The sequence below is a fragment of the Chlamydotis macqueenii genome, chromosome 3 (assembly GCF_036417535.1).
Source record: "Chlamydotis macqueenii isolate bChlMac1 chromosome 3, bChlMac1.mat, whole genome shotgun sequence".
NCBI classification, from domain to species: Eukaryota; Metazoa; Chordata; class Aves; order Otidiformes; family Otididae; genus Chlamydotis; species Chlamydotis macqueenii.
In genome coordinates this window covers 70,137,014-70,277,878 of record NC_141558.1, presented here as the reverse complement: position 1 = coordinate 70,277,878, position 140,865 = coordinate 70,137,014, and the positions used below count along the sequence as shown (strand labels likewise).

General features: G+C 45.3%; 7 protein-coding genes and 4 non-coding genes across 13 annotated transcripts; 4 read left to right on the top strand and 7 right to left on the bottom strand.

The window, feature by feature from the left end:
• Window positions 1–4,073: 4,073 nt before the first annotated feature.
• LOC147601295 (TOG array regulator of axonemal microtubules protein 2-like) lies at window positions 4,074–37,531 on the bottom strand. Its single transcript, XM_086743344.1, has 15 exons — window positions 37,378–37,531; window positions 26,806–27,105; window positions 23,540–23,730; window positions 22,697–22,850; window positions 21,955–22,107; window positions 18,754–18,883; window positions 17,887–17,992; window positions 16,043–16,278; window positions 14,689–14,847; window positions 12,428–12,545; window positions 11,370–11,473; window positions 9,800–9,998; window positions 8,537–8,753; window positions 5,885–5,971; window positions 4,074–4,318 (listed from the first exon to the last, which is right to left on the bottom strand). The coding sequence occupies exons 1-15, from the start codon at window positions 37,529–37,531 to the stop codon at window positions 4,074–4,076; spliced, it is 2,553 nt and encodes an 850-aa protein (XP_086599470.1).
• Window positions 37,532–44,552: 7,021 nt separating this feature from the next.
• On the top strand, window positions 44,553–68,668 carry LOC147601294 (TOG array regulator of axonemal microtubules protein 2-like). Its single transcript, XM_086743343.1, has 15 exons — window positions 44,553–44,556; window positions 44,957–45,256; window positions 49,086–49,276; window positions 49,892–50,045; window positions 50,635–50,787; window positions 53,859–53,988; window positions 54,750–54,855; window positions 56,464–56,699; window positions 57,895–58,053; window positions 60,197–60,314; window positions 61,269–61,372; window positions 62,744–62,942; window positions 63,989–64,205; window positions 66,771–66,857; window positions 68,424–68,668. The coding sequence occupies exons 1-15, from the start codon at window positions 44,553–44,555 to the stop codon at window positions 68,666–68,668; spliced, it is 2,403 nt and encodes an 800-aa protein (XP_086599469.1).
• Window positions 68,669–73,903: 5,235 nt separating this feature from the next.
• On the bottom strand, window positions 73,904–100,434 carry WDR43 (WD repeat domain 43). 3 transcript variants are annotated; one of them, XM_086743217.1, is made up of 19 exons: window positions 100,198–100,303; window positions 99,359–99,672; window positions 95,566–95,700; window positions 93,952–94,073; window positions 88,263–88,383; window positions 85,940–86,079; window positions 85,316–85,418; window positions 83,575–83,639; window positions 83,024–83,195; window positions 82,367–82,453; window positions 80,504–80,635; window positions 79,918–80,055; window positions 78,988–79,074; window positions 77,564–77,595; window positions 76,629–76,692; window positions 75,626–75,739; window positions 75,105–75,174; window positions 74,438–74,493; window positions 73,904–74,342 (listed from the first exon to the last, which is right to left on the bottom strand). In XM_086743217.1, the coding sequence occupies exons 2-19, from the start codon at window positions 99,398–99,400 to the stop codon at window positions 74,223–74,225; spliced, it is 1,800 nt and encodes a 599-aa protein (XP_086599343.1). In that variant the 5' UTR covers window positions 99,401–99,672; window positions 100,198–100,303; the 3' UTR covers window positions 73,904–74,222. The 3 variants fall into 3 exon arrangements, with proteins under 3 accessions (XP_086599343.1, XP_086599344.1, XP_086599342.1); XM_086743218.1 differs by having other exon boundaries at window positions 99,359–99,669; window positions 100,198–100,253; XM_086743216.1 differs by lacking the exon at window positions 99,359–99,672 and having other exon boundaries at window positions 100,198–100,434.
• LOC147601293 (small nucleolar RNA SNORD53/SNORD92) lies at window positions 81,529–81,607 on the bottom strand. The gene has a single exon (XR_015258346.1). It is a non-coding gene; the product is annotated as a small nucleolar RNA SNORD53/SNORD92 (small nucleolar RNA).
• Window positions 85,735–85,818, bottom strand: LOC147601292 (small nucleolar RNA SNORD53/SNORD92). Its single transcript, XR_015258349.1, has one exon. It is a non-coding gene; the product is annotated as a small nucleolar RNA SNORD53/SNORD92 (small nucleolar RNA).
• Window positions 88,038–88,121, bottom strand: LOC147601291 (small nucleolar RNA SNORD53/SNORD92). The gene has a single exon (XR_015258348.1). It is a non-coding gene; the product is annotated as a small nucleolar RNA SNORD53/SNORD92 (small nucleolar RNA).
• On the bottom strand, window positions 93,445–93,522 carry LOC147601290 (small nucleolar RNA SNORD53/SNORD92). Its single transcript, XR_015258347.1, has one exon. It is a non-coding gene; the product is annotated as a small nucleolar RNA SNORD53/SNORD92 (small nucleolar RNA).
• A 123-nt stretch (window positions 100,435–100,557) lies between the features above and the next one.
• On the top strand, window positions 100,558–107,183 carry TRMT61B (tRNA methyltransferase 61B). Its single transcript, XM_086745082.1, has 7 exons — window positions 100,558–101,113; window positions 101,218–101,320; window positions 104,067–104,257; window positions 105,473–105,564; window positions 105,991–106,226; window positions 106,805–106,885; window positions 107,075–107,183. The coding sequence occupies exons 1-7, from the start codon at window positions 100,589–100,591 to the stop codon at window positions 107,116–107,118; spliced, it is 1,272 nt and encodes a 423-aa protein (XP_086601208.1). The 5' UTR covers window positions 100,558–100,588; the 3' UTR covers window positions 107,119–107,183.
• A 142-nt stretch (window positions 107,184–107,325) lies between these two features.
• SPDYA (speedy/RINGO cell cycle regulator family member A) lies at window positions 107,326–113,778 on the bottom strand. The gene is made up of 6 exons (XM_010126222.2): window positions 113,550–113,778; window positions 112,464–112,522; window positions 112,107–112,192; window positions 110,358–110,529; window positions 108,944–109,238; window positions 107,326–107,461 (listed from the first exon to the last, which is right to left on the bottom strand). Exons 1-6 carry the CDS (start codon window positions 113,776–113,778, stop codon window positions 107,373–107,375), a joined length of 930 nt encoding a protein of 309 aa, XP_010124524.2. The 3' UTR covers window positions 107,326–107,372.
• Window positions 113,779–121,978: 8,200 nt separating this feature from the next.
• Window positions 121,979–122,701, top strand: LOC147601289 (endogenous retrovirus group V member 1 Env polyprotein-like). The gene has a single exon (XM_086744603.1). It carries the CDS (start codon window positions 121,979–121,981, stop codon window positions 122,699–122,701), a length of 723 nt encoding a protein of 240 aa, XP_086600729.1.
• Window positions 122,702–129,465: 6,764 nt separating this feature from the next.
• Window positions 129,466–130,188, top strand: LOC147601288 (endogenous retrovirus group V member 1 Env polyprotein-like). The gene has a single exon (XM_086744602.1). The coding sequence runs from the start codon at window positions 129,466–129,468 to the stop codon at window positions 130,186–130,188; it is 723 nt and encodes a 240-aa protein (XP_086600728.1).
• Window positions 130,189–140,865: the final 10,677 nt, after the last annotated feature.

The window sequence follows — 140,865 nt, the reverse complement described above, 5'->3', positions numbered from 1 at the left end:
ATTGTTAGGCATTGTCTAGTAGACAGTTAGTCTCCTAAATCAAGCAATATGCAGTTAGTTTCCTAAATCAAGCAATATTTAGCAGATGGTTAATTCCCTCTATCATGTACACAAGCCGCTAGTTGTTCATGTGTTCTTGCCATCTAGTAACGGGAATTTACATTAAGAATCAAAATAAGGGGTTTTCTTTTTGTTTGGTTTTGCTACTATGAAAGTACACCTGTCCTCAAGAGGAAATTTGTAGATCATTCAGCAACTGACAACGTTATAGAATGGTTGTGAAGAAAAATTAGTTACTACCATAGGCAACTAAATCTGCAGAGGGATTTAGAAAGACTGAATACATTGGCAGAAGGCAGCTGGAATTGTTCTAGGACAGTCTTAATCTTACCAGGAAGAAATATTTGGGATCATTCAGTGATGAAGAGTGGCCAACACTTCAGTTTGACTGATGTGTTGGTTTTGTTTAGTGTGGGGGGCTGCGGTGGCAGCTGCTATAAGAAGCTGCTAGAAGTCTCCCCTTTGTCTGGTGGACTCGGCCACGTCTAGGGCGGACCCACTCTGGCCGTGGCTGAGCCAACTGGTGACAGAATGTTCCCTCATAACACCTCTGTGATAATGTATTTAAAAAGGAGAAAAAATATTTTTTAAAAAGGGAAGAATATGTGAAGAAGCTGAGCAGGGGCGGAGAGGGGCAGGCACGAGCCTTGTGGGCCTTGTGACCCTCACCCTCTGGCCTCCCGCCGGGCAGCCGTCTGGGCCTGACTTGGCCCAGCCTGGCTGCAAGAAGTGGAGAGGAGATGAGAAGTGAAGAGAACCTAAGAGGCGTCTGCCTGAGCCGATTGTGAAGAATTTTTTTTTTGTGAGAGGAACAGCTGCAGACGCCAAGGTCAGTGAAGAAGGAGGGGGAGCAGTAATGTTGCTCCTGGCCAACATTCCCCTGCAGCCTGTGGTGATGACCATGGTGGAGCAGGTTGTCCCCCTGCAGCCCATGGAGGTCCATGGAGGAGCAGAGATCCACCTGCAGCCCGTGAAGGACCCCACATGGGGGCAGGTGGATGCCTGAAGGAGGCTGTGGCCTGTGGAGGGCCTGCACTGGGGCAGCTGTTCCAGAGGGACTGCACCCCATGGCAAAACAACCCATGCTGGAGCAGTTTCTTGAAGGACTGTAGCCCGTGGCAGAGACCCCATGCTGGAGGAGGAGAGGAATGTGAGGAGTTCTTCCCCCGAGTAGGAAGGAGCTGCATAAAGTGATATGTGATGAACTGACCATAACTCCCATTCCCTCTTCCCCGCTGTGCCACTTGGGGTAGGGGGGAAGTAGGTAGAGATAATTAAAATGAAGTTAAGCCTAGGAAGAGGGAGGGGTGGGGAGAAGTTGTTTTTGTTCTCTTCCTCATTATTCTGCTTTGGTTTTATTAATAATAAGAAATAAATATTTTTCCTGAAGTCAAGTCTGTTTTGCCCATAATGGTAACTTCAGTGATCTCTCCCTGTCCTTATCTCAAACCTTGAGCCTGTTTGTTACATTCTCTCTCCCCCATTCCCTCAGAGGGTGGGGAGAGTGAGTGAAAACCTGCAAGTGGGTCTAAACTATGACAATTGCCTATTTTTGTCCTGGGAGAAATAGTGAAACCTTGTGTGATAGGAAGTCCCTGTGAATTTTCCGTTTACACAGAAAGAGACTTACAGAAGGATCCAGCCTGTGCAGGATCTGAGCTTTCCATCCTCTTAAAGCACAGCCTAAATTTAATGCTGACTCATGAACTGAGGCTTCCAATGTGCAGCATATTTACCTCAAGCCACACATGCTAGGCTTATGATGACTAAGCTCTTCCCCGCCTCTCTCTGCACATGCCAGTATTGCAAAGTGAGGCTGGGGTAGGAAATGCCTCCTGGCTTCTTTTGGCTCGCAGCCTTGCATTGCCATCAGCAATAAGAGTTCTGCAAGACAAAATGCGGTGTCTGGTGCACTGTGACAGCCAATGCTTTTAAGTTGAAAACCTCAATGACACCGTTGCTGTGCCTTTGCATTCTGTGGGTTTGGAGCAACAGGAGAGATGAGAATTTAAGAAAGAATGCGGCTGATGCAGAAAAAGGGCTAAGATCCACTGGTGCCTCAGCTCAGTGTTAGTTCTGCCGAAGAACGGGCATGCCCCACAGGAATGTTTGCTTTATTGCTGGTGTGCAGCTGCAATGCAGAATGCGACCTGGGAGAAGTATTGCTGAGTAGGTAAGGTGACATTTTTGCTGGATACGTTCTGGACTAGAAATCATAGAATCATAGAATGGTTAGAGTTGGAAGGGACCTTCAAAGGTCATCTAGTGCAACCCCCCTGCAAGGAACAGGGACATCTCCGACTAGATCAGGTTGCTCAGAGCCTCACCCAACCTGGCTCTGTCGTTAAGCCATCTCTCTCTCTCTCTGTTATTGAGCTGACCATTCTGCAGGAAAAAGAATCCCGATTCGAGAACGTCATCCATTTTTTACGGCGTGGCTCTCATATGCTTTTATCATCTGTGAAGCCCTGTAAGGAATGATTGGTTTCTCTGAGTTTTAACAGCTCTGCTGGAGAGTATTTCAGAATGAGCTGCACCGTGCTACTCCCATGAAGAAAATCAGCCTTTAGTGAGGCTGCCCAGAAAGTGGGCTGATCTGCTACAGGTTAGAATGAAACCCCTTGGGGAAAATGAATTCTAGCTTCAAGAACACAATGCTGGTTTTGGTTACACTCCAGCAACCCTAAAGTTTGCTTTACTACTCCAGCAAAGAGGGGGAAATGTAGATTCTTACCTCTACAAAGGCTACTAAACATAGCTATCAAAAACCAGGAGTTCTTTTAGGACCTGGGAAAAAGAGGATGTTTCCTAAAATCAAAAGAGATGGGAGCAGAAAAGAACCTTTTTGGCAAGGGCAATCTGCATCCCTCTGCTCCTCTCTGTCAAGCACAGCTGCTCACCAGAAGCCAAGGGCTGAGGCCTTTATCGTGCAGTTGGTATGAGTCTGATGCAAAACATACTGATGGAGCTTTTGCTCCGAGAGAGGGAGAAAGAGCGAGAAAAGTCCTTGCAGCTCCCTACACAGAGTGTTGACCCTGGAGAAGCAGCCGAAGAAAGTAAATGGTTGCTATAGCTGTGGGCCTCTTTGTTCACTTGCTTCCTCTTTGCATAGTGTTGCAAATGTCTATGTGTCAGTCACAAAGCATCATCTTGCTCCAGAAGATGGGAGACTCCAGCGAGTTCATCCACAAAGCAGCCAATCCCAAACCCATATGATTCTATGATATAAGGGAAAGCCTTCATTTCTCAAAAGAAGGAAAGAAGACATTTAAAATGTATATATTTTAAAAATCCTTGTGCCATCCACCTTCTGCCACGATGCCTGCCCACAGCTTGCCTCTGCCCAGCTTCTGTAGGATACCCCCAGCCCACTCGCTGCCCAGCACCCCGTGTGTCAGCCAGCACCCCCTGCAAGGTGGCACAGCCCCCTGCCCCGAGCCCCTCTCCTGCACCTCCCCACGGGTGCCCCAAGGTGCCGGGAGGCGGTCGGATGGCACCGCTCACCTCGTCACATCAGTCCGTTGCACAGGGGGGGACAGGGGACTGCAGACAAGATGCACCCCATGAAAGGGAAGAAAATTTCAGTGCAGCTGGGGAGATTTCTGCTGTCAGGAGACTGGGGTTGTGAGCTTGACCTGGGCATCTCAGGCATCTGCCACCGCACCAGCAGCTACCAGAGACTTGTAAAGGGGTCACCTGGTAGCTTGGCACCTGCGACGCACACCGGCACGTACAGCGAGCTGCACATCCTCCAATAACCCCAAAGCATATCCTCTGGGTGAGCAGATGATCTCGAGATAAAAATCTTTTCAAAAATACTTCCTTTTAATTTTTATTATTTTTTAAAAGCCTACATCAAAATATGTTATGTACAGCTGTAGCTCTAAACACTGTCAGGTAAATCTCATTCTTCAAACAGACAGAATAAAACAAAAGCCACTGTCACGTCCACCTTTGCCTTCACTTTTCCTGCTCAGCACCTCTCTGTCAGCTTCCTGGGGCACACCAAGCGTTCACAAGATGCTCACGTCCAAAATCTCACAGAGGTTTTCCACCACATGCTGAGGCTGCCTGGTGGCATGCTCCTTCAGTCTGGAGCCCATCACTTGGTAGAGGCTCTTTGCAAGTTTGGTGACCACAGCCCTGACATTGCCGCTTCGGACAGGCAGGATCCTGTTTCCCAGCAAGAACCAGAGCACAGGCAGGGCGTAGCGCTTGATGGCTTTTGGTTTCTGGGGATAAACCGATGTCACAAGCACTGCCGGGCGAGAGAGAAAAGCTTCTTAACAACCTTGATGCAAGCAAGTACCTACCTTTAGTTTTGGTTCTCAGAAGCCTTCTCTGGCTGATATCAGCAAGCTCAAAGAGCCTGCTGATCCAGAAACAGGCAACAGAGGCTGATCATCCACTGAACAGAACAACCAACCTCTGAGGACCTAAATTTCTCCCCATCAGAGACCTTGTACCTGTGATAGGCTCAGCAAAGTCAATCATACACTTGTAAGTCATTTCACTACCCACTTCTGCATTACAAATGACAAAAATGTCAAATTGCTGTTGATTTCCATTAAGACGTTGTCTAAAGCAGCTGCTGAAGATTTTGAAATGCAGCTTAGAGAGGGAATTGAAAGACTTCTAAGAAAAAATAACAGGATTACTCTGTTGTGACCTTTGATGAGAAATGCCAAAAGTCGAATCTGGCAGTTCCCTTGGCTCAGTGGCACACAGCAAACGGCAGTACTGTACCACACTGCAGAACTCCAGTGCATGAAACGTGTGTGCTGCTTGATAGCTTCATGAGAAACATCAGTGACAAACTGATGTCTTTGGCAGAATGGTCTGATTTGAGTATTTTTTCCTCTCGTACTTGGTGGCCTCTAATGAGCAGCTCTTTCAGACTTCAGGATGTCTTGGATAATTACCCAGACCCCATTGCCACGGCTTTTGAGCTTCTCACAAGTTTAACGGCACTTACCCTCACAATGTTCCCTGAAATAGGGGAACACAGACAGAAGAATCTTACACAGGAGGCTGAAATTTAACCAAAGAGCCAAGTGTTCCCTCTCATTCTCTCTGAAGGCTGCTCTCAGCTCATTTTCAGAACTCAGCAATATTAAATACAAACAAAAATTAACTACCAATAGGCTCCTTGCATGGCAGATTTTGCTGAGAGACCAAAATCTGAAATGGTCTGAAGACAATGTTCTTATTTTCTTTCAGTGGAAATGTTATGCAGGAACCGTTTAAAATTCTGTCATGCAAGGACCTTCATTTCCTCCACGCTGCTAATCTAGCATCAGTCACCCAGATTTAAACAGCTCCTGAAAGTACCTAAAACCAATTCTGGCAAGCAGGGAAAGGGTGAGGGGACCTAACAGGAAAAGAAGAATCCTGTGATGACAAAACAAACCGATCCTCAGGAATACGTGTAGCCACAATTTTTTCTAAAGGATGGTTGTTGGCTGTAGAAAAGGGACCTCCTACAGACCTCCATGACCCTTCCTGTACTGTCCTTCAAAGAGAGAGGAGCCAGCCAGGGTATTTTTGGCCTCTCTCTTTCCAGGAGGCAGGTCCTGAGATGTCCCAGTGAGGGCTCAGCGCTGGAGCTTGAGCACCGTTCTCGTCTCACATGCTGCACACCTCCACAGCAGCCAGACAAGCCCCTGCCAAACACACCTAGAACGTGTATTTTGCAGGAGGGACAAGCTCAGGACCTTCTGGTGTTCGATGAGCTACTGCGCTGTCTGTTCAGAGGCATTTCCCCTAAATATTCGCTCTGAAGACTTTTTGACTTGAAGTGGAGGTTAGCTGGAGCAGGCAATACCTGAGAGATGTTCTGTGACATCCAGCAGAGCTTGGCCGCTGAGGAAAGGCACTTGGTAGGCAAATGCTTGCAGCAGCAATGTGTTATCTGAAAGAGAAGCATTTATTTCTGCTCACTCTTCTGAGGTTATAAGGAAAAAAAAAACAGGAGGAAGGGAAAGGGCAGGGGTAACTGCATTTTGTAACAGAAATTTCTGCTCCTTCAGTCTGCGTTACTTGAGAGGATTTAAATTCAAAAAGAAAAGCTCTCATTTCACATTTGCAAATCCAAAGTTGACTGCTGTACAAGGAGCTCTGTTAAACATTTCACATCAGGGCCCTCAAAATTTAAATCACATGTAAGCAGTGAAAAGGTTTTGCATCCTGGAGCTTTGCAGGAGTGACCGCCTCCCTCCTCAGAGGCAAAGGGTGAGAAGGCTCAAAAGTCCACACATCCCTTCACACTTTAAGGATAAGCTGGTGTTAAACCTTTAAGTTACCTGTTGGGATCTAGGGACAAGACTCCAAGCTACTCTTACAAGAGAGAATTACTGCTCATTGCCAAGACCATCCGCTCTCAGGGGCTCTTGTAACATCTCTGACATCAGATCTTGGCAGAGAGAATGGAAAACCAACAGATTTCCCAATACACGACTGTCATATGTGTTTTAGTTTTTCGTATGCTGCCTGTGGTTGATCTGGGGTCTTGTTTTAGTTTACAGACTGTTACCTGGACTGGTCTGCAAGTCTCCAGTCTTTCTGCTTTGGAAAGCCAAGCAAAGCTTTTCTTGGAGGCAGAATGCGCGTGGGATGCGCTACGGTACCTGCGGTGTCACCTGGAGTGGCACCGAGAAAGCAGGCAACCTGCTGCTTTGTGAACGACTGCAGAGCCAAGTCCCAAAGCGGTTGTAAGCAGCGCTGTGCTATTAAGTGCTCCCTGTGGCATGAGATGTAAAAAGGAAGTCCCTCATCATCTTCTTGCAAGTGTGCAGTAAAGAATTGATCCTGCTACCCCAGTTAAGCTTCTGCTTTGGTAACCACACTCTTCTCATTCACCTTTTTAAACAGACACTTCACTTTTTGCCTCACACTCTTGCAGTATTGGCAGACGCTGTTTCCCACTTGCTGTTCCTCCCCAGGGAGGCACCTTACAGCTTAAAAAAAAAACACCCTGAGAGCTGGAAATGTTGAAGGAGCACAAAATGTTAATGAATTGTTGATATCAGTATCTGCAGAGATTTTCAGGGGGACACCTGAGTTTTGGGTGGGTGAGGGGGGACTGTTTCTTTGCTTGGTTTTTAGGAATTTAAGCATATAGGAACTATTCATCTGTCACGTTAAGATTTTCAAATGCCCTGTGCACGTTTTGCTCATGCATTCTTCCAGTAGAGCCTTTCTTCCCCCACTAAAGCCCTGTATCCTGACTTCTGAGATATTTGTGATTCACTTGCCTGTTTGAATTTTTGCAAACGCCCATAAAAATGAGCAGAACCAAAAAACCATGTCCCACCTTGTCTGCCTGAACCTGTCCCTAGGTAAAGTCAGTGTGATGAGAGGCAGATGTGCCTTGCTCCTGTTCTGCCATCTGCCAGCTTGGAAAATTTACAGTGGTCTCTCAGAACTGGAGAGAGGGGAATGTCAGAAAGCTCCATACAAAACCCTGAAGGCGTCTGTTTGCTGCATCCTCTGGTTCTGAAAGCTCACCCCTCTCCTCACTTGATGACCAGGAACAACTCCATACTTGGGATGCAGAAAGGCAGCAGGTCAGCAGATTCGCTGAGTTTGCAAAGCAGCTGATGTGGAGAAAGTTGTTAATTCCCCTTTAAGACCTGCCTCTTCAACACTGATTTTTTCAGGCCTGTTCACCCAGTGCTGCATTTTCACAGCTGCCATAAATCTGTGTGGCCAGGGAATTTCCAGCAGGCCTTGGCTACGTAGTTATTGGCTATGGCCATCTTGCCCCATGCAGAACAACACTTGGAACAAGCCATCCTTTACAGCTGGAAATTTACCTGTTTGCTCTGAAGAAATGGACTTGTGAAATCATCAATTCCCTTTAAAAAAAGAAGACCAGGAAGAAAGGTGGGAAATAGATGGGACCAGCTAATGCCCATAATGTAGATTTCTAGGAGGCTGTACTGAGTAACTGACTTCAAAGGTTGCCATATCAGGGTCAGCAGAGCCACCACTGCCAGAGTGCAGAATGAAGCTCAGCAAGAGCAGAGAGCCTGCGCCACGCTTCCCACCACATTTTTCATGGAAAAAGCACATTCCTTTCATCTTGTTTCAGTGGAGGTAAATTTAGCCGAATGCACATAAAAACAAAATCCATGCAGTCTCCGAGGAGGAAAGGGTAAAAACAGTCATGACAGGTGCCAGTCACTTCCCTTATGCTCTTCTGGCAGGAACTTAAAATGAGCCCTATAACGTCCTCTCTGCTGAATTAATAACCAGACATACAGTCCAGGTGATAAGCAGCAGCCATTCAGCTGCACATCCCAACAGGATACAATCCACTGGGATAGAAAGAAAGCAGGCAGGACTTCATAAACATCTGGCAGCAGCTGGATATTTCCACAGATGACAAAAGAGGTATCAATGGACTCAGTGTTCACTTGGCTCTGAGATGGAGGAGCCACAGCTGAGGAGAGGCAATGGCAAACGTCAGTCTTACCTAGGTGAGCAATGGATGCTTCCAGCACCTTCACAGCTGCCGTATAAATCCCCAGGTGCTTTGAGTTCAGGTTCTCAGTGACCACTTCTACCAGAGGGACCAGCACAGGGCGTAAGGCATCTCTGAGCATGGGTGCCATCAAAGCCAGCACCTCCAGTGCCTGCTGGTTCACTTTCTTGTTCGAATCTCGAAGTCTCAGAACAAAAACATCAAAAATCTGTTAAGAAAAGAAACAACGTGAAAGCTGGATCAAAATGTCAAGATTTTGCTATTTTTTAAAGTGGTTTGAGTGGAGACAGGATAGGTCATATGCTGTTTCTCTTTACCTATAAATCATTAAATCAATCCTATTTTAATAATGCAAAATAGCATCTTTGCTAGAAAGGTATGGCAACAGGTATTTACGATGCCCATTTTTCCATGAGGTTGTCTCAAGTACTGAGGGGAGTTTTGATGTTGCCAAAAGTGTGGTTGGTTGGATAAGGTCCAAGTTTTGGTCTATCTGCCTCAGAACCTGCATCTGGAGGAGTGCAGGGCTCTGATGAACTCTTCAGGATCCAGACCTTTTGTCTAGCTAACAGGTAGACTTCTAGAAGAAGTTTTGAATGTGCTGAGCAGTTCTCATTCCAGTAGATTCAGTCCTTTGACAGCCACATTATCAGGCACCATTTTCTGGAAAAGGGGAAACAAGCAGCTGCTGGGAGGAGAAGGAAGAGAAGATCTGTCTCTAGACATTTTCATCCCCTTCTCAAAGAGAAAGGAAAGACCGTGTGAGAACAGGCTTTCCCAAGCAGGAAAGGAAGGAAGATGGAAGTGAATAGGCAGAGTTGTGTCATTGCAAGACAACATAAAGTTTACAGGACCATCCTTTAAAAAAAAAAAAGATCTTTTTAAATCAACCCAGCCTGATACTTCTCTCCCCCACCCCAACCCCTTTTTCTCTTAGAGAAGAATTGCCAAGCTTTCAGGGCTGGATTCCCTTTATTTCAACCTAGCTGGTTGTAGGGGACAGCAGAAGCTACAGAAACAGGCCATTCTCATCATCTCATGCAAAAGCGCCACTACGCACCTGCCAGAGAAATACACCTGGACTGAAATGACTTGCCCTGAAACCTGAAGCTGAATTAAATTATTTTGGGTGAGAAGGAACCAGCCTGCTCAACGCAACCAGTATGTAGGGCCAAGACGCACTCAGTTAACGTTACTGGTACAGACTTGGGAAGGGAGCCAAGGAGAAAGGAGCAATAGGGATGCCCGACATACCTGGGCAATGTTGGTGGAGATGAGCTGGGGGCTGCTTTTGCAGTGATCTAGGAGGAGCACCACTCCCTCCATTCGTGTTCGAAACTCCTTGGATGTCAGGAGCTTGTAAAGCTCCCCGAGCTGGTTGTTCTCTTCCACAGTGCAAAGTGACGTGCGACGGTCTGTCTGACGGGGTACGATGAGTACCTCAGAGCCAGACCTCAAACTGGAAAATAAAGCCAAGGTCAGACCTTTGGGTGATAATATCTTCCAGTTCATTGTGAGGAAAACATCTGAGGAGACTTGCTAATGATGTGATTTCAGCTAGATCCTCATCTGCAAAGCAACTTGGATCTGACGACAATCGTTACAAGAGAGACTGCAGGCAACTTCATCGCTAGTGCTCACTCAGGAAAACCAAGGCACCCAGGGTGCGATTCATCTCATTTATCTCCAGATGTCTTCCCAGGTACTCATCTACCATCCCACCGTGGGGAAAAATAGGCGCTACCCCACAATTTAAATGCCTCATCTTATGGGAGGTGCCTGTGTTGTAAGGAAATTAATTACTCTGGAGAGGTGTCTCTACAGCAGGTGTGGGAATCTGGATAGATAGCTCAGATGCATCTGAACTGATGGATCAAACACAAAGAGGTTAAGGGGCAGATCGGAAAGGATGCAGAGGATCAGTAACAGAGATGAAACCAGAAGCCAGCCACCCCACTACTACGCTCACATTCTTGCTTCCCTAGGGACTGGATCCGTAGCTTAACAAAGCCAAGGGGAACAATTCCCTTGGATCCACCTCTCTCTGCCGTGAGCATGGGAAGCTCCTCACCATGCTAGTGAGGCGTGTGGTCACCTTCCTGCCACCGCTGAGCACAACAGAACCAAGTAACTCCACTCTGTCATCAGAGGAGAACAAGTACAAGCAGCTCTCCCACTGGTACAGGGCGACAGCAAGGACCAAATCCCTGTCTTGAATGCTGATTGCAGCACAGGGGAAAAAAAATCCATGCTGTCCATCAACCAACCAGTAATGGGTCTGAATGACATGAATAGCTACAGAAGTCGTCCATGTTGAGACATCTCTCAAGTGGAACTGCTCAAGAATTGTCTTGCTGGTAATGTTTGAGGGTCAGAAAGCAATGATTCAGCCAGGCCAAACCACATGCATGGCAAGTGCAGTTTTTGGAAATGGCATCTTGGTTCCAGACTGGGACTTCTCATCAAAGCACCATCTAAAAAAGACTCCACTCAGATAAGAATACCCTGATTGAAGTTAATGTCCCAAGCCAAACAGCAGAGTCAGGACCCTCTCACAGTGTCCATAACACTGTCCTCGCCACTGCTCTGGATCTTTGGAGCTGCAACCGGTGCGTGTCTCTTCCTGTCTCTCAAGTTTTGTGGAAAACCCTCCGGAGAAGTTGTGTTCAGCCTCATGCAGAAGGAGACATTCTTTATCACAGAAGATTTGTGACGCAAGGAAACAATCTCTGGCACAGCTCTTCTCCACCAGAGAGATTCTGCTGAGGAAGAGACATGGAAACTTGTCATGTGCTTTGTCTGATAGACCAGAAGTGCTCAGTACCCTCCGTCAGAAGGCGAGTTGTCCTGGGGCATCGTCAAGTCACTGTTCTTAGACTTTGTGGAGTCCTTGGCAGATGGAGGTTCCCATTTATGGTCTTCTGTCTCCTACATAAATACATAAAAAGCCATGAATCTAGAGACGATCAAAGAGGAAATTACTTGTTTACAACACAAGTTAGAACCAGGATCACTGCTCCCAAGCAAGGCTCAGCAAAACATTTCATAACTTGGAGAAGGTAACACGCCAGAGATTTACTGATGTCTACTCTTTGTTTTCAATAACCCAAGGCAGGTTATAGGTGCTAGCATGCTGGGCAGCAGTGTAAAATCCTGAATTCATTCGCCTTGAGCACAAATGGGAATAACGCAAAGTGGTGGGGAACATTCCTAAGGGAATAGCAGGAAGCTTTCTTAAAGGGAATAGCAGGAAGCACTGTGACTCTCTGGAGGTTGGCCCCTTGTGTTTTGAGTTGAATTGGTTCACACTCACTCTCCCCGTTCCTGCACAAAGCTATATTCCTTTCTGGAATGTGAAAGGAAGAGAATGAAGGAAAAAATATTGGGATGATTTCCCATTGGATGCTGAATTCACAAAGCTTCTTCCAGCACCACAGTGCATGACAGCATGGCCGTCTTCCCAGAATACAGACAAGATATGTACTGGTCATGTCTTGCGCATCTTTTGTATATTTGGAATTTTTCTTGGCACTACTACTTCCCTCGTCTGCTCCAGAGACTCTCTTCTCTTCAGAAGCACTATTCTCGCTTCCTTGCTTTATTGGGAGGGTGGGGGGTGGTGCTGGGACTTTTTATGCTTGAAGGTAAAAGCCTTTTCTCCTACTTCCCTTTCCTGTTTGTGGATGATAGTCAAAATACACCCACTTGATTTCTAACCATACTAGTTCCTTCACGGTCTGCAGAGAAACAGGCTACAGATCAACAGTTCATTCCCAGGAGCAAAAGGATTCAGCAAGAGAAGGAGGAGATCGAGAAAGATGAGCTATGTTTAATCTCCTATTAGCAATGTCAGCACTTGCATTTCTCCTGCCAGGCACTCACTTTCTGCTTAATTGTTGCCATAACCTCTTCCAAGTCACGTGAGGGGACAGACTGTTTCAAATACCGATCAAAATTTCGATGACGCATCAAGATAGTCAGCATCTTCCGGCCACAGCACCTAACACAGGGAAGAGAGAAATGAATGACTGCTTTTTCTACAAACTATTACAGTCTTTTCTCCCTAGCCTTGTGAAGAAACAAAGGAAAAGAAGTTTTAAAAAAATAAGCTGATAGTTTAAACTCACCATGTGCAATACCTTGCTATTGCCCATTCAGTAAAGAAAGATAGTTACCTCTGCTTACTGCCGCTGCACAGTGCTGCCAGCTGAACACAAGAGGCAAGAGGAGAACACAGGGCAACAGGAAAAGACAATTTGGTTCTGAAATTGTGGGTATGCTTCTGTGGGATTGCAGAAACCCATGGGACGAGCGAAGCACATCTCCTGTTTTGCTCTCATAGCTTATTTGCAGTCCCTCGCTGCCATTGCACAATAATTTGCCTCTCTTGAACCGGCAGAGAAGCTAGGACAAACCACCTCATGCTTTCTATTTATTGTTCTACACTACATGTATGTACACAAGCCGCTATTTGCTCATGTGTTCTTGCAATCTAATGATGGGAATTTAAATTAAGAATCAAAGTAAGACTTTTTTGGGGTTTTGGTTTTTGGTTTGGTTTGGTTTTGCTACTATGAAACTACAGCTATCAGGAGTTGTTCTGGTTTTGTTTAGTGAGGGGGGGGCTAAGGTGGTAGCTTCTGTAGGAAACTGCTAAAAGTTGCTCCCCTTTGTTCAGTGGACTCCGCCAGGCCTAGGGCAGACCCGCTGCTGGCCAAGGCCAAGGCACTTGGTAGCAGAATGTTCCATGATAACGCCTCTGCGATAACGTATTTAAGAAGGGGAAAACAGAAAAAAAAATGAGAGAAGATGTGAAGCAGCTGAGCGGGGGCAGAGAGGGGGAGGCCTTGTGGGCCTTGTGGGCCTTGCAGGCCTCACTCTCAGGTCTCCTGCCGGGCAGCCGACTGGGCCCGGCCCTGCTGCAAGAAGTGGAGAGGAGATGAGAAGTGAATGAGATGTGAAAAGATCCTGAGAGGCGTCTGCCAGCCTGTTGTGAAGAGTTTTTCTTGTGAGAGGAACGGCTGCAGGTGCCAAGGTCAGTGAAGAAGGAGGGGGAGGAGTAATGCGGCTCCTGGCCAAGATTCCCCTGCAGCCCGTGGTGATGACCATGGTGGAGCAGGTTGTCCCTCTGCAGCCCGTGGAGGTCCACGGAGGGGCAGAGATCCACCTGCAGCCCGTGGAGTACCCCACGCCGGGGCAGGTGGATGCCTGAAGGAGGCTGTGGCCCGTGGAGGGCCTGCACGGGGGCAGCTGTTCTGGAGGGACTGCCCCCCGTGGAAGAGATGACCCACGCCGGAGCAGTTTCACAAAGGACTGTGGCCCGTGGGAGGGACCCCACGATGGAGCAGGGGAGGAATGTGAGGAGTTCTTTCCCCGACCATGAAGCAGCAGCGTAAAACAACGTATGATGAACTGACCGCAACCCCCATTCCCTCTTCCCCACTCTGCCGCTCGGGGGGCTGGAAGGTAGTAGACATAATGTTAAGATTGGGAAGAGAGAGGGGTGGAGGGAGGTTATCTTGTTCTCTGTCTCATTATCCTGTTGTTTTTAGTAATAAATGAATAGTTTTCCCCAAGTCGAGTCTGTTTTGCCCATGACGATAACTTTAAGGATTTCTCCCTGTCCGTATCTCAAACCTCGAGCCATTTTTCTTATATCATCTCCCCCTATTCTCTCGGAGGGTGGGGGGAGTGAGAGAGAGACTGCGTAGTCTGGTCCCGATCGGGGCTGAACTACGACTGGAGTAATTGTGGAGGTCATTCAGCCACAGAGAACAACTTTATGCAATGCTTGGGAAGACCAATTTGTGATGACCATAGGCAACTAAATCTGCAGAAGGGATTTAGAAAGACGGACTGCATTGGTTGAAGGCAGCTGGAAGTGTTCTAGGACAGTCTTAACCTTACCAGGAAGAAATGTTTGGGCTCATTCAGTGATAAGCCCAGCGCTTCAGTTTGTGTTGCACACAGAAGAGCAAACAAAATTGAGCAATCTGAGCTTAGCTGATCTCAACAAAGAATCACTCAAGTCAGAGGATTTTGGCAACAGTCCTCCTTGCTGGACAACTTCATGTTCCCCAGTCCAGTCATTTCTCCACATCAAGCAGGTTTCAAATTTTAGAAGATGAAATGAAGATCATCACCTTGTGTCCTGATGACGGTCCTGAGCAAGTTTCACCAGCGTGCACACCAGCAGCTCAGTACTGTCACGCGTGCCCGACAGGAGCTTCTTGGCTCCGATTTGCTCCATCACGGTCAGTAGGTGTTGGGCTGCGCTCTTCCGCACCAGCACGTTGCGGTGCCTGCAAACAAGAGAACAAACACTGGGGCAGAGGGAAAAGGAGGGCCAGAAGCACAGGCCTCGGTCACAGCATGGTCCCCATCATTGCTGGGGGAAGGAGGCGTGTGTTCTCGCTGCAGTTTTAGCCACCTGTAGAAGATGAACACAAAGCTGGCATTGCAGAGAGGGGCCACCTCAAGGAAGAGGGAGGAATTCCATCTCCCTGGACTAGTGGCTACTTAATTTCTTTCCCAAAATTAACCCTGAGAAAGAGGCAAATGAAAGACAGCTCATGCTGACTCGTCGGAGGGCTGCCACTACATGGACACAACTGCAGCAGGATTGGGGCTTATTCAACCCATTTTGTCTCCAAATCTGCAGACCCTAGGAAAAAACAAATTGGTGGAAAAGCCGTGTGGAGCATGAAGCTGCAGAATATCCAGCAATGCAGCCAGTTTGTTCTTTGAGGCTCGCCAAGAGGTACGTTTGAATGTTTTCCCCTTCTCCAAAGCTGAGGAAAGGGTAGCAGTCGTTTTAGCCAGGTTATCCGTTCTAGAGGGTGCCTATTTGAAACTGTCAGGCACAGCACTAACATTTTAAGGCAGCATTTACCTCAGGTATCCCACAGGTGTCGGCCTGTGAAGGCACCTGAAAAGTGGCTCACCATCACAAGGCTAACATGCCGCGTCAATGTGAAGAGAAAGGGGAGCTCTAAGGACACAATGGTCAGACAGACTCAGCAGGAGCTATGCCTCCTGAGCGGGCTCTGCTACACTGAGTGGTTTCTCCTCAACATGCTCCATGTCCCAGCAGTTAGCCTTCTTAATTCTCAAGTTAATGGCATAATTATGATGCATGCTTTTCCCCAGCACCTCTGTGGTTAGTGTTGTGAATTAGCAAAGGGAGCTCACTGCTGGAATTACCACTGTCGCTCTTCCCACAAAGCCACAAGGCTCTGTCATCACCCTTTGAAGGAACCTCACTTCATTCACCTCTAGGCAGCACTGACAGACTGGGAGAACAAATAGGCTGCAGTAGGGCAGAAGCAGATGACAAGAGGTAGAGAGGAAGGTTGATTAGAGAATCTAATCACTGAGGTCACAGAAGATGCAGGAGAAAGGACCCTTCCCTCCCATCATTCCCCTTCTGCCTCCCGTCCCTTCCCCCTACCCACACAATTCAAGGTGAAGGATATCACAAAGAAAAGAATGACCTACCGAACTCCAGTAGCCATGAGAGCATGCATTGCTCGTGCCGGAGTCACGCTCCCCACCATGATCTCCAGGCATCGATCGGCTGCTTTCTGAATGAACTTGCTGGAGTCCCCCATCTTCTGGAGCAAGACCTGAGCAGCTTCATCCACCTCCTGGTCCATGTGCTTCTTCAAGGTCCGGAAGAGCTCTCCAAGAGCGATGATTGCACAGCGAGACACCTTTGAGCGGAGGTTGTTCACCTGGGGAAGTCATGAGGGGAAATGTAATAACCACCTGGTAAAGAAAATCAGCTCTCCTAGACAAAAGCCCCAGGAAACAACAGGACTTCTCACTGTGTCCAGGTGGAACATAAGAGCACAGGAAGAGCAGAAGAGCACAAGTACAGAAACACACTTGCTCTGACACCACCTTCTTCTCTGGCCTCAGGCCCACTTTTACAATCCAATTTTAATGAGAATACAGGCCTAAAAAATATTGTTTCACCTAGAACAAAGTGTGCTACTTAGCCCATAATGTGCACTGCCTTGATTTTAGGCCCTTTCACTAAAAACAAACAAACCAACCAATTAAAGGGAGGGCTGTTTTTAAACTCTAAAGGCACAATTCAATAGGACAGGGTAGAGGAAAAGTAGTGCTTTGCTCCTGTCCAAAAATGCAGCCCTGGCAGTTTGAAGCTCTCAACCAGGAAAGAGAAAGTAGGGGCCCAAGTCTACAGCCTAATTTGCAGCAGGAGCCCCTCTGCTGCTGCGTCTACTCCAGAGAAGCCTAGCTGTCGGACTCAAGGCACTGAAGGATCCTGGAGATCCCATGCAATTACAGCTGTGATCAGTGGGCTTTTACAGCATTCAGTGCTGCTCTAGAGTGATCCCTGCTTCCAAAAGGCTCTCCCACAAGGAGAAGGAAGAAGCATCTGAGATCGTGTGCTTCACTGGAAAGGAAGGACTTTGAAGGACAGACCAGTGATTCTTCCAGCCAGACTCGGTTGGTGCCTGTTAATAAAAAGGAACAGCAGAAGTGCTAGAAGGGTTGTGAAAGCAAAATCTGGGACTGGAGCGAAGTGACAGCTGAAAGAAGTCTCTGCACGTGAGCGTGTAGAGCAGAGAAGAGGAAATTTCTGACAGAAATACAAAAGTGATACAAAAATCAGATGAGCTAATATGAAAGGGCTTCTCCTAACCCAGACCTCAGAGGGGGAGAACCCGAGTCCTGCATATCTAAAGAGGAAGGTTTGAAGGGTCCAGCAGCACAGCGCCATTCAAGCCTCCAAGATCATTAAATGTTGCCTAGAAGGCCTGGTTTTCATGGAAATGAGCTGAGTCTTCCTGTCTTCTGCAAGAAAAGGAAAATTTAATCTATTTGGCTGTTGTGTAATAAGAATACAAGGCAGCTGGTTCAGGTCACAGACGAGTGCCGGGTTGGAAACAGAGCCACAGATGTTATTAGGGAGCTCAGGTTGAGACCTCTCTGTCAATTGAGTGAGGAGATCGTGAAGCTGTGTGTGACCGCCCTGCAAACCCCACAGCCAGGCAGCTTCAAGCACCCAGTTGCTGCAATGCAACAGATCAATGGAAAGGGTAAATTGCCAAGAAAGGAAGAAGAAGAAGACATCATCAGGAACCACTAGAAAATAAATACCTGCAGTCAATCTCCCAGGATGCTGAGGAGGAAGCAGGAGGAAGCTGGGAGACAAAAACTGTATTGTTTAATTACAGCTTGGGCAGAGGTTTGGGCTGTGACAAATCACCTCATTAGTGGCTCGCACAGAGCATGCATGTGAACAAACAAGGACATACTGACTACGCCCCATGCACGAGGTACGTGGGACACCCTTAAACACAATGTCTTACCTCTTTGGTAACTGCCAAGGAAACATGACGAAGTCTACAGAGAAGGGCTTCGGAGTGGCAGATAGCCAGGCGTCTGATGCTTAAGAGTCCCTTCATCTTCTGCTTCCTGAAAGGCAAAACATTCATTTTTCTCACAAGCCAAGGACTAGGCAGCACCCTCTGAAATTACCAGGGTGTTGGCTCAAACAAAGGGAAGTGTTTCACATACAGCACTCAATTAAAACGCAGAACTCATTTCCACAGGATGCTGTGGTGGTCAAAAGCGTACAGAAGTGTAGAAGGCAACTAGATGGTTTCAGAGTGGGTGCGTTAGTCTGTGGCCATTAAACATGAAAGCCTTTCCGAAATCCCTGGCACATGCAGTCCGTGTGTCGCTGCTTCATAGAAGCTGGGAGGCTCTGTGCCTCTGTTCTGTTTCTTGCACCCTCCCTGTTCCCTGTCCTTGAGATACAGTCCCGCCTGGCTCTTACTAGGGCATGTCCCCTCTTTGCCATCCCTAGAGAGCAGATTTTTCATGGTTATCCCAGTGTGAATGGAGCCCTAGTGAGTGTGTGCTGACCCAGAAATGAAGAAGACAACTGCTATCACCTGAAATGTGTGGAGTCTCCTCCTGCCTGTGTCTCATTTCAGGAGACATTGTGATTATCAACAAACCATCTTTGGCCCATATGAAGCAGTGAGGAGACCCTGTCTCCTGCTGCTGCTGCCAGCAGTGGGACCAGAGAGAAATCCCTACTGAGTCCCACCTGGGCCAGTGACCTGATGTCCCCAGATCTCTAAACTCAAGACTGCTTCCATCCAGAAAAAGATGGTTCTAACTTACCTGCACCCTGAGAGGGAGAGAAAGTGAACAGGGGGCTTTCTTACCAGTCGTTGCTGCTGAGCCATGTGAGCGCATTGAGCAGCTCTTGCTGTGGTCTGTCTTCCAGGGCGTCCCTACACTCTGGCTCCTCTCCCCACTCCAGAAAGTCCAGAGCCATGTCTGACAGCGAGTTTGCTGTAAGGAGAGGGTCAGACACCAGCATTGCATACCCCGCAGGAAAGCACCCCACCACTGAGCAGACCGCAAGCAACCCAGTCTCCCAGCCAAGACGGCACATGGGTCCAAACTGGCATTGGTTCAGAGACTTCCCTGCTGTCTGGCTCATTGCTTTCCCCAGCACCCAGCCACCTCCCAGTCATCCCCAGCTGGGCACCAGCTCCTGCTGTCAACCTGAAAATTGCACACACAGAGCCAGCTCCCAAGTCCATCTAGGTACCACAGCCAGCTTGCAGATTCATAGTGCCGCAGAGCTCATGCTCGCTGGGAGCCAGTGCCGCCCAGCAGGACTAGAGAGGGAACATAACCCCAATTTTTAAAAAGGGGAATAAGGAAGACCCGGGTAACTACAGGCCGGTCAGCCTCACCTCTGTGCCTGGCAAGGTCATGGAGCAGATTCTCCTGGAAACCATGCTAAGGCACACGGAGAGCAAGGAGGTGATTGGTGACAGCCAACATGGTTTCACCAAGGGCAGATCGTGCCTGACCAATTTGGTGGCCTTCTAGGACGGGGTGATGGCATCGGTGGACAAGGGATGAGCAACAGACATCATCTACCTGGACTTGTGCAAAACTTTTGACACTGTCCCGCACGACATCCTTCTCTCTAAACTAGAGAGACATGGGTTTGATGGACGGACCACTCGGTGGATAAGGAGTTGGCTGGATGGCCGCACTCAGAGAGTGGTGGTCAACGGCTCAATGTCCATGTGGAGACCGGTCATGAGTGGCGTCCCTCAGGGGTCCGTGCTGGGCCCGGCCCTGTTCAACATCTTTGTCGGCGACATGGACAGTGGGATAGAGTGCACCCTCAGCAAGTTCGCCAATGACACCAAGTTGTGTGGTGCCGTCAACACGCTGGAAGGGAGGCATGCCATCCAGAGGGACCTTGACAGGCTGGAGAGGTGGGCCCGTGCCAACCTCATGAAGTTCAACCAGGACAAGTGCAAGGTCCTGCACCTGGGTCATGGCAATCCCAGGCACAAATACAGGCTGGGCAGAGAATGGATTGAGAGCAGCCCTGAGGAGAAGGACTTGGGAGTGCTGGTGGGCGAGAAGCTCAACATGAGCCGGCAATGGGCCCTTGTGGCCCAGAAGGCCAACCACATCCTGGGTTGCATCAAGAGAAGCGTGGTCAGCAGGTCGAGGGAGGTGATTCTCCCCCTCTACTCTGCCCTGGTGAGACCCCACCTGGAGTACTGTGTCCAGTTCTGGAGCCCCCAACACAAGAAGGACATGGACCAGTTGAAGAAGGTCCAGAGGAGGGCCACAAAGATGATATAAGGGCTGGGGCACCTCTCTTATGAGGACAGGCTGAGAGAGTTGGGGCTTTTCAGGCTGGAGAAGAGGAGGCTCCGGGGAGACCTGATAGCGGTCTTCCAGTACCTCAAGGGGGCCTACAAGAAAGATGGGGAAAGGCTGTTTAGTAGGGCCTGTTGCGATAGGACGAGGGGTAATGGTTTTAAAATAGAGGGGGGTAGATTTAGATAGGATATTAGGAAAAAATTTTTTACGATGCGAGTTATAGAACACTGGAACAGGTTGCCCAGAGAGGTGGTGGAGGCCCCATCCCTGGAAACGTTCAAGGCCAGGCTGGATGAGGCTCTGAGCAACCTGATCTAGTTGGGGATGTCCCTGCTTCTTGCAGGGGGGTTGGACTAGATGACCTTTGAAGGTCCCTTCCAACCTTAACCATTCTATGATTCTATGATTCTATAACTTGCTAGCCCAGGAGTAAGCTCCCGAGATGTGTGCACACCTCCCTGTGTCACCTCCCTGGTACCTGGAGCGCTGGGGACAGAGGCACCCTGTCACTTTCTGAGGAAACACCTCCAGCTGCCCCCAGCCAGCACCAAGCCTGAGCAACCGAGTCCTGCTGGGCTCGGGCAAATGCCCAAGGAGCAAGCACCAGGGAACAGTGATACCTGGCCCTCTAAATCTGGCAGTGCCTCCCTTTCCATTTACGCCAAGGACTCTAGACGGCAGGCAGCTGAGTGCACATACATTCTGGCATCCTATTGGGAAAGTACTGGTTTCTGGATTTTGCTGTTTTGCAAGCGTTGGGAATATTGGCTATTTCAGAGGTACCCACGGGCTGTATTTCAAAGATGCTGAGGTGAAATGTGTTTGGCATCAAATGTACTTGTTTGCAAACTGTGCAATGCCTGAGCTTTCCCTAGGGGAAAAATGCCATTTCTAGTCTAGATGGTTGTGACATAAAAGCCTTCCAAATAGGAACTGAGAATAGAAAATGGAAATTTTTGGCAAATACGCTCTCTTGACGATAAATATACAAGCTATGAGAAAATTCAGGTGAGAAATGCATTTGTTACGAAACTTAGTTGTCATTAAAAGCACCATAGGTCAAAAAACCTTCATGTTTTGCCCTCAGCAGCTCGTTTTCTGATGTGTAGATGAAAACAGCTGAGCTGTCTAAAAGTACTGAGTATAAATATTGCACAGAATCAAGCTAATTCTGGTTCTTATTGAAAAGCAGAGTAGCATCACTAGCAAAGAGCATCCCAAGCATCCCTCCTCGCTCCCTTTTTCTTAACTCATGCTACTCAGGATGGTAACACAAGGTAGGCAAGCCACAAAGGAGAGATGAGCATCACTCTGTACTCACTACCTGCTGCACCAGGCAGCCTCTCGTGTGCACCATCTGCTACACACAGCCACTGTATTTGGGTGGGGTGACCAAAGAGGCACTGCTTGCTCCCAGTCTGCATTGCAGGTGGTGGGATGAGAGAGGCTAGAAGCTGTTAGGCAGTCTACGTGCAATGGCATGATTGTACCAAGTCACTAATTTCCATGCAGAGACAACCCTTGCTGCAATAGCAGAAACTGGCTGCAGATTCAGACAGGCAGAGGGCCAAGACAGTGAGTGGCTAAAAAGCAAAGTATGTTTCTTCTCAAGCCTCAGGAAAGGCTTTGGACGTGAGATTCTCTCTGTGGCTGAGGATTAAGTGAGTTTGTGCGCCTTGAGCAAGGAAAGAGCTGGTGCGGGGCTTGCAGCAGAGCTGGCTCACCTGAGGAGTTGCCACCCTGGCTGCTGACAGGGATGCTGGACAGTGAGGGCCTGTTGACCCGATTCCTCAAGGCAGTACCAGTGTTCTCCCTTCGTGCATTGCTCGTGCTGGGGGAAAGGGAAACTGTCCCATTGACCGGCGGTGGGGCGAAGCCTGCAGAGACCAAAAATCACCTTGTAAATACACCCCAGTATTTCACAATGTAACAGCAAGAGAAAGTGCAGATGACTGGCTGATGCCCCTGGGCTGCATGCTGACTCTTAATTTCATTGCCCCCAGACTCATGGGAGAGCGTGCAGGAGTACAAGCAGAGCCTGTCAGCTGCAATGAAGTCAGGAATGATGCTTGCTCGTGTGCCTAAAAAGTAAGCAGTGGCTAAGGGCGCCAGCACGGCTCTGCAATGAAAGCTGCTCAGCAGGGCATGGTGTGAGCAGGATAATCTGTCCTATCCTGTGAGCAGGATCTTTTGTGCTTTAATTAGAAATAGCTTCATTTTGTTTCTTCCAGGTTAGTCCCTTGGCTGGAAAGCACTCTTTTGCACTCACCCGTTCACCTTTCCTGGAGGCTACTCTCAGTTAGAGAGTCTGAAGCCCCAGTGTTGCAAGACAGAGTTATCCAATCTGAAAGACTTTCTAGGAGAAAGGGAGGAGGTGATATTCTGTGACTGACACATAGACGTTTGCAACACTATGCAAAGAGGAAGTAGTGAACAAAGAGGCCCACAACTACAGCAACCACTTACTTTCTTTGGCTGCTTCTCCAGGGTCAACACTCTGTGTAGGGAGCTGCAAGGACTTTTCTCGCTCTTTCTCCTTCTCTCGGAGCAAAAGCTCCATCAGTATCTTTCGCTTCTGCTGTATTTTCCTCTGAAGGGACTTGGACAAGACAACATGGATCTAGTTGCAATGGAAACACATCATAGAGCATAAGGAGAGATACACAAAACATACACAACACCTCATCAGGAATACAGAGTTAGAGTGTCATTGTGTTCCATGCAGCTCCATATACATCGCAACAGTTTCACAAGTACTCCTTCTTTCCTCACCTTGGCATGCAATTACACCCAGTGGTGTGTAACACTTCATTGCCATAACCTTCCACTGGTCCAAGATACTGTTTCCCAGTCTGTGTCAGGAAGCCCTGACGCAGGACCAAGAGAGCCACAGGAGTGCTCCAAGACGTCTGAAGAGCTCACACTACCAGTGCACAGGCAGTTCAGTTCCTACAGGCCAGGGCAGGGAATAGAACCCCATCTGCAATCACCAGCCATCTTTGCTTCTGGGCTTCCGAGCACGCCCTTGGCGCCTGTTCACTGATGGGCAACTTGCTCTGCTGTTCAGATCTGCTCTGAATTGGCTGTTGTACACAGAGAATGCTTCTGGCGTCACCTTAGCACCACCTCCCAACCAGTGACCTCTGCACCAGTGAAAATACTCAAGCAATGGCTCTGCAGCTATCAAAGGCATGCCCAAGAGAATCTGCTCCCACAGAGGGGAAGATTAGGGTTTTCAGTGACAGTGTGTGCTAGGCACTGAACAGTCACTGCAAAGGAAACCTGCTCGCCCCTGCCCTGAGCCCTTACCCTCCCATTGCTGTCCTTCGAGTCGTCGTCGCTCAGAAGGCCGGGGCTCACAGGCTGATCCATCTTCTTGGCCTGGCTCTGCGGGAGGCCTGTTAACGGACGCACAGGTTCACACAAATGTCCGTCAGACTTCTCGCCACCAACAGCGCGATGCTGGAGAGCAGGCAAGATGGGTTCCAGAGTCCCCAGCTCTGATAAGAGACCGATACAGATTGTGAAGGAGAACAGCGAGGAACACATCACCTCTGCAAACAGATGGGGCACTACCATATTGCACTGGCAGCAGAAATGCCATTGCTCTGTTGGCATCAGACTCACACCTACTGCATGATGAAGGCCTCAGCCCTTGGCTTCTGGTGGTGAGCAGCTGTGCTTGACAGAGAGGAGCAGAGAGATGGAGACTGCCCTTGCCAAAAAGGTTCTTTTCTGCTCCTATCTCTTTTGATTTTAGGAAACATCCTCTTTTTCCCAGGTCCTAAAAGAACTCCTGGTTTTTGATAGCTATGTTTAGTAGCCTTTGTAGAGGTAAGAATCAACATTTCTCCCTCTTTGCTGGAATAGTAAAGCAAACCTTAGGGTTGCTGGAGTGTAACCAAAACCAGCATTGTGTTCTTGAAGCTAGAATTCATTTTCCCCAAGGGGTTTCATTCTAACCTGTAGCAGTGACAGGATGGTTTTTGACCAAACTTTGACAGTGCCACCCATGGGTCAGCATTCCTATGTTCATTTTAGGGCAGCCATGCGCTGTACCTACCTAGACATTCAAGGGTCTTCTCTTCGCTTCTGCTGCCTGATCTTGGCCTTAAGAAAATCAAGGATAAGAGAATATATGAGGAGATGGAAAGAGAAGTGGGGGGAGCATTAAAGGAGGCACACTTCCTTAGCAAGGTCGTTCTGAGGAAGGAGGAAATGCAACCCATCAAACCAACAGCATGCAAAGCTGATTAATTGCCATGAAAGTTTCAGTTGTTGGAGTCACACAGAGCTCATCAAGCTCCAGCTGAAACACAGTAGTCATTCTTCTGTTTGGGCTTAACCATCCAGTTCTGCTGTTTCTCCTGTTGAGGCTAAGGGCCTCTCACTGTTACATGCATCCTTTCTGAATCAGCCAGACCTGGTAAGCCAGACAGAAGTCTGTGCTGAGGACAGCTACGTTTATACTGCTGGAGAAGCCTAACTTTGCCTGGCCATGCTTTCAGCTGGTGACAGTATCTCGTTACACGTGGCAATACCACTGCTGTCTCCTGAGAATAATATTACACCTTCCAGCTCTTTCAGGAGCAAAAAGGGGTTTTCCAACTCAACTGCTACGTAGGGATGTTCAGACTGCCCTTTAAAAGCCATGCTGAAGCTTTTAAATTGGAACTCTATTTCTAGGGTCCTTGTTTATTGTTACAGCTAACATAAGGCTGACGGCTGGATTTCCACACGCATAGCCAAGCAAATAGCTTTCCATCAGTTACAGCTCTAGAGCTGCTCTCTAGCACCTTGCCTCCTTTGGTTTTAACTGCTATGGAAAGGTTAGACAGCCATAGGATTATCTGTGAAGGGAGCTTTCTCTGGGCTCTTGTTTTGCAATGAAGGCCCAGACAGAGAGAAGTTACGCCTGACACTTACAGAAGCAGCATCTGAACTGGCAGAGAGCCCTAACATATTCATAGAGAGCAGGATGCTGCTTTTGACATTGTGCTGGATCATCATGGCTCCACAAGATGGTGACAGCACAGGAGTTTGCATAACTAGAGTGGAGAGCCGAGTGTGGAAAAGAACTCACGAGACAAGAAGTAGAAGGTGCACAACATCTTGGAGAAGTAGACACCTTGGCTTACCTCATCTCCAGGGCCTCTTGGAGAACCAGGTGCTGAGAGCTTGGGAGAGGCACTGTAGCGCTGGCGGGAGCCCCATCCAATGGTCTTGCTGACTTGGGGATAGGGGGAAGCAAAGCCGGTCTCAGTGACTTCTTCCCATTCTCAGCACTGCAATCCAAGGGCAGCTGGAAAGCCTGGAAAGAGCAGAATGCAGCGCTCAGCTCGAGCATCCAGCCTTCCCCCTTGATGCCACAAGAGGTTTAGCCGTGCTCTTAGCTAAGACTTAGCAGGAAAAGAAAAGTCAAAGTGATGGAGCAGCTTGGCCTAGGATGGGCCATCTAATCAGGCAGAGCTGATATGAAAAGCCACGAAGGCACTGGTGTGTCTGCAACAGTGTCTGCCATGTACAGATGGTTCAGTGATAAGTGCATTTTGCTAACTGCAGAAGGATATGCTCAACCAGAGCAGACACGTCTAGTTGCTCTGCCTGGTTGCTGGTGTGTTCTCAGCCATGAAACACAGCAGGGGCCACTGGAGAGCACAGAAACGAGTTAAAGACCTCTTCTCTCATTGATATAGGCGCAGGACATGAAGCCTGCAGTAGACGCTGTTCCAAAGGCAGCCTGAAGTGCCATGTCCAGCTTAGCTTTCCCTTGGCTGAGCTGCATCCCTGGGCTCACACCACAGGGAAAGGAGACCTCAGAGCTCTGCCTGCAGGAAGTAAACTGAGGATTCACCACATGCGATTTGGCTTGGCTTCCTTACTTTATATCCTTGTCCCTCGGACATCAGCTCCTTGATATTCCCGTCAGTGTCATCACAGCCTGTGCCATCTTCCCCGTGCTCCTGCTCTCCGTTGCTCATCCTGCTGGGCTCTGAGGAAGGAAGGCTGCTCTGGATGGGAGGCAGGGGCTTGGAGGGCACCAGGAGCATTTGGAAAGCCGACCTGGAAACTACTGGCTTGAGCGTAAGCCCCTTAGGGTCACTGCAGTCAGTCAGGCCTGCAAAGCAGAGACACAAAGCGTAACAGAAGCAGCACTGCAAACCTAAAGCACCTGAAGCCAGATATTTCATTGGACAGATTTCCTGGAAATTGTAAGTAACTGCACAGGGAACCAGGCTCCTGCTGGCAGCCACTTGAAGCAGGCCAGTGAGCAACATCTACCCACTTCAGGAGCACCCTGGTCCCCCGGGCTCCCGTCAGACAACAGGGAGCCCACGGACCTGTGCTTACCCAGAACAAGTCACCTGCACGTACACCCTTCTGCTCCTCTCCCTGCCCCACGGTTGTACACCCCTTACAGCATGAGGAGGGCTACGCAGGGGACTGAGAGCAGCGAGGGTTATTGCAGGGGGGGCACGTGCAGGGGAGAAGTGTTCACTGGGAACATGTGCCAGCTCTCTAGGCTGGGATAAGACCCTTCTTCGTGCAGGAGAGCAGGAATGCTCCTGCCTTACCTCTCTGTGAGGCCAACAGACCCTCAGACATCCTCCTCATCTTCAGCTTGCTCTGCATCTGAATGGTTTCCAGGGCAGCGCTGCTCAGCTCCCTCTCTCGGGGGTCCTGGGTCAAGGCTCGGTGAGAAAGGTGGCAGAATTCATCTCCAATCTCACCACTGAGGTGCTGCACACCAGCCTTGCTGACCCAGCCATCCAGGGGAGAGATGGCCCTTGGGTAGGGAGGCTTCCCAGCTCTGTCCCCATCCCAGAAACTCGGCTGCTTCTTCATCTGGCTTGTTAATACGGACTGAAGACAAGCTGTAGGCAAAAGGGAAGGAGTGAGTTAGCTGACCTCACACCTTTACAATCAACCCACCAAATGAGTGAGGCATTCAAGGGGTTTTTTTTAATCACTCAGAACATCTGGTTTTTTTTTTTGTAAAACCAGCATCACTTTGATTCTTCCCAACAGCATTGAGCTAGCAAGCCAGGAGACAGAAGTTGAAGGTCCCACTGGTAAGAGGGGGAAACGGATTCCCATTTCCAGCCTTGGCTTCTGTGAAGACTACCAGTAAAGACCCACATGGTGCTACTGGTATTTCTGCAAAGCAGAAAGACATCTCAGCAAGCAGGCACACCTTGCCAGTGTTTCTACAGCACCATCCCATCCTCAAGGTCAGATCTGAAGGGCAAGCAGAGGTAGAACTGGGAATTTACCCATGGCAAGACCACCCATGGACAGCAAGACAGACCTCACATCTCATTACCATGCCCAGTGTATGGCCAGGTGGGCCACAGTCCCTGTCCTGGCTGGCAGTAGGAGCGATCTGGCTACTGTTGATAAAGGAGAAAGCATAATGAACCAAAGATAGAGAGATGATGTCATGCGCACCAGGGGAGGAGGGCAGGATCAGCTGCAGCTCTCTTCTCAGCCACCTACTCTGACACAGAGCCAGCACAGGAGGGCTGAGCTCCAAGGACCATTCCTCCCTGAAATTTCTTTTTCTTCCATTGGGCTGAGCCCACCACTGCATACCCAACCCCTTTCCATCCTCACCTTCTTGCTCAGTGGTCCAACCGCTGCCACAAAACTGCAAGCTCAAATCAGTGCTTGCGCCTCGCAGTGCTGTGTATCTGCGTTTGAATTTGGGAGCGTGGCAGTTAGCTTTACAATAAGGACAGCAGAAATGACTGAAATTTGCAGCCTTTGCTACGGAGAGGACAAAACACACCACTCTTCTCCAGAGAAGACTAACACACCGGTAGTGAGCTGCAGTCCTGGCCTCTGCAACGTTCCATTTGACCTCACAGTATGCTGCCTGTGAGGTCAAGAGCCCATTCCAGCACTTTGACACCTGGATGTTCTACACATTTGCATGCATTTCCCTAGTTGCCCATGCACGACTACAGGACTTCTTTCCTCTCCTTTCAAAGGGCAGACAACCCACAAGGCTCTCTAGAAGTTCACAGTGTCTAATGAGCCGATGCTTTCCAAAGCTAGTTTGAAAGTCCTGTGTTTCTGTCATTCCCACTCCATGTGGGGTTGGCTTTTGTTGTTTTTTTTTTAATTTCTCCTCACAACACAGAAAGTGCTAGGACACAAACAATTAATCACCAGGTGTTCTAACTAAAAGTTTTGCACTCTGCATTAGATATCCCCAATATTCAGTGGGCTTCTTTGATTACTGTATCTGTGGGATGCAACTTGTCCACCCAAGCCTTCTCCTTTGTTCTGCTTCACTGTTACAGGGGTTGATTCCCTGCTTGCTTTACTGCAGAGACACCCAAACTCAACATCAACGTGGCCTGCCTCGAAGCATTTTTGTCAAAATCACGGCCACACTTTCCAAATGCTGGAGGAAGTCTACTGTCGGCATAACTCCACGCCAGCAGCTGCTCTCCCCATGCCTGTATGGACACGGCAGCAGCAGCGGCAAGCCTCTCTCCGCACCCACTGCTCTTGCAGCCAGCGCAGCACGCTGGAGTTGTTCCCACTGAACGCAGCACTGCTGCTGCAGCAGGAGCATCGTTTCACACATACAATAAGAAAGAGCTGTAAGGTCACACTGGACTTGCCTCAAGAACAACCAAAAAAAATGGAGGGTGGACTAGTTTGATCCATGCTAATAGAAACTTATTGGGATTTAAGGGGGGCCAGCAGGCTAGCAATACTGCAGACCGGTGTGTAACTCCTGTCTCTAGCACTTTCCACCAGTCTGTAGGACTTTTTCCACAGGAGGGGCTAGATAAGATTTTGTGACACAGCATAACCCATATGTAGGGGTGCCCGCTATCCAGAAGCTGTCTGCCATGCTCACATCAGCAAATCCACATCGCATGGGGCCAGTGGAGTTGTGGGCAGTGTTACAGGGCACAAGGGTGCCTTTACTGTAGGAGGGTAAAGGAAGCTTCTGCTCAGCCCTTCAGGTTACTGCTGTAGCAAATCGCCACCCTTTCCAGGTTCAGTGGATACCTACTATGCTAATGCGAGTGGTGACCATTGTCATTACAGCAGTGGGCTCTACAGCAGAGCCTCAGCTTGCTCACCCGGGGCTGGGGGAGCATGGATATTGCCAGGAAGAAAGGAAATGAAAAAAAGTGAAGCAAAGGCATTCTCTCTGGAGACACAAAGTGGGAAATAGAGGGAGAAAGTAACCAGCCAACACCTCTGACAATGAGCAGAGTTCCTGTGTCTCAATCCTTCAGAGAGTTCAGTTTGTCCTCCCTCTGCTGCTGTGGCAGGCTGGCATCTCCACACCCCAAAAGCAATTCAAGACGTGTTAGAGTGTGGCTTTTCCCTCGTGATCCTCCTACCTCTTTCCCAGAGCCAATTTTCAGAGATTGATGCTTGTAGTAATAAAGCCCTTTGAAAACAGAGGCCAACCTGGAGGCAACTTTGTTGGTTTCCCACAGCGGCAGGCCTTGAATGCACTGAGGGAAAAGTGGTACAGAGAAGCAGAGCTGTTTGTTTAAGTCTCACTAACAGCTGGAGAAGATCTTGTTTGTCCAGGAGCTGCATTACTCCTCCCCCTCCTTTGCTGATCCTGGCGTCTGCAGCTGTTCCTCTCACAAGAAAAATTCTTCACAATTGGCTCAGGCAGACGCCTCTCATGTTCTCTTCATATCTCATCTCCTCTCCACTTCTTGCAGCGGGGCTGGGCCAAGTCAGGCCCAGTCAGCTGCCCGGGGGGAGGCCAGAGGGTGAAGCCTGCAAGGCCCACAGGGCTCGTGCCTCCCCCTCTCTGCCCCTGCTCAGGTGCTTCACATCTTCTCTCATTTTATTTTCTGTTTTCCCCATCTTAAATATGTTATTGCAGAGGCATTATCAGGGAACATTCTGCCACTAATTGTCTTGGCCTTGGCCAGCAGCAGGTCTGCCCTAGGCCCGGCCGAGTCCACTGAACAAAGGGGAACAACTTCTAGCAGCTTCTTGTAGCAGCTACCACCGTAGCCCCTGCCCACTAAATAAAACCAGCATGAGGTTGTGCAACCACTACAGTCAGTAGGCCACAGGAAAAAACTGAAATTGTGCTAGCAAGAGCTGACCTGACAGAAAGGATTACGTTCATCTTTTGCATTGCGGGATCCCTGTTTCTGCATCCCTCCTTGAAACAAAGACATTTTGATCCAGCTTTCATGTTGTTTGTTTTCTTAACAGATTTTTGGTGGGTTTGTCCTGAGGCTTCAGAATTTGAACAAAAAAGCGAACCAGCAGGCACTGGAGGTGCTGGCTTTGAGGATGCCCATGCTCAGAGATGCCTTACAACCTGCGCTCTTTCCTCTGGTAGAAGCGGGGGTTTTTATTGAACTGGATTTCTAAGAAGTGCATTCGGTCAAGTTTACATCCAGTGAAACAAGATGAAAGGAATGTGCTTTGTCCTTGAACAATGTGGGAGGAAGCGTGGCGCAGGCTCTTTGCTCTTGCTGAGCTTCATTCTGCAGTCTGGCAGTGGTGGCTCTGCTGACTCTGATATGGCAAGCTTTGAAGTCAGTTCCTTGTTTTGCAGTTTTAGGCAGTAGTTTAGTCATGTAAAGCCCAAATGAAAATGTCCTTTTGAATTCAAAGATTGAGATCCTGCATTTGGATCTCAGTTGGTGTTATGAAAGATCATATCACGGATCAGATGAAGAACAAAACGCTTGTTCCATAGTCAGCTTGGAGGTCTCCTTGCCTGTGGGGTTACAAATGCCTTGGCTCCCTTCTTCCACAAGGGTATAGAACCCATCACTGTCCCCTTTTCTAGATGCTTCAGCATGAGGCACCAAGCATGGCTGTTGATGTGAAATACGTACCTGCAGCTGGGAGGGGTCCTGATACAGGATTGGGGGTGAGGTCCCAATCTGCCCTGTGTCCTGAACCATATGGCCTGCTGCACGTTGTGTCTTCTGCTGCCTACCAGGGTCTTGCTGAAGCTCTCAGGGATCCTCAGGCTCATTTTGGCTGGGAGCAGCTGCCCTGCAGAGTGCACCTCCAGCACATCCCTTGTTGTGGTCGAAAAGCTACATGTTTGCATGCTGTGGACTGGCAATACAGTGGCATCTTCCTTCATGGGTAATGCTACAGGAGTCTATTTTGGTGTCTTTGCAGTTCACCAAAACCACTTCTAACAGCTACTGACAGTGTATTGTCTGTGTATTTGGAATTATGCCCTTTTGATCGGCTGTAGAAACTGATTGTACGCATGAGAGTAGTATGTATTTCTTGAAAGCATGTGGAGACACTGTCCTGATGTCAGCTCCCTGCTTCCCCTCACCTGGCACAGGTTTCAATTTGCCTTGATTTGGAGGCAGTAAGCTGAAAATAAGGGACCCAGAAAAGCGGAAATAAAAGGATGGAAGTAAATTAGAATGGGGTTATAATAAGGGGCTTTTTTCCTGTCACCTATGCTTTGTGGTTGATATTACTGATTCGCAACAATGAGTACAAGGATAGACAACTGGGTGGGTTGATGCCAGGTTTGCAGTTTACCTGTGTCATTTATGTTGTCTGTCAAAGGACCTGAATTCCTGCCGACTGTAACTGGTGAGCTGGGTAACCAGAAGCTGCGGTGGTGCAGTCCTTATGTGTGAGTTCCCAGGCAGGCTTGAATGCGTGCCAGCATTTCCCAAAGCCCCAGGAGCCTTTGGCTCTGTGCTGCTTGTCTGCTTTGGTACAGAAGGAGCTGAACAATACAACCTGGAGTACAACTTTGCTAGAGTTCAGGGACAAAGGGATTTCTGGAGGTTGTTTGGGCCCAATTTGACTTCCCCAATGAACTACTTTGCTTTTGGTGTGAAGGGACGCTGGCCCATCAGAACTTCTGCAGAACAGCTTCCCGGAACACTCTACGTTATTATTTCCATGCTGGCAGATGGCAGAACAGGAGCGAGGCACATCTGCCTCTCATCACACTGACTTTACCTAGGGACAGGTTCAAGCAGACAAGGTGGGACATGGTTTTTTGGTTCTGCTCATTTTTATGGGCGTTTGCAAAAATTCAAACAGGCAAGTGAATCACAAATATTTCAGAAGTCAGGATACAGGGCTTTAGTGGGGGAAGAAAGGCTCTACTGGAAGAATGCATGAGCAAAACGTGCACAGGGCATTTCATAGAATCATAGAATCACAGAATGGTTAAGGCTGGAAGGGACCTTCAAAGGTCATCTAGTCCAACCCCCCTGCAAGAAGCAGGGACATCCCCAACTAGATCAGGTTGCTCAGAGCCTCAGCCTGGCCTTGAATGTTTCCAGGGATGGGGCCTCCACCACCTCTCTGGGCAACCTGTTCCAGTGTTCTATAACTCGCATTGTAAAAAATTTTTTCCTAATTTCCAATCTAAATCTACCCCCCTCTATTTTAAAACCATTACCCCTTGTCCTATCGCAACAGGCCCTACTGAACCGCCTCTCCCCATCTTTCTTGTAGGCCCCCTTGAGGTACTGGAAGACTGCTATCAGGTCTCCCCGGAGCCTCCTCTTCTCCAGGCTGAACAGCCCCAACTCTCTCAGCCTGACCTCATAGGAGAGGTGCTCGAGCCCTTATATCATCTGTGTGGCCCTCCTCTGGACCTTCTCCAACTAGTCCATGTCCTTCTTGTGTTGGGGGCTCCAGAACTGGACACAGTACTCCAGGTGGGGTCTCACCAGGGCAGAGTAGAGGGGGAGAATCACCTCCCTCGACCTGCTGACCACGCTTCTCTTGATGCAACCCAGGATGCGGTTGGCCTTCTGGGCCACAAGGGCCCATTGCCGGCTCATGTTGAGCTTCTCGCCCACCAGCACTCCCAAGTCCTTCTCCTCAGGGCTGCTCTCAATCCATTCTCTGCCCAGCCTGTATTTGTGCCTGGGATTGCCATGACCCAGGCGCAGGACCTTGCACTTGTCCTGGTTGAACTTCATGAGGTTGGCACGGGCCCACCTCTCCAGCCTGTCAAGGTCCCTCTGGATGGCATGCCTCCCTTCCAGCGTGTTGACGGCACCACACAACTTGGTGTCATTGGCGAACTTGCTGAGGGTGCACTCTATCCCACTGTCCATGTCGCCGACAAAGATGTTGAACAGGGCCGGGCCCAGCACGGACCCCTGAGGGACGCCACTCATGACCGGTCTCCACACGGACATTGAGCCGTTGACCACCACTCTCTGAGTGCGGCCATCCAGCCAACTCCTTATACACCGAGTGGTCCGTCCATAAAACCCATGTCTCTCTAGTTTGGAGAGAAGGATGTCGTGCGGGAAGAAAAGATTTGAAAAGATAAGATTTGAAAATCTTAATGTGACAGATGAGTAGTTCCTATATGCTTAAATTCCTAAAAACCAAGCAAAGAAACAGTCCCCCCTCACCCACCCAAAACTCAGGTGTCCCCCTGAAAATCTCTGCAGATACTGATATCAACAATTCATTAACATTTTGTGCTCCTTCAACATTTCCAGCTCTCAGGGTGTTTTTTTTTTTAAGCTGTAAGATGCCTCCCTGGGGAGGAACAGCAAGTGGGAAACAGCGTCTGCCAATACTGCAAGAGTGTGAGGCAAAAAGTGAAGTGTCTGTTTAAAAAGGTGAATGAGAAGAGTGTGGTTACCAAAGCAGAAGCTTAACCGGGGTAGCAGGATCAATTCTTTACTGCACACTTGCAAGAAGATGATGAGGGACTTCCTTTTTACATCTCATGCCACAGGGAGCACTTAATAGCACAGCGCTGCTTACAACCGCTTTGGGACTTGGCTCTGCAGTCGTTCACAAAGCAGCAGGTTGCCTGCTTTCTCGGTGCCACTCCAGGTGACACCGCAGGTACCGTAGCGCATCCCACGCGCATTCTGCCTCCAAGAAAAGCTTTGCTTGGCTTTCCAAAGCAGAAAGACTGGAGACTTGCAGACCAGTCCAGGTAACAGTCTGTAAACTAAAACAAGACCCCAAATCAACCACAGGCAGCATACGAAAAACTAAAACAGATGTGACAGCCACTTATTGGGAAATCTGTTGGTTTTCCATTCTCTCTGCCAAGATCTGATGTCAGAGATGTTACAAGAGCCCCTGAGAGCGGATGGTCTTGGCAATGAGCAGTAATTCTCTCTTGTAAGAGTAGCTTGCAGTCTTGTCCCTAGATCCCAACAGGTAACTTAAAGGTTTAACACCAGCTTATCCTTAAAGTGTGAAGGGATGTGTGGACTTTTGAGCCTTCTCACCCTTTGCCTCTGAGGAGGGAGGCGGTCACTCCTGCAAAGCTCCAGGATGCAAAACCTTTTCACTGCTTACATGTGATTTAAATTTTGAGGGCCCTGATGTGAAATGTTTAACAGAGCTCCTTGTACAGCAGTCAACTGTGGATTTGCAAATGTGAAATGAGAGCTTTTCTTTTTGAATTTAAATCCTCTTAAGAAACGCAGACTAAAGGAGCAGAAATTTCTGTTACAAAATGCAGTTACCCCTGCCCTTTCCCTTCCTCCTGTTTTTTCTTCCTTATAACCTCAGAAGAGTGAGCAGAAATAAATGCTTCTCTTTCAGATAACACATTGCTGCTGCAAGCATTTGCCTACCAAGTGCCTTTCCTCAGCGGCCAAGCTCTGCTGGATGTCACAGAACATCTCTCAGGTATTGCCTGCTCCAGCTAACCTCCACTTCAAGTCAAAAAGTCTTCAGAGCGAATATTTAGGGGAAATGCCTCTGAACAGACAGCGCAGTAGCTCATCGAACACCAGAACGTCCTGAGCTTGTCCCTCCTGCAAAATACACGTTCTAGGTGTGTTTGGCAGGGGCTTGTCTGGCTGCTGTGGAGGTGTGCAGCTTGTGAGATGAGAATGGTGCTTGAGCTCCAGCGCTGAGCCCTCACTGGGACATCTCAGGAGCCGCCTCCTGGAAAGAGAGAGGCCAAAAATACCCTGGCTGGCTCCTCTCTCTTTGAAGGACAGTACAGGAAGGGTCATGGAGGTCTGTAGGAGGTCCCTTTTCTACAGCCAACAACCATCCTTTAGAAAAAATTGTGGCTACACGTACTCCTGAGGATCAGTTTGTTTTGTCATCACAGGATTCTTCTTTTCCTGTTAGGTCCCATCACCCTTTCCCTGCTTGCCAGAATTGGTTTTAGGTACTTTCAGGAGCTGTTTAAATCTGGGTGACTGATGCTAGATTAGCAGCGTGGAGGAAATGAAGGTCCTTGCATGACAGAATTTTAAACGGTTCCTGCATAACATTTCCACTGAAAGAAAATAAGAACATTGTCTTCAGACCATTTCAGATTTTGGTCTCTCAGCAAAATCTGCCATGCAAGGAGCCTATTGGTAGTTAATTTTTGTTTGTATTTAATATTGCTGAGTTCTGAAAATGAACTGAGAGAATGAGAGGGAACACTTGGCTGTTTGGTTAAATTTCAGCCTCCTGTGTAAGATTTTTCTGTCTCTGTTCCCCATTTCAGGGAACATTGTGAGAGTAAGTGCCATTAAACTTGTGAGAAGCTCACGTGCCGTGGCAATGGGGTCTGGGTAATTATCCAAGACATCCTGAAGTCTGAAAGAGCTGCTCATTAGAGGCCACCAAGTACGAGAGGAAAAAATACTCAAATCAGACCATTCTGCCAAAGACATCAGTTTGTCACTGATGTTTCTCATGAAGCTATCAAGCAGCACAGATGTTTTGTGGGCTGGAGATTTGCAGCTTGGTACAGTACTGCCGTTTGCTGTGTGCCACTGCGCCAAGGGAACTGCCAGATTCGACTTTTGGCATTTGTCATCAAAGGTCACAACAAAGTAATCCTGTTTTTTCTTAGAAGTCTTTCAATTCCCTCTCTAAGCTGCATTTCAAAATCTTCAGCAGCTGCTTTAGACAACGTCTTAATGGAAATCAACAGCAATTTGACATTTTTGTCATTTGTAATGCAGAAGTGGGTAGTGAAATGACTTACAAAAAGTGTATGATTGACTTTGCTGGGCCTATCACGAGTACAAGGCCTCTGATGCAGAGACAGCCTCTGTTGCCTGTTTCTGGATCAGCAGGCTCTTTGAGCTTGCTGATATTAGCCAGAGAAGGCTTCTGAGAACCAAAACTAAAGGTAGGTACTTGTTTGCATCAAGGTTGTTAAGAAGCTTTTCTCTCTCGCCCGGCAGTGCTTGTGACATCAGTTCATCCCCAGAAACCAAAAGCCGTCAAGCGCTACGCCCTGCCTGTGCTCTGGTTCTTGCTGGGAAACAGGGTCCTGCCTCTCCAAAACGAAAATGTCAGGGCTGTGGTCACCAAGCTTGCAAAGAGCCTCTACCAAGTGATGGGCTCCAGGCTGAAGAAGCATGCCGCCATGCACTTTCCACATTTGGCGGAAAACCTCTGTGAGATTTTGGACGTGAACATCGGGTGAAGGCTTGGTGTGTCCCAGGAAGCTGACAGAGAGGCGCTGAGTGGGACAGGTGGAGGCAAAGGTGGACATGGCAGTGGCTTTGGTTTTATTATGTCTGTTTGAAGAACGCGATTTACCTGACAATGTTTAGAGCTACAGCTGTACATAGCATATCTTGACGTAGGCTTTTAAAAAATAATAAAAAATAAAAGGAAGTATTTTTGAAAATATTTTAACTTGAGCTCATCTTCTCTTAGAAGTTTGCATAGATACGAAAGAAATAAAAGCCACGTGTGAATGCAATTTGTAACTGTCAAAAGGAAAATAATGTATTTATATACGTACTTAGAAAGTAAGAGTTGTGCATACATATATATATATATTTATATTTACTGACAAAGTAAGGGATGGGCTTTGGAAGCATTGAGGCCATAGGATTGGATGTTTTGACTCTGGAAGCAGAGAATTGAGAGATCAGGACCTGCTCACCCGGAGGATATGCGGTATCAGAGGATGTGCAGCTCGCTGTACGTGCCGGTGTACATCGCAGGTGCCAAGCTACCAGGTGACCCCTTTACAAGTCTCTGGTAGCTGCTGGTGCGGTGGCAGATGCCTGAGATGCCCAGGTCAAGCTCACAACCTCAGTCTCCTGACAGCAGAAATCTCCCCAGCTGTGCTGAAATTTTCTTTCCCTTTCATGAGATGCATCTTGTCTGCAGTCCCCTGTCCTCCCCTGTGCAACGGACTGATGTGACGAGGTGAGCGGTGCCATCCGACCACCTCCCGGCACCTTGGGGCACCGGTGGGGAGGTGCAGGAGAGGGGCTCGGGGCAGGGGGCTGTGCCACCTTGCAGGGGGTGCTGGCTGACACACGGGGTGCTGGGCAGCGAGTGGTCTGGGGGGTATCCTACAGAAGCTGGGCGAGGCAAGCTGTGGGCAGGCATCGTGGCACAAGGTAGAGTTTTTTAATACATAGATGTTTTCTAAATGTCTTTTTTCCCTCTTTTGAGAAGTGAAGGCTTTGCCTTATATCATAGAATCACAGAATGGTTTGGGTTGGAAAGCACCTTGAAGATCATCTATTCCAACCCTCCTGCCCTGGGCAGGGACACCTTCTGCTCGACCGGGTCACTCAAAGCCCCATCCAACCTGGCCTTGAACACTTCCAGGGATGGGGCATCCACAGCTTCCCTGGGCAACCTGTTCCAGTGCCTCACCACCCTCTCAGTACAGAATTTCTTCCTTCTGTCTAAAATAATGTGGACCAATAAAGCACTTCTGAATGGGAGATTCAGGAAACAGAGTGAGGAAGGGATGTGCCAGTCCCTCACCATGCAAAGGTTTGGAAGCTCAAAGGGGAGAAGAGACAAGAACAGAGAGGAAGAGCTGAAAGCTGCAGATGTTGGTGCATCTGTATAGAGCAATCCAAAAACACAGCAGCCTGATCTATGTTCATAGAACCCTCCATATAGTGGCAGAGTTTCTCCCCGTCCTTATCTCAAACCTCCAGCTGTTTTTCTTATATCATCTTCCCCTATTCTCTCGGAGGGTGGGGGGATTGAGAGAGAGACTGCGTAGTCTGGTTCTGATCGGGGCTGAACTACGACAGTTCCCAGGTTACAGCTCGAGCTGGGTGTTCCCGGAGAGGGACTCCTACCCAGGTCACGGGTTGGACTAGATGACCTTTGAAGGTCCCTTCCAACTCCAACCATCATTCTATGATTCTAAGGTAGCTACAACAACAGTTGTTTCAACAGTTTTTCTCCTTCTTTTCTCAGGGGGTAGCAGACTTGTAAGTATTTGGCTTGCAGTTTGAGTTCTGGCTCAGAATTACTCATGAATGTGCCATAAAATCTTATCTACCCCTTTCTGCAGAAAAAAAAATCTTGCAGACTGGTGGAAAGTGCTAGAGACAGGAGTTACACACCGGTCTGCAGTATTGCTAGCCTGCTGGCCCCCCTTAAATCCCAAAACGTTTCTATTAGCATGGATCAAACTAGTCCACCCTCCATTTTTTTTGGTTGTTCTTGAGACAAGTCCAGTGTGACCTTACAGCTCTTTCTTATTGTATGTGTGAAATGATGCTGCTGCTGCAGCAGCAGTGCTGCGTTCAGTGGGAACAACTCCAGCGTGCTGCGCTGGCTGCAAGAGCAGTGGGTGCGGAGAGAGGCTTGCCGCTGCTGCTGCCGTGTCCATACAGGCATGGGGAGAGCAGCTGCTGGCGTGGAGTTATGCCGACAGTAGACTTCCTCCAGCATTTGGAAAGTGTGGCCGTGATTTTGACAAAAATGCTTCGAGTGCCAACCTCATGAAGTTCAACCAGGACAAGTGCAAGGTCCTGCACCTGGGTCATGGCAATCCCAGGCACAAATACAGGCTGGGCAGAGAATGGATTGAGAGCAGCCCTGAGGAGAAGGACTTGGGAGTGCTGGTGGGCGAGAAGCTCAACATGAGCCGGCAATGGGCCCTTGTGGCCCAGAAGGCCAACCACATCCTGGGTTGCATCAAGAGAAGCGTGGTCAGCAGGTCGAGGGAGGTGATTCTCCCCCTCTACTCTGCCCTGGTGAGACCCCACCTGGAGTACTGTGTCCAGTTCTGGAGCCCCCAACACAAGAAGGACATGGACTAGTTGGAGAAGGTCCAGAGGAGGGCCACAAAGATGATATAAGGGCTCGAGCACCTCTCTTATGAGGTCAGGCTGAGAGAGTTGGGGCTGTTCAGCCTGGAGAAGAGGAGGCTCCGGGGAGACCTGATAGCAGTCTTCCAGTACCTCAAGGGGGCCTACAAGAAAGATGGGGAGAGGCGGTTCAGTAGGGCCTGTTGCGATAGGACAAGGGGTAATGGTTTTAAAATAGAGGGGGGTAGATTTAGATTGGAAATTAGGAAAAAATTTTTTACAATGCGAGTTATAGAACACTGGAACAGGTTGCCCAGAGAGGTGGTGGAGGCCCCATCCCTGGAAACATTCAAGGCCAGGCTGAGGCTCTGAGCAACCTGATCTAGTTGGGGATGTCCCTGCTTCTTGCAGGGGGGTTGGACTAGATGACCTTTGAAGGTCCCTTCCAGCCTTAACCATTCTGTGATTCTATGATTCTATGAAATGCCCTGTGCACGTTTTGCTCATGCATTCTTCCAGTAGAGCCTTTCTTCCCCCACTAAAGCCCTGTATCCTGACTTCTGAAATATTTGTGATTCACTTGCCTGTTTGAATTTTTGCAAACGCCCATAAAAATGAGCAGAACCAAAAAACCATGTCCCACCTTGTCTGCTTGAACCTGTCCCTAGGTAAAGTCAGTGTGATGAGAGGCAGATGTGCCTCGCTCCTGTTCTGCCATCTGCCAGCATGGAAATAATAACGTAGAGTGTTCCGGGAAGCTGTTCTGCAGAAGTTCTGATGGGCCAGCGTCCCTTCACACCAAAAGCAAAGTAGTTCATTGGGGAAGTCAAATTGGGCCCAAACAACCTCCAGAAATCCCTTTGTCCCTGAACTCTAGCAAAGTTGTACTCCAGGTTGTATTGTTCAGCTCCTTCTGTACCAAAGCAGACAAGCAGCACAGAGCCAAAGGCTCCTGGGGCTTTGGGAAATGCTGGCACGCATTCAAGCCTGCCTGGGAACTCACACATAAGGACTGCACCACCGCAGCTTCTGGTTACCCAGCTCACCAGTTACAGTCGGCAGGAATTCAGGTCCTTTGACAGACAACATAAATGACACAGGTAAACTGCAAACCTGGCATCAACCCACCCAGTTGTCTATCCTTGTACTCATTGTTGCGAATCAGTAATATCAACCACAAAGCATAGGTGACAGGAAAAAAGCCCCTTATTATAACCCCATTCTAATTTACTTCCATCCTTTTATTTCCGCTTTTCTGGGTCCCTTATTTTCAGCTTACTGCCTCCAAATCAAGGCAAATTGAAACCTGTGCCAGGTGAGGGGAAGCAGGGAGCTGACATCAGGACAGTGTCTCCACATGCTTTCAAGAAATACATACTACTCTCATGCGTACAATCAGTTTCTACAGCCGATCAAAAGGGCATAATTCCAAATACACAGACAATACACTGTCAGTAGCTGTTAGAAGTGGTTTTGGTGAACTGCAAAGACACCAAAATAGACTCCTGTAGCATTACCCATGAAGGAAGATGCCACTGTATTGCCAGTCCACAGCATGCAAACATGTAGCTTTTCGACCACAACAAGGGATGTGCTGGAGGTGCACTTTGCAGGGCAGCTGCTCCCAGCCAAAATGAGCCTGAGGATCCCTGAGAGCTTCAGCAAGACCCTGGTAGGCAGCAGAAGACACAACGTGCAGCAGGCCATATGGTTCAGGACACAGGGCAGATTGGGACCTCACCCCCAATCCTGTATCAGGACCCCTCCCAGCTGCAGGTACGTATTTCACATCAACAGCCATGCTTGGTGCCTCATGCTGAAGCATCTAGAAAAGGGGACAGTGATGGGTTCTATACCCTTGTGGAAGAAGGGAGCCAAGGCATTTGTAACCCCACAGGCAAGGAGACCTCCAAGCTGACTATGGAACAAGCGTTTTGTTCTTCATCTGATCCGTGATATGATCTTTCATAACACCAACTGAGATCCAAATGCAGGATCTCAATCTTTGAATTCAAAAGGACATTTTCATTTGGGCTTTACATGACTAAACTACTGCCTAAAACTGCAAAACAAGGAACTGACTTCAAAGCTTGCCATATCAGAGTCAGCAGAGCCACCACTGCCAGACTGCAGAATGAAGCTCAGCAAGAGCAAAGAGCCTGCGCCACGCTTCCTCCCACATTGTTCAAGGACAAAGCACATTCCTTTCATCTTGTTTCACTGGATGTAAACTTGACCGAATGCACTTCTTAGAAATCCAGTTCAATAAAAACCCCCGCTTCTACCAGAGGAAAGAGCGCAGGTTGTAAGGCATCTCTGAGCATGGGCATCCTCAAAGCCAGCACCTCCAGTGCCTGCTGGTTCGCTTTTTTGTTCAAATTCTGAAGCCTCAGGACAAACCCACCAAAAATCTGTTAAGAAAACAAACAACATGAAAGCTGGATCAAAATGTCTTTGTTTCAAGGAGGGATGCAGAAACAGGGATCCCGCAATGCAAAAGATGAACGTAATCCTTTCTGTCAGGTCAGCTCTTGCTAGCACAATTTCAGTTTTTTCCTGTGGCCTACTGACTGTAGTGGTTGCACAACCTCATGCTGGTTTTATTTAGTGGGCAGGGGCTACGGTGGTAGCTGCTATAAGAAGCTGCTAGAAGTTGTTCCCCTTTGTTCAGTGGACTCGGCCGGGCCTAGGGCAGACCTGCTGCTGGCCAAGGCCAAGACAATTAGTGGCAGAATGTTCCCTGATAATGCCTCTGCAATAACATATTTAAGATGGGGAAAACAGAAAATAAAATGAGAGAAGATGTGAAGCACCTGAGCAGGGGCAGAGCGGGGGAGGCACGAGCCCTGTGGGCCTTGCAGGCTTCACCCTCTGGCCTCCCCCCGGGCAGCTGACTGGGCCTAACTTGGCCCAGCCCCGCTGCAAGAAGTGGAGAGGAGATGAGATATGAAGAGAACATGAGAGGCGTCTGCCTGAGCCAATTGTGAAGAATTTTTCTTGTGAGAGGAACAGCTGCAGACGCCAGGATCAGCAAAGGAGGGGGAGGAGTAATGCAGCTCCTGGACAAACAAGATCTTCTCCAGCTGTTAGTGAGACTTAAACAAACAGCTCTGCTTCTCTGTACCACTTTTCCCTCAGTGCATTCAAGGCCTGCCGCTGTGGGAAACCAACAAAGTTGCCTCCAGGTTGGCCTCTGTTTTCAAAGGGCTTTATTACTACAAGCATCAATCTCTGAAAATTGGCTCTGGGAAAGAGGTAGGAGGATCACGAGGGAAAAGCCACACTCTAACACGTCTTGAATTGCTTTTGGGGTGTGGAGATGCCAGCCTGCCACAGCAGCAGAGGGAGGACAAACTGAACTCTCTGAAGGATTGAGACACAGGAACTCTGCTCATTGTCAGAGGTGTTGGCTGGTTACTTTCTCCCTCTATTTCCCACTTTGTGTCTCCAGAGAGAATGCCTTTGCTTCACTTTTTTTCATTTCCTTTCTTCCTGGCAATATCCATGCTCCCCCGGCCCCGGGTGAGCAAGCTGAGGCTCTGCTGTAGAGCCCACTGCTGTAATGACAATGGTCACCACTCGCATTAGCATAGTAGGTATCCACTGAACCTGGAAAGTGTCGCGATTTGCTACAGCAGTAACCTGAAGGGCTGAGCAGAAGCTTCCTTTACCCTCCTACAGTAAAGGCACCCTTGTGCCCTGTAACACTGCCCACAACTCCACTGGCCCCATGCGATGTGGATTTGCTGATGTGAGCATGGCAGACAGCTTCTGGATAGCGGGCACCCCTACATATGGGTTATGCTGTGTCACAAAATCTTATCTAGCCCCTCCTGTGGAAAAAGTCCTACAGACTGGTGGAAAGTGCTAGAGACAGGAGTTACACACCGGTCTGCAGTATTGCTAGCCTGCTGGCCCCCCTTAAATCCCAATAAGTTTCTATTAGCATGGATCAAACTAGTCCACCCTCCATTTTTTTTGGTTGTTCTTGAGACAAGTCCAGTGTGACCTTACAGCTCTTTCTTATTGCATGTGTGAAACGATGCTCCTGCTGCAGCAGCAGTGCTGCGTTCAGTGGGAACAACTCCAGCGTGCTGCGCTGGCTGCAAGAGCAGTGGGTGCGGAGAGAGGCTTGCCGCTGCTGCTGCCGTGTCCATACAGGCATGGGGAGAGCAGCTGCTGGCGTGGAGTTATGCCGACAGTAGACTTCCTCCAGCATTTGGAAAGTGTGGCCGTGATTTTGACAAAAATGCTTCGAGGCAGGCCACGTTGATGTTGAGTTTGGGTGTCTCTGCAGTAAAGCAAGCAGGGAATCAACCCCTGTAACAGTGAAGCAGAACAAAGGAGAAGGCTTGGGTGGACAAGTTGCATCCCACAGATACAGTAATCAAAGAAGCCCACAGAATGTTGGGGATATCTAATGCAGAGTGCAAAACTTTTAGTTAGAACACCTGGTGATTAATTGTTTGTGTCCTAGCACTTTCTGTGTTGTGAGGAGAAATTAAAAAAAAAACAACAAAAGCCAACCCCACATGGAGTGGGAATGACAGAAACACAGGACTTTCAAACTAGCTTTGGAAAGCATCGGCTCATTAGACACTGTGAACTTCTAGAGAGCCTTGTGGGTTGTCTGCCCTTTGAAAGGAGAGGAACGAAGTCCTGTAGTCGTGCATGGGCAACTAGGGAAACGCATGCAAATGTGTAGAACATCCAGGTGTCAAAGTGCTGGAATGGGCTCTTGACCTCACAGGCAGCATTCTGTGAGGTCAAATGGAACGTTGCAGAGGCCAGGACTGCAGCTCACTACCGGTGTGTTAGTCTTCTCTGGAGAAGAGTGGTGTGTTTTGTCCTCTCCGTAGCAAAGGCTGCGAATTTCAGTCATTTCTGCTGTCCTTATTGTAAAGCTAACTGCCACGCTCCCAAATTCAAACGCAGATACACAGCACTGCGAGGCGCAAGCACTGATTTGAGCTTGCAGTTTTGTGGCAGCGGTTGGACCACTGAGCAAGAAGGTGAGGATGGAAAGGGGTTGGGTATGCAGTGGTGGGCTCAGCCCAATGGAAGAAAAAGAAATTTCAGGGAGGAATGGTCCTTGGAGCTCAGCCCTCCTGTGCTGGCTCTGTGTCAGAGTAGGTGGCTGAGAAGAGAGCTGCAGCTGATCCTGCCCTCCTCCCCTGGTGCGCATGGCATCATCTCTCTATCTTTGGTTCATTATGCTTTCTCCTTTATCAACAGTAGCCAGATCGCTCCTACTGCCAGCCAGGACAGGGACTGTGGCCCACCTGGCCATACATTGGGCATGGTAATGAGATGTGAGGTCTGTCTTGCTGTCCATGGGTGGTCTTGCCATGGGTAAATTCCCAGTTCTACCTCTGCTTGCCCTTCAGATCTGACCTTGAGGATGGGATGGTGCTGTAGAAACACTGGCAAGGTGTGCCTGCTTGCTGAGATGTCTTTCTGCTTTGCAGAAATACCAGTAGCACCATGTGGGTCTTTACTGGTAGTCTTCACAGAAGCCAAGGCTGGAAATGGGAATCCGTTTCCCCCTCTTACCAGTGGGGCCTTCAACTTCTGTCTCCTGGCTTGCTAGCTCAATGCTGTTGGGAAGAATCAAAGTGATGCTGGTTTTACAAAAAAAAAACACCAGATGTTCTGAGTGATTAAAAAAAACCCCTTGAATGCCTCACTCATTTGGTGGGTTGATTGTAAAGGTGTGAGGTCAGCTAACTCACTCCTTCCCTTTTGCCTACAGCTTGTCTTCAGTCCGTATTAACAAGCCAGATGAAGAAGCAGCCGAGTTTCTGGGATGGGGACAGAGCTGGGAAGCCTCCCTACCCAAGGGCCATCTCTCCCCTGGATGGCTGGGTCAGCAAGGCTGGTGTGCAGCACCTCAGTGGTGAGATTGGAGATGAATTCTGCCACCTTTCTCACCGAGCCTTGACCCAGGACCCCCGAGAGAGGGAGCTGAGCAGCGCTGCCCTGGAAACCATTCAGATGCAGAGCAAGCTGAAGATGAGGAGGATGTCTGAGGGTCTGTTGGCCTCACAGAGAGGTAAGGCAGGAGCATTCCTGCTCTCCTGCACGAAGAAGGGTCTTATCCCAGCCTAGAGAGCTGGCACATGTTCCCAGTGAACACTTCTCCCCTGCACGTGCCCCCCCTGCAATAACCCTCACTGCTCTCAGTCCCCTGCGTAGCCCTCCTCATGCTGTAAGGGGTGTACAACCGTGGGGCAGGGACAGGAGCAGGAGGGTGTACGTGCAGGTGACTTGTTCTGGGTAAGCACAGGTCCGTGGGCTCCCTGTTGTCTGACGGGAGCCCGGGGGACCAGGGTGCTCCTGAAGTGGGTAGATGTTGCTCACTGGCCTGCTTCAAGTGGCTGCCAGCAGGAGCCTGGTTCCCTGTGCAGTTACTTACAATTTCCAAGAAATCTGTCCAATGAAATATCTGGCTTCAGGTGCTTTAGGTTTGCAGTGCTGCTTCTGTTACGCTTTGTGTCTCTGCTTTGCAGGCCTGACTGACTGCAGTGACCCTAAGGGGCTTACCCTCAAGCCAGTAGTTTCCAGGTCGGCTTCCCAAATGCTCCTGGTGCCCTCCAAGCCCCTGCCTCCCATCCAGAGCAGCCTTCCTTCCTCAGAGCCCAGCAGGATGAGCAACGGAGAGCAGGAGCACGGGGAAGATGGCACAGGCTGTGATGACACTGACGGGAATATCAAGGAGCTGATGTCCGAGGGACAAGGATATAAAGTAAGGAAGCCAAGCCAAATCGCATGTGGTGAATCCTCAGTTTACTTCCTGCAGGCAGAGCTCTGAGGTCTCCTTTCCCTGTGGTGTGAGCCCAGGGATGCAGCTCAGCCAAGGGAAAGCTAAGCTGGACATGGCACTTCAGGCTGCCTTTGGAACAGCGTCTACTGCAGGCTTCATGTCCTGCGCCTATATCAATGAGAGAAGAGGTCTTTAACTCGTTTCTGTGCTCTCCAGTGGCCCCTGCTGTGTTTCATGGCTGAGAACACACCAGCCACCAGGCAGAGCAACTAGACGTGTCTGATCTGGTTGAGCATATCCTTCTGCAGTTAGCAAAATGCACTTATCACTGAACCATCTGTACATGGCAGACACTGTTGCAGACACACCAGTGCCTTCGTGGCTTTTCATATCAGCTCTGCCTGATTAGATGGCCCATCCTAGGCCAAGCTGCTCCATCACTTTGACTTTTCTTTTCCTGCTAAGTCTTAGCTAAGAGCACGGCTAAACCTCTTGTGGCATCAAGGGGGAAGGCTGGATGCTCGAGCTGAGCGCTGCATTCTGCTCTTTCCAGGCTTCCCGGCTGCCCTTGGATTGCAGTGGTGAGGATGGGAAGAAGTCACTGAGACCGGCTTTGCTTCCCCCTATCCCCAAGTCAGCAAGACCATTGGATGGGGCTCCCGCCAGCGCTACAGTGCCTCTCCCAAGCTCTCAGCACCTGGTTCTCCAAGAGGCCCTGGAGATGAGGTAAGCCAAGGTGTCTACTTCTCCAAGATGTTGTGCACCTTCTACTTCTTGTCTCGTGAGTTCTTTTCCACACTCGGCTCTCCACTCTAGTTATGCAAACTCCTGTGCTGTCACCATCTTGTGGAGCCATGATGATCCAGCACAATGTCAAAAGCAGCATCCTGCTCTCTATGAATATGTTAGGGCTCTCTGCCAGTTCAGATGCTGCTTCTGTAAGTGTCAGGCGTAACTTCTCTCTGTCTGGGCCTTCATTGCAAAACAAGAGCCCAGAGAAAGCTCCCTTCACAGATAATCCTATGGCTGTCTAACCTTTCCATAGCAGTTAAAACCAAAGGAGGCAAGGTGCTAGAGAGCAGCTCTAGAGCTGTAACTGATGGAAAGCTATTTGCTTGGCTATGCGTGTGGAAATCCAGCCATCAGCCTTATGTGAACTGTAACAATAAACAAGGACCCTAGAAATAGAGTTCCAATTTAAAAGCTTCAGCATGGCTTTTTGTCGTAGTTCAGCCCCGATCAGGACCAGACTACAGTCTCTCTCTCACTCCCCCCACCCTCCGAGAGAATAGGGGGAGATGATATAAGAAAAATGGCTCAAGATTTGAGATAAGGACAGGGTGAAATCCTTAAAGTTACCGTTACGGGCAAAACAGACTCGACGTGGGGAAAACTATTCATTTATTTCTAAAACTAGCAGGAGAATGAGACAGGGAACAAGATAACCTCCCCCCACCCCTCCTTCTTCCCGGGCTTAACATTATCTCTACTACCTCCCCTGCCGAGCGGCACGGGGTGGGGAAAAAGGGAATGGGGGTCGCGGTCAGTTCATCACGTGTTGTTTTACGCCGCTGTGTCATCATCGGGGGAAGAACTCCTCACATTCCTCCCCTGCTCCATCGTGGGGTCCCTCCCACGGGCCACAGTCCTTCGTGAAACTGCTCCGGTGTGGGTCATCTCTTCCATGGGGTGCAGTCCCTCCAGAACAGCTCACCCAGCGGCCCCTCCACAGGCCACAGCCTCCTTCAGGCCTCCACCTGCTCCGGCGTGGGGTCCTCCATGGGCTGCAGGTGGATTTCTGCTCCTCTGTGGACCTCCATGGGCTGGAGGGGGACAACCTGCTCCACCATGGTCATCACCACAGGCTGCAGGGGAATCTTGGCCAGGAGCCGCATTACTCCTCCCCCTCCTTCTTCACTGACCATGGCGTCTGCAGCCGTTCCTCTCACAAGAAAAATTCTTCACAACAGGCTGGCAGACGCCTCTCAGGATCTTTTCACAACTCAACAGGAGAGACAGCATGTCACCGAAATCGGGAATCAAACTCCTTAACACCAATGTAGCATTAAGAAGCAGGCATTCTTTATTGCAGTGCCGGATGCACGGGGGATCGTTCCACCTAGCGTGCACGGTAGTCTGGAAATCTGGACACAATATATTTAGCGATTTCATGCATAATCATTAATAACTTTTGAAACACTGATACATAATCATCAGTTTTCCGAGTAATCATTATAGTATTCCCCACCCACTTGTGCATGCTCAGTCTTTTGAGTCAGAGGGTCTTCTGGTGGTGCTGGGGGTTGTCAGAGTGCCCCTTCCTTGAATTCATTTGTCAAACTCCTCCTTAAAATCTCCATATATGGTCTTGAGAACAGGTCACTTTGCTCCTTGATTTTCTGGCTCCAAAGTGATGGCTCAGGGCCTGTCTTCACAGTGTGCCTCCTTTAATGCTCCCCCCGCTTCTCTTTCCATCTCCTCATATATTCTCTTATCCTCAATTTCCTTAAGGCCAAGATCAGGCAGCAGAAGCGAAGAGAAGACCCTTGAATGTCTAGGTAGGTACAGCGCATGGCTGCCCTAAAATGAACATAGGAATGCTGACCCATGGGTGGCACTGTCAAAGTTTGGTCAAAAACCATCCTGTCACTGCTACAGGTTAGAATGAAACCCCTTGGGGAAAATGAATTCTAGCTTCAAGAACACAATGCTGGTTTTGGTTACACTCCAGCAACCCTAAGGTTTGCTTTGCTATTCCAGCAAAGAGGGGGAAATGTTGATTCTTACCTCTACAAAGGCTACTAAACATAGCTATCAAAAACCAGGAGTTCTTTTAGGACCTGGGAAAAAGAGGATGTTTCCTAAAATCAAAAGAGATGGGAGCAGAAAAGAACCTTTTTGGCAAGGGCAGTCTCCATCTCTCTGCTCCTCTCTGTCAAGCACAGCTACTCACCAGAAGCCAAGGGCTGAGGCCTTCATCATGCAGTAGGTGTGAGTCTGATGCCAACAGAGCAATGGCATTTCTGCTGCCAGTGCAATATGGTAGTGCCCCATCTGTTTGCAGAGGTGATGTGTTCCTCGCTGTTCTCCTTCACAATCTGTATCGGTCTCTTATCAGAGCTGGGGACTCTGGAACCCATCTTGCCTGCTCTCCAGCATCGCGCTGTTGGTGGCGAGAAGTCTGACGGACATTTGTGTGAACCTGTGCATCCGTTAACAGGCCTCCCGCTGAGCCAGGCCAAGAAGATGGATCAGCCTGTGAGCCCCGGCCTTCTGAGTGACGACGACTCGAAGGACAGCAATGGGAGGGTAAGGGTTCAGGGCAGGGGCGAGCAGGTTTCCTTTGCAGTGACTGTTCAGTGCCTAGCACACACTGTCACTGAAAACCCTAATCTTCCCCTCTGTGGGAGCAGATTCTCTTGGGCATGCCTTTGATAGCTGCAGAGCCATTGCTTGAGTATTTTCACTGGTGCAGAGGTCACTGGTTGGGAGGTGGTGCTAAGGTGACGCCAGAAGCATTCTCTGTGTACAACAGCCAATTCAGAGCAGATCTGAACAGCAGAGCAAGTTGCCCATCAGTGAACAGGTGCCAAGGGCGTGCTCGGAAGCCCAGAAGCAAAGATGGCTGGTGATTGCAGATGGGGCTGGAGAATTTCTAGGGCTCTTTTGGTCCTGCGTCAGGGCTTCCTGACACAGAGAAGCAGTATCCTGGACCAGTGGAAGGTTATGGCAATGAAGTGTTACACACCACTGGGTGTAATTGCATGCCAAGGTGAGGAAAGAAGGAGTACTTGTGAAACTGTTGCGATGTATATGGAGCTGCATGGAACACAATGACACTCTAACTCTGTATTCCTGATGAGGTGTTGTGTATGGTTTGTGTATCTCTCCTTATGCTCTATGATGTGTTTCCATTGCAACTAGATCCATGTTGTCTTGTCCAAGTCCCTTCAGAGGAAAATACAGCAGAAGCGAAAGATACTGATGGAGCTTTTGCTCCGAGAGAAGGAGAAAGAGCGAGAAAAGTCCTTGCAGCTCCCTACACAGAGTGTTGACCCTGGAGAAGCAGCCAAAGAAAGTAAGTGGTTGCTGTAGTTGTGGGCCTCTTTGTTCACTACTTCCTCTTTGCATAGTGTTGCAAACGTCTATGTGTCAGTCACAGAATATCACCTCCTCCCTTTCTCCTAGAAAGTCTTTCAGATTGGATAACTCTGTCTTGCAACACTGGGGCTTCAGACTCTCTAACTGAGAGTAGCCTCCAGGAAAGGTGAACGGGTGAGTGCAAAAGAGTGCTTTCCAGCCAAGGGACTAACCTGGAAGAAACAAAATGAAGCTATTTCTAATTAAAGCACAAAAGATCCTGCTCACAGGATAGGACAGATTATCCTGCTCACACCACGCCCTGCTGAGCAGCTTTCATTGCAGAGCCGTGCTGGCGCCCTTAGCCACTGCTTACTTTTTAGGCACACGAGCAAGCATCATTCCTGACTTCATTGCAGCTGACAGGCTCTGCTTGTACTCCTGCACGCTCTCCCATGAGTCTGGGGGCAATGAAATTAAGAGTCAGCATGCAGCCCAGGGGCATCAGCCAGTCATCTGCACTTTCTCTTGCTGTTACATTGTGAAATACTGGGGTGTATTTACAAGGTGATTTTTGGTCTCTGCAGGCTTCGCCCCACCGCCGGTCAATGGGACAGTTTCCCTTTCCCCCAGCACGAGCAATGCACGAAGGGAGAACACTGGTACTGCCTTGAGGAATCGGGTCAACAGGCCCTCACTGTCCAGCATCCCTGTCAGCAGCCAGGGTGGCAACTCCTCAGGTGAGCCAGCTCTGCTGCAAGCCCCGCACCAGCTCTTTCCTTGCTCAAGGCGCACAAACTCACTTAATCCTCAGCCACAGAGAGAATCTCACGTCCAAAGCCTTTCCTGAGGCTTGAGAAGAAACATACTTTGCTTTTTAGCCACTCACTGTCTTGGCCCTCTGCCTGTCTGAACCTGCAGCCAGTTTCTACTATTGCAGCAAGGGTTGTCTCTGCATGGAAATTAGTGACTTGGTACAATCATGCCATTGCACGTAGACTGCCTAACAGCTTCTAGCCTCTCTCATCCCACCACCTGCAATGCAGACTGGGAGCAAGCAGTGCCTCTTTGGTCACCCCACCCAAATACAGTGGCTGTGTGTAGCAGATGGTGCACACGAGAGGCTGCCTGGTGCAGCAGGTAGTGAGTACAGAGTGATGCTCATCTCTCCTTTGTGGCTTGCCTACCTTGTGTTACCATCCTGAGTAGCATGAGTTAAGAAAAAGGGAGCGAGGAGGGATGCTTGGGATGCTCTTTGCTAGTGATGCTACTCTGCTTTTCAATAAGAACCAGAATTAGCTTGATTCTGTGCAATATTTATACTCAGTACTTTTAGACAGCTCAGCTGTTTTCATCTACACATCAGAAAACGAGCTGCTGAGGGCAAAACATGAAGGTTTTTTGACCTATGGTGCTTTTAATGACAACTAAGTTTCGTAACAAATGCATTTCTCACCTGAATTTTCTCATAGCTTGTATATTTATCGTCAAGAGAGCGTATTTGCCAAAAATTTCCATTTTCTATTCTCAGTTCCTATTTGGAAGGCTTTTATGTCACAACCATCTAGACTAGAAATGGCTTTTTTCCCCTAGGGAAAGCTCAGGCATTGCACAGTTTGCAAACAAGTACATTTGATGCCAAACACATTTCACCTCAGCATCTTTGAAATACAGCCCGTGGGTACCTCTGAAATAGCCAATATTCCCAACGCTTGCAAAACAGCAAAATCCAGAAACCAGTACTTTCCCAATAGGATGCCAGAATGTATGTGCACTCAGCTGCCTGCCGTCTAGAGTCCTTGGCGTAAATGGAAAGGGAGGCACTGCCAGATTTAGAGGGCCAGGTATCACTGTTCCCTGGTGCTTGCTCCTTGGGCATTTGCCCGAGCCCAGCAGGACTCGGTTGCTCAGGCTTGGTGCTGGCTGGGGGCAGCTGGAGGTGTTTCCTCAGAAAGTGACAGGGTGCCTCTGTCCCCAGCGCTCCAGGTACCAGGGAGGTGACACAGGGAGGTGTGCACACATCTCGGGAGCTTACTCCTGGGCTAGCAAGTTATAGAATCATAGAATCATAGAATGGTTAAGGTTGGAAGGGACCTTCAAAGGTCATCTAGTCCAACCCCCCTGCAAGAAGCAGGGACATCCCCAACTAGATCAGGTTGCTCAGAGCCTCATCCAGCCTGGCCTTGAACGTTTCCAGGGATGGGGCCTCCACCACCTCTCTGGGCAACCTGTTCCAGTGTTCTATAACTCGCATCGTAAAAAATTTTTTCCTAATATCCTATCTAAATCTACCCCCCTCTATTTTAAAACCATTACCCCTCGTCCTATCGCAACAGGCCCTACTAAACAGCCTTTCCCCATCTTTCTTGTAGGCCCCCTTGAGGTACTGGAAGACCGCTATCAGGTCTCCCCGGAGCCTCCTCTTCTCCAGCCTGAAAAGCCCCAACTCTCTCAGCCTGTCCTCATAAGAGAGGTGCCCCAGCCCTTATATCATCTTTGTGGCCCTCCTCTGGACCTTCTTCAACTGGTCCATGTCCTTCTTGTGTTGGGGGCTCCAGAACTGGACACAGTACTCCAGGTGGGGTCTCACCAGGGCAGAGTAGAGGGGGAGAATCACCTCCCTCGACCTGCTGACCACGCTTCTCTTGATGCAACCCAGGATGCGGTTGGCCTTCTGGGCCACAAGGGCCCATTGCCGGCTCATGTTGAGCTTCTCGCCCACCAGCACTCCCAAGTCCTTCTCCTCAGGGCTGCTCTCAATCCATTCTCTGCCCAGCCTGTATTTGTGCCTGGGATTGCCATGACCCAGGTGCAGGACCTTGCACTTGTCCTGGTTGAACTTCATGAGGTTGGCACGGGCCCACCTCTCCAGCCTGTCAAGGTCCCTCTGGATGGCATGCCTCCCTTCCAGCGTGTTGACGGCACCACACAACTTGGTGTCATTGGCGAACTTGCTGAGGGTGCACTCTATCCCACTGTCCATGTCGCCGACAAAGATGTTGAACAGGGCCGGGCCCAGCACGGACCCCTGAGGGACGCCACTCATGACCGGTCTCCACATGGACATTGAGCCGTTGACCACCACTCTCTGAGTGCGGCCATCCAGCCAACTCCTTATCCACCGAGTGGTCCGTCCATCAAACCCATGTCTCTCTAGTTTAGAGAGAAGGATGTCGTGCGGGACAGTGTCAAAAGTTTTGCACAAGTCCAGGTAGATGATGTCTGTTGCTCATCCCTTGTCCACCGATGCCATCACCCCGTCCTAGAAGGCCACCAAATTGGTCAGGCACGATCTACCCTTGGTGAAACCATGTTGGCTGTCACCAATCACCTCCTTGCTCTCCGTGTGCCTTAGCATGGTTTCCAGGAGAATCTGCTCCATGACCTTGCCAGGCACAGAGGTGAGGCTGACCGGCCTGTAGTTACCCGGGTCTTCCTTATTCCCCTTTTTAAAAATTGGGGTTATGTTCCCTCTCTAGTCCTGCTGGGCGGCACTGGCTCCCAGCGAGCATGAGCTCTGCGGCACTATGAATCTGCAAGCTGGCTGTGGTACCTAGATGGACTTGGGAGCTGGCTCTGTGTGTGCAATTTTCAGGTTGACAGCAGGAGCTGGTGCCCAGCTGGGGATGACTGGGAGGTGGCTGGGTGCTGGGGAAAGCAATGAGCCAGACAGCAGGGAAGTCTCTGAACCAATGCCAGTTTGGACCCATGTGCCGTCTTGGCTGGGAGACTGGGTTGCTTGCGGTCTGCTCAGTGGTGGGGTGCTTTCCTGCGGGGTATGCAATGCTGGTGTCTGACCCTCTCCTTACAGCAAACTCGCTGTCAGACATGGCTCTGGACTTTCTGGAGTGGGGAGAGGAGCCAGAGTGTAGGGACGCCCTGGAAGACAGACCACAGCAAGAGCTGCTCAATGCGCTCACATGGCTCAGCAGCAACGACTGGTAAGAAAGCCCCCTGTTCACTTTCTCTCCCTCTCAGGGTGCAGGTAAGTTAGAACCATCTTTTTCTGGATGGAAGCAGTCTTGAGTTTAGAGATCTGGGGACATCAGGTCACTGGCCCAGGTGGGACTCAGTAGGGATTTCTCTCTGGTCCCACTGCTGGCAGCAGCAGCAGGAGACAGGGTCTCCTCACTGCTTCATATGGGCCAAAGATGGTTTGTTGATAATCACAATGTCTCCTGAAATGAGACACAGGCAGGAGGAGACTCCACACATTTCAGGTGATAGCAGTTGTCTTCTTCATTTCTGGGTCAGCACACACTCACTAGGGCTCCATTCACACTGGGATAACCATGAAAAATCTGCTCTCTAGGGATGGCAAAGAGGGGACATGCCCTAGTAAGAGCCAGGCGGGACTGTATCTCAAGGACAGGGAACAGGGAGGGTGCAAGAAACAGAACAGAGGCACAGAGCCTCCCAGCTTCTATGAAGCAGCGACACACGGACTGCATGTGCCAGGGATTTCGGAAAGGCTTTCATGTTTAATGGCCACAGACTAACGCACCCACTCTGAAACCATCTAGTTGCCTTCTACACTTCTGTACGCTTTTGACCACCACAGCATCCTGTGGAAATGAGTTCTGCGTTTTAATTGAGTGCTGTATGTGAAACACTTCCCTTTGTTTGAGCCAACACCCTGGTAATTTCAGAGGGTGCTGCCTAGTCCTTGGCTTGTGAGAAAAATGAATGTTTTGCCTTTCAGGAAGCAGAAGATGAAGGGACTCTTAAGCATCAGACGCCTGGCTATCTGCCACTCCGAAGCCCTTCTCTGTAGACTTCGTCATGTTTCCTTGGCAGTTACCAAAGAGGTAAGACATTGTGTTTAAGGGTGTCCCACGTACCTCGTGCATGGGGCGTAGTCAGTATGTCCTTGTTTGTTCACATGCATGCTCTGTGCGAGCCACTAATGAGGTGATTTGTCACAGCCCAAACCTCTGCCCAAGCTGTAATTAAACAATACAGTTTTTGTCTCCCAGCTTCCTCCTGCTTCCTCCTCAGCATCCTGGGAGATTGACTGCAGGTATTTATTTTCTAGTGGTTCCTGATGATGTCTTCTTCTTCTTCCTTTCTTGGCAATTTACCCTTTCCATTGATCTGTTGCATTGCAGCAACTGGGTGCTTGAAGCTGCCTGGCTGTGGGGTTTGCAGGGCGGTCACACACAGCTTCACGATCTCCTCACTCAATTGACAGAGAGGTCTCAACCTGAGCTCCCTAATAACATCTGTGGCTCTGTTTCCAACCCGGCACTCGTCTGTGACCTGAACCAGCTGCCTTGTATTCTTATTACACAACAGCCAAATAGATTAAATTTTCCTTTTCTTGCAGAAGACAGGAAGACTCAGCTCATTTCCATGAAAACCAGGCCTTCTAGGCAACATTTAATGATCTTGGAGGCTTGAATGGCGCTGTGCTGCTGGACCCTTCAAACCTTCCTCTTTAGATATGCAGGACTCGGGTTCTCCCCCTCTGAGGTCTGGGTTAGGAGAAGCCCTTTCATATTAGCTCATCTGATTTTTGTATCACTTTTGTATTTCTGTCAGAAATTTCCTCTTCTCTGCTCTACACGCTCACGTGCAGAGACTTCTTTCAGCTGTCACTTCGCTCCAGTCCCAGATTTTGCTTTCACAACCCTTCTAGCACTTCTGCTGTTCCTTTTTATTAACAGGCACCAACCGAGTCTGGCTGGAAGAATCACTGGTCTGTCCTTCAAAGTCCTTCCTTTCCAGTGAAGCACACGATCTCAGATGCTTCTTCCTTCTCCTTGTGGGAGAGCCTTTTGGAAGCAGGGATCACTCTAGAGCAGCACTGAATGCTGTAAAAGCCCACTGATCACAGCTGTAATTGCATGGGATCTCCAGGATCCTTCAGTGCCTTGAGTCCGACAGCTAGGCTTCTCTGGAGTAGACGCAGCAGCAGAGGGGCTCCTGCTGCAAATTAGGCTGTAGACTTGGGCCCCTACTTTCTCTTTCCTGGTTGAGAGCTTCAAACTGCCAGGGCTGCATTTTTGGACAGGAGCAAAGCACTACTTTTCCTCTACCCTGTCCTATTGAATTGTGCCTTTAGAGTTTAAAAACAGCCCTCCCTTTAATTGGTTGGTTTGTTTGTTTTTAATGAAAGGGCCTAAAATCAAGGCAGTGCACATTATGGGCTAAGTAGCACACTTTGTTCTAGGTGAAACAATATTTTTTAGGCCTGTATTCTCATTAAAATTGGATTGTAAAAGTGGGCCTGAGGCCAGAGAAGAAGGTGGTGTCAGAGCAAGTGTGTTTCTGTACTTGTGCTCTTCTGCTCTTCCTGTGCTCTTATGTTCCACCTGGACACAGTGAGAAGTCCTGTTGTTTCCTGGGGCTTTTGTCTAGGAGAGCTGATTTTCTTTACCAGGTGGTTATTACATTTCCCCTCATGACTTCCCCAGGTGAACAACCTCCGCTCAAAGGTGTCTCGCTGTGCAATCATCGCTCTTGGAGAGCTCTTCCGGACCTTGAAGAAGCACATGGACCAGGAGGTGGATGAAGCTGCTCAGGTCTTGCTCCAGAAGATGGGGGACTCCAGCAAGTTCATTCAGAAAGCAGCCGATCGATGCCTGGAGATCATGGTGGGGAGCGTGACTCCGGCACGAGCAATGCATGCTCTCATGGCTACTGGAGTTCGGTAGGTCATTCTTTTCTTTGTGATATCCTTCACCTTGAATTGTGTGGGTAGGGGGAAGGGACGGGAGGCAGAAGGGGAATGATGGGAGGGAAGGGTCCTTTCTCCTGCATCTTCTGTGACCTCAGTGATTAGATTCTCTAATCAACCTTCCTCTCTACCTCTTGTCATCTGCTTCTGCCCTACTGCAGCCTATTTGTTCTCCCAGTCTGTCAGTGCTGCCTAGAGGTGAATGAAGTGAGGTTCCTTCAAAGGGTGATGACAGAGCCTTGTGGCTTTGTGGGAAGAGCGACAGTGGTAATTCCAGCAGTGAGCTCCCTTTGCTAATTCACAACACTAACCACAGAGGTGCTGGGGAAAAGCATGCATCATAATTATGCCATTAACTTGAGAATTAAGAAGGCTAACTGCTGGGACATGGAGCATGTTGAGGAGAAACCACTCAGTGTAGCAGAGCCCGCTCAGGAGGCATAGCTCCTGCTGAGTCTGTCTGACCATTGTGTCCTTAGAGCTCCCCTTTCTCTTCACATTGACGCGGCATGTTAGCCTTGTGATGGTGAGCCACTTTTCAGGTGCCTTCACAGGCCGACACCTGTGGGATACCTGAGGTAAATGCTGCCTTAAAATGTTAGTGCTGTGCCTCACAGTTTCAAATAGGCACCCTCTAGAACGGATAACCTGGCTAAAACGACTGCTACCCTTTCCTCAGCTTTGGAGAAGGGGAAAACATTCAAACGTACCTCTTGGCGAGCCTCAAAGAACAAACTGGCTGCATTGCTGGATATTCTGCAGCTTCATGCTCCACACGGCTTTTCCACCAATTTGTTTTTTCCTAGGGTCTGCAGATTTGGAGACAAAATGGGTTGAATAAGCCCCAATCCTGCTGCAGTTGTGTCCATGTAGTGGCAGCCCTCCGACGAGTCAGCATGAGCTGTCTTTCATTTGCCTCTTTCTCAGGGTTAATTTTGGGAAAGAAATTAAGTAGCCACTAGTCCAGGGAGATGGAATTCCTCCCTCTTCCTTGAGGTGGCCCCTCTCTGCAATGCCAGCTTTGTGTTCATCTTCTACAGGTGGCTAAAACTGCAGCGAGAACACACGCCTCCTTCCCCCAGCAATGATGGGGACCATGCTGTGACCGAGGCCTGTGCTTCTGGCCCTCCTTTTCCCTCTGCCCCAGTGTTTGTTCTCTTGTTTGCAGGCACCGCAACGTGCTGGTGCGGAAGAGCGCAGCCCAACACCTACTGACCGTGATGGAGCAAATCGGAGCCAAGAAGCTCCTGTCGGGCACGCGTGACAGTACTGAGCTGCTGGTGTGCACGCTGGTGAAACTTGCTCAGGACCGTCATCAGGACACAAGGTGATGATCTTCATTTCATCTTCTAAAATTTGAAACCTGCTTGATGTGGAGAAATGACTGGACTGGGGAACATGAAGTTGTCCAGCAAGGAGGACTGTTGCCAAAATCCTCTGACTTGAGTGATTCTTTGTTGAGATCAGCTAAGCTCAGATTGCTCAATTTTGTTTGCTCTTCTGTGTGCAACACAAACTGAAGCGCTGGGCTTATCACTGAATGAGCCCAAACATTTCTTCCTGGTAAGGTTAAGACTGTCCTAGAACACTTCCAGCTGCCTTCAACCAATGCAGTCAGTCTTTCTAAATCCCTTCTGCAGATTTAGTTGCCTATGGTCATCACAAATTGGTCTTCCCAAGCATTGCATAAAGTTGTTCTCTGTGGCTGAATGACCTCCACAATTACTCCAGTCGTAGTTCAGCCCCGATCGGGACCAGACTACGCAGTCTCTCTCTCACTCCCCCCACCCTCCGAGAGAATAGGGGGAGATGATATAAGAAAAATGGCTCGAGGTTTGAGATACGGACAGGGAGAAATCCTTAAAGTTATCGTCATGGGCAAAACAGACTCGACTTGGGGAAAACTATTCATTTATTACTAAAAACAACAGGATAATGAGACAGAGAACAAGATAACCTCCCTCCACCCCTCTCTCTTCCCAATCTTAACATTATGTCTACTACCTTCCAGCCCCCCGAGCGGCAGAGTGGGGAAGAGGGAATGGGGGTTGCGGTCAGTTCATCATACGTTGTTTTACGCTGCTGCTTCATGGTCGGGGAAAGAACTCCTCACATTCCTCCCCTGCTCCATCGTGGGGTCCCTCCCACGGGCCACAGTCCTTTGTGAAACTGCTCCGGCGTGGGTCATCTCTTCCACGGGGGACAGTCCCTCCAGAACAGCTGCCCCCGTGCAGGCCCTCCACGGGCCACAGCCTCCTTCAGGCATCCACCTGCCCCGGCGTGGGGTACTCCACGGGCTGCAGGTGGATCTCTGCCCCTCCGTGGACCTCCACGGGCTGCAGAGGGACAACCTGCTCCACCATGGTCATCACCACGGGCTGCAGGGGAATCTTGGCCAGGAGCCGCATTACTCCTCCCCCTCCTTCTTCACTGACCTTGGCACCTGCAGCCGTTCCTCTCACAAGAAAAACTCTTCACAACAGGCTGGCAGACGCCTCTCAGGATCTTTTCACATCTCATTCACTTCTCATCTCCTCTCCACTTCTTGCAGCAGGGCCGGGCCCAGTCGGCTGCCCGGCAGGAGACCTGAGAGTGAGGCCTGCAAGGCCCACAAGGCCCACAAGGCCTCCCCCTCTCTGCCCCCGCTCAGCTGCTTCACATCTTCTCTCATTTTTTTTTCTGTTTTCCCATTCTTGAATACGTTATCGCAGAGGCGTTATCATGGAACATTCTGCTACCAAGTGCCTTGGCCTTGGCCAGCAGCGGGTCTGCCCTAGGCCTGGCGGAGTCCACTGAACAAAGGGGAGCAACTTTTAGCAGTTTCCTACAGAAGCTACCACCTTAGCCCCCCCCTCACTAAACAAAACCAGAACAACTCCTGATAGCTGTAGTTTCATAGTAGCAAAACCAAACCAAACCAAAAACCAAAACCCCAAAAAAGTCTTACTTTGATTCTTAATTTAAATTCCCATCATTAGATTGCAAAAACACATGAGCAAATAGCGGCTTGTGTACATACATGTAGTGTAGAACAATAAATAGAAAGCATGAGGTGGTTTGTCCTAGCTTCTATGCCGGTTCAAGAGAGGCAAATTATTGTGCAATGGCAGCGAGGGACTGCAAATAAGCTATGAGAGCAAAACAGGAGATGTGCTTCGCTCGTCCCATGGGTTTCTGCAATCCCACAGAAGCATACCCACAATTTCAGAACCAAATTGTCTTTTCCTGTTGCCCTGTGTTCTCCTCTTGCCTCTTGTGTTCAGCTGGCAGCACTGTGCAGCGGCAGTAAGCAGAGGTAACTATCTTTCTTTACTGAATGGGCAATAGCAAGGTATTGCACATGGTGAGTTTAAACTATCAGCTTATTTTTTTAAAACTTCTTTTCCTTTGTTTCTTCACAAGGCTAGGGAGAAAAGACTGTAATAGTTTGTAGAAAAAGCAGTCATTCATTTCTCTCTTCCCTGTGTTAGGTGCTGTGGCCGGAAGATGCTGACTATCTTGATGCGTCATCGAAATTTTGATCGGTATTTGAAACAGTCTGTCCCCTCACGTGACTTGGAAGAGGTTATGGCAACAATTAAGCAGAAAGTGAGTGCCTGGCAGGAGAAATGCAAGTGCTGACATTGCTAATAGGAGATTAAACATAGCTCATCTTTCTCGATCTCCTCCTTCTCTTGCTGAATCCTTTTGCTCCTGGGAATGAACTGTTGATCTGTAGCCTGTTTCTCTGCAGACCGTGAAGGAACTAGTATGGTTAGAAATCAAGTGGGTGTATTTTGACTATCATCCACAAACAGGAAAGGGAAGTAGGAGAAAAGGCTTTTACCTTCAAGCATAAAAAGTCCCAGCACCACCCCCCACCCTCCCAATAAAGCAAGGAAGCGAGAATAGTGCTTCTGAAGAGAAGAGAGTCTCTGGAGCAGACGAGGGAAGTAGTAGTGCCAAGAAAAATTCCAAATATACAAAAGATGCGCAAGACATGACCAGTACATATCTTGTCTGTATTCTGGGAAGACGGCCATGCTGTCATGCACTGTGGTGCTGGAAGAAGCTTTGTGAATTCAGCATCCAATGGGAAATCATCCCAATATTTTTTCCTTCATTCTCTTCCTTTCACATTCCAGAAAGGAATATAGCTTTGTGCAGGAACGGGGAGAGTGAGTGTGAACCAATTCAACTCAAAACACAAGGGGCCAACCTCCAGAGAGTCACAGTGCTTCCTGCTATTCCCTTTAAGAAAGCTTCCTGCTATTCCCTTAGGAATGTTCCCCACCACTTTGCGTTATTCCCATTTGTGCTCAAGGCGAATGAATTCAGGATTTTACACTGCTGCCCAGCATGCTAGCACCTATAACCTGCCTTGGGTTATTGAAAACAAAGAGTAGACATCAGTAAATCTCTGGCGTGTTACCTTCTCCAAGTTATGAAATGTTTTGCTGAGCCTTGCTTGGGAGCAGTGATCCTGGTTCTAACTTGTGTTGTAAACAAGTAATTTCCTCTTTGATCGTCTCTAGATTCATGGCTTTTTATGTATTTATGTAGGAGACAGAAGACCATAAATGGGAACCTCCATCTGCCAAGGACTCCACAAAGTCTAAGAACAGTGACTTGACGATGCCCCAGGACAACTCGCCTTCTGACGGAGGGTACTGAGCACTTCTGGTCTATCAGACAAAGCACATGACAAGTTTCCATGTCTCTTCCTCAGCAGAATCTCTCTGGTGGAGAAGAGCTGTGCCAGAGATTGTTTCCTTGCGTCACAAATCTTCTGTGATAAAGAATGTCTCCTTCTGCATGAGGCTGAACACAACTTCTCCGGAGGGTTTTCCACAAAACTTGAGAGACAGGAAGAGACACGCACCGGTTGCAGCTCCAAAGATCCAGAGCAGTGGCGAGGACAGTGTTATGGACACTGTGAGAGGGTCCTGACTCTGCTGTTTGGCTTGGGACATTAACTTCAATCAGGGTATTCTTATCTGAGTGGAGTCTTTTTTAGATGGTGCTTTGATGAGAAGTCCCAGTCTGGAACCAAGATGCCATTTCCAAAAACTGCACTTGCCATGCATGTGGTTTGGCCTGGCTGAATCATTGCTTTCTGACCCTCAAACATTACCAGCAAGACAATTCTTGAGCAGTTCCACTTGAGAGATGTCTCAACATGGATGACTTCTGTAGCTATTCATGTCATTCAGACCCATTACTGGTTGGTTGATGGACAGCATGGATTTTTTTTCCCCTGTGCTGCAATCAGCATTCAAGACAGGGATTTGGTCCTTGCTGTCGCCCTGTACCAGTGGGAGAGCTGCTTGTACTTGTTCTCCTCTGATGACAGAGTGGAGTTACTTGGTTCTGTTGTGCTCAGCGGTGGCAGGAAGGTGACCACACGCCTCACTAGCATGGTGAGGAGCTTCCCATGCTCACGGCAGAGAGAGGTGGATCCAAGGGAATTGTTCCCCTTGGCTTTGTTAAGCTACGGATCCAGTCCCTAGGGAAGCAAGAATGTGAGCGTAGTAGTGGGGTGGCTGGCTTCTGGTTTCATCTCTGTTACTGATCCTCTGCATCCTTTCCGATCTGCCCCTTAACCTCTTTGTGTTTGATCCATCAGTTCAGATGCATCTGAGCTATCTATCCAGATTCCCACACCTGCTGTAGAGACACCTCTCCAGAGTAATTAATTTCCTTACAACACAGGCACCTCCCATAAGATGAGGCATTTAAATTGTGGGGTAGCGCCTATTTTTCCCCACGGTGGGATGGTAGATGAGTACCTGGGAAGACATCTGGAGATAAATGAGATGAATCGCACCCTGGGTGCCTTGGTTTTCCTGAGTGAGCACTAGCGATGAAGTTGCCTGCAGTCTCTCTTGTAACGATTGTCGTCAGATCCAAGTTGCTTTGCAGATGAGGATCTAGCTGAAATCACATCATTAGCAAGTCTCCTCAGATGTTTTCCTCACAATGAACTGGAAGATATTATCACCCAAAGGTCTGACCTTGGCTTTATTTTCCAGTTTGAGGTCTGGCTCTGAGGTACTCATCGTACCCCGTCAGACAGACCGTCGCACGTCACTTTGCACTGTGGAAGAGAACAACCAGCTCGGGGAGCTTTACAAGCTCCTGACATCCAAGGAGTTTCGAACACGAATGGAGGGAGTGGTGCTCCTCCTAGATCACTGCAAAAGCAGCCCCCAGCTCATCTCCACCAACATTGCCCAGGTATGTCGGGCATCCCTATTGCTCCTTTCTCCTTGGCTCCCTTCCCAAGTCTGTACCAGTAACGTTAACTGAGTGCGTCTTGGCCCTACATACTGGTTGCGTTGAGCAGGCTGGTTCCTTCTCACCCAAAATAATTTAATTCAGCTTCAGGTTTCAGGGCAAGTCATTTCAGTCCAGGTGTATTTCTCTGGCAGGTGCGTAGTGGCGCTTTTGCATGAGATGATGAGAATGGCCTGTTTCTGTAGCTTCTGCTGTCCCCTACAACCAGCTAGGTTGAAATAAAGGGAATCCAGCCCTGAAAGCTTGGCAATTCTTCTCTAAGAGAAAAAGGGGTTGGGGTGGGGGAGAGAAGTATCAGGCTGGGTTGATTTAAAAAGATCTTTTTTTTTTTTAAAGGATGGTCCTGTAAACTTTATGTTGTCTTGCAATGACACAACTCTGCCTATTCACTTCCATCTTCCTTCCTTTCCTGCTTGGGAAAGCCTGTTCTCACACGGTCTTTCCTTTCTCTTTGAGAAGGGGATGAAAATGTCTAGAGACAGATCTTCTCTTCCTTCTCCTCCCAGCAGCTGCTTGTTTCCCCTTTTCCAGAAAATGGTGCCTGATAATGTGGCTGTCAAAGGACTGAATCTACTGGAATGAGAACTGCTCAGCACATTCAAAACTTCTTCTAGAAGTCTACCTGTTAGCTAGACAAAAGGTCTGGATCCTGAAGAGTTCATCAGAGCCCTGCACTCCTCCAGATGCAGGTTCTGAGGCAGATAGACCAAAACTTGGACCTTATCCAACCAACCACACTTTTGGCAACATCAAAACTCCCCTCAGTACTTGAGACAACCTCATGGAAAAATGGGCATCGTAAATACCTGTTGCCATACCTTTCTAGCAAAGATGCTATTTTGCATTATTAAAATAGGATTGATTTAATGATTTATAGGTAAAGAGAAACAGCATATGACCTATCCTGTCTCCACTCAAACCACTTTAAAAAATAGCAAAATCTTGACATTTTGATCCAGCTTTCACGTTGTTTCTTTTCTTAACAGATTTTTGATGTTTTTGTTCTGAGACTTCGAGATTCGAACAAGAAAGTGAACCAGCAGGCACTGGAGGTGCTGGCTTTGATGGCACCCATGCTCAGAGATGCCTTACGCCCTGTGCTGGTCCCTCTGGTAGAAGTGGTCACTGAGAACCTGAACTCAAAGCACCTGGGGATTTATACGGCAGCTGTGAAGGTGCTGGAAGCATCCATTGCTCACCTAGGTAAGACTGACGTTTGCCATTGCCTCTCCTCAGCTGTGGCTCCTCCATCTCAGAGCCAAGTGAACACTGAGTCCATTGATACCTCTTTTGTCATCTGTGGAAATATCCAGCTGCTGCCAGATGTTTATGAAGTCCTGCCTGCTTTCTTTCTATCCCAGTGGATTGTATCCTGTTGGGATGTGCAGCTGAATGGCTGCTGCTTATCACCTGGACTGTATGTCTGGTTATTAATTCAGCAGAGAGGACGTTATAGGGCTCATTTTAAGTTCCTGCCAGAAGAGCATAAGGGAAGTGACTGGCACCTGTCATGACTGTTTTTACCCTTTCCTCCTCGGAGACTGCATGGATTTTGTTTTTATGTGCATTCGGCTAAATTTACCTCCACTGAAACAAGATGAAAGGAATGTGCTTTTTCCATGAAAAATGTGGTGGGAAGCGTGGCGCAGGCTCTCTGCTCTTGCTGAGCTTCATTCTGCACTCTGGCAGTGGTGGCTCTGCTGACCCTGATATGGCAACCTTTGAAGTCAGTTACTCAGTACAGCCTCCTAGAAATCTACATTATGGGCATTAGCTGGTCCCATCTATTTCCCACCTTTCTTCCTGGTCTTCTTTTTTTAAAGGGAATTGATGATTTCACAAGTCCATTTCTTCAGAGCAAACAGGTAAATTTCCAGCTGTAAAGGATGGCTTGTTCCAAGTGTTGTTCTGCATGGGGCAAGATGGCCATAGCCAATAACTACGTAGCCAAGGCCTGCTGGAAATTCCCTGGCCACACAGATTTATGGCAGCTGTGAAAATGCAGCACTGGGTGAACAGGCCTGAAAAAATCAGTGTTGAAGAGGCAGGTCTTAAAGGGGAATTAACAACTTTCTCCACATCAGCTGCTTTGCAAACTCAGCGAATCTGCTGACCTGCTGCCTTTCTGCATCCCAAGTATGGAGTTGTTCCTGGTCATCAAGTGAGGAGAGGGGTGAGCTTTCAGAACCAGAGGATGCAGCAAACAGACGCCTTCAGGGTTTTGTATGGAGCTTTCTGACATTCCCCTCTCTCCAGTTCTGAGAGACCACTGTAAATTTTCCAAGCTGGCAGATGGCAGAACAGGAGCAAGGCACATCTGCCTCTCATCACACTGACTTTACCTAGGGACAGGTTCAGGCAGACAAGGTGGGACATGGTTTTTTGGTTCTGCTCATTTTTATGGGCGTTTGCAAAAATTCAAACAGGCAAGTGAATCACAAATATCTCAGAAGTCAGGATACAGGGCTTTAGTGGGGGAAGAAAGGCTCTACTGGAAGAATGCATGAGCAAAACGTGCACAGGGCATTTGAAAATCTTAACGTGACAGATGAATAGTTCCTATATGCTTAAATTCCTAAAAACCAAGCAAAGAAACAGTCCCCCCTCACCCACCCAAAACTCAGGTGTCCCCCTGAAAATCTCTGCAGATACTGATATCAACAATTCATTAACATTTTGTGCTCCTTCAACATTTCCAGCTCTCAGGGTGTTTTTTTTTTAAGCTGTAAGGTGCCTCCCTGGGGAGGAACAGCAAGTGGGAAACAGCGTCTGCCAATACTGCAAGAGTGTGAGGCAAAAAGTGAAGTGTCTGTTTAAAAAGGTGAATGAGAAGAGTGTGGTTACCAAAGCAGAAGCTTAACTGGGGTAGCAGGATCAATTCTTTACTGCACACTTGCAAGAAGATGATGAGGGACTTCCTTTTTACATCTCATGCCACAGGGAGCACTTAATAGCACAGCGCTGCTTACAACCGCTTTGGGACTTGGCTCTGCAGTCGTTCACAAAGCAGCAGGTTGCCTGCTTTCTCGGTGCCACTCCAGGTGACACCGCAGGTACCGTAGCGCATCCCACGCGCATTCTGCCTCCAAGAAAAGCTTTGCTTGGCTTTCCAAAGCAGAAAGACTGGAGACTTGCAGACCAGTCCAGGTAACAGTCTGTAAACTAAAACAAGACCCCAGATCAACCACAGGCAGCATACGAAAAACTAAAACACATATGACAGTCGTGTATTGGGAAATCAGTTGGTTTTCCATTCTCTCTGCCAAGATCTGATGTCAGAGATGTTACAAGAGCCCCTGAGAGCGGATGGTCTTGGCAATGAGCAGTAATTCTCTCTTGTAAGAGTAGCTTGGAGTCTTGTCCCTAGATCCCAACAGGTAACTTAAAGGTTTAACACCAGCTTATCCTTAAAGTGTGAAGGGATGTGTGGACTTTTGAGCCTTCTCACCCTTTGCCTCTGAGGAGGGAGGCGGTCACTCCTGCAAAGCTCCAGGATGCAAAACCTTTTCACTGCTTACATGTGATTTAAATTTTGATGGCCCTGATGTGAAATGTTTAACAGAGCTCCTTGTACAGCAGTCAACTTTGGATTTGCAAATGTGAAATGAGAGCTTTTCTTTTTGAATTTAAATCCTCTCAAGTAACGCAGACTGAAGGAGCAGAAATTTCTGTTACAAAATGCAGTTACCCCTGCCCTTTCCCTTCCTCCTGTTTTTTTTTTCCTTATAACCTCAGAAGAGTGAGCAGAAATAAATGCTTCTCTTTCAGATAACACATTGCTGCTGCAAGCATTTGCCTACCAAGTGCCTTTCCTCAGCGGCCAAGCTCTGCTGGATGTCACAGAACATCTCTCAGGTATTGCCTGCTCCAGCTAACCTCCACTTCAAGTCAAAAAGTCTTCAGAGCGAATATTTAGGGGAAATGCCTCTGAACAGACAGCGCAGTAGCTCATCGAACACCAGAAGGTCCTGAGCTTGTCCCTCCTGCAAAATACACGTTCTAGGTGTGTTTGGCAGGGGCTTGTCTGGCTGCTGTGGAGGTGTGCAGCATGTGAGACGAGAACGGTGCTCAAGCTCCAGCGCTGAGCCCTCACTGGGACATCTCAGGACCTGCCTCCTGGAAAGAGAGAGGCCAAAAATACCCTGGCTGGCTCCTCTCTCTTTGAAGGACAGTACAGGAAGGGTCATGGAGGTCTGTAGGAGGTCCCTTTTCTACAGCCAACAACCATCCTTTAGAAAAAATTGTGGCTACACGTATTCCTGAGGATCGGTTTGTTTTGTCATCACAGGATTCTTCTTTTCCTGTTAGGTCCCCTCACCCTTTCCCTGCTTGCCAGAATTGGTTTTAGGTACTTTCAGGAGCTGTTTAAATCTGGGTGACTGATGCTAGATTAGCAGCGTGGAGGAAATGAAGGTCCTTGCATGACAGAATTTTAAACGGTTCCTGCATAACATTTCCACTGAAAGAAAATAAGAACATTGTCTTCAGACCATTTCAGATTTTGGTCTCTCAGCAAAATCTGCCATGCAAGGAGCCTATTGGTAGTTAATTTTTGTTTGTATTTAATATTGCTGAGTTCTGAAAATGAGCTGAGAGCAGCCTTCAGAGAGAATGAGAGGGAACACTTGGCTCTTTGGTTAAATTTCAGCCTCCTGTGTAAGATTCTTCTGTCTGTGTTCCCCTATTTCAGGGAACATTGTGAGGGTAAGTGCCGTTAAACTTGTGAGAAGCTCAAAAGCCGTGGCAATGGGGTCTGGGTAATTATCCAAGACATCCTGAAGTCTGAAAGAGCTGCTCATTAGAGGCCACCAAGTACGAGAGGAAAAAATACTCAAATCAGACCATTCTGCCAAAGACATCAGTTTGTCACTGATGTTTCTCATGAAGCTATCAAGCAGCACACACGTTTCATGCACTGGAGTTCTGCAGTGTGGTACAGTACTGCCGTTTGCTGTGTGCCACTGAGCCAAGGGAACTGCCAGATTCGACTTTTGGCATTTCTCATCAAAGGTCACAACAGAGTAATCCTGTTATTTTTTCTTAGAAGTCTTTCAATTCCCTCTCTAAGCTGCATTTCAAAATCTTCAGCAGCTGCTTTAGACAACGTCTTAATGGAAATCAACAGCAATTTGACATTTTTGTCATTTGTAATGCAGAAGTGGGTAGTGAAATGACTTACAAGTGTATGATTGACTTTGCTGAGCCTATCACAGGTACAAGGTCTCTGATGGGGAGAAATTTAGGTCCTCAGAGGTTGGTTGTTCTGTTCAGTGGATGATCAGCCTCTGTTGCCTGTTTCTGGATCAGCAGGCTCTTTGAGCTTGCTGATATCAGCCAGAGAAGGCTTCTGAGAACCAAAACTAAAGGTAGGTACTTGCTTGCATCAAGGTTGTTAAGAAGCTTTTCTCTCTCGCCCGGCAGTGCTTGTGACATCGGTTTATCCCCAGAAACCAAAAGCCATCAAGCGCTACGCCCTGCCTGTGCTCTGGTTCTTGCTGGGAAACAGGATCCTGCCTGTCCGAAGCGGCAATGTCAGGGCTGTGGTCACCAAACTTGCAAAGAGCCTCTACCAAGTGATGGGCTCCAGACTGAAGGAGCATGCCACCAGGCAGCCTCAGCATGTGGTGGAAAACCTCTGTGAGATTTTGGACGTGAGCATCTTGTGAACGCTTGGTGTGCCCCAGGAAGCTGACAGAGAGGTGCTGAGCAGGAAAAGTGAAGGCAAAGGTGGACGTGACAGTGGCTTTTGTTTTATTCTGTCTGTTTGAAGAATGAGATTTACCTGACAGTGTTTAGAGCTACAGCTGTACATAACATATTTTGATGTAGGCTTTTAAAAAATAATAAAAATTAAAAGGAAGTATTTTTGAAAAGATTTTTATCTCGAGATCATCTGCTCACCCAGAGGATATGCTTTGGGGTTATTGGAGGATGTGCAGCTCGCTGTACGTGCCGGTGTGCGTCGCAGGTGCCAAGCTACCAGGTGACCCCTTTACAAGTCTCTGGTAGCTGCTGGTGCGGTGGCACATGCCTGAGATGCCCAGGTCAAGCTCACAACCCCAGTCTCCTGACAGCAGAAATCTCCCCAGCTGCACTGAAATTTTCTTCCCTTTCATGGGGTGCATCTTGTCTGCAGTCCCCTGTCCCCCCCTGTGCAACGGACTGATGTGACGAGGTGAGCGGTGCCATCCGACCGCCTCCCGGCACCTTGGGGCACCCGTGGGGAGGTGCAGGAGAGGGGCTCGGGGCAGGGGGCTGTGCCACCTTGCAGGGGGTGCTGGCTGACACACGGGGTGCTGGGCAGCGAGTGGGCTGGGGGTATCCTACAGAAGCTGGGCAGAGGCAAGCTGTGGGCAGGCATCGTGGCACAAGGTGGATGGCACAAGGATTTTTAAAATATATACATTTTTAAATGTCTTCTTTCCTTCTTTTGAGAAATGAAGGCTTTCCCTTATATCATAGAATCATATGGGTTTGGGATTGGCTGCTTTGTGGATGAACTCGCTGGAGTCTCCCATCTTCTGGAGCAAGATGATGCTTTGTGACTGACACATAGACATTTGCAACACTATGCAAAGAGGAAGCAAGTGAACAAAGAGGCCCACAGCTATAGCAACCATTTACTTTCTTCGGTGTTTGAGTTTGTCCAGGAGCTCCTTGTTCATCCATGCAGGACTCCTGGCGTTTTTGCCCAACTTCCTCTTTGATGGGATGCACTGCTCCTGAGCTTGGAGGAGGTGCTCCTTGAATATTAGCCAGCTTTCCTGGGCCCCTCATCTGCCCAGGGCTCTATCCCATGGCACTTTACCCAACAGATCCCTGAAGAGGCCAAAAGTCTGCTCTCCTGAAGTTCAGGGTAGAGAGCTTGCTGTGCACCCTCCTTGCTGCCCTAAGGATCTTGAAGTCCACCATCTCATGGTCACTGCAGCCAAGGCTGCCCTTGAGTTCCACATTCCCCACCAGCCCCTCCCTGTTGCTGAGAACAAAGTCCAGCATAACATCCCTCTTTGTTGGCTCCCCCACCACTTGCAGGAGGAAGTTATCGTCCACACCTTCCAGGAACCTCCTGGATTGCTTATACCCTGCTGTGTTGTCCCTACAACAGATACCGGAGTCATTGAAGTCCCCTATAAGGACCAGGACTTGTGACCGTGAGGCTGCTCCTATCTGCCTGTGGAGGGCCTCGTCCACTGAGTCTTCCTGGCCAGGTGGCCTGTAGCAGACCCCCACTGTAATGTCACCTGTCCCTGCTCTCCCTTTAATCTTGACCCGTGAGCTCTCTGTCAGCATTTCATCCATGCCCAGGCAGAGCTCCATGCACTCCAGCCAGTTGCTGACATAGAAGGTGACACTCACTCCTCATCTCCCCTGCCTGTCCTTCCTAAAGACCCTATATGCCTCCATTCCAATGCTCCAGTCATAGGAGTCATCCCACCACATCTCCATGATGCCAACAAGGTTGTAGCCCTGCATGCATACACACATCTCTAGCTCTTCTCGCTTATTCCTCATTCTACGTGTGTTGGCATAGAGGGACTTAAGCCGGGTCCCCAGCTAATCCAACTTGCTGGCTGGAGCAATAGGAATTCCTTTGAGCTGCATTCCAGGTTCCCTCGTACATACCTGTGATCCTTCCCCAGCTTCTGGGTACCTGTTGCTAGCAGTGAGATGCTAGCAATCGGTGAGATGGATTGTGCTGCCCCTCCCCCCACAACATTTTTTAAAGCCCTCTTGATGAGCCTGTCAGGTCTTTGGCCAAAGACGCTCTTCCCCTTCTCCGTTAGGTGTATGTACCCCATCAGCCCCTAGCAGACAAAGTTTCTCAAAGCAAGTCTCATGGTCTAAATAGCCGATCCCCTGGCTGTAGCACCATTCGTGTAGCCATTTGTTGACTTGCCAGATTCAACTGTCTCTTTCAGACCCTTTCCCTTTGACCAGGAGGACAGATGCACCCCTGAGTCCTTAACTGATGCTCCCAGGCCCTGTAGTCCTTTTTGATGCTCCTCAGGCTACTCCTGGCTGCGTCACTGGTGCCCACGTGAAACGCCAGCAGTGGGTAATAGTCCATGGGCCGTACAAGGTTTGGTACTCTCTCAGAAACATCCCTGATACAAGCTCCCGGTAAGCAGCACACCTCTCCAGAGAGCGCATTGGGTCAGCAAATGGGTGCCTCCATACCTTTTAGAAGAGAGTCACCCACTACTTTCAGAAGAGAGTCACCTGTCGCCTTTTCTTGCTTGCACTGGTCATTACACAAGCAGGTCAGGCTGCCTTGCTCAACTCCAATGTCTCTCCTGATGTGCTGGGTCTTCTTCAGCCTGCAGAGCAGCAAAGGGGTCTGCAAGTCCCTTTGGAAGCAGGACTATGACAGGAGGCGAGAACGGGAGCCACACCGTCTTGCAGCAGGATGCATTTAGCAGCCACGCGAGGATGCCATCCTCAAAGGCACACGCCACGGGTTGCTCTTGCTCCCGGGATGCGAGGAGTTTTTGTGGAGCTGGTCTGACACCCGCTGGCCACCTGTGCTATCGCCGCCTACCGCGTGCAACGTTTAGTTCCGCCCGTGAGCTGGAAATAAGGCCACCACCACACGAAAAACAGCAAACAAAATCCCTCACGCCGTGCACTGGTGCCGGGACAAACGTGAAATACACACCTAGAAAAAGGACACAGCGCTAGTTAGGCAAATAAAAACAAAACTATGCCTCAGAGTTTGCGCCCCGTTGATGTGTTGACTGCTTAACCGTGGAGGCTTGCTCTGGACACACCTTGGACTCTTTACACAAACCCCCACCTAACCTCAGCTGCTCCAGATAAGCAGCTGGTCTGTCCTCCTTAATCTCCTTACTGCTCCAAAACTACCAGGATTAGGGCTGCGAGGGAGGACCTACCCCATTTCCAGCCTCTTTCTCCAGGCAGCGCTGCCTCTTTGGAAGGTGAAGACACAAACAGCTTAGTCATCAGCTGGCCGAGACCTTGGCTTTGCAGATAAATAGTTGCAAGGATTAGAAAGTGCACAGAACTGTCAGTTGTCAGCTCCGAGGTGAGGGAAAGTTTTGGAACAACCAGCCCAGTTGCTTGCAGCTGCCATCCCCAAAGGGTTTCACATGGAACAGCTGCTTGAAGGTGATGCAGGCAGGGGGCCCAGCTGGCATAACACCAGAGTAGGAGACCAGAACTCGTAGCCCTGCTACCAGCTTACTGTCTGATGCTGCAATGTTTGCAGAATGCCAATGTCGGCGAGCCCGAAGAATGAACAAAACGTCCCTGAAATCCCTCTCCTCTTCCTGCTGCCAGCTTCTCCCACAGCTCCACTCCTGGAACAGGTTTCTGGTGCACTGCAAGGATGGACACAGGTAATGCCTACCGTACAGGCAGGTTTCCAATGCCACCACTCTCCATACCCAAGCAGTGCCAACAAGATACTCAGCCTGCTCTTTGACCCCAACCCAGGGCTCCTGCTTTGACTTCTGGAAAGGCTGGGACAGATACCTGTAGGACCTCGCACAACCAAAATACAGCTGCTCCTTGTGTTACTCCTCACCCCAAAAGTTCAGCAGACTGGCACCGACCTGAGATGCCAGGTGGCACCCACCTGAGACCTTCATTCACACCCCTCTTTCGCTGGATTTGAAGCCTGCCTGAATATAGTACCATCCGTAACAGTTAAAAACACATCAGTTCAGCCTAATTTGGTGGCTTGTGTGAGTACAGATGGTTCACAAGTCTTGGCATTCATTTTCACTGCATCTCAGAAATGAAACAAAAGCCCAGCTTTACAGATTACTAAGGCACTAATTTACTGTCAATTAAAGACTGGAAGCCTCCAACTGCTGCCCTTCTACCTCCACCTCTGCAAAGACAGAATGTCTCTTTCAGCTTTGTCAACGACACAATCCCCTACGCCTCCAGACAATTCTGCAACACCAACACTATCCCCAAGCAGTGGACAAACCAACAGAGAGGACTGCAATGCAGGGAGCTAAGAGATTGGTAACAACAGGTGCTTTGCAGAACACTGTAACCTTTTAGGCTGGCTTTCTCCTCCACTAGAAATCGGCTTTCTACAAACAGCATTTCATCCTTCACCACCACCCTTGGCTACCTGAGGTTTCTCTCAACAAACACCACAGGACAGGTATTTGGGAAAGGAGATGTATATTTATTCACTTTACAAAGAGGGTGGTATTTCGTTGCAACAGCTCCATTTATAGACAAATATATTATTGTACATTATAGTGGTGATGGCTCAAAGCTTTTTTTGCTCTTAAAACTGTGTTTGCACCACTTCAGCTTCCATTAGCTGAGCAAATAGCTGTCCTTGTTCTGCCACTGAGAGATTAAAAAATCTGTAATAAAGGTATAGCTGTGCGCTACGTATTCACAAGCTTTCACCTTCTCATTTCCCTGTGTTACTCTCCACTCCCCACCCAACTCAACACAGTCTATCCTCTGGGTTAGCATTAAACTTATATACAGCCTCCATTAAAACAAAATTAGGAGCCAGTGATAGTTCTAACGTCCTTTTGAAGCACAAGAAAAGTCATTGATTTATACATAGAAAAATCTTGAGTTCAAATTGTTAAAAAAAGAAAGACATTTTTAAGTCAGGCTGGCATTTAGATACTGCCAAGGCATGGCTAAACCAATGGAGATTGGGGGGAGGGGGCAGGGGGAAAGAAATCCAGTAGAGAATTCAAATATTATAAAAATACCTTTTTTTTTTTTTTCCTGTTGGGTTTTTTGTTTTGTTTTGTTTTTTGTTTGTTTGTTTTTGGTTTTTTTTTTTAAAATGCAGCAGGATGCTGACTTGCTATTGCTAACTGAAGCATGAAAAGAAGGTATAGACCGGTTGTCTTTGATCCTTGAATATCTGAAACAAATTCAATGTAAAGCTGAACCAAGTTTACCACACAAACAGCGGTGGCAGATTTATTTCACTTGAGATACAAATGCATGTCCACGTGACAGGCATAATCTGACCATGAGGTGGAAGAAATGTTTCTATAAGTAAGCGCAGGGAAATAGGGCGAGAGAAGGCTGGCATGGTTCAACATTCTGGATTCAGAAACGCACAGTGCCCCACGTGTGCCTCTGCACACAGGCCGTGCATGAGTCTGCACTCCCTATATGCAAACACGGCATCTTTCAGCAAGATGATCCAGAATTAGAGTTTGGTGGCCCACTTGTTTAAACTGTTAAACTTATTCTTCCATGCTGTTACTCTTCTTCACTTTCATTTTCTGCTTCCAAATCAGAATCACCATTGATTTCCTTTTCAACAGTCATGTCTTGTTCATCAGATTGCTCCTCTTTTTCTTCATCTTCATCCCAGTTTTCCTGGTGAAAAAATAAACAGGAATGTTTAAACCTTTTACAATCACAGAATTTCTGTTACAAGCAAATGGGAGAAGATCTGATCCAACTCCACTTACATCTGAGTCTTTATCTGCAATCATCTCATCATCTGAGCCTTCCTCCTCCGAGGATTCTGCAAAGAGAAAACAATCCCTCAGTCTGGAGAGCAGACTTTAAAATGTCACTGTGCAAACAAAGCCCAACCCCACGTGCCACTAAGTCTCCAAACTGTGCTACTTCCATTCCAAAACTAATTCTACCCAAAGATTAGCTTGATCAATATGATTTAGGAACAAGTCACTTCTGTTAAGTTTACACACTATGAAGTTGCAGTAGACACAAAAGGCCAAATTGGAAGTGTACATGCACACACACTGACATCCGCTACGCTGACGTCCTGTTGACTCAAACGTGAAAGTGCCTTGACTGTTTCTACCATAGCAGAAGGGCAGCTAACTCTAGGAATTTGAGGTTGCCAAGTTAAGCAGCATACTGAATTTCCAATGAACTGATTCCTTAATTTGTGAAGCAGGGGTAGGAGGGAAAGAAAGGAAATAAAAGGAAGGGAAGGGAGGAAGCCAACTACAAGACGCCCGCATCATTAACCGCTGACTTTCCTGCCATGGACTTCCCACAAAAGCAGATTGTACACACAGAGAAGCACAGGAGCACGATGAACAGTCATCAAGTATTGGCTGTCACGTGAGTTCAGGAGCTGAGCTACACGTAGCGTACAACACTTACCATCCTCATACACCAGCTTCGCAGTCTGATTAACCTCAGTTACATCCTGAACTGTTTCCGATGCTGCCACCTGAATGGAATTTGCAGATAGTCTTAGGTGCAATCATACAGTCCAACCTTAAAAGTCCACAAAGCTCATAACAATGTAAATGAAGTCTGCATCAAGTTTAACACACATTAGTTCATTTATAGTAGTACTTTAACAGACAAACAAGTACAAAGGACAAAGTAAAATTTTAGAGGCATCTGCTCTGAAGTGGCCCAGTACCTCCTATCTGTTCTCCTTTAGAGCTCTGTGGGTTAGCAGACACATTTGGCAGGAAAAAACGTGTTACACTTCCAGTGAGCGTGGACTGACTAGATAGTCCACGAAGTGTACCGCTTTGAGCATTATCAGCATAGCTGTACAGCAGCGCCACTAAGCTGCTGATGACAGGTCCCCGTAGATGTAATCTCAACAGGAGGTTAGGTCTGCAGACAATACTTCCACACAGCCCATATTTCATTTAGTTGGAACTCACCTGCGTGACAAGAATGAAGAGTCTTCCATGCAGACGGGAAAGCTTTTGCAAAGTTTTTACTCTGCTCTCCATTAACTGGTATAGCATTCCCAGCTGAGGAATAAGGTCTGGCAACTTGGGAAAAGAGAGGGATGAAGAAAAATGAAGCGGCTAACCAACACATCACAAATGTCTTGTTTTAAAAATTTTGAACTACCTCTGTATGTTTGGGGCAAGCAATCCTTGCTCACATTATTCTAGACAGAAGGGAGAGCTGAGGGTTCACAGAAACCACCTGCAGCCTGATCAGTTAACGTTTAGCCATGTTCAGACATACATCCACTTTCAAAACCTGGCAATTCTTATACTACTTTTCCTTTCCACAGTCACTGCCGTAAGCAGGTGTCGAAGCACTGTTCAGACAGCTGTGTAAAAGGGAACGGAATATACACCACGGTACGAATGCAGCCCCAGCAAGGTGTGCAAGTTCTGACGCACAGCAATCCTATATTGAGTGGGGGGAAGAACTAACAGTGCCAAAATTCCTTTTTCTTAACCAAGCAAGAGTGTTTTATCCATCACTTCCAAGGCAAGGCTGGACTTCAATCCAGAAGCTACTCATTACTTACTACCCTGCCAGCCTTGGCACACCTTTACCCTACAAATCTAGCCATACCCAAGATAGTTTCAAAATGAGCATTACAACAGCAAGGCAAACTTAGATGTATCAGATTTAGCGACACAGACTAGATTACTCTTTCACAGTTATTTTGCTCCCTGACTCACAGATAGGGCATAATGTATCTTGGTTTGACATTGGGATGACTGTAGTTAAGACAAACAATTTATAACCAATGTGCAGCAATTTGGCAAAAGTGACAGAAGTACAGTCCTCTGTACACTGATTTGGGCACTGCCCTATGTGGAGAGCAGGAGACCAATTCCTGAAAGAAGAGCATACATAGATTTAAACATTTCAACCTAGTCTTACTTACGTGCATTAGCATTAATGCAAAATACTTACTGTGGAAAGGTAGGATGCATGCAGAGTAAAAACAGATTTCAGCCATCGAACCATTAGTGAGGCACTGGAAAAGAAAAGTAAATGACATCAAAGAGATACTGGCTGAAAAAAACCTACGTCACATTCTAGATGCTAAGTAGTTCTATAGAAGGTGCTCCTCATTCATTATATAAAAAGATAAATGCCGGTGGAAATAGAACAGCTTGGCTATGCAGATAAGATACCTATGTAAGTTGTTTGTTAGGAAAAGAACAGACAGTTAAGCGAGGGATTAAGCTAGATGTGTTCAGGGGTCTGTGTTTCTGATATCCTTTATGGGAGACTTCAATGAATGAAAGATCAAAGCATGCTACATTTCTGTCCACCTACAATGAGGAAATTTTTATTTAAGAAAAAAAAAAACAAAAAAAAAAACCACCAAAAAAAAAAAAAAAACCCAAAACCACCCCACCAAAAAATACCAAAACCCAACACAATTAACGACAGCTCTTCTCAGTAAAGCTATCATTATAGCAATATAACAAGATGGGGGAGCAGAAGAAGAGCTGGTTTTGTTATTAATTAGACACCGACCAGGAGAAGTCTAAATATATCTGATAATTAAACCGAACAAGCTATACTGATAGTTATTTTATTTTACATACTGATCAGGCATGCAGTGCTGATATTCTAGGACTTCAGATACATTCTCAGGGTTATATGCTTATTTCAGGTATCCTTTTCCCTTTTTAATTTCACTTCAGCTACTCTGACAAAGTGCTGCCTTAATAAAAATTACTCTTTGCATCCACAATCAGGTGAGAATCTTTACCTCAAGATGCTGCAGTTTAATTAAAGCTACTATGGAAATCAATCATACAGCTGGAGGGAGGGACCATAACACACACACTAGAAAAGTTTCAGGTGAATTAAACCGTAGTTGAGTTGTTTCTTACCTGTACGGGTTGCCCTGCAATCTCTTTGTAAGCTAAAAGGACAAAAATAGTAAGCAATAATTAACAAATACATAATGAGTTTAAAAACCCAACATTACATCCATGTGACAGCACCAATACTGGGGCAGAAAGATCTCCAGGCATTTGAAGTTTGCTAGGATTAACCATTGCCAGACTCCATAATATTACACTGCCAGCTCTACCATCCTATATGCAGGCTAGTAACTTGCAGAAACCTAGTTTCACTGGAACTCTTAACAGGAAATACATCCAGTGAAACTTAAAGTTGGCAGGAATAAGTAGAAGAAAATCCCTTTGTTTATGTGTCTCTGTGTACCTGCCTACTAGAGCAGTTGTTACAAGGTGGACAAGTTGGGGAAACAAGTGAAGGTAATATCAGGCAAAGGCTATTTCACAGAACAAATCTCAAGCTCTGGAGAAGACAGTTTCATGAAGATCTGTCCATCCACTGAGACTATATAAACACTTGCACTTAGCTTCTCTGACAAAGCTCCTAGAGAAGAAACGCTGCACCTCATTAACCTAAGTCAAAGGAGGTGTCACAATACATAAAGGAAGTCTAAACATTCAAACCCAAGCTATCTGCATAGTTCAGTTAAGATTAGTACTACAAGCAAAAACTAAATCTTACTTGTGGCCAGCACATTAAAATACAAGAGAAATCTAACCATTAACTTATGTTATAGAATATCATTCACATAACAAGAGCAACTAATCCACGTTCAGTTTAAACGAAGTAGTATCTAGATAAGGCTAATCATCAAAATATTTCTGCCGAAATACAGATTTTATTTAACATCACTGAATAAGCAGTTCAGAAGCCAAATTCCTTTAAAAATTATTACTAAGTGACATCGCAAAGTCTACATATAGCAACTGGGCTCCTGTGATATCTTCAAAAGAGGAAAGAAACTGCCCCTCAATTTCCAAGTGTCATCTAAACTCACTGCTCTAAGTATGTATTCTATTTTTCTTTCTCTCACATGACTACCTAGCACATTTATGCTCATGTAACTTGCTCTGGCTAGCACTGCTATTGTCATGTTACAAATTATCACCCATTTTAATAGTTTTTTAAAAGATAACATAACAGTAATTGTTTGCCATGGACTAAACAAGCTTTAGCTTAACCTCTCCCTTTTGTTTTTCTCACATAACCATTTAAGGTAGCATTACATGATCTAATGCTCTTCCTAGCTTTGACAGTGGCAATTTGTCCTTTGGTGAAGCTTCAGCCAAGGAAGATAAAGTGTATCAGAGACAAATCAAGAACAACTTCTGTCCTGTAAAACTACCAAACCAAATTCATTGGTAAAAATAGAGACATATCCTGGATTTTCCCTAGCTAGAATGCAAACCTAATGTGGCTTGTGTGACAGTACAAGAAACGCAGTCTCTCCTACCTCATGCAGCAGTGGAATGACAGCATGTATAGGCATTCTGGCTACTGTGTTCTTTATTACATTTTCCTTTCTTGTGTTAAGCACTCTCTGTTAAAATGGAAAAATATGATCAGAAAACCATTCAGTTTTAACATGTGTGTTAGCAACGAGCACAAACAAAAATTTCTGACTTTAAATCTCTTTCTACGCCACTACCTTTGTACACTCAGATGAGGATAACAAGTAAAGGAAGATTTACTATGAAAAGGAGCTCAATTTTTCAAGTCAGCTACAATTAACAAAATAATACACTTGATTAACCCATCTGAAACAATCTAGCATTGCCTCTAGTCCATCCACCCTGTGTTAGAAATGAAGCATCATAGGCACATTAAAATTTCCCTTGCCATTTTCTGTGCTTGACTTCTGTAAATAAATGCCTTTCACCAATATCTGTGACAAGTAATTTCTGTTCAGCATCAGGTTCTTAAGATTTTATTTCCCTGCCTCAGAATTATTATTTCTTCCTAGTCCAAGTGCAACAGTGAGCTTTTTCAAGTGAAATTGTTGTCATCAATGCATTTTTCAAACAGTATCTACTTAGCAACCATACACTCAGGAGATTAAGCGCAGATTATGCTCCAGCTCAAGCTAAAGGGAAGATGGCTGCATTAATAACATCACTTGTAAAATATCTGAACTGTGACATAACAAATTTATCAAACAGAGGTGCCTCAGAGTTCATGGACTGACTCAGAAAGCAAGGTAGATAACAAAATAGTAATACCGTTAGAATCATTTATAATACCACTGCCTTGAGTAGCAAATCGGAAAAAGTAGCTGGGAGAAACAATAGGTTCTTGACTGTTCAGGCTCCCCAGCCTTCAGAAAGGCTCCCCACGAGTCTGAGTGAATAGATTAAACAGCATACAATGATCTTGTAACACTTACATTTAAGATTTCTGCATCATTGCTTTCCAAGCCCTGAACCAAAAGTACCGCGAAGCTATCTGTTTGTGGAAGGCCACCTGGAGTTTTCACTTTGCTCACATCAATATCCAATGCCTCTAGACGCTCTTCAATGCTTTCCTGCAGATGGTAAACAAGGGCAGTGCTGTTTCAGTGCAGTTTCTCAGAAACCTCGTCTGAAAGCAAAGTACCTAATCTACAGCATTCCCTCTGATTTTGCTGAAAAATAATACAAATTTTGCGTATTCTTTTAGATGTACTGATAGAGAACAGCCTGAGAAAAAAGATGAAGTTTTAACTGAAAAGCAGTAATGTACCTTAGCACAGAGAGACAGACACAAGTGTATGACAAAGTTCTGCAGGAACATGGCAAAACTATGGCCAAGGCACACAGGGCTTAAATGATGGAAAAGTTTTCAGCAGAGGGAAATCTCTTTTATACAAACAGATGGCATCAGTAACCTTGCTTCCACACAAAACAAAGCAAGTTCGCCTAAAGAAGTTATAATGATTATATATGATTCTAGTTTTTCTATTATTGCTGTGTTTAAAAGAGGAAGCACTTTACCTCTGTCTCTCCTGGTTTCCTCTTGTTTTTCTTTTTCTCCTTTCCCGAGGATGGAGTTTTGACAGCTGTACTATGTCCTGGAATGCCAGGCACTAGAACTTTGGTGTCTGAGTTCACAACAGGTGTCTTTACCTGGCAGACAGAGATAACCACATTTGCATGAATTACAAATATCTTGAGCTTTCCTCAATTCTAAACGCTGATTTTATTCTGAGATTCTAACATACATGCTAAAATCAGTCTGACACAAAGCATTTTCTTGACATATATATTAGGGAAAATCCTACGTTTTTAAGACCAATTAATAACCTCAAGCAAGAGTCATCAATTTTTCATAATGAACTAAAGCAACAGTCTCTTTGGAATCACCTGTGAATCACTTTTCTTACAAGCTTGTTCCATAAAATTCCAACTAAGTGTTTGTATCCAACAACAAATATCTGGATGTTTGCTAGCAACAGATACCACGTGTACTAATAATCAGGCCCATAAATTGTATGCAGATTAGTTCAGCTTCCACTAGAAGGTAAGAACAGATCACGAACAGCAGCATAACTTAACAGTGAAAGGTAGCTACTCTTCACTTCAATTCCACTAGTTTTATTCTAGGGATTGCTCAGACGCAGAACTCAATACTCTGAATTAGACTAAGATCACGATGACAAACAAGAGCATCCTTAGGTCATACCAAACAAGCTGTGCTATCCATCTTCAGTGAACACAAAGGAGATAAAATTTTAAAGGCAATATGTTTAATAACCAAGTGCTTCCCTGAGCCACAGAGGATGTAAGGGAGTATGCCACTTACAGAATATCAAGAATGCTACCTGCTGCTTCCAGAACACTTCTTTAACCACAGCACTTCTGTACAGGCCTTTCTTTGAAGTACTTGACTAAACTTCTGTACTTATGGGAGTCCTGCTGGGTTGATTTTGTAGCTCAAAAATTTTACTGTGGAACAGCAACGGTGTTAAAAATACTACCCTCTTTGCTCACCACGCTAATCACTGACCTCCCCACAAGGCATGCTCAGACAGCCAAGAGAAATCAGTCTTCAGTGGAATTCAGCAAAAAGCGAAACCAAGACAGATATCATCACTGCATGCCAGGAAGTTCCTACACCTCTCACTGCATTTCAGCTCTGCTACCCACCAGCTCCAGGACTGAGGAATCAGCACAAAACCCCACCTGGTGGATGGACCACCAGATCTAGTAGGTAATTTGAGGGTTAGAAAAACAGCGCTGTCTGCTCACTTCACTGATACTGCAAGCATTTCAAATCTTCAAGGCCTGGAATATGCACACTGACTAAGAAATTCTCAGCCTGTCTCTAAACTCCTTGGGGATCCTGCATGACAGAAAATGGTGTCAAGGGGCCTCAGTTGATACTGTTGCCATCTAATTGTCAAGCCTATATTCCCAGGTGCCATATTCCTATGAGTAGGAACACGTGAAGGCCACCTTGAGAAAGAGACAAAATGACATGCCCTTTAAGGCTCCATTACACATCCCAACTTCACCCCAAATCAGGGTCAAAGAGACGGTACAAACTGACAGACTCTAGGGGAAGGACTGATCTCAAGCAGAAAAGAAATCATCAGCCAGTCCTGTCTATCAAGCAGAACTGCTGAGAACAGGACTTGCGATGAGCTACAGGAGGGTAACTGTGTGCAAGAGCATATTAGCACACACAGCAGCCATGAAGCACACTTTACCCACACTTGTCTGAGTGCAATGGACATCTGTAGCCACCACAGCAGTTCTGAGCCAGAAATCCAACCTCATTTTAAAAGAGCAGTGAATTCTACCATTTCCAAAGTAAAACAAGAGGAGCAACAAAACAGCATTTCATGCAGAGCTCACCTTTGTTAGAGCAATATCTGTTTTAAGTGACAACACTTTCTGGATGTCCCTTATCAAACATACGTGGGATTCAGTGGTGTTCAAAGACTAGAAGGACAGGAACAAAACCAGTTAATATGTTTGAGATTCACCCTTGTGATCCATTACCCTAGTGAAATATGAGAACAAATTTCAGCAGTATAAAGCAGAATGAACTTTTTTTTTTCATTCTAGAGCAGCAGCTGCTTTGCACATCTGCCTTTTATTACCAGATTTCTATGCTCTCCAAAGAAGCTCACACAGGTAAACAGAAACAGTATTAAAAACCATTTAAATGGCCTAACTCAGTGACAGCTGAAATGGCAAGAAACAGCCAGCAATAATGTCAAGTTGCATTTTAATTGAAGGAATGGAAGAATACAAAGCACCTTTCAAAACAGCTCCAGGGCAACAGTCACAGCTCCCAGAAAAGGAGGAAGGAATAAGCTTTGTTTTGTTACACAATTTCAAAAAGTAAAAAAAAAAAAAAACCAAAAAAAAACAAATAAAAACCCCAAAACCAAACAACAACAACAACAACAAAAACCCAAACCAAAAAACACACCACACCAGTACAACTGAGAGCAGTATGCGGTCCATATTACAAAATCCAAAATCTCTCCAGTAAGTTTTACATACCACTTTCTCTATGATAGGCTGTAAGGTGTTTCCATACACAAGCAGCAGAGATTGTTTGTCTGTGCAAAATGCAGCTGCTAGAATAGGGACTGGTTTTGGTGTAGGGTCCCCTTCATTTCCAGGCGTTGCTATCTGGATAGTACAGTTTGATGTTAAGGGTTTTTTGCAATAACTGAAAAAAAAAATAAAAAAGGAATGAAAAGATTCCAAGAGGTTTAGTTCCAGCACCTCAGTATCTTGCACACCTAAGCACCTCCATTAGTCAGTCCTCAGCAAACTCAGCCAGTTTTCATGTTTTACAGATGGCTAAGATGAGGTACAGACACACTAAATCTTGGCTAAAGCAACACTTAATATGAAAGTGCAGCACAGCCCCCAACAAGTAAGTTCTGAAAAGAATGTGTCCAGTAACCCCAGAAAAATAACCAGATGGAACCCAGTTTGTGAACAGATATAAGAGCTTAAAGGCAGCAGTGTGACAAGACTGAACTTTGCCTTACAGTAATCCCAGACCTTTCCCAAAGAGGCCCCCAAGATGAAAACGGACTTACCCATTTAAGATATGCTCAAATAAATGCAACTGCCCATCTCTGCACACAACTGCTAACTTCACAGGCTGAAAGAAGGCACAGTAAAAGATTTGCATTAGATCAAAGGACAAACTTCCCTAAGTACAGGATATCAAGAGACAGTTGCATGGCTATGATTTGACTTTTTTTCAGTACCTAAACACATTAAAAGAGAAATAAATCCGTAAAGAAGATCAAAGACCCTAACACCTCAGGAACACTTAGTACAACTATTAGGAGACAAAAAGATAACTCATAAATGTACTTTACTGTATCACTACTGATATATCCAAATTTGAACAGTTTGCACAGTAGCAGACATAGGTCATCATAAGCAGCAAAGTTCAAAAAATATGGTACCAAACATGTCTAAAGGCACAGATCTACAAAGGCGCCGACACTGTAAATATGCTTAGAGGAAAGAAACTGAGATGACTACTCTGAGCAACTGAATGACACGTGTAGATTACAGAATACTCGTATCTCCAGTACATGCAGTAAGAGGAGCACAACTGGAAACACAGAGAATATATGATGAAATACTGGTTTTAGAAAAGGAACCTAAAGGCAGCAAGAGAAAAATCTTTTAAATAATTACTTAAACAGCTTGTGAACGTGCGTTCCAGTTTTGGCTAGGATAGAGTTACTTTTCCTCATAGGAGCTAGTATGTGTTGGAAACAGTGTTGATAACAGGGATGTTTTAGTTACTGCTGAGCAGTGCTTACACACTGTCAAGGCCTCTTCTGCTTCTCACACCACTCCACCAGCGAGTAGGCTGGGGGTACATGAGAAGCTGGAACAGGACACAGCTGGGACAGTTGACCCCAACTGACCAAAGGGATATTCCATACCATATGACGTCATGCTCAGCAATAAAAAGTTGGAGGAAGAAGGAATGGGGGATGTTTGGAGTGATGGCATTTGTCTTCCCAAGCAGCCATTACACACGATGGAGCCCTGCTTTCCTGGAGATGGCTGAACACCTGCCTGCCAATGGGAAGCAGCGAATGAATTCCTTGTTTTGATTTGCTTGCATGCGCAGCTTTTGCTTTACCTATTAAGGTGTGTTTATCTTAACCCACAAATTTTCTCACTTTTACTCTTGAGATTAACTCTCCCATTCCACTGCAGGGAACGAGCAAGCAGCTGTGTGGTGCTTAGTTGCTGGCTAGGGTTAAGCCACGACCACATCTTTCACATGCACACATTTTTCATAAGACAACTACTTTGAAAGACTTGTACTTGCTGAAACAGAGAGGTCTGGGGAATGCATACTGCTATTTAACTCATTAAAGGCTAGTTAATTCAAAATGCAGTTTCACTGTTAAAGCCACTTGAGATCAGAAGAAAAAAAAAAAAAAAAAAAAAAAGGACCATACCCAAACTGGATTTTTAGGAAGAATTATTTTGTGGGTTTTTTTGCTGCCAAGTTCTAACAACCATTTTGATTACCAATTTGTTCTAAAGAGGAAACAACTGACATTTCTGCCATCACAAGCAAAATTTCTGAAGAAAACACTGAATTGGCACTTCGTAGCTTTGAGAATGAGTATTTCAAACTATCAGCTTTATAAATGCACCTGTAATAAATATCCTTACACCCATGAACTGGCATTCAGATCTCACCTCTGCGTAACAGAACTTTCTTTACACCCTTAAAAGGAAACTGATGTGACAATTGAAAATTGTTGAATACATTTGGTTACAAACTATTGCTCCTACCTCTTCTTTGACTTCTGATACGGTTAGGTCAATAAAAGTTGGTTCATCTGTTACTGTGAAAGACATCACGGCATTCTTTTCTTTCCTATCTGATCTAATCTGCCTGGAAGACACACACAGTACACATTATTTACCACAGCACAAACAGCACCCTCTGCACCTGAAAAGCATTATAAAGCCATTAAAAGCATTATAAATCATCAGTGACTGTGGTAGTATCTACCCCACCCAAAAATATTCACACTCTAATTTCAGCTTTCAGTTTAGAAACTGTTCTAAATTCCAAGTGCAAAGTAACTCTCAGGTGAAATTTAGCAAGAAAACTTAGCATAAACCTTACAGTAAGTACAAAGAACAAGGAAGTCTGTTACACAGTGCGTTCCTGGCATACACTAGCAATTCAAATGGCAACTGGAAGCATGCTCAGACACAGCCAAGGAAATTCATGTCTTCATTCAATAATCAGTGAGTTGAAACCACCATTTAAATGATCATCACTGCATTTCTCCAGAGTGCCCCTTCTGCTTAACCTTCTGTTTAATCACAGAGTTCAGAATATACTTGCTGAGTCTATCCTCAATATTGATCATAATCAAAGTTACAAATTATGGAAAGCTTACATACCATACACTCAGTAATCGGTCATGTATAGCTCCAGACAAGAAATAAAGCCCTGTGATTCCATCAAAGGGCTTATTTTCATTCATAGGTTTCACTGTGGTAAACATTAACGACGACACTGACGTAGCATGGCCTGTGAAATGCTTAGAGGAAAAAAAAAAAAAAAAAAAAAGAATTGTTAATTGACATAAGCTGTCATATGGTAAAAATCAAAATATTAGTTAACAAAGAACATTAGGAAAGATTAAAGTCTTACTAAGTCAACAAGGACATTTCGGTGATTTTTTTACTAGTGATGAGCTTCCCTGCACTTCTGTATTTCAAGGAAACTTTTTCTGACTCTCCAGATATTTATTAGAATTTTAAAAGTTTAATAGGGAATCAAAGGCAAATTCACTGGGACTAAGTCCATGCAAAAGAAATCATATCTGCCTGTGCTGCTGTTACTGCCAGAAAGCACTTCCTCCCTGCCCCCAACTTTATACTACAACTTTTATAATGAAACTAGTTTCATAGTTTCATTTTCAACTGCAAGATGAACGCACAGGGCTGCTGACACACTAAGGCTGTTCAACACCCCACCCCTCAACCCTAAAAAAAAAAAAAATTGGTTCTTCAATCTACTTTCACAAGGAGTGGTTTTGGTCATCATAGGATGCAGACATAGATGGCATTGGCATGTGCCAGCAAGCCCACAGTAACAGCACGTGTGCACATCTACCTGACAGCAAGTACCAGAAAATTCAGAGACTTGCTGCATCCTGCCTGCTAGCAGGCAAGAGAACTGCTGCATTCGCAGAACAGCTAAAACATGGTAATCTGCTCATGTCTGAGCCCTGCTCAGGGAACAACAAGGTGTTTGCTCCTGTGCCTTCCAACTGTTTCAACAGCAAAACTAATAAGGCGACCAGTTACATGAAGTTTAGCAAAGAAACCTGAAGGCTCAAGGAAGGACTCATGTTAAAAGTCAGGGAGCTCATGCACAAACCCCTGCCAGCAGTAACTGATACTCAGTTCTATTGGGTTTGTGTGGCAAGGTTTTGGTAGAGGGAGGGCTACAGGGGTGGCTTCTGTGAGAAGCTGCTAGAGGCTTCCCCTATGTCCAAGAGAGCCAACGCCAGCCAGCTCCAAGATGGACCTGCCACTGGCCCAGGCCAAGCCCATCAGCAATGGTGATAATGCCTCTGTGATAACGTATTTAAGGGGGGAAAAGCAGCAGCAGAGAGAGGAGTGAGAAAATGCGAGAGAAACAGCCCTGCAGACACCAAGGTCAGTGAAGAAGGGGGCATGGGCTAGTGCTCCAGGCACTGGAGTAGAGATTCCCCTGCAGTTTGTGGTGAAGACCACAAGAAGGCCCGCTGTCCTGGAGCAGAAATCCACCTGCAGCCTGTGGAGGACCCCATACCAGGGCAGGCAGATGTCTGAAAGAGGCTCTGGCCCCATAGGAAGCCCGCACTAGAGCAGGCTCCTGGAAGGACCTGTGGACCCATGGAGGACCCATGCTGGAACAGTCTGTTCCTGAAGGACTGCACCCTGTGGAGCAGTTTGTGAAGAACTGCAGCTGTGGGAAGGTCTCCTGTGGGAGGGACCCACACTGGAGCAGGGGAAGAGTGTGAGGAGTCCTCTCCCCAAGGAGGAAGGAGAAACAATGTGAGATGAACTGATCACAATCCCAATTCCCCATCCCCTGTGCCACTGGAGAGAAGAAGGTAGAGAATTCAGGAGTAAAGCTGAGCCCAGGAAGCCGGGTGTGGGAGAAGATGTTTTTTGAGATTCGGTTTTGTTTCTCGTTATCCTACTCTGGTTTGATTGTTAATAAATTAAGTTAATTTTCCACTAGTAGACCCTGTTTTGCTCGTGATAGTAATTGCTGAATCTCCCTGCCCTTATCTTGACCCACAAGCTTTTCACTAAATTTTTTCTACCCCAGCCCCCCAGGGAGGGTGAGTGAGCTGCTGTGTGGTACTTAACTGCTGGCTGAGGCTAAACCACGATAGTGGTGAACTGAGTTCTCCTGCTAGGAGGGTATCAGAAAGGGCCACAGTGAAAAAAGAACAGCATCCATCTTTCCGCTGCAGGTTTGAGGAAGGGTGCTGGCAGCATGCTCAGACACAGCCAAGGAATTTAACGTCCTCATTCAACTCTCAGCAAGTTGAAACCACAGTTGAGAGCATCATCACAGCAAGAGCTTCCAGCACTCCCAGAAATGCCAATTGTCTCCTCACACTCAGTGAAATTTTCAGATGTCCTATCAGGAAGGACTAGATACGTAATATCACCAATCAAGAAGGCTATTTTTTGGATCTAGTTTAACAAAGTTACTTACTCTGTAGACTTCTTTGGTCTCCAGGTCCCACAGTTTTATGGTTCTACCAGCTGACAGCAGCATTTTCCCATCTGGACTGATGCATAGAGAAGTGACACTGCTATTGTCGCCTTTCCACTTGCTAGAATTTGGATGGAGGTGTTTTATACAAAGCAAGAAAGATGAAGAAATAGAAAAAAATAATGTTCATTAGCATAATCTCAAAATGCACATCAACCATGCTGGAAAATTTAAGGTAAAAATTATTTTTTAAAAATAAGTAGTCAAAGATTACATCAAAGATATTCTGTTTCTGCTCTTCTTCAGATTAGTTTACATAAAAATATAGCAACTCAAAAATATAAAGCTATTTAATACTGAACAACTGTTAACTTGTTTTTTGCCTATTATGTTCTGAACTCCTCTTTCAAAGTTCTCTACCACTCAAAATAAGGTAAGAGCAGCCATACCATTTCAAGATTTCTCTTTTGCACCATAATCCAGAAAGCTTACACCATTCAGAAAAGCCTTCTCAACACTAAAATTCAGAGTTTCAAGACCCATTCAGTTCCTGGCCCTCTTCCCAAGTCTCTCAATGACACTGACAATTAATAAACTTTGCTCTAAAGTTCTACAGTTCAAAGCACTACTTAAAAAAAAATAAAATAAAACAAAAGATGCTGCCATGAAAAGCTTGCATCTGCTTTCAAAGAATCTGATTACTACATGTTCCTCACAGGACAAAATTGCAAGGAAAGCATTAATACAACCCTTTACACTTAGGAAGCACCCTGTAAACCATCACATTCTGATTGTAAACAACTACTCTGGAAATACTTCCAAATAATGTTCACATGCCCAAGCAGTGCCTCTCCTGTCTTCCAAACAGAGCTCATTTACTGTATCACCTTTAATTAGGTTTCATAGAAGCTGGAAGTTTTACTGTCTACAAACTTGACAAACAACATTACACCTTACAGAGAGTATGACAAGACTTTTAATTCTCTTCCAAATAAAAAGTCAAGACTAAGAATTTCAAACCATTTAATATTGTAAACCCAATGTATGTTTAAATTTACTAAAGAGACTAGTCTAAACTAGACTGCAGAATATAAAACACAGCAAAAATGTGTTAGTTTTCACTTTGCATACTCTTTATATAATTTTACAGGAAAGAGTTTTCAACAGGTTTGTCATGAAACAAGAAGATGCATAAGGGGATGTACAGAAAGCCTCTGAATATTTAGAGTATTTAAGACACCAAAAAGCTACAACCAGAGAAACAAGAAGTCATCCAGAATGTTTTAGACTACCTCTCTCCAACAACTTGTCTTGCCTCTTCAGAGCCTCTCTCTTCCCCAACAGCTTGTCCCTCTGCCAGAGGTTTCAGTGTGTGCCACTTCAACCTCCTGAAGCAGTTCTATGGACTACTTCTACAGTAATTAAGAAAGTCAAGCCTAAAGCCATGTGGTTTCAGTTCCCTATCTAGCAGTCCATACCTCTACAGGAAAATGCCTAGAAGCCTGCAAAGCAAAAGAGGTTGAATACAACTTCTCTACCCCAAGTGCAACCATTCCGAATTCTATGTGGCATATGTAAGGATTAATTTCCAGGTCCTGACAAGTATTAAAGAACACAGGCAATCTCACATGTACGTTGGGCACGAGCAATTATTTTGGGTAGTTTGTTCCTTCTAGTTCCATCAATTTCCGCAACATTTTAGAGAACTGTTTTCTTCTACTCTTTCTAATTTCATTTACTTCAGATATGACCCATAATATCATAAGATTAAAATTTCAGGTAAAAAGCATGATATTATATTCCTGGTGTACTTTTAATGTATACACTCCAGGAATGATTTTTTTTGTTGTTGCCATCTTTAAAATTAAAGAATGCCTCTAAACACCTTTTATAACCACAGCCCCCAAAAAAGCAGCAGTATGGGACAGAGGCAGAGGGAAACACCCAAGATGAAGAATGACAATAAAAATTCTCATATTCTCCGAGAAATCAGCAAGACTGGGACCCATCTCAAGTATTTGTACATCAACACACATGCTATAGGATACAAATAAGGTGAATTAGACGTCTACGGACAGCTTCAGAGCTTTGATCTCACCGGGATCACAGAAAAATAGTGAGATAGCTTGCAAGACAGGAGTGCTGCAATAAATGGACCTTTAGAAAGGCACTTCAGCAAGGACATGCCAGGAAGACAAAAAGGAGAGAGGTTTCTCCACACCAAAGCATAAATGCATGGAGCTTTCCTCTGAAATAGGCAAAAGGCCAGCGGAGAACTTAAAGGTAAGTATGAGAACAGACCAACAAGGGTGATGTGGTGGGCAAATGCTACAGATTGTTCAATTAAAAAAGAAATAGATAAATCTTCATAATCCCATGCCCCGGTTCCTATAAGGGGCTTTCACCACGTCAGCACTCCTGGAAGGGCAGGAGAAGAGGGCACAAGAAGTCCCAGAGATTGCTGTCAAGTGCTGAAGACCTTTTCTTGATGAAAGTGATTTACAATCATACCATGAAAGATGCTTTACTGGTTCAGCTACTCAAAGAAAAAGAAAAGAAAAGAAAAAAAAAAAAAAACACACTAGTCAGGGATGTGACGGTTGACAACAACCTCCAGCTACAGCAACCACAAGACAATGGAATTTAAGACCCTAAGAAAAATGAGCAATAGAAACAGCAGAACTACAAACTTGGACTTTAAAAGAGCAGACTGCAACTTATTAGAGAACTGATTGTCAGGATCCCACTGGAGGCTGCCCTAAAGGGCAAAGGGGCCCAGGAAAGCTGGTTGCTCTCCTAGGATAACCTCATCAAAGCAAAAGAATGGTCTATTCTGAGGAGGAGAAAATCATCAGCTATTGCAGAACACTGGCTTGGCCAAGTGGGTAACTCCTGACTCAACTCAAAAACACAAAAAAGATGTATAGAGAATGTGAAAGTGGAGATAGGGTGCACAGAGGAATATAAAAATATTGTCCAAGCATGCAGGGACAGAATTAGCCAAAGCTTAGCTGGTGTTCAAATCAACAGGGAATACAAAGGCCAACAAAGGGACATCTACGTAACAGCACATCAGCAGCAGTAAGATGATGACTGAGGAATGCATGGGCCTGTTGCTGAATGGAGTAGGGACCCATTCAGTACACAAAAAGGCCAAAGCACTAAAGAGTAAAATCTCTTAGGCCTCCCGTGTTCCCAAAGCTAGTGCAAGAGTCAGAGGGAGCACAGCACTTCCGCCATAGTAAAGGCAGATCAAATTAGGGATCACAACAGCAAATCCAATGCAAGCAACTCCTTAAAACTGAACAGGATGCATCCAGAACTCCTAAGGCCAGAATTATCACAAGACCAAACTATCATTTTGAGTGGCCACGTAGCTCAGGAGAAATTTCAGATCATTTGAAAAGAAAAAAAGACAAAATATATCCACAAGAAGAAGAATCTAGAGAATCCAGGAAACAACAGGGAAGGTTATATAACAGATCCACCTGGAAGCCATTTCCAGGCACACAAAGGCCAAAAAAGTCACTGGGAACATTCAGCACAATTTACAAATGGCAAATCGTCCTTAACCAACCTGACTGAGTTCTTAATGAGATAACTGTCTTGGTGGATGAGAGGAGAGCCATGTATGCCATTTAAGTTGACTTTAGCAATGTTTTTTACATGTCTCACATAGTATCCTTGCAGCCAAATTGGAGATATATAGACTGAATGAAAGGACTCTAAGGAGGGATAAGATTCCACTGGATCACTGAGTTCAAAAAGTTGTGATCATATGTATGAAGTCCAGCTGGTGGCACTCCCTAACGACATTCCAATATTGTTTAATATCCTCAGTAATTGCCCAGATCTTCATTAATGACCTCAAAACAGGACAGAATGGACACACAACAAGTTCACCAAATTAGGGATACTAGTTGATATGCTAGAGAGCACGGCTGCTACTCAGTGGCATCTCAGCAGGCTTGTGAAATAGGCTGTCAGAATCTCAAAGCTCAAAGGAAAATTTAAAGTCCTGCACAGGGGATGGTAAAATCCCAGTACAGGCTGGGGACAAATGGCTAGAAAGTAACTTTGCATAAAAGAAGCTTGCAGTCCTCATAGTCAAGCTGAACATGAGTAAATAGCGGGTCCTTGTGGCAATGAAGTAAACTGCATACTGATTTGCATTAGCTAGAGTGTAGTCAGCAGGTCAAGGAAAGTGATTCCTCTACTCTGTGCCACACTTCTGAAATTGCATCTGACCCCTATGTCCAGTTTGGGACAGTAAAAGAATCATAGAATCACAGAATGGTTAGGGTTGGAAGGGACCTTCAAAGGTCATCTAGTCCAACCCGCCTGCAAGGGCAGGGACGTCCCCAACTAGATCAGGTTGCTCAGAGCCCCATCCAGCCTGGCCTTGAACGTTTCCAGGGATGGGGCTTCCACCACCTTTCTGGGCAACCTGTTCCAGTGTTCTATAACTCACATTGTAAAAAATTTTTTCCTAATTTCCAATCTAAATGTACCCCCCATTTTAAAATCATTACTCCTTGTCCTATTGCAACATGCCCTACTGAACAGCCTCTCCCCATCTTTCTTGTAAGCCCCCATGAGGTACTGGAAGACCGCTATCAGGTCTCCCCGGAGCCTCCTCTTCTCCAGGCTGAACAGAAAGCCACTGACATAGCGGAGTAAATCCAGTGGAGGGCCATGAAGGCAGCGTAGGGACTAGAGCACAGAACGTAAGAGGAAAAGGTGAGGGAAGCGGGTGTGTTCAATCCAAAGAAGATAAGGCTAGGGGGATATTTTATGGCCATCTTCTGCTACTTTACATCAGGGTCTCAATTTAATGGATGCATCTCTTTTCTAGGCAAATCAAAGAGGCTACTGAGGATGGGCTGTTTGCAGTGCTCACATCATCTTCAATAAAAATGACAGAGCTGCAGTAAGAATAACACAACAGTGGGAAATGTTATGAAAAATAAACAATGGCATAAGAGGAGGGTCAAGGTGCCATCACACACTATGCTTCTACTGAATTAAGATAACCAGGATCATTAGTAGAAATCTTAGTTTCTTCTTTAAAGTTTAAAAACAGTTTGACTTTATTACAAAAGAAAGCAAATGCCTACACCAGACATCTTGTTACTCTGCACTAAGCTCTATTTTGCTCAACAGTACTTTAAACAGTAGCAGCCTGCTCAGACAGCCAAGTGGAACTGTCCTCACTGCACATCAGTAGTGAGCGAAACCAAGTGGGTTATCATCACAGCAAGGCCCTCTGAGCAAACGTGAGTGCACGGAACAGATTTAATTGGGATGAGGTGTTCCAATATCTGCTCCCCATATTTCCAAGGATATTTTCTAGAATTTAGATTTTTCAGCATCACAAAAGTGACTGGAAGCCCATGACCCACTAAAAGTTAGCATGGAATGACCCAAATCCCTCTCAGTGCAGTTACTTGTTTCATCTAGTCTTCCCAACACACAGAGGAAAAAAACCCAACTACAAGACTTACTCTTTTATCTCTTAATAAAACCACTTCCAGTCTCAGAAAAATAACAGCAAACAATTTTGTACAGTGGGCATGAATGCTGGATAGCAGAGTGCAGCATTTCAAACAGGACCTCACTAAAACCTGTAACGGAGGCAATACACAAAAGCAAGTGTAAACAAATTTGACCGAAAACCAGCATCACTTACCACTTTACTTTGCAGGTCTGTGTGTTCCATTCCACAATGTGTTTGTCCTCTGAACAGCTATACAAGCAGCAGTTGTCGTGGTGCCATCTCACACAGTTTACTCTACTGTCATGACCACCATCCTACAAAAGGTAAAAGAGGGTCAACTCATTAATAAATGAAGAAGTCTCGATGACTACCAAGTCTTCCCCACACCAAAATTGTGAACAAGCTGTTCTTTCAAGAACTAAATTCAAATCATTAGCAACATAAAGAGAGTGTCATTTTAAAGATCAATATACATACACAGTTATGCAAGTTAAAGCTATTTCATATTTTGATACATACACGTAAGTATTTTAATTAATTCTTGATCTAGCACTTCAGAGTTAACAAAAAAAAAAAAAACATCCTGCTCACTATTTTTATGCACACAGACAAACAAGGCTGTCTAACAGTATGAAATTTGCTCAAAGGAAAGGCTAGCACAGATGTCTTGCTGACAGTCATCTAAGTGCCCAGTTGCTTAAGTACATTCAGAGATGAGTAGCCTTCTCTTTCTACTCAGCATTCAAGAGTGAGCTATCATCAGATCACAAGACCCTACAACGGGGTATTATTCAGCTTAGACTGCTCCCAAAAGTGTCTCTGCAAATCAGCTTTGAACTAGACAAAATACATAATAGCAAAACGTTTTGTTCAATAAGGACAGGTAACAGTGATGGCTCTTATTCTAGCAGGAATAATCTTTCAGCTCAACCTATCTGTAAAAAACAAAGTATTCACACAATAACATCTGCTATCCTGCTCTTATGAAAGAGCAGCCAGTGTTTTCAAACAACTGAAACTGTAAATTTTAACCTGAAACTCCTTTTTCTTCACAGTTTTCAGACATAAATACATCTTTTCAATAAAACAGAGTTGATATTTGTTAGTTAGTGTCACTTGCACATATCACGATTTTAAGTCATTGCTTTCTCTAAATTCAAGTCCATCACTCTACATACAACTAACAGTTTAGAAGCAAAAGCATGCCAAAGTATCTCAAAGTACTGCACAGAGTCATTCATACAGATTTATTTTGCTTGTTATGTTACTCCAGACTAAAACCAAGGTACTTAAGAGTAACAGGGAAGTTACCAATGAGATACGCTGATTTTCATCCAAGAAAAATCAAGTGCTGAGAGAGCTCAAAAGCTTCCACAAGGGAGGTAAGTTTACAGAAGAGTCCACAACACCTTCCCTTCAATCCTTCCCTCCTCTCTCAAAATACTGTGCAGGAACTGAGGGTACAACACTCTCACAAATCACTTAACTCTCCAATTAGGCATTTCATTATTACTGTTATTTTTAACACAAAATAAAAATTCATACACAATGTTAAGGTACCGCATTAACTTCAAAACCAAGATTTCTCAACATATACATACTGCTAACAATGGAAAAAGCACTGCTTGAACATTCCCCAAGCACCTGAATTACTGCACCTCCACGTACGCAGCTATTAAGAAAAAAAAAAAAAGGGTCTGAATAATTAGGTTAGCTTATTTCATTTTTGAGCAGCAGAAAAAACAGCAGAAACTGACTGAAAACCATCAGTATTTGGTAGCACGTGATGAAGAGTGTACTACTTACTAGCTTGCTCTGTAGTTCTCCCTTTACTGTGCTGTACAACAAAATGCTACCAACTGCTGTACCAATAGCCAGGGTATCTAATTGGTTCTCTGCTTCTGCAACTTCAGACTTCCGTTTTTTCCTCTGGGGGCCATCCTGGAAAATAAAAAAAATAAAAAAAAAAAAAAGAGAAAATGTGAAATAAATTAGTCTGACCATCTAGTCTCACTGCTAAAGTAGAGGGGAAAAAAAACTTCTGTAAATTTGAGACCCTGTCAGCCAGCACAAACTCTGCTAGACACAAAACGAAGACACTGAAGTGCACAGCAACCTAGAAACGCACCTTGTACCTCCACGTACAAGGTAATGAAGTTGCTATGAGTCACTTGCAAACATTTGGTGGAGGCCATTTTGCTAGCCTAGCCATCACATATATGAGGGAAAAAAAACACATTTAATTTTTCCACAGAGTTTGTGTCCCAGAGCCAGAGATACAGATTAATACGATCAGAAAACTTCAACCACAAAACGGAAACACTCGATCAAGAATGATCAGTTTGTTTTTTCTCAAAACCTATTCAGAATAGTCTTGCAAGTATTAAGTATTCATAATGCCTCTTAAAAAGAAAGTGCTACCCCACTCCACAGAGGGAAACAACCAGGACTCAAAGCTAAGTGCTCTGCTCAAGTCCTGTCATCAGTACCGGAGGTCCTCCTACGACCAGGCCATTCTTAAGTCTTCACCCTCTTGCTCTGCAAGTGCTATCAACCGCTTCAAGGAGGGATTTCACTTCCATCTCTCTTAACCAAAATTAGATGAATGCAGCACATCACTGGGAAGGGGAGAAGGAATAAAACTGGCTCTTGAGCCTGTAAAACTAAAATAAAGAGGGCAGAAGAAGCCACTACAGTTATACTCACTGGGTTAATCCCTCATAACTAATCACACACACATTGAAGAAAAAAAAAAAGAAAAAAACTGTTCAAGGACTTCAGAAGAAAAAAAAATTATCCCTAATGCTACTGATCAGTTTTTAAATTGGACTTTGGTAAGTCTTACATTTGTTATGTCACAGCAAAGCACTCTCTCCAATAAAAAAAAAAAAAATTACACAAAAGCTAATGCTTCTTCTACACAAGAGATGTATTTACACTGATGAGCAGCCAAAAGAAGCCAAAGGAGACTCTGATAAAATGTGAGCAAATCTGTGCAAGCTCCATGTGGTGTAGCTAACCTGTCATACAACAGACATCACATAGAGAAGGTAAATTTCTACTCGGGGCCAGAAAGACAACGACATTCGGGATTTGGGAGTTTTCACCATAACTAAGATCTAAAAGTTTAACAGTTCAGGATAAATACTCTAGTTCTCTGAAGTGGGACTTTCTTTTCCTCTGTATTTAACACAGACAATACCTTCTGCAAGGAAGACCGTTTCGGTTTAGGCCAATAAATACCAAAATGCTATACAGGTACTTTTACATCAGAAGTAGGCTCTTGACAAAAAGAGATTACATTGGGTTTATTGCAAGCATTTGTTTAGGCTTCATCTTTCCTGGGAAAGAAAAATGTTTACAAAATATTACAAAAGCATAGGTGCTGAGAAACCATGACAGTCGCCATGCACGACCAAGTAAGTTTTAAGACAATATATGAGAAAAGACTCAAGTAGTTAAATTTTTGGCAGCAATACCAATTAAGCCATCTTGAAACTGCTGTCTGACATGCATAGACAAGGGCCACATAGTCAGTAGAGATGCAAGTACAGTTTATCTGTTTTCTGGTACTTTTCCATCTCTTTACGTAGTTTTTACCAATTACCCCACACAACCCCGCTGCAAAGCAAAACCACAATTAAGAACAGATTTTATTATCTTCCCTTGCATATATATTTTAATTAAAATTTGTTAATCCTCCATTTCAGTTTTTTATGGCCAATTTCCCTTGGAACAACCCAAAGGTACAACAAAATTCCCACTAAAGTCCACAGTTGGAGATTATTTGAAAAAAACACCCCAAGAGCAAAAAAAAAAAAAGAAAAAAAGAAAAAAATCAGACTTCTCTACCCTGCATTCAATTAGTAGACAGACCGAATGCTACCTGCAGTAGAGACCCATGTGGGATTCACTTGTGGATCAGGGTCTTAAAGGTAGGAGTATCCTGTTTTAATGGATAGGACAGGACAAGGGAGGGGAGTTGAATTACATCAAGTATCAGTTTCCTTTTGATTTTTTTTTTTTTTTTCTCCCCAGATTTATGGAAACTCAAGCTTATGTAGATAACCTTCAACTTTGCCTGAAAAAGTACAGTGTTTTAATTAGCAGAGATGATTAACAAGTTATTTGAAAAGGGACTGTACGCATATTTTTCCGTAATGTCCTTACTTGAGTAGGTCAGCCACTGACACTTGTTTTTTAAAAAACAGAAATCCAATCTCCGCTACTCACATTTGAAGCAAAGCACTTAAAACACCAAAACAGGGAGAAGCCTAAAGAGTCTTGATAGTTGAAGACGACAGCCATTGCAGTTTATTAGGAAGAAAGTGTAAAAGTTGGTGGTCCACGTACTCTTGCACAAGGCACCACTTCATGGACCAGGAGATGGTGAACGCTGCAAGCAGGAAGCACTGACACTACGAAAGCACGTGTGCAGGGAACATCCAAATAAGCTGCCACTGCATCAGCAATTTCAGGACCTGCAGTTCAAAACTTAATTTCTAATATTCCCCTGTAACACATGGCCTTCATTAACATGGCAGCAGTCCAAAACATACTTAGTTTAGGTGTAACGTGGCCAAACACCATTTACAGATAACTGCTGGCACAGTTTTACTCCAGAACACCAGATACCAGTACTACCTAGAGAGATGTCAACTCTCCAGGAACAAAAAAAAAGACAGAAAAAAAGACTAAATGTCAGAAAAAAAATACATTCAATAAAATATATTTGGCAGAACCATCACAACTTTAGTTCTTCAGTTCAGTCCAAGGACAAACCAATTAATCATAAGAGTTTATGGCATAATTATTCCAAGAAACAGTATGTTTCTCAGCTCCACTTGAAAACCTACCAACTTTCACACAGCGGACAGCATTCAAACTGCTAGAATTAGAAAGCACTGAGAGGCAGCCAAATGCTGTCTGATTAAGTCCATTTTCCATACAACCCTAAACAAGGTTAATTTGGAGCATCTGTGGGGTTTAAGGGTGGGTCTCTAAATAGGGTTAATTTCAAAAGCCACTCAGAAACCTTCTGTGCTTGAGTTAGGGCACCACAGCACTGCACTATGATAGCTTAATTTTTATTTCACACAGAACAGATTAACCCCATTTTCACATGCCAGTTTCAGTTTATTTAAGAGTGAAGGAGAACCTACACAACTCTGCAAATAATGCACATACCCTTTTTTGTCAAAGTTATGTGACAAATGAACGGCCAACCTAAAACTAACCCTTTCTGCCACGTTCTTCAAATGTTCTGGGAGTTTTCAAAGTTCAGGGACTAAGCTGCTCAACTGAAAAAAAAAATGAGACAATATTGTCTTCCTTTGAATTGGTAATCTGTGTGTTAAACATTCTGAAGTGCTACTTACAGTACTTCAAATATACTAAATCGTTTAGATACCAAAATGCATTTTAAAAACCCCTCCCTACTTCTCATGATAAAGGGGGTGGATTTCACATACAATTTCTTCGGAAAAAAAAAATGTATCCCTTGGATAAAGTATGTGCTAGCTAAAGAGAATAGAACTACTTCAACATAAAGAGGATGAAAAGGTACCTTTCTCCAGATATTTTCAGGTCAAGTCCTCACCTGAGATGAAGTTAAGTAAAACAAGTTCAAGGCGGAGAACATTCAAGCCCTCTGATGGGTGCTCTGAATAAAGCTGCTGAATACCTTCTTGCAGGATTCCTGAGCTCGGGAAGACGCGTCACGGACAGCGTAGCAGCTTGCATGGAAATACTTCCAAGGGTAAGGAAGTGTGGAGAGATACTGCCTTTACTGGAATGCGAACTGTACATAAGCTAAGCAGACACACAGCAGCCGACCTGTTCTGTAGCATCACCTTTTTGATTAAGATGAGATGTGCCATGAAGTATCATACCTCACTCCTTCAAGGAAGGCTTCTTCCATACACGTTATACGAAAGACAAACGATTTTACACAGTCAGCGCTTCTGTTGATAAACCTCGGGTTTTGTTGTTGTTTTTTTTTTAAATAAAATAAAATAATAAAACTTCCAGTGCCGCTTCCCCCACTAACACGGGAAGTTTGCCTTGTGAAGAGCAATCCTGTGGCGGCCCTCTGAGAGGAGTGGATTCCCCCCACACCCCGCGGGATGTCAGGCGTGGACATGCCCCAAGCACCTCGCGAGGAGGGAGGGGGCCCGCGACTGAACCCCGCGGAGCTCCGGTCCTCCCCACGGGATCCTTATCCCGTTCCCCCGCACCGGGGACCCCGCATCGCCGCTCCCCGGCCTGCCCGGCCACGCCGACCCCCGCCACATGGCGCCGAGAGGGCGGGGTGAAGCCGAGCGGGCCGCGGCCACGCGTCGAAGCTACGTGGGTCGCCACCATCCCCATCCCACTCCTTCCCTTCTCCTCAGTGTCGGTCGTGTGTGTGTGCCCCCCTGACACGCACACCGCCCGTACCTTGCTGGGGGGCGGTCGTCCCCCCGGCGGGGCCCAGGCCAGGCAAGTACAGGCAGCGCTGAGGTGGGCGGAGGGCACGTATTCGTGCTGAAGGCGGCTGTTCGCCGTCTCCCACACCCGCAGGCGCCCATCCGAAGCGGAGATGGCGAAGAGACGACGCTCGCTGGGGGAGAAAGCGCAAACGGCCCGCGCCGCTGCCGCCGCCTCCCCGCCACACGCTGCAGCCGCCATGGCGCTCCTCGCCCGGCCCTCCCCCGCCGGCGCATGCACGGGCCGCGTGCTCGCCCCGCGCGCCTGCGCCGCGGGCCCCGATGACGCCGGGAGCGGCGTCATCGGGGCGCGCGGCGCAGGCGCGCGGCAGTTGAGCGTCCGTTTCCCCGCCTCGCTTCTCATGAGGGCCTGGGGCGGGCTGCGGCGGGCCGCCTCCTCCGCTTTCTCCGCCGGCGATGGGCCGGCCCCGGGCGGGAGGCCTCGCAGGCGGGCGTGGGAGACGTCGCTGTCGCCGCTGGAGCGGGTGAGGCGGATGCTGCCGCCGGAGGAAGCGGCGGCAGTGGAGCGGTGCGCGGCGGCCCCTCCGGCTCCCGAGGAGGAGGAGGAGGAGGAGAAAGCGGGCGCCCCCCCAGCTCAGGTTCCTCCTGAGGCGGCGGGAGCGCGTCCCGGCCCTTTCCGCGCCGGGGAGCTGGCGCTGGCGGAGGTGCGGAGGAAGTACAACAGGACGGTGAAGCTGTTGTGCCGGCTGGCGGAGGGTTCGGTGTTGGCCAGCCCCGGCGGCCTCCTGCCCCACCGCAGTATCATCGGGCAGCTGCCTGGGCAGCTGCTGCGCACGTCGGCCGGGGCGCGGCTGCTGCTGAGGCGGCCCTCGCTGGATGAGTACGTGCTGCTGATGCCGCGGGGTCCCACTATCGCCTACCCCAAGGTACTGGCTGCTCACTGGGCTGGCTGGCGACCAGGAGGTTGCTGGCCGAATCTCACCCTTAGTTTCCAAGACTAGTAATGTGTCATGTTTTACCTCATCCGCAGGATATAAGTGCTATGTTAATGATGATGGATATCCATCCGGGAGACACCGTTTTGGAAACTGGCAGTGGGTCTGGAGCTATGAGCTTGTTTCTGTCAAGAGCAGGTGAGAACCTGGTTTTAGAAAACATAGAAGCAGTGCAGTTCTCTTATCACACATTATCTTTCTTTTGACCAGATGCTTATGGTCAGTTCTAAAAAGTTTTGCTGCAATTTGTATATTCGTGTACAGTTTGTTGACTTAAAGGAAAATTACATCTGTGCCAGAGCCAGTGTAGGGACTGCAAGCTGTTTTGACAATATTTTGAGGGCCATAGTAAATGGGGTTACGGAAGGCACCGCAGAAATATGAGTTTCAGCCGTCATTGTTGTTGGCATTGGCTTAACTGTACTAGACTCTTTCTCCAATCTTTTGCCCTTGTCAGTTTCATTTTTCTCATCTTGATGGACTATGTGAATAATCAGATTGCTGGGTACCAGTGAAAATGCTTATGTGGCTGCAGGCTTATTTTTTCATGTTACAGCTCGCCTGGCTTGACCTAGGTCTCAGTGCTCTGAAAGGTAGGGAGCCTTTACACTCAGCAATGTGAGTGAGGGTGAAACCTCATCCTTCAACTTTATCTCATCTGTAGGCAGCCTGCCAGTGGACCATATTTCAGAGTAACTTGATTTACAGGGTCCTGACAGAACAACTTCCTTAAGGAAAAAAAAAAAATGAAATGAAACCTCCACAGTTGTTTGCTTATAATTGCTTGTGCACACACCTGAAAAATAAAGCACCATTTGAATTTGGTTTTCAATTTTTTTCTTTAATGTATTTCTGCTATTGCAGAATACTGCCCTTTTCTGCAAAATTAAAGGACTTTTGAGGGTAAAGACAGTAACCTCATCATGGATCATCTTGAACTGATAGAGCAGAAAAGCACGAGTTGCGTATCCTGAAGATTATGCTTAAAGCCAGGGTTTGTGGGCACCCCACCATCAGAGGAACTGAATACCTGAGGATGCCAGCAGTGGTCACTGAACCTGAGAAGCACCCTGTATCCTGAGCTGCTGTGAAACCTCAGCACTAACATTTATTTTTTACTATTTCCCAATGCTCATTAGAAAGCAGCATTATAGACAATGCTATCTTTGTGAAATGTTTATGGTTTGGGCTGCCTTTGTGGTTGTACTCTGTATCATTCAACAGTCAAGATGCAAAACACTTCAATACTCCTCCTTACAGCCAGACAAGTATCTGTGGGAGGTGATGTGAGGGAGACACACTTACACTCCTGTGAGGAAGACAAACTGAATAAAATCAGATGCTTTTTTTTTGTTTAAGACAATTAAATAACCTCAGGACTTGAGAGCAGTGAATTAGTTTTGTCTTACTCTCCTGTGTAGCAATGCTGTTTGTCTGCTGTGCCTTGGCACGTGCTCTGGGATAACAGAACAAGGCTTTTCAGAGGCATGAGTTTTTCTGAGGAAGCTTAGTATTCAGCAAGTATGTTACCAGTGTAATTGATCCAACCTCGCCCTGGGATGCCAGGTCATACTGCTGAGGATAACATGAGGAACTAGGAATGGTTAGACTCAGTGAATGGTACAAACCAGAGTGCTGAGATCCATCGGGAGCTTAAAATTGGCTGGCAAGGGCATGTAAGCAGCAGCAAAGGGAATCTGGAGTGTCCCCAGCTGAGATGAACAGAGCAGTTTGTTCTTCTTAGTCCTTTGTTTTAGCTGCACTAATCTCTGCTTGGCATACTAATTCAGTTGAAAATGCTTGTTTTAATGAGCAGCCATTAAACTGCGCCAAGATCACTCAACTGCAGGGGGTCTTGATATACGTTGGGCTGAGGTTTTGAGGTCAACAGGTGCACCTCTGCTCCACTCCCCCTTTTTCCCTCCTGCTATTCCTTAGTTCCTTCGATCATCTTCCTGCAATAAACTAGGGCGGGAATCCCATCCCTAATTTTGTTTGGTTTTCTGAACGGATTCACAGTACAGTCACATAGGTGAGGGAAGGAGTCTGCTGACTCCAACCTAAAATGGTTTAAGTCGCAGAACCTCACCCACTGAGCTGCTGATATCTGAAACCTGCCTTCATCCATTAAAAAGTAGCAAGGAGAAAGAGAAGCTAATAATGTGATAGATTTGAGAAATTAGAGCAATACAGGGACAGAATAATACAGGAATGCACACACTGCTCTGTGCCTGGATATCCTGCTAAAGCTTCTTTTATGAAGAACACCGTGTATTGGACTCGATATGGTAAACTTCAGGATAGTAAATTTATACTTAAGTAATAATTTATTACAGTTACAGACAATAACAGGAAAATAACACAAGCCTATGTAAATCAAAGAGTACACTTGAAAACTTGTCTATGGGGCTGAAATCAGTCAGCAGGTTCTGGGGATTTTCTTAGCCTTTCCCCAACCCTAAGAAGATACAGGTAGAGAAAGAACTATGCATGGAAAACAGCAAACCTTTGTAAAAATGAGGATTGTCAAAAACGTAAAACCAGCAGTTTCAAATATTATTAACGACAACAGCAGTCATTGTCAGCTTTATAGCATCTGTCAGTGGTGACCAATGCTGCAGCTTTCTCACTCAGCTGGTACCTCTGGTAGCTCTACCCAGAGAATCATAGATTGATAGGGCCACAGATGCTCAAGTCACCTTCTGCTGCAGGAGTTACTTCAGGAGGACATCTTAGAAACAGTTTGTACTACTATAACTATGCTTTATTTCATCTGTAGGTTGATGGATTTTGGTCTATAAAAGAACTAACCCAGCACTTTATCTCTAAATTCCTTATTACAGGGGGAAAAGTAGTAAGTCTAATATCTTTTGGTTTTTTTCAGTTGGACCCACAGGACGTGTTGTAAGTTATGAAATCAGAGATGATCATCATAATTTAGCTAAGAAGAATTACAGGCACTGGCGTGCTGCTTGGGAAATAGGACATATGGAAGAGTGGCCAGACAATGTGGATTTTATTCTTAAAGATATTTCAACAGCTGCTGCGGATATGAAATCTATAACACTTGACGCAGTAAGTCCAAAAAATCCCCCCATTTGACATTTATATTTTCTGCATAAATTAAAACCTAGTGCTCACACTTACAAGAGGATTCCCTATCTACTTTAACATGAGGAAAAACAATCAGATCGTCAATGACAGAAACATTGGGGGGACTTTTTTTTTTGTCAGATTACAAGTATTTTCAAGGTTTCAGTTACAGGTTCCCAAAGGAAGGAGTGATATGGCTGTAATACAGAAATACTACAATTAATCACTACTGTCTTGTAAGCAAAGACAAACTTACTTTCTTGTATTTTGGAAAAATTGATTTATTTTTTTATGTACCTGACTAAGGTATATATTTCAAACATTAAATTTAAGACAAAGATAAGCTAATATAAATGCATAAACACTTTGCTATCAGCTACAGAACACACAATGTAACTAAGGCCTAAGTTAGAGTAAGGAATACTCTTGCCTGCTCTCCTGTCCTGCTTTGTATATCTTGATTTTGTAAAGGGAGATGTGCTGGGGAAAACAGGTAGATGTTAACCACTCTTCCATGTAAAGCAGACAAACTACCTACATAAACACTTTAAACAAATGACAATCACATTAAACAGTTTGAGCAAGAAATAAAATACATAGCATAAAAATATCACTTTTAAAACTTCAAATGTATCAGTCCATAGGAAGGATCAGATACTGCATATCCTGTTGTTTTACAGTTTGAATAGTTTTCTAGCAGAAAATGGGTACATTGCCAAAGACAGAAGTTTTCTAAACCTTGAAACAAATGGCAAGTTAGACATTGAGACTGTAGTGTGATCTTTTCATGATAAAGATGCACTTGAACTTTTTTTTTTTTTACATTTGAAAAATAGATATCCAAAGGCGTTTGTAAATGTAGTCTACAGAAGTTTTTATTAATGTCAACATTAAGGAATTTAATTAGTAGGAAGTTTAATGTTAACATAAAACTACTGTGTTGGTGAAATGCTACTTGCTGTTTTAATAGAAATTCATTTGGAAGTGGCAAGGACTTTGTTTTGTAAATGTGTGGACCTCAGGTTTCTCTAAGGTTTTGACAGGCAGTAAGAAAACTGGTTTGTCATTACATACTGCTGTTGTATGCATTCAGTTTCCATAGATAAACTTTGGTTTTTTTCAAGTATTGTTGTTATGGAAAAAAAAATTATATATATTAATATTTACTGGGAAAACATATGTATCTTTTTGTTGCAGGTAGTTCTGGATATGCTTAACCCTCAATCTGCTCTGCCTGTTGTACACCCACGTCTGAAACAGGGTGGTGTGTGCGCTGTGTATTTAGCAAAGTAGGTATTTACTTCTGGCACTTACATATTTATTCATGTATCACCTAACATTGTTACAAACACAAACATCTCTTCAGTCATGCTGGATGTGTATTTTAAATGTTTGACAAGATTTTTTTTCCCCCCTCCCAGGTAATTTCTTTTAGGGAGCTACACTCAGTATAAACTACCCTTGGCCGAATCCTTTGGCCTTTACTTTGGGAATGCTCTCATTATGGTCAGTGAAAGTTTGCACTTAATGACATCCTCAAAATAACTGTACTGTTTTCCAGTTCAGTAGTCACGTTGCTAGCTCCTTTACCCTAAAATTGAAGGACTTACGTAACCTCAAAGGTAAAGAATGTGACAAAGGCAGTAGAACTGAGACTCACAGTGTGTGATTTGAGTTTTTTAAATACTACTTTATCCTTTGCATTTCTTCAAAAGCATCACACAGGTTATTGACCTTTTAGACAGAATACGGACCTGCAAGCTCCCTTTTATGTGTGAAAAGATCATTGAGGTAACTCATAAAAATTGGTTGGTACTCCCTGCTAAAATCAAGAATTGCAAATCAGGCCAAATGGTGGAAACTCAAGAAAGTACTGAAGAACCACCTCAAGAGGAATATGAAGAAATCCATATTCAGGATCGAGTTGTTCTTAAAGAAAGTGAATACAATGGTAAGTATCCTGTTACTGCAATTTGATAATCCAAGGATATAATGAAGCAAAGTTTGTAGGAAGAGGCAGTATGTTTTCCTTAGGGCAGCCGAGTTTAGGACAGCCTAAACCTTGTCAAGCTTGAAAAAGGATATATTAATGGTTATTTAAATATCTCATTAAAAATCTAGACTAAATAGAAAATAAATCGCAATCTTCAAATAAAGAATGACTGCCCTTCTACTACTGTTTTTATTTTTAAATTTTTTTTTAATAAAATTCAGTCCTCTATACTCATCCTTTTGCTACTTTGGAGGACCCTGATGGGCTTAAGGATTCCACAGAAGAAACGTTACCAGCATGCTCTGTTTTGTAATCCTGCTGGTCTGGCAAATCCAAAAAAGATATCTCATCCTAGTTTAGATTTGCAAAATCCATAGTAGAGCAAAAAGGTCTGAATGTACTGATAGGTGCAAAGCACTTTAGCAGAAGCAAAAAGAAAATTTAAATATGTCAAGGAAAAAAAAAATCCACGCACTCTAGTTTGCACATATGTTTTAAACTTGTTGGAAAGAATTAAAAAAATTTACTTCTCACAGAACCACTTTCTGACAATGCTGAAACGTACTGCTCTGTGCCTTACGTTGCTAGACCATCTTATTGGCAGGATGCTCATTCAGGTGAGATACTTGGAAAATGTTGGGTTTTTTTATGTTAAATATTTAGTGGAATTTTATTTTCAAAAATACTATTTTTTTATACTAGCATTTGACATGTTACTATATCATGAAGTCATAAAATTTATAATAATAAACTAATCATTGTATATTGAAATACTGAAGTAGTAACTTCTTTTGTTTTTTAATTAGCATTCCTTACCAAGCTGAGAAAGTTTCGACCACTGCTTTCTTGATGCTGCTGAGATGTTAGCTGCTAATTTGAGTATTGTATCAGAGAAAAATAAAATATTACAAAGTAGCTGCTACGTTTTGGAAGTTGTGTAACTTTTAAGTAATGACTGCTTTCATTTCTACTGCATATAAAGTTTAAAATCTCACCTACTATTTAAAGGGAAAAGTTTTAACAGAACCATCAGGTATGGTGTTGCGATGAAACACAGATTGTTCCACAAAGGGCAGTATCTGTTTCTGCCTCATTGAGTGTATTTCATTCTTCATTGCTTGTAAACCAATCCATGGATTTGTCTTGGTTCAAGATGCTACTTTGTCTCCTTCTGCTGGACAGGCTCTGACAGTCTACCAGAAATAAGGAGAAAAAAAAATTAGTAAGAAAATAATAGATCAAAGTCTGGCCTTTTGAAATGCAAGTGAAGCAGCTTCTGCCATCACTGGCTACTAAGTGGTGACTGTAAGTTTCTTTAAGAACAATGTTCTTAAAGCACAACTGTAAGAGCAACTGAAATTCACTGAATTTGTTCTCTTGATAAAGCTGTGCTTATTTCAAGAAAAAGACCAGTTGTTGACATGTATAGCTTCGGTTCACTTCCACCAGTCATGCTAGAAGTTGCTTGGGTATTTGTGAACTTTATGAAAAAGCATTCTCAAATGGTCAAAATAAACATAGGTTTTTTCTGACCTTTGTCAGGTAGAAAAGCAAGATCTCGAAGTAAAAATAGATTTAAAATTAAGTTTTTTAGGGTCTCATGTAAGTCTCCACGTAAGCATGTGGTGATGTTTAACACGTTAAATTTGTTAAATGATGTGTTGTAGCCACCTGGCTTGTTCTGTATGTCAAGAGTCAAATGCCAAACTTATCAAAGGTGAGGGAACCCTTGAGAATCACAGTTGCACTGAAGCTATCAAAAGCAATAACACAATCCTACTATAGTAATGAAAATGTTTATATTAGTGAGAACATATGCAAATAAAAAATAGAACTATAAATAACTGTAACCCTGTATTAAATAAGCACACTAAGAACTCTGCAGTGCTTAAGCACATAAAAAGTATCTTTGCAGAACTGAGGTCTTATACAGCTCCCCCAGGAAATTTACATCTCAAGCGTGTTCTAGTCTTAATAATAAATTAAAGAATGAGTGTTTGCCCCATAACTACTATATGTATGTAATGGAGGCTTCTCATATAAAGGCTCAGGATGCTATTTTGAGTAGATTAATTTACAAAGATTCAACTACATAAAACAATTTCGCAGTAAACTCTTGTATTGTTTTCTACTTGTACCCCAGTCTTAAAAGGAAATCTTGTATAAACTCTGTCAACAATTGAGATACATTACAGGAAAATATGAATTGTGATTTAAGTGTGCCCAAACTGATGACAGCAACTGAGCAGCTTGCTCTTTCTAAAAACAGTGTTCTCAACAAGAGCACTTTAATCACGTAACACACACTCTTAACTCACATGACACACACCAGTATTTTTACTGTTTCCTTTAGCCAATCCTAGGTGTGTAAAAGACTGGAACACAACCCAAAATCTACCATAGTAGATGAAGGTAATTTGAAGACACTCAGAATATAAAGCAGTTAGTACTTCCAGGAAGTCAAGAGACAAGATGTGAAAATGAAATGAAACAATGGCAGTAAAAGCACAGTTCTGCCAAGGTAATTGCATTTGCAATATGGATTTCTGCTAACACATAAAGATCATGTCTTGCCATATCAAGAAGGACACAGTAGTCCCTACTGTAGTCTGATGGGCAAATATGGCCTCAGTTGCCTAAAATAATTGAAAATTATTTGCAATATTAAACCATACCTTGGGCATAATAAAAAGGAGAGTCAACAAGCATTTTTTCAGTTGGAAAGGTGTCCTTTGAATTCTGGGGTGAATGCAATTCCATCATCTCCAAAGTGCCAGTAGATGAAGAGGAAGATGATGATAATCCTAGTTGTACAAATCTTCCTTTCTTACCACAAAGCAAGCAGTCTGTAGGAGTAGCACTAGGTCCTCGGGGCAGCTGTACTTCATCATCATAGTTTCTCACAGCTCCACTGTGGTGCATAGAACGTTCTCGCTGCCATACGTAATGCATTGGAGCAATAGCCATCACCTGTCGGAACAGCCATTAGATCAGAAACCGTAAAAATAATGGGAAAACATACAGCTGAAAACAAGGGATCCAGTTCATGGATGGCAGAGAATTAATACTATGTAGATGAAGTGGTTATCATCTATTATCTATCTGCTTCTGTCTCACTAGAAGGTTTGCTACCTTAAGCACAAGTAAGTGAACCAGTTACGAATCAGATGTGGAAACACAACAGTTTACACCCTTGTATATTAATGTGAATCATCACAAATACCAGCTTATTCTTTGTGTGTTGGACTGAAGATTGTGTGTCTTTTACTAACTACGAAACACCAGCTAGATGGATTTTCTGATTCACAACATCACTGAACTGAGGACTGTTGGAAGCTGGGAGGGTATGCAGGGGAAAAGCTTGCCTTGTTCCTTGTACTTTTCCCATAAGCTAAGCTAATCCCATCCCCAGAAATGGGACTCTAGATTAAATGAGATTTTCTTTTCTACCAGCTGTAGCAAGCATGTTCTTAGAAGATGACAGGGATTTTTCAGACAAATACATTCCACCTGAAAAGTGAGGAATGTCTTTTTTTCCCCTCCTATTATGTTTGAAAAATGTAGATCGTACCACTGCATTAATAGTAGAGAATGTTAAAAGTGTGTCCTTCTGAGTTTTTTTAAATGCAGTAAAAAACAATTACCTTTAAAAGTCAACTGAAGTTGTATATCAATTTTGAAGGGATTAAAATGTCACCTGAGGTGCTGGGATTTTTATTTGAAGGTTTTACTTGTGTACAAATGTATAATTTGTAAAGCAAACACACACACAGGGAATTGTTTCTAAAGTGAATGAAGTGAAACAACAGATGGTAAATTTTAAATAAGAACATTTACATGAAAAAATATTCTAGTTTTTTTTTTTAAAACTGTGCTTAAAAACACAGTTTCAAATAATGTATTTTAAATGCAAAAATTAAAAAAAAAAAAGTCATGGAGGATAAATGGACCGTTACATTTTAGCTGCATCTTTTCTTTCCCATGGCTCGTCTATGCACTTTAGGGGAGATATTATATGTACAGAGCTAGACTGTTAGCTGGTATTAATTGTTGTAGTTTCAGCATCTACAATATTAAAACCTTCCCTACCTCTTCACAGCAGCGTCTGCTTACAATAGCCCTGTAGTCAATTCTACTCCATAGCTCATCTCTTAACCTTAAGAAATCAGGGAAGAGCTTTCTCCAGGCTTTTCCCAAAGCCCATGGGAAAATGTCATACTTTGATTCTTCATCATCTTCTTCAACTGTATTTGCCAGATACCTTCAAACATATATACATTTGTATCTGTAAATGTCATTCAATCTTAAATCACTGTTATTAGTATGATTTCTAACAGTTAAAGACCTAATACTGAAGTAATTACTTTTCCTAGTATTGTGAGAAAAACTAACAAAATACAGCTTTCTCTCAAGAGTACGGTATTTTCTTCATCAGAAAGTTTTATATATATCCTTTGGGTAAATAAAAACAAGCTATTATAAAAATTGCTTATCCCTAGAGTCTCCTAAATTAGTAGATGCAAGAACTAATATATCCTGACAGCTTTCCCCAAACTGGCAAGATATCCTTGGACTAAAGTGAACAGTTTCCCACTGATTCTCTAAATAAAGCTTAAAACTACCTTATGAAATCTTGAACTTTACATTTTCTACTTCATGACTTGTAATTGTTCTTGGAAAATAATGTTGCTTGCATTAAATTAGCAGCAAACTACTAAATACAGGTCTACTTTCATGTATAAATGAAAACCTTAAATTATTTTCTTAATGTCCATATTTTCTGTTCCTTCACTATGTGCTACTTTTGGTTCTGGGTCATCTTCTCAGACAGCAGGAAAATATTTACATCCACTGGATCCACCTGATACTAAACTCCTGTAAATCATACCTGAAAAAATTATGACATTTAGTCTCCTCCCCAATTTTCTCACTTGCTTCTAACCCCAGTATTCCCTCTAGTCCCAGTCTCACCAGACCCTTTGTCCCTTTCTAATCCTTTCGCTCTTCTGGCCTGGCTTTTCTCCCTTCACTGGAGTCAGACTGCTTCCTCCTCCATGCTCAGTGGATGCTAACCAGAATACTACTGGAAAAGAAGCAGTGGTCTTTCTCCCTGCACTAGTGTGGAAATAAGAGCATCTGAGAAGCACCATTACAGAAGAAGATTGCCTGAGCACCATATGAAAGAAAATGCTGAATCACTCTGTAGTCATAGCCAAACACGGTGAGATTATATAGGCTTGGTAAAGAGAGATTCCTAATCGCACCTCTGTTTCAAAGTATAGAAATTTTAGAACTGTTCAAAAAAGTTCTCAGAAGTTCTCTAGCAACATTTTACAATTTACTTAGATCATGTTGACGGAAACTTTAATAATAAAGTTGTTCCCGAGGTGCGTATCACGATGAAACGTTTCTGTACAAATGACTTAAAGGCTGGCAAAGATATAAAATAGGGTGTTACAACAGGAAGCATGAGCCACAAATATGTTGCCATGTATTGTCCTGCGTATATTTCTTGTAATGCTTAAAAAAGTTCACAGGTTTACAGTTTGGCAGGCAGAATGCCACGCTGTGTATCACAACAGCAATGCAAACGTCCCCTCACTGCTGCTCAAGCGTGTTCCACACGGGCAGTCATCAGAGGAAGAATGTTGAATTTGAACTATTTATGTATAGTATGTAGATTATGCTTCTATGCTTCATTTAGAACCCAAACAACTACACACTTAGGAAAGAAGTGTCACTGTATATCATAATTATCAGTGGCATAAACAAAGAAAAAATAATGTAAAGTTTATCTTAATAAAACCTAATAAAACCAGATAATTTAAAAGTACTTACAGAGCAACAAAGAAATTGATTCTGGTATGCTCATTTATTGTGAAGTTAGCCCTCTTGAAATAAACGAAAGTCATTGCCAAGAGATACTGTTTTAAAATGTAAAATGTTACATTCATTATTAAGTATCTATATTATTGCAGCACATAATTTCATAAAATGCTTTACACATTTATCTTGCACCGAGATATTTTGGTTATTTTAATCAATGAGGGATGCATAAATTGAGCTTCTTGAAGCTTTCATACAAGCTCGTTAGAAAAAAAAATACTGTCTGTATTTGCATTGCAGTATCAAGTGATTAAGAGAAGATTTTTCACTCAATACATGTTCTGTTAACTAAGACAGAAATACACTGACCTTGTCTGCAATTTTACAGCAACAGTCCATCCAAAGGAAGTCTTGGATTAGATCATCATCTGCAACAAAAGAAAGTTGTAAGCATTTCAAACACCAAAACTGTTTTTGTTAGAAAGTACTTGTAAATAAATAACAGGTGATCCTTTTATTAAACCAAATAAAAAGAAAGAAGCAAGACTCAGCAGTAGAGAACAGAGGAGCTAAAGAGATTAAGGTAAGGGGAAACTTAGGTGACAGAAGCAAACAAATTACCAGAAAGGCAAGGTGGAAAATCTAGTGACTGCATTTCATTCATTCTCAGTAATAGGAAGTGAAGGTGAAAAAACACCAGAATGTTTTGTATTTACTTCTTCCTGCAGTAAGTGGTTCCATCTAAGAGCATATCGTTATTTCTGATGAACCATAGACTGTTGAGATCTCTGCACCTTGATTACCTGACAGCCTTTATAAGGCAATACTTGCTTGATTATTTGTGGCCAGTGCATCACTGTGAATACTACAATAAGACTACTGCAAACTCTCTGATTCACTCCTGCATTCAAAGTTCAAATAAAAACCAAGTGTAATCTTCCACTATTACTTTATCCCTTCATTAAATAAGTACAAAACTTTATATGAAAGAGACAAATGCAAAAGAGATGCTACAACTCCTCAGATTTTCTTCCCATTCCACTTTTCCCTCTAAATGTTTATTCCCACAATAAATAATAAACATATTTATTAGACTGAGAGTCCAGCATTTTTTAAGTCTTGTGTAAAACAAGATGTACATTGTTTTACATGTATTTGTTGAAATACAAGAAAAAATAGAAAGGAAAGGGAAATGATCATAAAAGGAAGTATCATACCACCTTGGTTTCATTTGTAATTTGAAAAGACACTTTTCATCAGTTTGGTAGCCTTTTTTGTATTTTTAACAAGCATTAAATATTTATACACTAAAATATAACAAAATATGTTTAGACAAAGATATTGCTGTTAGTGTTTATATAAAAAGCAGTTCCAAAATTACTGAGTTTAGAAAGCACGCTTGCTTAATAGTTTTCTACTGTTCAGTCAATACATTGGTATCGATTATTAACCTACCAAATAATTTAAAGAAAGCTGTCATTTCCTGACGCTGAATAACTAGACGTGGTCCCTTTGGACATTGATATTTATGACTAGGAATTTTTTTTTCACTATTTTCTTCATGGTCTTTAAAAGTAGGCCGCTTTAGTCTAATAAGTTTTTTTTGCTGATGTGATCTGGATGCACTCGATTTTACATGAACAGTGACAGTGGGAGGTGTCTGACACACCAGATTGTGTCTCATTTCAGTAAGTAAAGGTTCCTGTTAAAAAAAAAAAAAGAAGAAATTAACTACAAAAATAGTCAGCTTGAGCAATAGTTCTCTAGATTTATTTTGTTCAAATGAAGCGTTTCAGTAGAGCTTGTATGTCAGGTAACACAAAAACTAATTGTATCAGTACTAATTATCTAAGTCTTGCACTCTAAGCCAGCTATGTAAATATCTTTAATTTAGTTCTAATTTGATAAAGCTTTTTTACAGTGAAAGGAGCCCTCAGTCTTTATGTTTCCATTCAAAATTTTGAAACATGGAAAAAAATATCCTTTCCAGAAAAGCCTGCTGTTTCTCAGATCCTCTTAGCCCTTCACACTTAGATCTACCGAAAAAATCTCCATTCCCCCCTCCAATTTGTGATTATGTATTTTTAAAGGAACGGTAATAGAATTAATGCAACTGAACCACAATTAAGCCATGTAACACTAAAATGGAAGACTTGAGCTCTTAATTTTTGTAACATTTGGGTATAGCCATTGGGAATAAAAAATTAGCCCTCAAGTAGGACACACCCTGAATACATAACCAAGAAGACAAACCTGAGGTGTTTGTAACTGTAAAAATCAAGAAGATACCCAATGGAGTGTGTGGAAAGGTGTTTTTAGAGAGGAGCAAAAGCATTCAGTTCTTCAGCAGGTCCCTCCAGGCAACCTCGGGATGAGGCCGGCTCACAGCAGACTACCTAGCTCTCCAGCTCCCAGTTAGCTGCCACACTAAAAAAGCTAACTCACAAAAACTCCACTCTGCCGAACGAAACCAAAAAGCCTCTCACGTGTGACTGCGATCACCCTCTACCGGTTGCCAGTGGGCAGGACTGGAGCCTACTCCGCCCCGGCCCGGCCCGGCCCAGCCCGGCCCAGCCCCGCCCAGCCCGCTCCCCTCCGCAGTCTCCCGCTCCCGCCGCGCCCACGAGATGGCGCCTCTCGCAGCCAGCCGGAGGGCGCGAGGCAGCCGCCTGAGCCAATCGGCCGGCGGGGGCACCCTTGCCTCCCTCACCCTCTTCCTGCTGCCTGGGGGCGCTGGGCCGCGCGGCTCCCGCGCAGCTCCCGCGCAGCCTGCCTGCCAATGAGAAAAGGGCACGGCTGTTGCTACGCGGGCAGGCTCGCTGCGGTGACCGGGAAGAGGCGGGAAACCGCGCCACGCTGATTTCCCGGCTCGGGAAGCTCCTAAAGTAACGTGGTAGCTCCGTGCGGTGCCGCGACCCTCGTCAGGCACCCGGCCGGTGCCAAAGAGGGCCGGCCCGTCCCACAGCACCCCGTTCCCACGCCAGACGAGGTGAGCCCCGAACCCGGCGTGTCCGGTCGCTCCGGGGGCGTGGGCAGCGGGACACGGCTCGTTTCCACGGTGCCCCTTCAGCCTCCCTTCCCAAGGGAGCGTTCGGTGCGAGCGGGAGCGCTGCCTTTTTACTCCTTCCTCATCTTTTATTAATAATTTGCTGGATGTCCTTATTCAGATGCTCTGAGTTAGTGAGCGTGTTCAGGGAAGGGTCACACCAAGTCTCTGATGGTGTAGAGACAGGGAAAAACTGTATTGAGAGAAGGAGTTAAAGAAATCTTAATAGATATGGCATTGATTAATTATTGCTGTGCATCTTAAGGAATCAAGTTGATAAACAGTGCTTAATGTTTTGTTAACTACTTGCTTAATAATTTGCTAACCATTGTGCAAACTATTTGAAGCAGAAAGTCTTGCAATTCTTCACGAAAGACAGTTCCCGGTAAGGACTAGGGGGGTCGCTTCAAGAACCAGCTAAAACCGACCCTGCAGCTTGAATGAAAGCCAAGGGATAACTGAGTTTGCGCAAGAACAAAAGGTTACTAGCGGTGATGAAGAGGAGTCACCTGCCTTCATCCTCACGACCCCCGACGACCACCACCAGGAGGCACTGCGCAAGCCCAGACAGGAGGAGTTTATGAAAATGACCCCTTGGGACTAATTTTAATACGAAGCGGGGATAGGTCATGCATATGTATAGGTGTATTGTGAAACTTTATGTATATGTAACACTTGGTTGTATAAATTTAAAGTGAGTTGCCACGTAAGGCGCGCACGGTTTTGGTGGGACTACCCCCCTGTGCTGCCCAGCGCTGAATAAACATACCTACTTTACAATCTTACAGATTGTGGAGTCCATTTTCCGCACGTCAGTTTGGCGAGCCAGCCAGGAGGATCTCTGCTTGGCTGCGGGATCGACTGCGGAGCGGACGCCCCTAGGCGCGCCCCGAGCACTTTCCTCGGAGGAGCCTCCGCTGCCAGCCGCTCACCACGGGAGCAGACAACGACCTCCTGAAACCGCGGATCAAACGGTATGTTTAATGGTAGGGGCCTGTAAGTCGTACGCGTGGCTGGGGCAGCTGGTAAATCGCGCAGAGACGTCTGGCGTGCAGCATAGTCCCCGTTGGTTGGGTACCCATTGGTTTGGGGCTCCAACTGGGGACTCGCTGACCGATAGAGCGGCCGCTAGCGATCTTGGGGGCAGATCGAGCGAGTCCGAGGTAACCGCTGCATCCCATTGCTGGGAGCCAGGATGGACCTGCTGATGATCGGTACATGAGAAGCAGGAGAAGGGTAAGCGGGCCTCTTTAACCTGGATTTGGAGATAGTTTAACATCAGTAGGTGAGTTTGTTCTTGCAACCATTTTGCAGCTGCTTTAAAGACTGGTGTGAATGAGGGATCCCTGTGCTGTATGGTTGTTAGTAAGAGAGTGTGGTTGAGTGATTGATCGTAAGTGTGGTGTGGAGGAGTGAAATAGTTAGTCTAAATTTGAATCACTGAGACCCTCTCACAGAGGAAATATAAAATGGGTAACACTCAAGGGGGAATATTAAGGAAAAGCCCCCTGGGCTGCATACTCGCCCACTGGAAAGATATTGCTGGGGGTGGAGGTACGGAAAGTAAAAAGACTCTTATTAAATATTGCAATCAGTGGTGGCCATTGTATAAGTTAGAGGGTGAAGTCAAGTGCCCGTTTAATGGAACGTTGGATTACAATACTTTGTTGCAGCTTATGTTGTTTCTTAGAAGAGAAGGGAAATGGGACGAGGTGTCGTATGCAGATATGTTTTTCACCCTACGAAATCACCCAGAGTGGCAAAGGGACTGTGGGATGATACCCCCGCAGGACCCTATGGTACTCGCACTCGAACGGGAGAACAAGGAGGGTGGAGGCAGATTAAAAAGGTGCTGTTCATCATGCAGCATTGGGCAGAGGTGTACGAAGGCAGATAAAGTACGCCAGGTTCCAGAACAAGATTTAAGTGATTTGTTTAAACCTCCCCCCCGATCACAGGACCAGGACGCAGACTCGGAAGGGACATCGAATCCCCGATAGCCCTGTATCTTCCCGTACTAGACAGAAATCTGCTCCGACAATCTTACAAGCACCCCTCCGGGAGGCGGTGGGGCCGGATGGCGGAACAATGTTAATTAAAGTACCCTTCTCCACCGCTGACTTGGGAGAGTGGAGAAAAATTGCGAAAGATTACAGAAGCGATCCGGTAAGTGTGGCTAAACATTTCCAGTTCATTGTAAAACAACATAATCCGGACTGGAAAGACATACAACTGCTATTAGAATACATGACTGAAACGGAGAAGCAGTTGATTTTAAAAACGGCAGGAAATCTAGCCAAGGATTATTATAAAGTTACCGGGGGAGATGTTAAGGAGCACTTCCCCCTCCAGGACCCGAAATGGGAGGTAAACAGGTCAGTACATATGGAAAGATTGCAGGAATATCAGGAGTGGATTTCGAAGGGGATGGAACGGGCAATCCCCAAGACTATAAATTGGTCAGCCTTATATGCAAATAAACAAGGTCCTTCCGAGTCTCCATCTGAATTCCTGGATCGACTGAGGGATGTGATGCGTCGTAGCACACCGCTGGACCCGGGGTCTGAGGTAGGGGTACAGCAATTAGTCTCTTTATTCCTGGGTCAGTCTACGGGGGACATAAGACGAAAGCTTCAAAAGTTGCGTCCTGCGGAAAGCAGGAATTTAGAGATATTGCTGGATGAGGCTTGGAGAGTGTTCAGTAATAGAGAAGAAGGGTATCGGCAGGGACAAAGAAGGTTGGTGGCTGTCGTTCGGGGAGATGGGGAGTGGGGAGGTAGGCGAAAGCAGCCTCGGTTGGGGTTGGAAAAGGATCAGTGTGCAATGTGCAAGGGCTTTGGCCACTGGAAAAAGGAATGCCCAAGGAACAAGAAAGAAGGCCGGAGGATCCCGGCGAATGCGAGGATAGCTAATGTGATGGAAGACTGACGGGAACCTGGGGAGTCTACCCTAGCGGATCCACTGGTTATAATTAAGCTAGGGGAAGAACAACAACAAGTAGAATTCTTAGTAGATACAGGGGCAACATATTCGGTTCTGAATCAAGCTTTGATGCCCCTGGGAAATGATTATGTCATGGTAAAAGGAGCGACTGGTCAAAGTGAAAAGGCATATTTTTGTAAGCCTCTAAAATACAAATTGGGAAAACAATGGGGTATCCATAAATTTTTATATATGCCCAACTCCCCGAAAGCACTTTTGGGAAGAGATCTATTGGAACAATTGGGAGCAAAGATTATATTTGAAAAAGGAGAAATTACTCTGGAGGTAAAAGATCAGCAATATATTCAGATATTGAGTCTAACCTTAACCAGTCTCTCCTCAGAAGGAAAAATTAATGAGGAAATCCTAAACCAAGTGTACCCGGGGGTATGGGCTACTGATGTACCTGGAAGGGCGAAAAGTGCTCCATCTGTTGAAGTTAAGGTTAAGGAAGGCCGACGACCGGTAAGAATTAAACAATATCCCCTAAAGAAGGAAGACAGAGAAGGAATCCGGCCGGTGATAGAAAAATTTCTACAGTTAGGACTATTAAAGGAGTGTGAGTCAGAATTCAATACCCCTATATTACCTGTTCGGAAACCCGATGGGTCATATAGGGTGGTCCAAGACTTACGGGCAGTGAATAAGATAACTGAAGACCTCTACCCAGTAGTGGCCAATCCATATACCCTGCTGACTGTGTTGACACCTGAACTAATTTGGTTTACTGTTTTAGATTTGAAGGATGCTTTCTTTTGCCTCCCTCTCCATGAAGCCAGTCAAAAATTGTTTGCGTTCGAATGGGAAAACCCTAAAAGTGGTCGGAAGACCCAGCTCACTTGGACGGTGTTGCCACAAGGATTTAAAAATAGTCCTACCATTTTTGGGAATCAGCTTGCAAAAGACTTAGAATCCTGGGAAACCCCATCTGAGGAAGGAAAATTGTTGCAGTATGTAGATGATATCCTGATTGCCACGAAAACAGAGGAAGACTGTATGGCATGGACAGTGAGTCTGTTGAATTTCTTGGGACTCCAGGGATACCGTGTCTCCAAGAAGAAAGCCCAGGTAATGCAACGTAAAGTGAATTATTTGGGCTATGAAATTAGTGCGGGGCAGAGAACTTTGGGACGGGCCCGCAAAGAGGCAATATGCCAGACTCAGAGACCTCAGACAGTAAAGGAGTTACGGACTTTTCTGGGAATGACCGGGTGGTGCCGATTGTGGATCTATAATTATGGACTGCTTGTTAAACCACTGTATGCTCTGACAGCTACTGAGCAGAAGCACCTTGAGTGGAACAAAGAGACCGAACGAGCCTTTGAGCTACTGAAAAAGGCGTTGATGTCGGCCCCGGCCTTAGGACTCCCAGATGTGAGTAAGCCGTTTCTTCTTTTCTCCCATGAGAAACAGGGTATTGCCCTGGGAATATTAGCACAAGATCTGGGTCCATATCGACGGGCAGTTGCCTATCTCTCTAAGCAGTTAGACGCCACTGCAAAGGGTTGGCCTGGATGCCTACGGGCGGTTGCAGCTGTGATACTGAACATACAGGAAGCCCGAAAGTTTACCCTGGGCCAGAAAATGACTGTTTTGGTGTCTCATACAGTATCAGCAGTACTGGAAGCAAAGGGTGGGCACTGGCTCTCTCCACAAAGATTTCTGAGATATCAAGCTGTACTAGTAGAACAGGATGATGTGGAAATCGTGGTCACTAACATTGTCAACCCAGCTTCTTTTCTCAGCGGGAACACAGGAGAACCAGTGCACCATGACTGTTTGGAAACCATTGAAGCAACATATGCAAGCCGCCCAGACCTGAAGGATAGCCCCGTGGAAAACGGGTAAAACTGGTTCACAGACGGGAGCAGTTATGTCTTAAATGGCAATCGACATGCGGGATATGCCATCACTACCAGCCAGCAGGTAATAGAGTCAGGGCCTTTGCCCATGAACACCTCCGCACAGAAGGCAGAAATAATTGCCCTAACCCGAGCCCTGGATTTGGCCCAGGGCAAAACTGTGAACATTTACACGGACTCAAAATATGCCTTCAGAGTTGTGCACGCACAGGGAGCAATTTGGAAAGAAAGAGGACTATTGAACTCCCAGGGAAAAAATATCAAACATGCAGAAGAAATTCTGAAGCTACTAGAAGCTGTCCAGCTCCCTGAGAAAGTGGGAATTATGCATATTAAGGCACACCAGAAAGTGAGCTCAGATTTGGAAAAAGGGAATGAGCTGGCGGACAGAGAGGCAAAACAAGTGGCCAAAACAAAGGTGAAAGTAGAAGGGGCTCTAATTCCTGATAGGCAAATCTCTCTAGAAGGTAAGCCAGAATATATCAAGGAAGATCGGAAACTTATCACAGACTTAGAAGGGTCATATAATGAAGAGGGGTGGGCTTATACCCCACAGGGAAGACTAATTATTCCCTCTTGTTTACTGTGGCACTTGATACGGGAAGAACATAGGAAAAGGCATTGGGGAGCAGAGGCTCTGTATAAACATTTAATCAGAGAAATTGTGGCTAGAAATTTATACACCACGGTGAGACGGGTGACTCAACAGTGTGACCTTTGCCTCCAGACTAACCCTAAAAATACCCCCAAACCAAAAATGGGCCAGATTGGAAAAGGCAACGGGCCTGGACAACAATGGCAGGTTGATTTTACAGAACTTCCAAGAAAAGGGGGGTATCGATATTTGCTGGTATTAACCGATACCTTTTCAGGTTGGCCAGAAGCATTCCCAACTAGGACAGCCAAGGCTCGGGAGGTAACCAAAGTATTGGTACAAGAGATAATACCACGTTTTGCGGTTCCAGCAACCATATCCTCTGATAGAGGACCACATTTTGTCTCAAAAATAGTACAACAAATTAGCCACCATTTGGGAATAGATTGGCAACTTCATACCCCATACCGCCCTCAGTCGAGTGGCCAAGTGGAGAAAATGAACCACTTAATCAAACAGCAAATTGTGAAATTGGGACAAGAAGCAAACTTGACATGGCCTCAGTCTCTCCCTTTAGCCCTTTTGCGTATAAGAACGAGACCAAGGGCAAAGGAAGGACTGAGTCCCTTTGAAATTCTGTATGGACGACCCTATGGGATACAGAGGGGGATGTCTTTGCAAGCTGGGGATGAAATTATGACTTCCTACATGGTGGCATTGAGCAAACAGCTCAATAGAATTGGAAAGCATGTAATTGGTACCCGGGGAAGAGGTCTAGATGAACCTGTGCATGATATACAACCTGGAGATTATGTATATGTAAAGTCTCTTACAGAAAAAAACTTGGAACCACAGTGGGAAGGACCATACCAGGTACTCCTCACCTCCTTTACAGCAATTAAGATTAAGAAACAGAATGCCTGGATTCACCATACTCGAGTAAAGAAGTCACCACAGAAGCTTTGGACTTCTGAAATCCAAGGACCGTTAAAACTTAGACTAAAAAGATAAGATGTGGATCAAATTCTATACGATTTTTATAGCCTCGCAGGCAATGAATGCAGTGGCCTGGCGAGAAAATTGGTATGTTCAACTAATTCAAAATGTCACCAAAATTTTGAATAAGACGGATTGTTGGGTTTGCACCCAAATGCCAAGACATTCTGGTTACGAAGTGCCATTGATAGGTGTTCCATTGCCAGTCTCTTTAACCAACAGACAAAATGGTATCTTTTGGGGAAATACGGTTTTGAGGACGGATCCTCAAATTAAATGGGGTCGGGAACTGGCAATAACTATAGAGGGGGCTAATCCATTAGGGGACAGCTGTTTGGTAAGTTCGGGAAAAGGACCGTTTGTAGGAGAATACCCAAACTGCAATGATAGTCACACCTTAAATATGACGAGAGTAGATCCGGAATTTCTAGAACTCAATTATACCGGCCTCCCAACCCCACAGGGAACAGGATGGTATTGGTTGTGCGGCACAGTGGCCCGTAAGGTTTTACCCCTAGGATGGCATGGAGCATGTACATTAGGAGGTTTGATCCCCAACATTACTATTATCGACAAATTGACACCATATTCTCTACGAAGAAAACGGGAAATTGTAAATAACCCTCTCATAGACAGGCCAACCAGTTTTCATAGTTTTGCACGATGGTTCATCCCATTTCTAGGGGTCAGTGAATTGGAGAAGGCAATAATAAACATCTCGGCTGTAATAGAAACAATGGAAAATAAGACCATTGATGCTATCCTAGCACTCCGGGAAGAAGTTACTGATTTGTCAAAAATAGTGTCACAAAATCGCATGGCTTTAGATTTGTTATTAGCCTCACAAGGGGGAGTATGCACAGTAATTAATGTAGACTGTTGCATGTATGCAGACCAAAGCGGGCGGATCACTGAGGATCTCCAAGAAATCAGAAGACAAGTAGGTGTTTTACACAAAGTAACGCAAGATAATACTTCTTGGGGTTTTTCTGACTTATGGGAAAGACTGACATCCTGGTTACCCAATTTAGCGTGGTTAAAACAATTGTTCGCAATAATTATTGCACTTGTTTTTTTTATTTTTGATTATTGGAATAGCCATCCGCTGTGGATTTTGGTGTTTTAAAGGAACAGAAATTTCCTACAGCGAATGGAAAAGGAACCAATTACGACAGAAATTAGAATCTAACTAATATTTTAGGGACATTGATAGTAAAGGAATTTACTAATTTTCTAGAAAAGGGAGGACTGAGAGAAGGAGTTAAAGAAATCTTAATAGATATGGCATTGATTAATTATTGCTGTGCATCCTAAGGAATCAAGTTGATAAATAGTGCTTAATGTTTTGTTAACTACTTGCTTAATAATTTGCTAGCCATTGTGCAAACTATTTGAAGCAGAAAGTCTTACAGTTCTTCACGAAAGACAGTTCCCGGTAAGGAAGAGGGGGGTCGCTTCAAGAACCAGCTAAAACCGACCCTGCAGCTTGAATGAAAGCCAAGGGATAACTGAGTTTGCGCAAGAACAAAAGGTTACTAGCGGTGACGAAGAGGAGTCACCTGCCTTCATCCCTACGACCCCCGACGACCACCACCAGGAGGCACTGCGCAAGCCCAGACAGGAGGAGTTTATGAAAATGACCCCTTGGGACTAATTTTAATACGAAGCGGGGATAGGTCATGCATATGTATAGGCATATTGTGAAACTTTATGTATATGTAACACTTGGTTGTATAAATTTAAAGTGAGTTGCCACGTAAGGCGCGCACGGTTTTGGTGGGACTACCCCCCTGTGCTGCCCAGCGCTGAATAAACATACCTACTTTACAATCTTACAGATTGTGGAGTCTGCTTTCTGCACGTCGGTTTGGCGAGCCAGCCAGGAGGATCTCTGCTTGGCTGCGGGATCGACTGCGGAGCGGACGCCCCTAGGCGCGCCCCGAGCACTTTCCTCGGAGGAGCCTCCGCTGCCAGCCGCTCACCACAGGAGCAGACAACGACCTCCTGAAACCGCGGATCAAACGGTATGTTTAATGGTAGGGGCCTGTAAGTCGTACGCGTGGCTGGGGCAGCTGGTAAATCGTGCAGAGACGTCTGGCGTGCAGCATAGTCCCCGTTGGTTGGGTACCCATTGGTTTGGGGCTCCAACTGGGGACTCGCTGACCAATAGAGCGGCCGCTAGCGATCTTGGGGGTAGATCGAGCGAGTCCGAGGTAACCGCTGCATCCCATTGCTGGGAGCCAGGATGGACCTGCTGATGATCGGTACATGAGAAGCAGGAGAAGGGTAAGCGGGCCTCTTTAACCTGGATTTGGAGATAGTTTAACATCAGTAGGTGAGTTTGTTCTTGCAACCATTTTGCAGCTGCTTTAAAGACTGGTGTGAATGAGGGATCCCTGTGCTGTATGGTTGTTAGTAAGAGAGTGTGGTTGAGTGATTGATCGTAAGTGTGGTGTGGAGGAGTGAAATAGTTAGTCTAAATTTGAATCACTGAGACCCTCTCACAGAGGAAATATAAAATGGGTAACACTCAAGGGGGAATATTAAGGAAAAGCCCCCTGGGCTGCATACTCGCCCACTGGAAAGATATTGCTGGGGGTGGAGGTACGGAAAGTAAAAAGACTCTTATTAAATATTGCAATCAGTGGTGGCCATTGTATAAGTTAGAGGGTGAAGTCAAGTGGCCGTTTAATGGAACGTTGGATTACAATACTTTGTTGCAGCTTATGTTGTTTCTTAGAAGAGAAGGGAAATGGGACGAGGTGTCGTATGCAGATATGTTTTTCACCCTACGAAATCACCCAGAGTGGCAAAGGGACTGTGGGATGATACCCCCGCAGGACCCTATGGTACTCGCACTCGAACGGGAGAACAAGGAGGGTGGAGGCAGATTAAAAAGGTGCTGTTCATCATGCAGCATTGGGCAGAGGTGTACGAAAGCAGATAAAGTACGCCAGGTTCCAGAACAAGATTTAAGTGATTTGTTTAAACCTCCCCCCCGATCACAGGACCAGGACGCAGACTCGGAAGGGACATTGAATCCCCCTGATAGCCCTGTATCTTCCCGTACTAGACAGAAATCTGCTCCGACAATCTTACAAGCACCCCTCCGGGAGGCGGTGGGGCCGGATGGCGGAACAATGTTAATTAAAGTACCCTTCTCCACCGCTGACTTGGGAGAGTGGAGAAAAATTGCGAAAGATTACAGAAGCGATCCGGTAAGTGTGGCTAAACATTTCCAGTTCATCGTAAAACAACATAATCCGGACTGGAAAGACATACAACTGCTATTAGAATACATGACTGAAACGGAGAAGCAGTTGATTTTAAAAACGGCAGGAAATCTAGCCAAGGATTATTATAAAGTTACCGGGGGAGATGTTAAGGAGCACTTCCCCCTCCAGGACCCGAAATGGGAGGTAAACAGGTCAGTACATATGGAAAGATTGCAGGAATATCAGGAGTGGATTTCGAAGGGGATGGAACGGGCAATCCCCAAGACTATAAATTGGTCAGCCTTATATGCAAATAAACAAGGTCCTTCCGAGTCTCCATCTGAATTCCTGGATCGACTGAGGGATGTGATGCGTCGTAGCACACCGCTGGACCCGGGGTCTGAGGTAGGGGTACAGCAATTAGTCTCTTTATTCCTGGGTCAGTCTACAGGGGACATAAGACGAAAGCTTCAAAAGTTGCGTCCTGCGGAAAGCAGGAATTTAGAGATATTGCTGGATGAGGCTTGGAGAGTGTTTAGTAATAGAGAAGAAGGGTATCGGCAGGGACAAAGAAGGTTGGTGGCTGTCGTTCGGGGAGATGGGGAGTGGGGAGGTAGGCGAAAGCAGCCTCGGTTGGGGTTGGAAAAGGATCAGTGTGCAATGTGCAAGGGCTTTGGCCACTGGAAAAAGGAATGCCCAAAGAACAAGAAAGAAGGCCGGAGGATCCCGGCGAATGCAAGGATAGCTAATGTGATGGAAGACTGACGGGAACCTGGGGAGTCTACCGTAGCAGATCCACTGGTTATAATTAAGCTAGGGGAAGAACAACAACAAGTAGAATTCTTAGTAGATACAGGGGCAACATATTCGGTTCTGAATCAAGCTTTGATGCCACTGGGAAATGATTATGTCATGGTAAAAGGAACGACTGGCCAAAGTGAAAAGGCATATTTTTGTAAGCCTCTAAAATACAAATTGGGAAAACAATGGGGTATCCATAAATTTTTATATATGCCCAACTCCCCGAAAGCACTTTTGGGAAGAGATCTATTGGAACAATTGGGAGCAAAGATTATATTTGAAAAAGGAGAAATTACTCTGGAGGTAAGAGATCAGCAATATATTCAGATATTGACTCTAACCTTAACCAGTCTCCCCTCAGAAGGAAAAATTAATGAGGAAATCCTAAACCAAGTGTACCCGGGGGTATGGGCTACTGATGTACCTGGAAGGGCGAAAAGTGCTCCACCTGTTGAAGTTAAGGTTAAGGAAGGCCGACGACCAGTAAGAATTAAACAATATCCCCTAAAGAAGGAAGACAGAGAAGGAATCCGGCCGGTGATAGAAAAATTTCTACAGTTAGGACTATTAAAGGAGTGTGAGTCAGAATTCAATACCCCTGTATTACCTGTTCGGAAACCCGATGGGTCATATAGGGTGGTCCAAGACTTACGGGCAGTGAATAAGATAACTGAAGACCTCTACCCAGTAGTGGCCAATCCATATACCCTGCTGACTGTGTTAACACCTGAACTAATTTGGTTTACTGTTTTAGATTTGAAGGATGCTTTCTTTTGCCTCCCTCTCCATGAAGCCAGTCAAAAATTGTTTGCGTTCGAATGGGAAAACCCTAAAAGTGGTCGGAAGACCCAGCTCACTTGGACGGTGTTGCCACAAGGATTTAAAAATAGTCCTACCAGTTTTGGGAATCAGCTTGCAAAAGACTTAGAATCCTGGGAAACCCCATCTGAGGAAGGAAAATTGTTGCAGTATGTAGATGATATCCTGATTGCCACGAAAACAGAGGAAGACTGTATGGCATGGACGGTGAGTCTGTTGAATTTCTTGGGACTCCAGGGATACCGTGTCTCCAAGAAGAAGGCCCAGGTAATGCAACGTAAAGTGAATTATTTGGGCTATGAAATTAGTGCGGGGCAGAGAACTTTGGGACAGGCCCGCAAAGAGGCAATATGCCAGACTCAGAGACCTCAGACAGTAAAGGAGTTACGGACTTTTCTGGGAATGACCGGGTGGTGCCGATTGTGGATCTATAATTATGGACTGCTTGTTAAACCACTGTATGCTCTGACAGCTACTGAGCAGAAGCACCTTGAGTGGAACAAAGAGACCGAACGAGCCTTTGAGCTACTGAAAAAGGCTCTGATGTCAGCCCCGGCCTTAGGACTCCCAGATGTGAGTAAGCCGTTTCTTCTTTTCTCCCATGAGAAACAGGGTATTGCCCTGGGAATATTAGCACAAGATCTGGGTCCATATCGACGGGCAGTTGCCTATCTCTCTAAGCAGTTAGACGCCACTGCAAAGAGTTGGCCTGGACGCCTACGGGCGGTTGCAGCTGTGATACTGAACATACAGGAAGCCCGAAAGTTTACCCTGGGCCAGAAAATGACTGTTTTGGTGTCTCATACAGTATCAGCAGTACTGGAAGCAAAGGGTGGGCACTGGCTCTCTCCACAAAGATTTCTGAGATATCAAGCTGTATTAGTAGAACAGGATGATGTGGAAATCGTGGTCACTAACATTGTCAACCCAGCTTCTTTTCTCAGCGGGAACACAGGAGAACCAGTGCACCATGACTGTTTGGAAACCATTGAAGCAACATATGCAAGCCGCCCAGACCTGAAGGATAGCCCCGTGGAAAACGGGTAAAACTGGTTCACAGACGGGAGCAGTTATGTCTTAAATGGCAATCGACATGCGGGATATGCCATCACTACCAGTCAGCAGGTAATAGAGTCCGGGCCTTTGCCCATGAACACCTCCGCACAGAAGGCAGAAATAATTGCCCTAACCCGAGCCCTGGAGTTGGCCCAGGGCAAAACTGTGAACATTTACACGGACTCAAAATATGCCTTCGGAGTTGTGCACGCACAGGGAGCAATTTGGAAAGAAAGAGGACTATTGAACTCCCAGGGAAAAAATATCAAACATGCAGAAGAAATTCTGAAGCTACTAGAAGCTGTCCAGCTCCCTGAGAAAGTGGCAATTATGCATATTAAGGCACACCAGAAAGTGAGCTCAGATTTGGAAAAAGGGAATGAGCTGGCGGACAGAGAGGCAAAACAAGTGGCCAAAACAAAGGTGAAAGTAGAAGGGGCTCTAATTCCTGATAGGCAAATCTCTCTAGAAGGTAAGCCAGAATATATCAAGGAAGATCGGAAACTTATCACAGACTTAGAAGGGTCATATAATGAAGAGGGGTGGGCTTATACCCCACAGGGAAGACTAATTATTCCCTCTTGTTTACTGTGGCACTTGATACGGGAAGAACATAGGAAAAGGCATTGGGGAGCAGAGGCTCTGTATAAACATTTAATCAGAGAAATTGTGGCTAGAAATTTATACACCACGGTGAGACGGGTGACTCAACAGTGTGACCTTTGCCTCCAGACTAACCCTAAAAATACCCCCAAACCAAAAATGGGCCAGATTGGAAAAGGCAACGGGCCTGGACAACAATGGCAGGTTGATTTTACAGAACTTCCAAGAAAAGGGGGGTATCGATATTTGCTGGTATTAACCGATACCTTTTCAGGTTGGCCAGAAGCATTCCCAACTAGGACAGCCAAGGCTCGGGAGGTAACTAAAGTATTGGTACAAGAGATAATACCACGTTTTGCGGTTCCAGCAACCATATCCTCTGATAGAGGACCACATTTTGTCTCAAAAATAGTACAACAAATTAGCCACCATTTGGGAATAGATTGGCAACTTCATACCCCATACCGCCCTCAGTCGAGTGGCCAAGTGGAGAAAATGAACCACTTAATCAAACAGCAAATTGTGAAATTGGGACAAGAAGCAAACTTGACATGGCCTCAGTCTCTCCCTTTAGCCCTTTTGCGTATAAGAACGAGACCAAGGGCAAAGGAAGGACTGAGTCCCTTTGAAATTCTGTATGGACGACCCTATGGGATACAGAGGGGGATGTCTTTGCAAGCTGGGGATGAAATTATGACTTCCTACATGGTGGCATTGAGCAAACAGCTCAATAGAATTGGAAAGCATGTAATTGGTACCCGGGGAAGAGGTCTAGATGAACCTGTGCATGATATACAACCTGGAGATTATGTATATGTAAAGTCTCTTACAGAAAAAAACTTGGAACCACAGTGGGAAGGACCATACCAGGTACTCCTCACCTCCTTTACAGCAATTAAGATTAAGAAACAGAATGCCTGGATTCACCATACTCGAGTAAAGAAGTCACCACAGAAGCTTTGGACTTCTGAAATCCAAGGACCGTTAAAACTTAGACTAAAAAGATAAGATGTGGATCAAATTCTATACGATTTTTATAGCCTCGCACGCAATGAATGCAGTGGCCTGGCGAGAAAATTGGTATGTTCAACTAATTCAAAATGTCACCAAAATTTTGAATAAGACGGATTGTTGGGTTTGCACCCAAATGCCAAGACATTCTGGTTACGAAGTGCCATTGATAGGTGTTCCATTGCCAGTCTCTTTAACCAACAGACAAAATGGTATCTTTTGGGGAAATACGGTTTTGAGGACGGATCCTCAAATTAAATGGGGTCGGGAACTGGCAATAACTATAGAGGGGGCTAATCCATTAGGGGACAGCTGTTTGGTAAGTTCGGGAAAAGGACCGTTTGTAGGAGAATACCCAAACTGCAATGATAGTCACACCTTAAATATGACGAGAGTAGATCCGGAATTTCTAGAACTCAATTATACCGGCCTCCCAACCCCACAGGGAACAGGATGGTATTGGTTGTGCGGCACAGTGGCCCGTAAGGTTTTACCCCTAGGATGGCATGGAGCATGTACATTAGGAGGTTTGATCCCCAACATTACTATTATCGACAAATTGACACCATATTCTCTACGAAGAAAACGGGAAATTGTAAATAACCCTCTCATAGACAGGCCAACCAGTTTTCATAGTTTTGCACGATGGTTCATCCCATTTCTAGGGGTCAGTGAATTGGAGAAGGCAATAATAAACATCTCGGCTGTAATAGAAACAATGGAAAATAAGACCATTGATGCTATCCTAGCACTCCGGGAAGAAGTTACTGATTTGTCAAAAATAGTGTCACAAAATCGCATGGCTTTAGATTTGTTATTAGCCTCACAAGGGGGAGTATGCACAGTAATTAATGTAGACTGTTGCATGTATGCAGACCAAAGCGGGCGGATCACTGAGGATCTCCAAGAAATCAGAAGACAAGTAGGTGTTTTACACAAAGTAACGCAAGATAATACTTCTTGGGGTTTTTCTGACTTATGGGAAAGACTGACATCCTGGTTACCCAATTTAGCGTGGTTAAAACAATTGTTCGCAATAATTATTGCACTTGTTTTTTTTATTTTTGATTATTGGAATAGCCATCCGCTGTGGATTTTGGTGTTTTAAAGGAACAGAAATTTCCTACAGCGAATGGAAAAGGAACCAATTACGACAGAAATTAGAATCTAACTAATATTTTAGGGACATTGATAGTAAAGGAATTTACTAATTTTCTAGAAAAGGGAGGACTGAGAGAAGGAGTTAAAGAAATCTTAATAGATATGGCATTGATTAATTATTGCTGTGCATCCTAAGGAATCAAGTTGATAAATAGTGCTTAATGTTTTGTTAACTACTTGCTTAATAATTTGCTAGCCATTGTGCAAACTATTTGAAGCAGAAAGTCTTACAGTTCTTCACGAAAGACAGTTCCCGGTAAGGAAGAGGGGGGTCGCTTCAAGAACCAGCTAAAACCGACCCTGCAGCTTGAATGAAAGCCAAGGGATAACTGAGTTTGCACAAGAACAAAAGGTTACTAGCGGTGACGAAGAGGAGTCACCTGCCTTCATCCTCACGACCCCCGACGACCACCACCAGGAGGCACTGCGCAAGCCCAGACAGGAGGAGTTTATGAAAATGACCCCTTGGGACTAATTTTAATACGAAGCGGGGATAGGTCATGCATATGTATAGGCGTATTGTGAAACTTTATGTATATGTAACACTTGGTTGTATAAATTTAAAGTGAGTTGCCACGTAAGGCGCGCACGGTTTTGGTGGGACTACCCCCCTGTGCTGCCCAGCGCTGAATAAACATACCTACTTTACAATCTTACAGATTGTGGAGTCCGTTTTCCGCACGTCAGTATCAAGTGATAAATGTGTGAACGAACATCATCTCTGTATGGAACAGGCTGAAATTGGGAAACTTGGCAGCAGGACAGAGATAATACCAAATACATCAGTTGGGCAAAAGTCTGTTTCTTTGAGGTTCTCTTCATATACCGGTGTGTTCAGGCTGAGGTACCCTGCATTAAATTGTTCGTTATTTTTGCATAACACTTTAAGGAACACAAAGCACTCTTCAGTTAATTACCATTCCTTTGATAACTGTGGAAAACAAAGAAAGGGTAAGTTACAGAAACTTCCGTATAATCATCTAAGAAGTCACTCAGACTAGGAAACAAACTTCTGTTGGTTTTGGTTTTTTTTTCCCTACTGCAGAACATGAAACTGCAGCAGTAATAGTGAAGTGCATGCTTCCTTGTTCTTTACACCTTCGCATTTGTATTCCTTGGCTTATCAACAAGCAGCGCCTTACAACGTAGATGCTCATCTACACAGAGCTTTCCAGGGTTTGTATGTTTCTTTTCCTGTAGCTTTCCCCTTTCTACAATTTTTTTTTTTTGCCACAAAATATTAAAAGTTTTATTTTTCCTTTTCACGCTCAAAAATCTGTTACAACCAAGCTTTGAACAGGTATCGTGACTCTCCAAGCCCTGCTGTACGGTCCCCTACCTCCTGGGACCAGGGCTCTGCTCTGATACAGGCCAGCTGCATAACCCTGGCTCAGACTCTGAGGAAACTGAAGTTGTGAGAAAAAGCTGTGAGAAGTCTGCAACTTCACCATTCTTTACTTGCAGGGCTCTGTAGCCTGAGGTAGCATTGTTGAGATGGGGATGGCTCAAGGATTCAACTTGGAAACATCATGGAAAAACATCAATGTGGAAAGGTTGATGCCTGAACACAGTGATATTAAGGAAACAGAACCTTACTTGACTCTAACTCCGCGGCATGATAGAGCAGACTTAACTGGTTCTCAACTTTGCTTCTTATTAACTACAGTTTTTAGAAGGTTGTTGAACAATTTAATTCATCTCAGGGTATCTGGAAGAGTGTAGCTTTCTGATTTCTGAGTAGCTCGCTGGACATCAGGGGGCACTGTTTCACCACCAGCAATTTAAACTAGAACAACGCAGCACTTGTCTGATGTCATACACTGGATCTCACGTTATACTTAATTCCCAGTCCTTCCTATAGATGGACATTAAATCAATTTAGTGACTTTTCAGCTTTTTATGTTATCACAGTTTGAACAAACTTTTATACATATATAGATAGTAAGACCTGGGTTTGAAAGACATGGGATTCTTACAAAATCTTATTTTGGAAAAAAAAAAAAAATTTCCATAAATGCACTGGAACTCAATTATATGAGATACATAGTTATATAGCTATCCAGTAGCTGGTCCAAAAAGGCAGCTGCAGGACAGTTTGCTTCCTTTAAACGAAAAAATAACTTAATTTTTTTCCAGTGATAGAGTTGTTTACAGATAGATAAAGAAACGTCACTGAAGAAAAACACAAGGTCAGTATTTTAATACATACTTTCTTTAAAAAAATCTTTTAATATTTGTGAAGTAGGAAAAAAATGCCTTTGGCCTCAGATATCTTCAGATACTCAGATACTTCTTGTTGTTTAAGAAAGATAAAATACCATAGCAAGGACACCTGGTATTTCTTTTCAAACAAAGTCATGAAGAAGAACCATTGGTTCTTTTAAATACAGATCATTGTTCATAATAAAATACATATTTTTCAATTATAAACTTTTCCTACTTATTGCAGAGTGTAAAATGGGGAGGAGGAGGGAGGAAGTCTCTCTTCTGCAGAGGCAACTCCTGACCTTGTCGGGGGGAACCGAGCCTCTCAATCAAGTATGTTCCAGATAAAATGCACACAGGCTGAGAGCTCAGTTCCTACGGACCATAACGAAACTGAAGCATTCATCTAAAAAGCAAGCTCTGGACATGCGGTTAGCTCTTTCAGAATAAAGGGTGCAGCAAGTCACAGAAGTTCCAGTAAATTAAAGCTGTATCCACACCTATCACCAGAAACCTGTTTTTTAAGTGGGAAGATCTTGAGAGTAAGGATTAAGATGAGTTGTGTGAAACAAATTGTTACAGCATCACGGTGCCTGGGCTAGGACTAAGCATAACAGACTGAATATGGCTTACCTGATTGATTGAGCTAGCAAATAAGGATACTGGAATGGTGCCTTACAGCTAAATCCTTGCTTTTGACAAATGTTACAGTATAATTAGAAATACAATGGTCCAACACCACTTAAGTGTATGACATTGATGTATGAATGGACAGGGAAATTGTTTTCAGCTCTGTTTACCTGAAGCACACAGCAGGGTTTTCTAATATGTAAGTCCAAGAACAGTTATTCTCAGAAATTCAGGAACTAGAAGAAAAAAAATCATTTGGAACTTAAGTAGTGAACAAGAAGTGTACTGACTAGAGTAATACAGCAAATGGTAAAAGAATGTGAAGGCTGCCAGCAAACACAGTGCATGTTTAAACATGCTGCTTCTGCATACTTCAAAACAGCCAAGTACTGTGCAGCAGCAAATCGACATAAAGTACTGGGGACGTACGTTTGAACTTGCTGTTCATTTCTACTGTAAATAGACTGATACATCCTGTATGAACTTAACTACTTCAAAACAGCCAGTGGAAGCCTTTAAGATTTATTTTTAAGGACTGGTGCTTCTGTGCTGGTTGTAAATGAAACTAAATAGTCTTATCTGAATAGTTCAAATTACTTTGTCAAAATAAATAGATGAGATAGACTACATTAGGTCTTCACCATCATGTCACAAAATGGCAAGGGATGAATGATGTATCTCTCAACACCAGTAACTCAACTCTGAGTGCATATTTTACAATAAAGGGAAAGGAGATTAACTGTACAGTACCTCTATAAGTGGGGTTTTTTTTAACCTTGTAATGTCATCCACTCTATTCTAACTTTTTAAAGTCACTGTCAATTGTATTTTGCATTGGCAAGTATTTAATAACCATGGTTATTTGTTACCCAGAGCCCATGCTCTTTCTTCATACTGCATTGTGCAAAGAGGACTAAAGAAACAGGACTCCTCTATACCACCATGACCCTGGAGCTGTTTCTTCCTGCTGCCAAGAGCACCAGGCTTGCCGAGACACAGGTGCAGGAGGAAGGAGCAGGTGTGTGTCGGCAGTGCCCAGGGCGCTGCTGGTCTACGGTGCGTGCACAGAGAGGCTGGACTGCCTACATTTGCACTGAAAAATGCAAGCTCATCAGCTTGTACTTTTATCCTCTTTCCTCTCAGAAACAGCTAGCAAACTCTAGACTTCAAAAATCTTCATGATCACAATGTAGCTGAACCAATAAAAGTTCAAGAATTTTACTTAAAAAACATTTCTATAAAATGACATTATCTGAAAATATTCCATTCACATCTAGTGAATAGCACAAACACATAGTCTCACTGATATAATATATATGCACACATTAGTACAAAAAACCCATGAAAGATCTAAGCAACTTAATATGCAGAAAATACACATATCTTTTGATCTAGGGAGATGAAAAGTAGAAAAACTTTCCTGTTTTCAAAATAATATCCTAAATTTTTCCCTGAAGGTGAGTTCAGTATTTTTTAAAACAATAACAATTTGGGTGGATGAAGAATAGGTGAGATCCTTGAAACTCTTAGCTAGCTGGCTTATGATCCTGTACTTGAGCAAAATGTGTGAATTGCTCCAAACTTTTTCATCTTATTTTCTGATTCCAAAGTTTGGATTTACCTTTCAGTTTACCAGTCACAAAATTCAGATCACAAACTCTTTCAAACACAGTATCTGTTTATTCTCTGGTTTTACACTATTGAATACAATTGAGTATTTGTCCATGTCCATAGCACCTATAATATGAAACAATAGTAGTCATTAAGACAGGACAATTTCTCCATTGTCTAGAGCCTTATTTTCATGGCATGGCATTCAGAAGACTTATCTCATGAAAGGATTAATCAAGAGTAATGTAGCTGTAATTTCTAAAGTAAGGGAAAATTATTTTCATATGCAAATATTTTGGCTCCAACCCTCTCATACTGCTAAGAAAGGAACAGCATCAAGTTCACTACTGGGAAGGCAGAACTTCAAGGATAGCCCTTTGGAGACTGAAAACAGGCAAGTTAAAATGTGAGCTGGAAAAAGTCTGAATTTTTTTTTTCATTCTCATCCAATGGTCCAGGCTCTACACAGTTAAATTAGAGTTGCCAGTTCGTTAAACATTGAACACCCCTCCCAAGAAGCAATGGGCTCTATAATTACTCCATGCAGGTCAAAAAGCTTTCTTCTTTCTCTGAGCTCAGTAATCACAAGCTGTAAAAGTTCTCTCACTCAGAGGTTGAAGCAATAAAATGACTAGTACAAGGGCTGTAAATTAAAGTGCAAAGAGAAACAGATGAACTTTGGTAACAGCTACTGCTACCTGAAAAAAAACAAGGGAAACTCATGAACTAGGAAAACAGTCACAACACAAAAGCAATTCATTTCAGCAAGAAGAAAAAAAAACAAAAACAAAAACAAAAAACATTCTGTGAGCTATGAAGCACTTAGCTCTCTTAACCCTCTCTGCTGTCCATTGTGTTATGCTAAATGGTGTTTGTGGGATGAGATTTTTCTGCTCAGCTCATGGCTGTATTTGTTCACCTTTGCTTGGGCTATGACTACACACACACAAGTTAGAGTGAAGCAAGAGTGGGTGGGGATTTCCAGCATGTTAGCTGCTCCATGGAAACTGCCTGCATGCATGCTCTGACCCTGTTTACGTTGAGGAATAAATGTCTTCTGCTGACTGCTGGGTACAGCTGTGTCCATAGGTTGTTACTGTGGGTTACCTGACATACTGTAAATCCACACCCTAGCTTGCCTTGTAGCAACCTGTATATAGAGACAGGTCTGACACAAGCAAATTTAATGGCAGACACCTACAGGTTGTGAGAAGAGTACTTAATGTGCCTTCTCATAACACCATACTGAGAGACAGGACAACTGTCTGTCTGTATAAGCATGTGCTTCGGTTCTGCCTACAGAGCAGAGATGTTGTCGTGCAATAAAACACGGTAAAAACTATTTAGGACTCTCAAACAGTTTTGACAAAGTTCCATCTGTATCCTCTTTCACAGAGGATGGCTAAAAGGGAGAAAAAAGGTTCTTAGATGCCAGAATTGAAACCATTTTAGTGTAAATGGAGCTCCTCTTACTACAACTTGCAATCATGTTTTCCTCAGAGCCCTTTCCAAACCCTACTAAACCAGTGACACATCGGGCACAGTATGAAATAGGCTTTGCCTCTCTGCTACGAAGTAGTCTGGATGAAGAGTTGTTAGGTTTTTCTTATCTAATGCTGCACATTTTAAGCAGTTCTGAATGCTGACTATAGATGTTCTAAAAAATGCTGTAGGTATAAGAGCCATGGAGATGTATTTTCAGGTCAGTAAAGACAAGGATGAGATGCCTGTTACTGACCCCACCCGCTAGAGTGAAGACTAAGCCCCAGCAGATAGATGAGGATGCCACAACGTATCAGACAGGTTGGTTTCTATAATCCTCAGACACGCAAATAGAACATACATTAATTGCATAAGCATTTCTCTCCTATGGCTACACCCTGTCTAGTTTTATGAACCTCTGAACCAACAGCCCTTCACCTCTTAGTAGATACTCTTACTTTCAGTCAAAGGTCTCCAGCCTGACAGAGAACCAAGCTGTGGGCTTCTGAAGCTGAGGACAGCTTTATGAGTGTTTGCCACTGCCTCTGACCTGATTTCCATCTCTAGTGTGCAAAACAATTTCAGCAAAATAGACAGTTATGCTTATAAATTGTGTTATTATTCAAAGAATAAAAAGTGATGACCAAGAAAATAAGAGGCCAAAATAAACAAAATGTGTAAACTAGCTTTTTTACAGTGTTCAGTAGCCAGTCAGTCTAGCAGAATGACAAGATTGCTCACTTATTTTCTTATTGGCTCTTTATTTGACCAGCTCCGTAGGACTAAAACATTCAAGCTCTCCATGACTCCAAATGTTCTCATTATTCAAATCAAGATAACAACACTTACCCATTACATAGTGGTTTTCAAACCTGCAGGAAAAATAAACTATGCAGAAGCATCAGTATTATTACACTTCTTTGAGCAGCAGCATACATTGGTTTGTGAGGGCACAGAATCTTCAGAAATGCAAGAACAGGATATTATGTATAATTTTTCAATATTCTCCTCTTCCTACAGTCCTTTCAAGGTCTCGTTCTATGCAGACAGCATACTCTGCAAAAAAAAAAAAAAAAAAAAAAAAAGTTAAAACACAAACATTCTAAAATTGTCCTAATAAAAAGTTCCTTAGCAATCTATAATATAGATAATGTATATAGCAATGTCTGCCATCCAAAAACAGCTGTTGGCAGTTTTGAGCACAAGACTGTTTCTGGTTGTTTCTAACTTTGTCAGCATTAACCATTTAAAAGCCATTATGAACTTTATGAAGTCATGGATTTTGTGGGAAAACACTAGTAATACCAATACCAAATCGCAAAGTCTAGTCTAATACCTTTTTGGCCTATTTTCTAGGGATAAGACTTTGGTTATCCTGCCTGTTTTCTAAGGATGAGACTTTGGTTATTTTCAGAAGGGTACACCCAAAACCGATCAGGTTTGCAGCCTCTGAAGAATCTCGGTTAGGGCCAGATTACCACATACTCCAGTGGCGCTGATCATGCTCTCTCCACTCATCTCTCTGATCTGCTGACCACAGTGCATGTCACAGCCCCACCCTGCATCGTTTCCTGATACTTCAGGAGTGACTCATACATCCCTGCAACTTTCCCTGAAAGCAGATTTTGCCCTTCTTATGTGCCTGGGGAGTATCAGAAGCCCACTTACCCAATTTCTAGGGAAGACCTGGAAATGACCTTGTAAAGACCTAGGCCAGATCCCAGTATCGCAATAATTCTTACTGACTTCAGAAAGAGCTGGATTTATCTCCTCAGATCTGATCCACAGTTAACTGAAGTCAACAGGTAATCTCCCACTGGCATCAGTGGCTCTTGAATACTTTAGTGAACTGAATTTTATTCTCCAAACAGATCTGGAGCAGATGTAAATTACACCAACAAAGTTGAAAAATACATGAGTTTTACAAATGTAAGTTTACATATTCTCTAGGGCCTGGTGATTAAAACATTTTTTTTTCTTTTTGCCATATGATAGAGCCAGTAATGTGTTCATAGCATTTAAATTATAATTTGTCTGAGCTGTAATTATGCTTTAATAAGTGTAAACCACAACTAGCCTGCACTGGACTGCCTAATCAGCATTCAGCTATTTGATAAGAGGAGGTATCTTCAACGGTTGATAAAATAATAACCAATAAGCAAGGCCTTACCTTTAAAGCTGCACACTGAGGAAAGTTAATGTAGAACAGCCATTGAATAAGGTCAGGTATTCCAGCAGAGTTATGTATCACCCCAAAAGGTACAAAAAAGATACGGCCTTCCAACCCCATAGATACCAAGGTATCTATCTAACGAAGCTACTTCAGTACTTGGGCACTTTTATCTTTTTAACCAGATGCCTGCTCCACTGGATTCTACAGAGAAGCTTCCCTCAAAATAACCTAGAGAGAGGGTAAGATTAACACTGTTGGGAATAGTCCCTCATTTCCATTGCTTTGCTAGGGAATGACATTGTGTAGAGCAACTTCATCTGCTTCTAAAACACTTAAACAAGAATGTCTTCAGATTTGAAAACACAGGGAAATTATAGATAACAAGCTCTTTATTAGCTCCTGCAAATTGGAGACAAATTAAATGCTGTAATACAAAAAGCAACATTGTGGACCTATCTTCGCACCACAGTTACCGTATGGCTTTCTATAGGTGGTAACAGTTCAGGGAAGACATTATGTGTCATAGCAAAAACCCAAAACACACTGTAACAGGCTTCTTCAGTCCACAGAAAGACCACTCAACATCTAGACACTAAATTTTATGGCTATTTTTTATATACTGACAACAAAGACACCTGGTATTTAGAGGTGGTTGAAGAAGCAGTGCTGCTCTCAGTAGTAGTGACTGAGGTTTCAAGAATACAGACTAAGGCTGGGATTTTTAAAACTAGACACAGAGGTTTACCAACACAGAACACAGACTAGGAGAACAAGGAGGATTAGCATGTATCCGACCTGTTCTGTTCCTCTATATTTACATATTAAAAAAAAAAAAAAGGCAAAGACCTATCAGAAAAATTACTGTTCCTTATTATCAAAGCTTACGTAGTTCACCTTGGCGATTTGATAACGACAGGATAACTCTTCTCATCTTGAACAAACCGGTACCTTTACATAGAAAATAAGCTTTACGGTAAGGCAGGCATTTCTGAGCCTATTGATCCTGCTCAGCTTCCTAAAGAATGCCATTGTTGGACAGCAGCAATTCGAGAAACCGGTATCTGAGACTTTAAATCTTCCCAAGTTTTCACACTGCTAAGATCATGCTCTTATTTTGAGTCTTTGACAAGTGTATCAGAAGAGCATTAAGAAGCCACACAAAACTGCAAGAAGAATCAAGATAAATGCTGCAAAACTAATTCAGGCTGTACCAGGACCAGACATAAAAAACAGCCATTTACCTCAGACCCATCTGAGACAGCACCTACCTGATTTCAGCAGGGCACTGTAGACAACAGTAAATACAATACCAAATATACATCACAAACACAGCTGCGCACCAAGACAAAACCACAAAGATAGCTAACGTATACTTACATTTCAGAACATGCAAAGGTTTCCATTTCATTAACCGAGGTCTGCATATACAAAAGCGGCAACAAGTTTTTATTGTACAGTGAATGTGAACATTGGTGAAAGGCACTTTCAAGTCTCTGGAAATGCTGTTGATGTCTCATAAACGCAGGAACAGACTTAGAGGGATGTCATTCTGGTTTTCTCTTCTACTAAAATAACTTGTTTTTCTAGAACACTAATATATCTTTCAGAAAGATCTATGCATATGTTTTAAACTAAATTAAGAAACTCAAAGCTTCAGAAAATTTTCCGTGTACCATACCTATCTTTCATCTTCCATTTTGTCATAGCTTTTACACTTTGGAAAGCCATTTTAAAATCTGCAGCAGGCTTTCCTGTTTCCTCCTTGGAAACCTTGCAGGGCCCTGGCACTACCTACCATTTTGTAGGTTCTCTCAAAGCTGCACTGCTCAGAGACAAAGCACCAGACTACATTTTCTGAACAAGGAAGTGCAGGCACACGGCAGCACCAGAAGCAACTCTTCAGAGCAGTCCTAATGCAGAGTGACATAGTGTGTATTTTAGAACAGGGAAAAAAAAAAAAAAAAAAGACTAGAAAGATCCTCAATAAATAGTTTATACAGGTAGGTGTTCTGTTTTTTCTTAAGTTAACTGAGGGATTATCAGGATTTATTTTAAACACTAAGTCCTCACTGAGTAGTTCAAAGGCCACCACTGGATGTGAACAAAACTAACTATAAAGTGTTAATATTTATTACCGGCTCTCATGTTGCTGAGAGGGAACTGCGGGAGTGATCAGTGGCCACTTGCCCGCAGAGGGGAGAGAAAACACACCCGCTCCCTCTCCCCCCCGCCTCTCTGCCGAGCAGGGCCCGGCGCCACAGGGCCAGGGCAGAGACCTCGGGGCCGAGGCCTTCCTCCGGTGCCAGCCCTCCGAAGGTCACCTGCGGTCCCAGCCGGGACTGGAGTCAGCTTTGCTCCCCCGGCCCGTGTGTCACCCAGCAAAGCAAACACGCCCGGGAGCTTCCCCCCCATGACTAACAGTTTCTCCTCGACAGCGGGGGCGGCGGGCCAGCCGACCGACCGTTCCCCGGCTCCCCTCGAGGGCCCCGTCCCGCTGCCCCTCCAGCGCGGGCGGGGCAGTTT

What these genes read in the sequence shown, in the direction of transcription:
- LOC147601295 (XM_086743344.1), bottom strand. Translation starts at nt 37,531, where the DNA reads ATGCCTGCCCACAGCTTGCCTCGCCCAGCTTCTGTAGGATACCCCCCA. An exon ending in CCAGGGTGGCAACTCCTCAG is followed by an intron (nt 18,884 to 21,954) that starts GTGAGCCAGCTC and finishes CTCTCCTTACAG; the next exon opens with CAAACTCGCTGTCAGACATG. An exon ending in TCTCCACCAACATTGCCCAG is followed by an intron (nt 8,754 to 9,799) that starts GTATGTCGGGCA and finishes TTTTCTTAACAG; the next exon opens with ATTTTTGATGTTTTTGTTCT.
- LOC147601294 (XM_086743343.1), top strand. An exon ending in CGAAGGACAGCAATGGGAGG is followed by an intron (nt 49,277 to 49,891) that starts GTAAGGGTTCAG and finishes CATTGCAACTAG; the next exon opens with ATCCATGTTGTCTTGTCCAA. An exon ending in TGGCTCAGCAGCAACGACTG is followed by an intron (nt 53,989 to 54,749) that starts GTAAGAAAGCCC and finishes TTTGCCTTTCAG; the next exon opens with GAAGCAGAAGATGAAGGGAC.
- WDR43 (XM_086743216.1), bottom strand. Translation starts at nt 100,428, where the DNA reads ATGGCGGCTGCAGCGTGTGGCGGGGAGGCGGCGGCAGCGGCGCGGGCC. An exon ending in GGAAACCAGGAGAGACAGAG is followed by an intron (nt 80,056 to 80,503) that starts GTAAAGTGCTTC and finishes TACCATCTGCAG; the next exon opens with GAAAGCATTGAAGAGCGTCT. An exon ending in GAAGCTGGTGTATGAGGATG is followed by an intron (nt 74,494 to 75,104) that starts GTAAGTGTTGTA and finishes TTCTCTTTGCAG; the next exon opens with AATCCTCGGAGGAGGAAGGC.
- TRMT61B (XM_086745082.1), top strand. Translation starts at nt 100,589, where the DNA reads ATGAGGGCCTGGGGCGGGCTGCGGCGGGCCGCCTCCTCCGCTTTCTCC. An exon ending in AATCTATAACACTTGACGCA is followed by an intron (nt 104,258 to 105,472) that starts GTAAGTCCAAAA and finishes TTTTTGTTGCAG; the next exon opens with GTAGTTCTGGATATGCTTAA. An exon ending in TGCGCTGTGTATTTAGCAAA is followed by an intron (nt 105,565 to 105,990) that starts GTAGGTATTTAC and finishes TTTCTTCAAAAG; the next exon opens with CATCACACAGGTTATTGACC.
- SPDYA (XM_010126222.2), bottom strand. Translation starts at nt 113,778, where the DNA reads ATGAGACACAATCTGGTGTGTCAGACACCTCCCACTGTCACTGTTCAT. An exon ending in GCAGACGCTGCTGTGAAGAG is followed by an intron (nt 109,239 to 110,357) that starts GTAGGGAAGGTT and finishes CTGTTCCGACAG; the next exon opens with GTGATGGCTATTGCTCCAAT. An exon ending in TCCTTTTTATTATGCCCAAG is followed by an intron (nt 107,462 to 108,943) that starts GTATGGTTTAAT and finishes TATTTCTGGTAG; the next exon opens with ACTGTCAGAGCCTGTCCAGC.
- LOC147601289 (XM_086744603.1), top strand. Translation starts at nt 121,979, where the DNA reads ATGACGAGAGTAGATCCGGAATTTCTAGAACTCAATTATACCGGCCTC.
- LOC147601288 (XM_086744602.1), top strand. Translation starts at nt 129,466, where the DNA reads ATGACGAGAGTAGATCCGGAATTTCTAGAACTCAATTATACCGGCCTC.